A 141,336-nucleotide genomic window follows, 5' to 3' on the forward strand; every position below is an offset into this window, starting at 1 on the left:
CAGTTCCACCCTGAAGTTTTCTGGTACCTCCAAGGTGAAGCCAGAGGTTGTAATGATGCCACTGCAGGCAATGGAGTGGAGGACTGGCCCAGGTGCACTAAAAGCTGGGCTCTCTGAGCAAGTGTGGGGCATGATCTCGAGGATACATATGACTGTTCACCAGGAGACTTCCCTGCTCAGAGGCTGTTAATTGATTCTCTCTTCCTTTCTGAAATGAAGCTGGCTGCATTAAGCAAGCGGTTGGCTCTGCCGCTTGACCCAGAGGAACATTTCCATTAAGCTGCAGTATCGCGCCGTGTACCCGTGCCCCTGGAGAAGCAGATGATTGCCTGCCGCTTCTGAGCGCAGGAACTGGAGAACAAAGAACTGCTTTCCTGAAACAAAAGCAACTAGCTGAACCAGGTGTCTATCACTGTACAGGGCTTTGCCTCTGTATAGGAAGCAGGTTAACATGCAGTGGGCTCTAACAAAGATCTGTACCCACACTGAGACATCCTTTTTGTTACCTGGCTTTATTAGTAACTTTTTTCTTGCATCTCTCAAGATTCAGTGCTGCCGGGGAAAGGCCAGATGCGCTCCCTGTTTATCCGTGCTTTACTGAAGTGTTCCCTTTTGTTTAGAGTATCCTCTTCGAAGCTTGAAATGAAAATAGCTTGGATTTCTGCCTCTTAGCTTATTTTGAAGCAGTGTGGCTGGGGAAGATGTCCAAGGTTCTAGTCAATGGGCCAGACATCATCTCTATCTGGGAAGCTGCAGGACATGGCAACGTGCCGCAAGAGAAGTGCAACCGTGGGCGAGAGGATGGGTGGATGTGCTTCTCGGGTACCCTCCGGTGAAGCATCATGTTGTTGGGGGCATACTGCCGATGTGGGGTGTTCACCCAGCTCTGAGGCTGAACAAGGAACTTTCAGACCCTTAATAGTTGAATTTCCTCATGGGACTTGAGTCACCACCAGAATCTCGAGATGAATTGCAATACGGGTTGTACCCAAGCCAGCCCTTTAAAGGAAACATCTCCCTGTGTTTGTATCTTTGCCATGCGGTCAGGCGGTCTGTCCTTCCAGTGTGGTGTCTGCGATATGGGGGTGTTACCTCCAGCTCCAGCAATTACAGGAATCCCTGGTCTGCTTAGTAGCCCAAGCCATGAGTCACAGCCCCACAGGTGTGGGGAGAATAGAGGAGTATAGAAAAACTTGTACTTACAAGCAGGGATGTTCAAAGCAGCCTCAAACAGCTGGGTACGTGAGCTCAATTGCAATGTCTTGGTACTTGAACTCCTTGTGTCATATCTGTGACCACTATGATTTCCTCTTGCATGGATGCAACTTATTACTGGGATTGTCCTTTTGTCACCATCCTGTGCTCAGCCTGCAGGGAGTACAACAGCCACGGCAGCAAATTGCCTCTGCCGGAACGCAACCCTTGTTTGTAGTGTAGATTGCAATCAGGACAGTTGTATCGGAGAGAAGCGGTGGTGTCCTGGAGGCAAGGTTTGAGGAGAGGCTGGGAGCACGTCTGGTCTCCAGGCTCTGGCTAAGGCCCCCCCCTTTCAATACAAAGCCCCTTTGGGGAGCTCTGGTTTCACAGAACTTGAATTCCAAATTCCAAGCTGGTTTATGGCATCTGCTTTTCATCTCTCACCTGGGAAGTCTCTGCTGGCAGAGTAGATGGAAGGGCTGTGGGTGAGCTTGGCATGCCTGCCTCCCTGGGGCATTGCGCTGCCTGCAAGGAAGTGTCTGCGCTCTTCCAGCTTTGGGTGGAGTGAGAGGGAGCGAAAGGAAAACACCTTGGCCTATTTGTGCCAGCAGCGAGTCTGGCAGGCTGCTGCGAGCCGTCAGAGCCGTGCTCTGTGTGCCATGCCTGGGGAGCACCCGCGGTGCCGCAGAGCTCATCTGCTCCCTGTCATGCTTCGCTCCGGGCTCACCAGGCGACTAAAGCCTACTTCTCCTGCTTCTGATGCTCTTCACCCAGCTGGTCTGCAGCAGGGCTTTGCAAACAGCACGGTTACACCTGAAAAATGGTCCCAGGTTGGTTGGGCTGGGCACTGGCATGTTTAAAATCTGGATGAAACCCAGTGTGAGATAGTCCCTCTCCTGAAGGGTTGGATCTGTTTTCACCGTCTGCCTCTTGTGTGCGTGGTGACAGAGCAGGGACTTGTCTGAGGTCACGTAGCTGGTTTTGTGGCAGAGGAGGGCAAACTCGCGTGGAGGGCCAGCAGTCCTGCTGGGAGACGGAGCCGCAAATAAAGCATCTTATTCCTCCTGCCCCCAGCATCGCGCTGGCGGGGCAATGGCTTAAAGCAGTGCCTGGGAGCACCTCGTCTCCTCCCTATTTGTTTTGCATGGCTGGAAAAGGCCCAGCGAATGTGGCAGTTTGGTGACAAGCAGGGCTGTTTGCATGAAGCAGGGTTTCCCTGGGCACGTCCTCATATTCCACCTCCGGGCTTCACCGAGGCAGAACTTGGGAACAAAGCATGTTTTCTGACATTTCCCGGGCTCTGCCTTGCACAAGAACAAGCTTGCAGAAACCCATGTTCCTGGCAAGGGCTGAGAAGTGGGTGGGACAGCGTGAACAGGCTGGAGACAGTGAAATCCAGCCTCAGAAAGAAACTTTCACTCCATCCTGCCATGCCTCAGGCAGGGATTTGGATCTGAGGAGTAGATCCTTCATCAAAGTTTGGAAGAAATGCATAGAACTGGGAAATTTGAAGAGCAGTGAGAGTGTAGCCTTAGGCTCAGCTCTCTGCATAGGTGCTGTATAACTGGCATTACAGGTCTGCCTCTGCAACGCGCTTGCTCTCGCTCCTGCTCCTCCCTGGATGGATTTAGTGCTGGCTGCGAACAGGCTCGTGGCGGGGAGCGTCTTCCTCCCACCTGTGTCACTCACAAGCAAACCTGTACTTGGGTCTTGGATTGCACCGAACTCCAGACCTGTCTGAGGACTTGCCCCACACCTCGGCCCTCAGTCCTGCCCTGTCTTGCACTCAGGTCAGATGGAGCAAGGTCATGGTCCAACCCTGTCTACTGGCAGCTGGGAATAGCCAAATTCAGGCTAATGTGGAGGATTTTGGGCTGCAGAGGTGTTGCCAGGTGAAGAGGACAAAGTTGTCATCCTTTCCCTGTTTCTTGCTTTGAGACAGGGGTAAAGGAGAGGGAGGGTAACTTTCTCCTGCCCTTAAAATAGTCAGACCCCAGAGATTCACTCCTTCCTCCAGCCTTGCTGGATCTCGGAGCATGAGATGACAGGCACAACCCCAACCCTTTGCCCCTGCTTTCCCTCATGCAGAAGTAGTCCTTGCCATTCAGCAGGACCCAAAGCAAAGCTGACCTCTTCCACGCTGCCAAATAATTGCGTCTGCAGGGGAGGATGTGAGGAAGGTACTACTGCACTAGAACCAAATTCACCCTGACCCTTACTGGAGGAGCCAAGAATGAGGGCAACCAAAAGGAACTGGAGGGTTTTTTCCACTCTCCTGAGTGTCCTTAGCATCTTTGGACAGCTGTCGAGCAAAAGAGCTTAGCTTGGGGTGACTCCCCCTCTCCTCCCCCCCCCATTCCCAGTCCTTTGGCATTAATGTGGAAGGCAGAGAGGGAGAAAACCAAACCACTTTCCCTCTTGCCCTGGTAAATCACCTGTCCAGAGGCAACACAAACTCCTTGGCTACAGTGTATAATGGAAATCTTCTTTTCCTACTGCAAGTGAAAAATTGTTTTAAATAAAAGGAATCATTTTTCCCCGTGAAGTGTGGGTGGCAGGGAGAGGTGAAGGGGGTCACAGAAAATACCACTCTAAAACCAGAAAAGTGTCCAGACTGAAAGCACTCAAGACAGGTTCCTGTTCCCATATAGAAATCCTGAGACCATCTGTAATTTTGTCATATCCTTTAAATAGAGGACGCTGTAAGACTTTTGCACAACTATTTGTACTATACTTTTCATGTGAAACTTCATGGAGGAGCGATTGATCCTTTAACAGTGTTGGGAGGGGAACGTAAATAAATGTGCTGGTTAAGATGAAACTGCCTCAGCTGTACAGGTGGACAGCTGAACTTATACCAGAGAGCATCCCTCTCTCTTCCCCTCTTACAAATTCCGGTACTGTTTGTAAATTTATTAGATTAGAGCTGATTTTGAAGGGTAATTTGCAGTTGTCATGGATGCAGAGTATCTAGGAATATAGCACTTAAACTGCAGAGAGAAATTTTATTTGTATATGCATGAAAAAGCCATGTCCAGGAGAGATTGTATGGGATGGATTTTTAGTATGTTAACTTCTGCTAGATTAAGATATGGGTCTGTTCTTCCTGGGGGTAAATCTCAAGTCACGCGCGGCCAACAGAATGGGATTAGGTTTGGATTTAATCTGTTCTTCTGACATTTAGTCTGGAGTTTCTCTGCCATGAACCTGGAGGAACAAAGCTCTTTGGACAAAAGGGATCATTTAGCGTTCACTGGGGACCGCGTAATGCTGATGCTATTAGAATTAGATAGCAATTCAAAGGCAGGGTATCTTTTCAGGCCTGTCTGCTGTGGAAATGGAGCAGGCTGGAAGAACAGGTAAAATCATGCACAGCGTAAGGAAGGCTTTGAATGGTGCTGGGAAAAGGGCTGAGTCATACCAGTAGGTCAGCACTGGAGGTGTTTAAAACTGAGCAACCCATACCTAGATCACTGCTTGAATGTGGTACAACGGTGGAAGGGTCTTGAGGTCTTAGGAAAACGTCCTGCTGTAGAGGAAGCAGGTTCTTGGAGTCCTTCCTGCCATCTTTCTGCCCAGGGCAAACATCTTTCTAATTGCGCGTTATTTCATCTCATTGCCGAGCTATCGGATCTGGCAGGCCTGCAAAGCAGACTTTCACCACTGCCTCCCATCCCAAGCCTCTCCCTTTGGCCGAGGCCACACCTGGGCACAGCTGCAGCACCTCTCTTGTGGTCCTCATCCACTGACCTCCCTGGAGAGGCCACAACATGCTGAGGCCGGAGGGAGGAGGTATGATTCCTTGCTCTGCTCTGGGAATATGCCTTCACGTTCCCAGCCTGCAGCATCACTCCATCTCCCCTCCCTGATGGGGACCTGATGCTCCTCCAGATGCGGTCCCTGTTGTGGCACTATTGGACGAGCCTGAGAGGACACAGCCCGGGGTGATGTCCTTGAAGAGGATGGCTTGTTTTGCCCGCAGCAGCCAGGTGAGGGTCCTGCTGTGTGCCTGGTGTTGTGCAGTGCAAGATGGAAGTATTGCTGTTCGGGAAGGGATTAATACTAAGAGGTTTGGCTCCTTGGTGGCTCTGTCAGAAAGCAGGTGGAAAAGAGACTACTTAATGTGAGATTTAATGAGGTGGTGAAAGTCGCTGCTACAGGAGGTGAAGACCCAAGTTAGTCTTGAAAAGAGATTAGACCCGCTCAGAGCGGAGAAATTGTGCGAATAAACACGATGACCTGGGTACAGCCCTGTACCTCGCTGTCCCCAAGCAATGGACAGGTCCTGCCAACATCCCTGGGAAAAGTATTCTCCATCCCCCCGCAGTGATGTGCTGGGGCGGGGGGGGGGGCCGGGGCTGGAAGCTGGGCTGGAAGCCGGGGTGGGGGGGCCGGGGCTGGAAAGCGGTTGGGGGGGCCCGGGGCTGGAAGCCGGGCTGGAAGCCGGGGCGGGGGGGGGGGCCGGGGATGGGGCCCGGGGCTGGAAGCGGGGTGGGGGGGGCCCGGGGCTGGAAGCGGGGTGGGGGGGGGCCCGGGGCTGGAAGCGGGTGGGGGGGCCCGGGGCTGGAAGTGGGGCTGGAAGCCGGGGCGGGGGGGCCGGGGCTGGAAGCCGGGGCGGGGGGGCCGGGGCTGGAAAGCGGTTGGGGGGGCCCGGGGCTGGAAGCCGGGGCGGGGGGGGGGGGGCGCCGGGCTGGAAGCGGGGTGGGGGGGCCCGGGGCTGGGGCTCGGGGCTGGAAGCGGGGTGGGGGGGCTCGGGGCTGGAAGCGGGGTGGGGGGGCCCGGGGCTGGGGCTCGGGGCTGGAAGCGGGGTGGGGGGGCCCGGGGCTGGGGCTTGGGGCTGGAAGCGGGGTGGGGGGGCCCGGGGCTGGGGCCCGGGGCTGGAAGCGGGGTGGGGGGGCCCGGGGCTGGAAGCGGGGGGGCCCGGGGCTGGAAGCGGGGGGGCCGGGCCGGGCCGCGCGGCTGCAGGGGGGAGCGCCCGCCGCGAGAGGGCACTGAAATGATGCGGATTTCGGGGCCGCGCTGGCCCGAACCCTCCAAGTGCCCTCTGCACCAGGGTTTAAAAAAAAGGGGTTTTCTCTCTTTCCTCATCAGAAATCAGCACGCTAGAGCTTGAAACAGGGTCGGAACGGCAACCCCCCAATGTCACTGCCTGTTTATTTTCTTTTGTACGGGGATATTTTTCTTCCCACCCGAAGTTTGGCAGCTTTCGTAGTCCTGTCGTGTTTTGCTCGTCTTCAGTGCACCAGGGAGTCCTATTAAGCTGCAGCAGCACAGGTCTTGAAGGGAGCATCCTGGTTTCTGCATCCTGAATGCCGGAGATGGGACCCTTAACTAAGACAAAAGGGATACGCAGAGATACGCAAATTCCAATTTATCCTCTCCAGCTACAGGATTTGGGTGTATTTTGTCCTGGTTGTGAGGCTGTGACTTCTGTCTGGTTTCTCTGAGTTTATTTCAAGCAAGGGATACTTGGTTTCTTGGTCCAAAATGGTGTCAGGGAGAGGTTTCCCTAAGAAGTAGCTGTCTTGCCTGCAGAGGAAGGTGCTGTGAGAACATGTCCTACTTCAACTGAGCTTCAGAGGCAATTCAGAAACAGTTTGAAACGGAAATGTTTATTTTCCCCTTTCACTTCAACCTTGTTTTTATTCTGAGTCAATTTGGTTCCGATTTTTGGACCACGCATTAAAGTAAAAAAAAAATCCATCTTGGAATATTTCAAAATTTCTATTGTGGAAAATATTTCAAGATCTTGACTTTTATTTTTCCTTCCAACCTGCAATCAGGAGGAAATGAAATCAGTACCTTGGCATCTCTTTTGGAGACAAAATCCTGTTTTCTGATCTATTCCTGACACTGGCTTTCTGATTTTGCCTGTGCATTGAATTGGGATGATGGCTTTTCTGTCCTGGAACTCATTCCCAAGTCATCTCTCACTTCATCCTCTGCTTGGTACTAAGGGCCAAGGCAAACCAAGATGCAGGTTTGAGTCCCCGTTGAATGCCGATCCATGCTTTTAGAGTTCTGCAGTTGGAAAATCTCTCGGGAAACAGTATTATACCTGGTATCATTTTTTTCGTACAAAAAGAGCCCATGACCTGGGGATGGAGCAGGGATATTGCTGAGAATTTGCGAGTATAGAAAGGCAATATTTTTGAACTCTGTAGGTCCAAAGCGTACTGCGAGCTGCACCAAAACGGGGAGTCCTCCAAGAAAAATAGCAGCTTAAACAGCGGAAGCCAGAATTGTGGTGTACAGATCCTAAATCCCTGCCCGGTCCCCAGCAGTTCTCCTCCTTCCCCTGCTGATGGCAGTGCTCTGACTCCTAACCCTGCTGCGCAGAGGGACCCTCTCCACAGCCCAGCAGAGGGGTGACCTGAACACGCTTGGGGGTTCAGATATGGCCCAGGGTAAACCTTTAAGGGGGAGAAATGACTTGCGTGATTATTTGAAAACTAGTGCTCTTCCATAAGAGCTCGCAGTTACGTGGTATGTTGGTAGACTGAGCTTTTGGAGGGGCTGGAATTGCTGTTTGTGGCCCTGTGCTCACAAGGTCTTCTCTTCCTCACTTCTCCACCCGAAGCTGAGGGCTTCATCGCTGGATGAAGCCTGGCATGGCTCAGCTGGCTGGCACGAGTCGTGGCCAGAGGTTTCCCTTAGAGATCAGCTTGATCCTCAGATCTTTCAGATCAAAACTCCCCGAGATCAGCAAACCACGGGAGAGCTTGAGGTCCTACAGGGAAGGGAATCCCTGCACTGCTTGCTCACACCTTCCTGGTGGGACTTGGGGAGCGAGGGAGGGTGCCGCTGGAGGGGAAATATCTTGACTTTATCCCGACTATTCATCTTTAATTGGAATAAACTTGTTTCATTTAAAATATGCCAGTCAGGTTAGAGAGTAGTTTCTTCAAGCTATTCAGCTTGAGTAAAACACAAAGGACAGATACGCTCTGAAGAGGTCGTTTTTTCCAAAGTATGAATCTTCAGTTCCCGGTTTGCAATTCCTTTCTCTTCAATATAGTCCTTTATCAAACAGTGTGACATTAAAGCAACGCCTCTTTCAACTAATAAACCAAGAAATGGGGATCTCACTTGCAAAATAAGGATTCCTGGTGAAGCTTTGATAATTTAATAATAATAAAAAAAGGACTTTTTTCCCAGTTGGCAAAGCCCAGTGCTTTCTGTAAAGTGGCAAGCAGGTGATTGAAGACAAGGCAGAGTCAAGGCTGAGCTGTGAGGTTTAAATCAAAACATGCACCCTTAAATATCTCAGGGGCTTTAGAGGCCTCAAGAAGGAGGAAGGGCAATTCATCTGCCTTGGGTTTAAGCTGGTGGCTTGGGTTGTTCAAAGAGATAGCATGTGTGTGGGAATACTTCCCCTGGTAAATGAAGATATTCACTCATCAAAGCGGGAACCTGCCAAATGTGTGTTGCATAAAGGGGGAAATTCCAGGCATTCTTGGGGAAATTGCAACTTCGAGATTGCAGAATCGAGCCCGTATCGGGTGAAATGATCGTAGACCATCATGGGAGTCTGTGTCCGGCACATGAAAGCAGGCTTGAATGAGCAACAAGAGCGTGATAGCGGGTCGTAATGTTCCTGCGTGAGGAGGGAAGGAGGCATTTTCTGCTCCTTATGGACTGGAAATTTCTTCCCAGCACAGTGTTGCAGTCATCCTGATAACCACAGCCCCATCTGGCCATCAATTATTCATATAGACCCCAACACCGCTGGGAGTCTGCACGTATAAGAAGCAGCAGTGTTTTAGCTGTTAATTGGATGGGTAAGTTCCCCTCTCCTGAGGGCCAAGGTGAACTTCCCATTGACCCTAAAACTGGTTTTTGGAGGCTGGAATGGAGCCCAGGGTGCTCAGGGCAGGTGGCTTTGCCCAGCCTTTGCTGCACTTGCTCTGCAGAGCTGGTGGCCTGTGGTTGCTTCCAGGCTTTTCAGAGTGATCTGGTGAAAGAGGGAAGGACAAATCCCAGCCCTGCTGAAATTAGTGGCATCCCAGCTCCCATGGGATCACCCAGCCTAATACTTTGGTGTAATAACAAGTTTCTTCTTCCCATAATTGCTTTGATCCTCCGCTTTGTGGGAAGGGGAGGGTTTCTGTAAAAGAGCAGTATTAGGCAGCTTTTGCCTTCTGTTTGCTCTGCTTCAGGCCATTGCTGACTCTGACTTGCTCCCACAGCCACCTGCACCATCCTGACCCTCAGCTGGCAGACAGATACACGGAGCTTAAAACAGTCTCTTACTTTGTGCTGAAACCACCTAAAAAACCCCAGCCTGTTGTATGCGGATGCAACTGGACAAACAGTCCTTGAAGGAAGGGAGCCATAAGTGTTTCATCGTGCTGTGGGAATGGATAGAAAAGGGGACAATTAGGCTTATGTGTCATGAGCAGATGCCCGGTGATGCTGGAGGTGGGCTTGGGAACAGGTCAGGGCTGTGCCCCGTTGTGGTGCCGTCTGGTCGTCATCTAAAACCTCACAGCTTTTTTGTCGGAGTTTTCCTCTAGGAGCCAAGAAGGGAAATGTTCCAGGTGTATTTCCTTTTGTCTTGGCACACTCTTGGACACATGTATGTGGTGGTACCAAAAATGCTTGCTCCTCTGTGCGGTTACCTGCGCGGCACCATGCTAAGGCAGCCTTATGCCTGCTTGCATTGAATATTTTCCCTGCTTTGGCAAACCACTGGAACTAAACGAGGGAGAGCTGTCAGGCAAGTCTTCGCATGGGTCTGATCTGTGTTGTCCACCTCCCCTGTGGCCTCCCTGCTCTTACAGGACTCCTTTTTTAAAGTCTTGGGTGCTTGAGGGTCTCCTGGCCAGCCAAAACTCGACGTGTCTAGAACTAGAGCAGCTCGCTAATGTGCTTCACAAGAGATGAACGGTGTCCCTCTTTGCCTGTTCATTGCAAAAATATTCCCTTGCCTTCCTCGCCTTCATCTGTCCAGTAGCCCTAAGTGGCTTTCCAAATGTGTTTATCTGAAATTCTTTACATTTTTACCCCGCGTCCCATGCATGGGAAGCGGCTGGGCTCTCGGATGCACTGTGCTGAAATCAGTGCTTAATGTACATCTGGTTGCCGGCCCGGTGCGGAGTTATCTAGAGGAGACGATCCTGTTGAAGGAAGAAGAGTACAGAAATCAGGCCAGTGCCCTCAGTGAAAATGCAGGTGATAAATGCACCCCCGTGATTACATTCCTCTTCTGCGCGTCTCGCCCGCGCTAACTAATCCCTCCTAGGAAGAAGGCGAAGGAAGCAGGGAGCTGTAAATTACAGCTCGGCTTAATTGGCTGGCGCGAGTTTGCTGTGAGGCCAGGCTGGGAGTACACAAAATATCTTTATGTACAAGAAGTGGTTATTAGCAGGAGATGCAATGAAATGGGGGTTTCAACCAGTCGGTGTCTTGTGGTTGGATCCTCTAGTGTCTAAGAAGGTGCAAACTCCAACCGAAGCTTTTCCTGCCGTTGGGACGTTCTTAATATTTCTCTCTCCCCTGTGGATTCTCCAGCGTCTAATAATATTACTAATAAGCTGCAACGTGAGCTCAACAATTTCTTTCAGTGTGGGCATTAATAGGTCTCAGGATACAGGAGAGGGCCCTATTTTCATAAAACTTATAGGAACTATAAGACCTCTGCCCCCTCCACCAAGCTGGGTTGGAATTGGCCAACAAATTTGAAAGTTATTGGAGACAGGGGAGATAAGTATGTTTATTTTATTTATGTTTTATATATGTATCCCACGTGCAGACTGATTGCATAAACCTCATTTCTTAAGAGACCGAGCTTAAACCTTATGTTTGCCTCTCTATTGTAATAAACTTTGTCTCCTTTTATTTACCCACCTGTAGGATTTGATGATTTCCCCTTTTCCCCCACTCCTCAATTTCCCCATATCCTGTTCCCAAAAGGGCTGGGGCCCTTCCCAAGGGATCATTTCATGCTGTTTCCCAGGAGGTCTGCCTTGAAGGATGCTGATCTGTAGGCACACGTGTTGTGCCTGTATTATTTGCTCTGCGGTGAGAGGGAAAAGTATATACAGAGATACCGTTTGCTCTGGCCTCTCCCAAAGGCAGTTTAGATTTGTGTGGTTGCTTTTGAATCTGTCAGAGGCATCTATGTCCCCCCAGGAAAAAAAATACCGAAACAATGCAAAATAGGAGCGACATGAGAATTTTAAATCTATTTAGTCCAGGAGGCCGCTTTTATTGGCTTGGAAAGGATCTTTCTTTTGGGGACTCATGTTTTTGACACCTTAAAACCCAGCAACGCTGTTTCAGAATTTGAATCCGTGAGTCAATATGCTTTTAATGCTCCTTCAGTACGTGTGCACACACAAATTATCCCCTCACACACGCAACGTTATGTACATGTTTTCCTCTCCCGGCATTCCAGCCTGCTTGGGTTGACCTTGTCTCTCTCGGTGATTTAGGTTTTAGAGAAGGAATGGGTAAGGATTTGCTTTGACATTTAAAGGCAATCCAGGTAATTGATAGCACTGGCAGCGTCCATCTCTCCCTCCATATATCTGCACAACAGTATCTATTTTTGACGTAGCTGACACGCCATTTCCTTTGGCAGCCCAAGGGCGGCTCATCTTTAAATTAAACTCGTCTCCGACCCTTCCAATCTGCGAGCTGTACAGAGGCAGACACTGGTGGGGTATATCATCTGGAGACTGTGCAGGCATATTTGAGCAGGGTGATGTATTATCAAAAGGGCTCTGCATTACTGCTAGCTGGAACCAAAACAAGCTCTAAAGTATTAACTAATGACATGGGAAGTCCCTTAGGTATCTAATCACCTTTAATGTTCAGATTTAGAAGACAACTTTAAAGGAAGAAAAAGAGATTAGCGGGTCAGGTCAGAGCACCCCTTCCCCCTCCCTCCGCCCCCAAAATACAATTGGCTTTTTAAAGTCAAAACCAGATTCATATTTCACCTCATCAGTAAATACACCATTAAAACCCAAGCCCTGGAGCTTGGATCTTGGAGCAAAGCTTTGCTGAAGTTTGGAGGGGTTTGAACCTTTGGCTTGTATCAGAAGCAATGATGGGGTTAGGGGTCTGGAAAGACCCCTTTGCAAGGGTTTGAGCTGAAGTTTGGTGCTGTCTGGCTATTGGAATAGGAACCCCCCCTGCAAAATTTCAGCTGCAGATCTGCAGGTTTTCATGCACGTAGATTTGTTGGTCTCAAAACAGTGTTGTGCTAGTGCCTGCAGTATGTTTACCTTGTGCCACAGCTCCCTACCTGGACAGAGGTGTTAAAGGACATGCCCATGTCATATAGGAAGTCTGTGCAGGGGGAAGGAAATACTGATTTGGCCTCCCAAGACTCAGGCCAGCATGTGGCTTGCAGAACTGGCTCTGCTGACTGGAAAGAAAAAAAAAAAACACTCCTAAGAAAAAGCAAAGCTGTTGTCAGTAAATTCACTTTCCTGCATTGATGTGGACCCAGCTGTATTGACTTAGAGCCCTATGAAGCTTGGGGCAAAGGCTTTCAACCCTACTCTTTACCCAGTGGGCTAATTCCTGCCACCCACACCAGCCTCTCTCCAGCTTTGAAGGGGAGAGGGTTTAGGGTTCAGTTTCCATTTGGGGATGTTGCTGCTGTCTATGGCAGGAGAAGGTCTGCGTGTGAAGCGTGGGGAAGAAACCCCAGAGCTGGTACACCAACCTAGCGTGGCATCCTGAGGCAATACCAATGAAGAGTCAAGCAAGAGGAAAGTACTTACAGTTTTGGCACAGATCTTCCTTGGGGTAGTTACGCAGGTTGTTGCTCAGGAATTGCCCCACTTACACCTTAGCTGTAGGCAATAAACCCAGACCTTGCAGGTCCAGCGTTGTGATGGGGGGAAGCTGCTAACAGGACCTCGGGAAGCCATTCAGTCCACCCTTGGACTGCGGGTGGCACGCTCAGCTCCCACGGTGCCAAAACACACTGACTCGGAACGCTTTGCTGTATTGATTTTTGCAGAAAAGTCAGGAATTGCTGCCTCTGCCCTCCCCGGAGTGGGGTCCCTTTCGGTGATGCTTCCAGTTTAATCACCCAACTTTGGATTGGGATTTCCAAGGAAGCGTTTTGGCATCCTAAGTTCTGCTGAGTTTCGCTGCAGGGTGGATGTTTGTCCTTGTCGGAGACCTTGCCATTAGGCGCATACCTCACAAACTTGGGTGTAAACGTAAAATTTACAGGAATTTACATGACTTCAAAGCCTGAATTCCACTGATTTCTTTTTCTTCCAGTAGTGCTTTGGCATCTAAGTCACAGACCTGGGGTTTTTGGAAATTCTTCTTTCAATCCTTGCTTTAAGGGTGACCCACAGTCCTGAACTCCTCAGTGTTTCTAGAAAATGAATGAAACTTGGAGATGCTCGGCATCCCTCTGAGTCAGGTTCAAAATGAAATACTGCTTTAACATACAATCCGATTTCTTTCCCTTCTCCTCGCTTTCTTCAACCTTCTTCAAAAACCGCTTAGGAACAAGCCCAGTAACTTTTCTGGGTTTTAGCCAACCTTTTTTTTACCTAGCTTAAATTGCTACTCCTTTCTTTTGAGAGTATAGTCCTTATTAGGGTAAGACGCTATATCCCTGAAATGCAGAGAAGACAGTAAATACGGGAGCTGGCCTCAGGTAGGAAGACAAGCGTGATGGAGAGGAAGATGACCAAAGTCTTTTATTCTTTATTTAAAATCAAAAAGCCACAAAGTCATCCCCAAGAAAATAAAGCTGTGGAATTGTATCCAAGGGTATGCATACATCCAGGGCTTGTGATGACATCATAAGTCACCGGAGCTCTGTTCTCATCTCATTTGTTATGATGTCACCTCTCCAGACATATTTATAACTTTGCCAATTTGTGGTTCCCAATCATTTCTTCTTGTTAGATAAATACACGGACGGGGGGCTTCAGTGACATCACGGTAAACCACGGGAGTGAAGCCTGAGTGCTTTCTGATTGTGTCGCTGAGCTGGAGCCTGGCAGCTTTCCCTGCGCTCGTGTGGTCGCCCACGTTGAGTGATGCCGGTGGGAGGTTGCCCTGGAACAGGGAATGGGAAGTGCTTGTGTTTTCCTCTCCCTCTCTTCTATTGGCGCCTGTAGGCTGGCATCGGCATTATGGTACCAGCTGGTGGCTGCTTCACCCGAAGGGTCTCTTTGTAAGAAGCTGGAGATGTTTCCTGGGCCGGGAGTTGAGGATTATGGCAGGCAGCACGCAGCACTAACCTGCTCGGAGCACCGTGCACCCGAGCTCAGAAGAGGCAACTGTGCTGTTTCAGGGCTTTTCCAGTGCCTTGTGCCCGCGTGTGTCCAGGCACAGAGGTAGAAAGGACGTTTTATCTGCTTGATCTGTAAAATGGATATCTTAAATCAGATACTTAAAGGGATAAGAATAGGTGAGAACCTCTTTATAGACGTGGATCAAATTATTATCGCTTTGGCAAGAGGCCGGGGGAATTATATGGGAGATATGAGCACCGCAAGTGGGTATCCACGTTGGGTCGCTGACGCTGAGCCAATCCATCACTGACGTGTGCTCCCTGTCCCTCCCTTGAGAGGAGGAGATGAAATGAGCCACTGAAAGCTAGTTGGCACGGCTGCTGCCTTCACGCTCTGCTGGAGCTCAGCCTACTTTCATGTTTCACTTTTGATTATTGAAGTCCAAATTGTAATGGGAGATGATTAGAGCAGCGGAGGGCTGATGGTGCCCACCTACGTGAAAGGCAGTGTAAGGCTCTGCCAAGAAAGCTGGGTGGGCAGCGGGTCCGACCCGCTGCCAAAGTGGTCGGTAGTGAGCTCCTGTGGAGAGCGGAGGAACGGGCAAATGCCAAGGTAGTAGAGGCTCCGAGGAAGGACTTTAGCAGGCAGCTTCCCAGCTGCGTTTGCCAGTGACCTCCTGGTTGTTGCTTTTCTTTGAGCATGATGCTGGTTTTGGAGGTCTTGGAGCATAACCCAGGCGATAGCATGGTCCCAGCTCTGCCCTTGCCTTGCTAAATGGACCTTAGAGAATACGGGCAATTCTAGCGTGAAGGCATGGAGCTTCCTTGGGATCTTCTGTTATCCTGGACATGCCTAGGAAGGATTTGTTTCCTCTTGAAGAAGTCAGTGGCATGGGAAAAACGGGCGGCTCCATCAGCTAGTGCTCTGAATGATGCTGCGTCAGCATTGCTCCTTGAGCTCTTGGAGGACTAATGCTAGTGTGTCTCGTGCCACTGGCTCAGCCCCAGCGATGTCGGCATTCATCTCCCTGCATCTCCTGAGAGCGCTGTGAAAACCACACTGGTCATGGTACAAATATTCTTAGTATTCAAAGAAGCACAAATATTTTCTACCTCTTTATGCCAAAACCAACAAGGGTGGTTGAGGGCTGTTTTCTACTGCCACCCCCTTGCTCTATCATAAGGCTGTGGGTCCTAAATAGGGCCTTACTGCACTTGTTACTGTGGTCCATGTGACTTGCCTTTCTCTCTTCTCTATCCGCCGGCAAGCAAGATTCACCCACAGCACTGATTTGGGGGGTAACTAATGTGTTTGTCCATCTGTCATGTGTCTGGGCACATATGCTCTGCTGAGCAAGGCTGATGAAGGTGGGGATGACAAGGGGCCATTTGTTCTGCCTTGGTAGAGCTGCCTAGATGCTTTAGATGCTGAATGGAGGCATGTAAATCTCTTAGGGTCCCTGTGCGGAAGATTGCATTGGTTGTATAATCGGTGCCAAGAGGGGAATACTTGTCAGCCCCTTTTTTCCCAACTCTTCCCCGAAAGAGAGAGGCTCAGTTCCCGGTTTGGCTGCCGACAGTTGGGTTAGATGGATTCAGGACAAGTTGCATCTGGGTCTAGAGGAACCAGTACAAATGTTCTGGTCCCCAGGCAGCGCACATATAATGCAGAGCTCTCTACAAACTTAGCACAAGGCAATAGTGGAGATGGATGAGAGTCTGTGAGAATGTTGTAAGGTTCAGATAAAATCTGCAGTTCTCAGGGCAGGGTCTCTGTGCGGTGGTGTCGAGGGTAAATGGAGTTTACCCACTTGGAACGTGAGTGACAGGCTGTTTATCCATTTCTCATCTACACCAGGCAATGGAAATAATTTCTTTTAATATCCCATCTTGACGTCGGGAGGGAGGGGGGAGTCCCCCCACCGGGGGCTCAGGAGCAGGTGCACGGGGGTCACAGGAACGCTACTATTCCCATGGCATCGGAGGGGGCTCTGGGCTTCCTGGGAAGACTGGGGGGGGGCACGCTTTTCACCCCAAATTTATACAAGGGTATACTGCTAAGGAAGGGTCTGAAACCCCCTGAGTTACGTTGTGCACTGTGCAGAGAGCACCCTCACTTGTGTTCTCTCTCTGCTGGCATCTTCTCTCATAATCATTCATCCTCTCTATAAACAGATTTCCCAGTAATGGTTTTCATTTTCTTTGAAGTGTCCCATTCATTCTGCTGCTCTGCCCATTCATGTGCTCAGGGTTCCTTGAAAGGAAGACAGACACAAACATCCAAAGTGCTTGAAATACGCTAGCAGGGGGAGGGGGTGGGCAGAGGCATTTCTTTTAAAATATGTCTATTTGAGGAGACTTTCACCCATTTTACTTTTTCATTCTTTTTACTTTTTTCCACCGAAATAATTCTCTCTTTGATTTTTGGCTTGCTTTCCCCCCATAGAGATCCCAATGCAGCGTGGTTTCTAAATTCCACCCCCCGCAATCTGTTTCTGCTGCTTTAAACTATTAATAAATTGAAAGCATGTTCCAGAGGCCGATTTAATCCAGCCCCAAAGTTAAGCAGGTGCTGAAGTGGTTTGCTGATGGGGTACATTTCTAAATTGGGGCCTTCCAGGCTAAGACACGACTGTCATCAGGGCTCCGTGGCTGAGCTCATGGGAATAGAAAGGAATATTTGGCCCTGAAAATCAGGAGTTGTATCTGTTCCCTGTGAGGGCAGAGAATTACAAGGAAGGGCTACTTGTCTTTTTAGGGCAGTCATAAACCCGAAACGATGGTCGGTTACGGCATGCCGTGCCCCGTAACATTTCACCTGCGTCAGGATCCCTTTCCACTGCAGTTACAGCCCAGATTTAAGGTTGAATCAGTGCGAACGCTGCCTCGTTTTGTCCTGATGTCCTTCGCCATGCCTCTGCGGTGTCTGAACCTCCCCGTGCTTCCTCATGGGGCCGATCTTCAGCAATCCTCCTCCCCTGGTTGAAGAGGGACGTGGCTCTATCCCCGGCAGCGAGCGGTGTCAAACAAACCTATTTCATGTCAATGACAGGGCGCTGGCTTGCAATTGTCTCTAATTACATCCTCACAGGCTTGTCCCAGCATAAGGGGAGTACTTTGCGATTTGGATTAAAATGAGAAGCGTGCAGACTTTCCAAGGAAGGCTGAGTTTGGGTTTAGAGGGGAGATGAGAGCTCAGCCGGGGCGAAACGGCTGCTTCTGCTCTTGGGTAAGAGCCCTGTGAGCACTGGCAAAAACAAGCGCCCCAAGCGAGTTCCCAACTGCGCTGCTTCTCTTGACGCTTGGCGTTTCAGCCCGCCCGTTCAAGATTGCGCGTGGCATTTGGGACTGTATTTGTGGCCAGCTTGAGGGCTTGGGGTTCTTTTTAATTATTGTTATATCGTTATGGACTGGGGGCTTGGTGAATGGGAATGGGTTTGCTGTTTCTCCACCAGATTTTTGCATCGGGTTGGTTTTTATTAGGACATGTTTGGCTTTGATTTCAGATTTATATGTTGTTCTGTTCTATCAGGCTCCAATAGGCTTTTTGAATCCAGGCCCCCGTATAAATGGAGAATTATGATTCTAACATTATGCCTAGTAGCAATAACAATAAAGGACTGGAGGTTCGTGTTCATATGAGCTGCAAGCCCGAATTCTCTTTCAAGGGACCAAACCTCCGCGTGGCTGCAGACCGGGGAGGACGCTCCATTTCAGGGGGTGGAAGGTCTGCGCCCGCTCGACCGAGAAGGGTGGGGTCTGGACCAGATTTGGGTGAGGAACAGAACTGGGGAAGGAGGGAGGAACAAGCCAGCCCCTAGCATACCACAAATGTGTTTTATATTGTAATATCAAACATTGGCTTATTCTGTGTTTTCTGTTAAAACAAGTCATAAAAGAACTACTTAAAGGGGACTCCATTCCTATATTTTATATATACCCACAGAGAACATGTGGAGCGCAGATAACGGTGACCAACCTTCCCCCCCCCCCGCCCCGCTCCCTCTGCCCCCCCACCCCATTCATCTCCGCGATCTAATAAGAAAAAGAGCAGAGCTGGTGTTAACACAGGAGGGGTTGTTAATCTGGTCGGAAACGGATTTTCGGGTCCAGGCGTAGTACTCGGTTGTTCCTCCTTCGGCTGAGCGGGGGAAGGAAGAGACGCTCCTCTCGCTCCGCGGGGCTGCGCGGTGCCCGGGGCGGGGGGGGGCGGCCGGTCCCGCGGGGCAGCCGGGGCTCGCTCCCCTCGGCGGAGCCGGTGGAGGTGCTGGGCGGAGGGCGGGAGGGGTGTTTAGCTTGGGGTGGGATGTAATCGATAGCAGGGAAGAGCTGTCACAATAGCGGGATGGGAAAGCGGCTCTCCGGGACGGAGCCAGCTTTTAAAAGCCCCTAATCTGCCCGTCTCTGTATTAAAGGGCTGATTTGAGGGGAGGGGGGTTAAAGAGGAGGCCTGACTCCTGTTAGCTCCTTCTAATGAGGCAGTTGAATAGCATTTAAAAGGGCTCCTGGCCTGGCATGAAATCTCACAAAGGAACCTCCTTATTTTAATGCACGCAACTGACTCTGCTTTACAAACGCTTTTATAGTGTCCAGACACTTACAAATCGGCCTTCAGTGATTCTGGAGTTAATACGAAGTCTTGGGAAACATTAATGCGCTATTAAAAAAAAAAAAAAAAAGAAAGTCTCTCAATAGATCTTTCTAGTCTTACAAACACGCTCAGAGTTCTTGAGTACTCAGCTCCGGGTATAAAAATGTAAAGTCGTTTAAGGCTATTAATGGGGGAGGGAGCCGATCCCGCATTCCTTGCCCCAGCCTCTCCTTTCAGCTATTAACCTCCCGCTTGTAGGGGCTTTTTTTTTTTTTTTTTTTTCTGTCCGAGTAAAGAGCAACGGATTTGGGCTCCCAGCAAACATTTAAACCTCGAAGAAGGGCTTGTGTGTCGTCGGCAAGTTTCTCTTCCCCCCCTCCTGGATGTGTCAGTCGGTTTAATAATAAAATCCCCTGTTACCTCTCCCTGCAGACCTCGGCTCTCTAATTACCGAACAATGCAGGGAAAGAATTTTAGGGGTCCCATCCTGCCGGGCGAAAAAGTGGAGGGGATGGGGGCGGCGAGATGGGGTCCTGCCTTGCGAGCAGCTCGGAAAATACCCCTTTCCCTGAAAAAAAAATTAATAATAATAACAAAAAAAAATCCGTGCAGCAGAAGGGAAACGGTTTAAATTGGCAAGCGAGATTAATGAGGGATGTGGAAAGAGCGAAGTAAATCGTGGTGGAATAGCTCAAGGCGGCAGGAAGCGTGTGTGTGTGTGTCTGTGTGTGTGTGCAGCGGGGGGGTACGGATGCGGTATGTACAGCTTGCGGGGACCCCGGGGGAGAGGTGCTGGAGGTGGCTGGCTTTGGGTGCTGGCTTTCCCAGGGGCTTTGGCCCGCAGACGCGGAAAGGGCCGGGGAAGGAGGGAGAGGACTGGGGCGGTGAGGATGGGGCGGGGGGGGGCTTTTGGGACGGGTTTTAGTGGGGGCAGAGTCGCTTTCCCCGTCCCCCGCCTGCCGCGGCTCCCCGGCAAACCCCGGCGTTTCTAACGGGGAAAACTCGTTTCTCTTCTATTTCTTTTCGTTTTTTTTCTCCCCGGGGGAGCGGTGGCAGGACCCCCTCTGTGGGGCGGGGGGCTCCCCGCAGCCACCCGGGCGGGGTGAAGGGGGTGTCCAGCGCTTTGGGGGGAAAAAAAAAAAACCAAACCCCAATGAAAGCCCAAACCCCCCACTCTCACGGCCCAAATTATCTCCTCTTAGCGCTGGGCTCCGATAAGGCCGGGCGCTGGGGGGGGGGGGGGACACGACGCGGAGCCCCGCGCTCCTCTTTTGTCTCGGTTCCCCCCATCTCCCGGCTCTCAGTTGGTTCTTTTTTCTCTTCCCAGGGAACAAAGAACCATTTTAAACCCGGCTCTAGGGAAACCGGCAGTCCCGTCCTAACGCCGGGGCGTTGTTTGTGCAGAGCCGGGGCCGCCCCGCTCCGCTCCAGCGCAGGCTGAGCGCGGAGGCTCCGCTCCAGCGCACCGCGGAGGGGGGAGCCGGGAAAATAAACAATGCTCTGGTTTATCTCTTTGCTTCCCCCTCTTCAGTTAAATTCGAGGGGGGGTATGTGTGTGTGTGGATTTGGCCATACGAACAGCTGCTTAAAATCTAATATAGACAAATGGACATCTTGTATAACATTAAGTTTTAGTAGGCAACTCATTTATTTTGAAGTGCTCTTGCGAATAGTTTGGCAAAGAGGTTTTTTTTTTTTCTCCCTCCCGTTCCTGGAAAGTAGCTGGCGAGTTTTTTTGCTGGGCAGAGCCCGGCTCGGGTGTTTGGGAAGGCGAAGGGCTCTCCAGCCGGGAAGCCCCCGGGTCGCCCACCCCAGCGCTGCCCTTCGCCCAGCCGGAACACTAATAGTGACACCCCCCAAAAAAAATTTATATATTTAGACGTAGAGGAAGGCGGTGAGGATAAAAGTGAGAGTTATTATTCGGGCAATTTGGTGCTTCTGCGAGCGACTTTAGAGAATCGAAGACTTGCGGCGTTTGAAATGCAGAGCTCTGGGGCATCCCCCTCTTTAGGCTTGGGGGGTATTAAAGCAAAAAAAGGTGGCACGGGGGGGGTTAGTTTGTAAATCGCTGGGTAAAGGCGGATTGGGCCGGGGGAAGCGGTGGGTGATGGAGCAGGGTGCTGCTGCCTCGGCGGCTGCCCGGCACGGACACGCGGAACGCTCCGCGCCTTTCTCAGCGGACGGAGAGTAATAAATGGGGCTCCGGATTTTATAGGAACGGCGGAGCCAAGAGCACACGGGCTGGAAGCAAACCTGGGTCCAGCCGAGCGGGAGGAGAGTGGCTCCCACTGAGGGATAGGAGTTCAGGGAGGGGGGGGAAAAAAAAAAAAAAAGGAAAAAAAAAGCCAGACTAACTCGAAAATAAAGATTTTATCCGTGGAGGTGTGCGCCTGGGTGCTGTCACCCACCCAGGGTGCCAGTGTCTCTCCTCTCCGGGCGAAGGAGCTTGTTCTGCCCTCCCCGAGCGGGCAGAGCCGCTGTCCCCCGCCGAAAGCCCCCCCGGAGCGGAGCCTCTGGGGCTGAACACCGGGAAAAAAGGGGAAAACTGCACTTGTTGGAGAGCCGGTGGGGACACCCGCTCCCTCCGCTTGAGCTGCTGCCCGCGCCTGCCTCCCACCTTTATTTGTGGGGACAAAAAGCCCATCGTTTGCCTTCGATTTTTGTTTAATTCGTTATGTATATATTTTTTTTTTCCTGCTTCGTACTAAGGCGAGCTGGTGAATTACTAGATGGGAACCAGCCCGGTTCCCGGGATGAGGTTTTCTGCCTGCTCAGGGGTTTGTTTATCGTTTTTCTTCCCGCAGAAACCACTTTCTTGAGCTCCCGGTGCGGCGGCAGCGAGCGAAAACCCCTCTGGGCTCTACCGCTGGGGAAAGATGCCAGCCGGGGGTTAAAATACGGGTGGGTTTAGGCTGGGATCTTTCGGGTATTTTTTTTTTTTTTTTCTTCCTGGTAATTTTTCAAAATCAGTTTTGCCCCATTTAGGAGGAAAAAAAAAAAATAGATAGAAACGTGCCCCGTGGTAAGAAAACACATTTTTTTGGAGCAAGAAGGGAAAACAGAGCGGCGAGAGCTTGGGGGAAGGTATTCAATCGCCGTTCCCTGTAACTGCCCGGGGCCGTTAAAATACACCCTCACGGTGCGGTGAGAGCGGGAGCGAAGCGGGGCCGCCGCCGCTGTTCCCGGGTCGGGCGGACCCGCGGAGCGGCCGCGCCGGCGGTGATTTATTGGGTGTGTTTGGGATCGTTCCCCCCAAACCAGAAAGGACCCGGAGATCTCCCCGAAATGCGACCCCCCCCTCGGCTCTGCGGCTGCTCCCGCAGCCGGAGGAGAGGAGCCGCCGCCCGCTCCGCACCCGCCGACGATGTGCGGTGGAGGGGGGGCGGCAGCTCCGCGCCCGCGCAGCCGGCGCTCAGGGCTGGGGTGGGTGTTTTTTCTCGCTGCTCGGAGCCAGGGAATATACATTATGATTTTTTTTTTCCCCCTCCCAAAGCCGTGGCTCCGCGGGGGAGGAACCCGCTCGCTGCTCTCGCCTTAGGTCCCGGCCGAAGGAAACTTTTCCGCGTAAGGAAGCGAGCCCGCCGCGCTGCCTGCCCGTTACCCCCCGTACCCCCCCGTTAATAGCCTGTGCTCGTGGTCAGCAGCGCCTCCGCGGAGCCGGAGCTCTCCCCGCCCGCGCGCCGGGCTGCGGAGGCAAAGCGCGCGGCTGTTGCCAGGTATTACCGTTATTATTATTATTATTATTATTATTATTATTATCGGTATCTCCGCTGGTGCCCGCTCCTCTCCGCGCATCCCAGCTCCGGCCCTGGGAACCGCACCAACCCGGAGGTGTTAACGAGGGGACTGAAGGCCGAGGCTGGGCTGGGCCGCGGCGCGGAGCCCCGCGGAGGGGAGCGGAGCCCCGCGGAGGGGAGCGGAGCCCGCACCGCCGGTAGTGCTGGAGGAAACGCCTTGGGTTTCTTTACGGGCTCATTTTCTCAGAGGAGGATTTTACTGCATGCGTAAAGAATTTTGAAAAGCAGTGGTAAATATTTTCTCTTCTGGCAAGTTATTTATTGGCATGAAGAGAGGATTTTTTTTTTTTTCCTCTTTATAAAGCTACATGTGGTGACCATATAGGATCAGAAATAATGTGGCCTTTCTGGTTTTGAAGAACTGCTAATGTCATTAAAGGTCTTCCTAACACGCCAGCTAGGAGTTCAAAAAGCCTCGCCTTTTATCCTGGGCATATATTTGGTTGTTTATAAAGTGCAGACTTCCTTGGGCTCCAAGTGCATCAGGAGGATTTCTTAACTCCGTAGAAGGATCTGTTTTCAACTAGATTCTTCTCTGGAAATTGGACTGTTTAACTAGTGTCTTTCACACTTCTTTTCTGGCTGCTATTTTTATACATCCAACCGCAGAAGAGGTTCCCGCACACAGAAGCAGACAAAGAATTTTCCCCTCTGCTTCGTCTTATAAAAAAAAAAAAAAAATCTGTGCCGGCCACTAATTGTCCATTAGCGCTAATAAGCGGCTAAAACAATATTAGAAGATAACCCGAGCAACCTGTCTTCTTTATTTTCATTTGACTTACTGAAGTCGGGAAGGTTTTGACGAAGACCCGACTAGACGTGTCCAGGGAATCTGTGTACTAAACTTTTGGACTGTTGATTTTGAGGGTCACTTATCTAAGCTAAGTTCAAAGTGTCACCTGCTTTAATCCCTTTTCTGTCATGCTCGGGGAGACTCCACACAGCACACAGCCCGCTTCTCGGAGTGCCTGGAAGGAAAAATACCTCGGTCTCGCTTGGGGTTTTGTGTTTTGGGGTTTTTTTCCCCATTTTCCCTCACAAATACATTAGGAATTTTGCCCCTCGATTCTAGCGAGTCTTAGGAAAAACTCATTCGAATTCAATTATTAATATTTTCCGGGCATGCTCTTTTAGTGTGCCATTTGTAATATATTAGGATGAATTATATGGGTTTTTTTTAAAAAAAAAAAAAAAGAAAAGAAAAAAAAGAAAAAAAAAAGGGGGGGGAGGGAGAAAAACCCGGAGAAAGAAGGCCTTTTCTATTAAATAGAAACAAGATGTTCAAATATAGAATGTACGAATTTGAAATCTGGTGTTTTCCACTCTTCGACGCTGATGGCGTTAAAACAATCTGCTTTGCTGCTTCTGCAATTTAAATCCTTACGTAGAAACATAAATTATCCACTGGGATATTATTTTTAATTAAAATTCTCTTTCCTGCAGGAGTTGTTTTTAACTTCTCTTCGGTTTTCCTGAAGATTTTTCTTTTCCCTCCCATTTAACATTTTCATTAATTGAGGGATTCTTGAGCCGTGTCTTGTAAGCGGGTTGGTGTTTTTGAAACTTTGACAGAAAACAGTCCACTTGTTTTGTTTTGTTTTGGGTGAATGGTTTTGGTGAAAACGCATAGTTTTAAAACAACTCAGAGGGAGTGGAAAACTTGGAGCTCCTCAGACATGTCAATGAACAGCGTACATGCACACGCAGAAAATCCCATGTTTTTTCAATGAGCTCTCGTACGTCCAGCTCCATGCTAAGGCTTCGGAGGGGAGAAACTAAATTTATGCATCTCCCGCCGGTTTTAGGCACCTAAATAGAAACGGAGCCGTTCTCAGAAGTGCAGAACCCTCACAAATCTGGGCGAAGACAGGGAGGACAGCTCTGGTTCAGCGCCCCTAAAAACGAGTCCCTTTTCTCTCGCTGCCCACGTGTGATTGCAGGCGCTTGGACTGGCTGTTGAGTTCAGCTGCCTTTATCGTTTCCTCTTAGAGAAGACCTGGAGAAGCAGGAAAAGTACTTCTGTACTCAGCAAAATAAGGGATTTGAAGCACTCGGTGAACTTCAAAAGATTTGAGAGTGGTAGGGCAACGTACCTGCTTTACGTTAGATGTACAGATGGTCTGGGAGGAACCACCTCGGCCACGCAGCCCTGCGTTCCCGGGCAATCCCGTAACGGGCCCCAGAAGGGTTCCCAGAACATCCGCACCATGGAACACCTCCGTCTGCCCGGGAACACACACTCGAGGGCTGGTGGGAGAGACCGACCGGCTGCCAAGCGGTGGAGGACCCCAGGGTCGGAGTGGGGGACCTTGAGGGCTCGCGGCATTGCCAAAACTCGGGCTCGGCCGGTTTGAAGGCAGACAGGGTTTTTTTTGTATTTTGGTTCAGTGTTTTCTCCCTCAGAAGTATCCCCTCCTGTTGTTTCAGGCTAAAGAGGCCACAGAAGTTGGGGGGGAGAACAAAAAATTTGTGGTAAAAGTGAGCAAAACCAGCTTCTTTCTCTGTGCCCACTGGGAAATTTGGGGGGGAAGGGAAATAGGGGTTTTTCTGTTACCTGGAGTTGTCAAGTATCGAGGCAACATGTGTCATGATTTCTCATGGGTATTTCTAGGGTTTGGTGGGTTTTCTAGAAATACTGGGGTCCTGGCACAGCAGCTGAAGCTCCACTGACCCGTCCATCCTCCTCTCTTTTTGGTGACTGGTGTCGCCAAATAGGTGTCCCGTGTCCTAACAGATAAGGAATGTGAATGGGAATCGAGGGCACGGACAGAATTTTTGGGGCAGGTACATCTGCTAATATGTCGTAGTGGTTTCGTTGACTTTTTTCTTTTTCCCCCTTTTCCTGTAATTTCTGAATCAATCATTCTGCTATCAGCTAGCTCTAGAGACGGATGAGTAACACTGGTGAGATAAAAGAGTCAAGACTCCCTTTCCTGTGATTTGGCTGCTTTTTGTTAACAGTGCTCTGAGTGCCATTATTTCCCATAAAAGACATCTGGAAAATCATCGGCGTGTGGTGGAGAAAGTGGCTCTTCTCTGCTTTGTACTCCCCTTTGATCCAACATGGAACACAATTCACTGCCTCTTGAGATCAATAGCTCCCATCCTGGGACATTTTTCATTCTCCTATGCTGTGGGTGATTTGAACCACTTTAAGAAAATACGAATGTCAACGCCTTTTTGTCTTAGAATGTGTTTATTTATGAATTTGTGACAGTAAGGCCAATGCCAGGAAGAGAACGGCATGGACCAGCTGGATAGCCCCACCGACTACAACCGGTTGAGTTGTTCCTCCGAGTTTGGTTAGCTTCACCTTTGTAATACCACCCGACTAAAGATTCACAAAAGTATGGGTGGCCGTGGCTGCGTTGGACGGCCTCACGGTAATTAAAGCAGAGACCTCCAGAGCCAAAAGCATCAACTGTTATAATTTGAGCTCAGCCCGCCTGCCTGGAGTAGCGATGGGTTCAAAGCCTCTTCGAACTGGATGCAAAAGGGATCTCTGGGGGGACCGGAGTGGGAAGGGTGTTGCGTGTGCTCAGGTTCAGCAGAAACACTAAGAAGTTGTGCCCTGCTCTCTTTAACCAAGAGAAGCCAACCTGCCATTCGTGAGCTGCAGGCAGCTCTCTGGGACTTCGGATGTTGCTCCCATGCCAGGGTTCTGTCACAGTGAGGAACTGGTGGGCTGAGGCTACCACTGATGGTGAGCCTGCTCTGGAGAGGATCTGGGGCTGAAGGAGATGGCATTAGACCCAGTCTCGCATTCAGCACGGCCTCATTCAAGGATGGATCCCTGGGATCTCAACCAGCACGTCCCACCAGTGACCCACGCCCAGAGCCTTCCCCATCCCTGTTCTTTGATTCCTCCGTAAGGAGACATCCGGATGGGTGAGAGGGGCTGTGTTACACCTTTTCTTAGGAAAGCAGCTCTCGACTGTGCGAGAAGGCCTGACAGTACTGAACAGGAACTTGTGACCTATATATTCAATGAACGGCTCGGTCGGATGGACTTTGAGATGTTTGTCTGCTCAATGCCTCTGCTTTCCAGCACTAAATCCTGTAGTATTCGACCTGAAAGGTCCTGCTAATAGGAGTAGGATCAAGCACAGGCCTACAAGGAGCAAGGGAGGTCATTATTTTCACAGGAACTGAAAGTCGGACCCTAAATCTTCACAAGAGAGCGGTGCCTAGAAACCAGCTGTCTAATATATCTGCTGTGCTAAACTGGTAGCAGGGAGGGGAGAATAAAAATGTGTTTTGCAGTATAATATTGCTTTGTGCCTCCAAAAAGGCTTCTAATTTTATGTTTTAAAGGCAAACATTGCAGCTAATTGAAGAGCAGAGAGGAAAAATGGATCTCCTTTTCTAAGCGCCAATAAGACTGGGTTCTGGGCCAGTGGTTCTGTGAGAGGTCTCCATTTACTACCTGTCCTAAACCTCAGGTATTTTAGAAGGAAAATGCCTGCCATATATTAAAGAGAAAAGTCATTAAATGGATGTCAAAAAAAAAAAAAAAAAAGAGGACAGAGAAAACCCATATGACTGAATTTATGGCTTGCTTAAGAAGCACAAAGTAGCACTGAGAAAACATGAATGAGAACAAGAGGGCATCCACGCAATGGAAAAGGCATTTACCACTTGCTGCCTTCCCAGTGGCGACCTCGGAAGAGGTCCCCCAAGCTGGCCATGTCACTGTCCCATTCCTGCAGCCCGGACCCTCCTCCTGCTTTTCCCCCCAGCCCCCCCGCCCTTGAACGGAATAACCCTCCTCCACCTCACTGGGAGTTGGATTAGGCCCCGTGCCCAGAATGTCGCTCGGTTTTTATTGCTACGGTGAATGCACCCATTTGCCTCTGGAGGAAACGGGGTTGAGCTCGAGCGGTCCTGAGCCAGCAGGAAATTCAAGGCTTTGTGGGCATCCAGGCAGGAGCCAAGGCAAATGAGCAAGAGGCAAAGCAAATGCTCTCCGGGACAGCGGATTCGGAGCTGGGGGCTCGGCTTTGGGTAGGAGGATGCGGGAAGAGGGCGATGAGGAATTTTAGCCGTGACCTCGATGGGAGCAGGGGCGTTCAAAGTGTTTGGCGTCGCACCAGCGACCCGGCCGAGGGCTACGGGTAGCGTAGGAGCTCTGTTTGCGGGAAAAGAGTTGCCCTATTCACCCAGGCTCGCGTTGTCCCAGAAGTACGGGCAGAGCTGGGAGCAAGAGGGTTCCCTCTAAGGCAGTGAGCGGGAGGAAGAGGTGGGCAGGAGGCAGGCAGAGGCTGCGGCTTTGGCATTGCTGTGAGCGCCTGTTGAACTTTAGGCTCTCCTTTTGAACATCCAGGAACTTAAGTAAAAGAAAAGAACTAGAAATCCTATCCCAGAGGGCATCTGTCCTTCCTTAGCCCATCTCCTTCCCGTCTCCGGTTTCAGCGATGAGATGCTGCAGTCCTTCCTTGGGACCGCTCTCACGGACGGGCTGAACCATGACACGGGGCGATGACTCTGCCCAGTTCTGCATGCGCTGTCTGGTAGGGACCCGCACACTTGGTCCTCCAGCAGATGCTGCGCAGTGCTGCTGCTCCTTATGTCTACTTCCCTATATCCCAGTATGCAAATCAGCACAAGCTTCGGGTGTTTTGGGGGGAGAGAAGTCAGAAAATACCAGCGTAGAGTGGTGACTGCCGTTCCATACTGTGGGTAGCAACAGTTGAATGAAACTTGGTTCGTTGTTTTTTCTCCTTAGCTTTGCGCCTGGTTTGATGTCCTAGCTCAGCTCTAGTGTCACCCAGCCGCTGTGGAGAGGTGATGGGCTGATCCCTGCCTCTCCTTGCCTCCATCTCCTCAGCTGCTGGCTCCTCCTGCATCCCTTGCACCACACCTCGCAGGGTCTGGCTGTGGGGTGATGAGCAGGTTCAGGTGGCTGAGCCGACGGTGGATTAACCCTGTTAAAAATATGGTAAAGGAACTGGATTTTGTGTCAGATCAGGTACTGAGCTGACCACTTTATGGCTGGGTCCTGATCCTCCCTCTGCCTTTGGAGTGGCTTTGCTGTATGATCAAGCCAAGGGAGGCTGCTGCCAGTACTGTCGTATAACCGTGTTGCCAAAGGACCGTGGAGGGGAAAGTGGGAGAGAGATGGGGTCAGTGAGAATCCTGCTCTCAACTTGACAGGATAGGCAAAGAGCTTGGGAGAAAGCAGATCCGTTTTCTCCTCTGCTACTAGTATGCTCCGTGGCCTCGGGCACCTCACCTGATCACTCTGTGCCTGCCTTGCCCCCGTCCTTCTGCCTCGCGAGCTCCGGAGAGGCAGGACCGGCCTCTCCCCGTGTGCTTGTAGGATGATTCACACGGAGGTGTCTGTCACGGTGTGGCCTCTGGACTCTATCACAGCCCTACTACTATTAATAATCCAGAGGATTAGAAAGATAAGCCATTTACAGCAAGACTCAGGCTTGTCAGTGCTGTCCACTGACTTGCGGTATCTTATAGGTGGGGGAACTGCTCCGCTCTGTTTATTTACAGTCTATAACTTTGCAAATGGTATAATAGCTGCTCAGGTTTTATTTCTTTGCAAACCCCTCAGCGTAGGAGACATCTGTGCTGACAGAATTATCTTTGTCTTTTTTTTTTCCTTCCCTACAATGGTGCCTTTAACGAGAGCTGGGCTTTAATTGGTAGCTCAGATGGATTCCCTCCCCCTCAGCTTGGGGGAGATGCCTGACAAGGAGCATAGAAGTAATATACGGGCAGGCTGAATACGTGTATTTCAGCTACAAAGCGCAGTGTGACACATATTTAATATGTATTTCATCCCAAAGCAGCACAATTTTTTTATTTATACGTAGGTGAAGCACAATAAAACTCTGCCCTTCTCCGCGTGCTTATTTCAGCTGAAGGCAGCAGTTGCTCTGCAGCTCAGGTGTCCTGCAGGCCGGTGGTGCGGGACCCACGGTCAGGCAGGCACGGGTCCCGGCCGGGCTTGGCTCTGGCCAGGCTGCCGGGTCATCCCTTGCGAGCGGGGCGCACGGGGCTCCTCCGGCTCGGCGTGGGGATGCTGACGGCTTTGCCACGTAGGCGGGCTGTAGGACTCCCTGGGGTCACAGCAAGGTGAAAGTTGTTTATTCCATGGTGGAGGATCTAATCGAAGCCGGGGTGTAGGGACAACCCCGTGCTGACTGATGTCCCTCTAGGGGCACTTTTCCTTTTTTGATGCAATACTAAGTGGATTTTGTCTCCTGGCTGAATCAAGAGGTTTTTTCCTGGACGAAGAGTCATCGTTTTCCTTTTCCAGATGGGGAAAATGAGGCACAGAAAAGCAAAGGAGAGGGATGGGGGTTTTGAGAGCCAGCCCGTTGCTCTGTCCCCTAAGCTGAGCGGTCCATGTCCCTGTGCCCCACCTTAGCATGCAAAGCCAAGTGGTAGCCCGGGGCTGATGCTCATACAGGCACAGATCAGCTTCTGGTCCTTCCCACTACACAGGTAGAGCGTCCCAGTGATGAGGTTTGAATGAAGTCAAGCAGAGAGTTGCTGTCCTCGAGAATCCAAGGATTTATGAGACCATCCGGTTCCTTCCAGCTGCAGGACCTGACTTAGCCCTACCCAGCAGCCAAATTGTAACTCAGTCACACAACTCTGTTTCTTTTCTCTTTCCTGCTTTTGTATTTTAGCGCAAGGGGGATTTAGGAGAGACGCTGTGCATGTGGATGAAGGGATGAGGTGTATGTAATGAGTTTTATACGTGTGACAGCTATTACCTGGGAGCAGCACAGCCAGAGTGGGTTTAAGGCTCTTCAGTGCTGCAGGACAAACTAAACTTGCCAGCCACACCAGAGAGGCTGGGGCTGGGCTGCTTGTGCCGTGGGAAGGGGAGGAGAAGGAGCTGGCAAGGAGTCCACCTGAGCTTGGCTCGCTGCTCCTGCGGGAGGACTTGGGCTTTTCAGCACGATGTGGCAGCTCTCTGCCCTCCACAGCAGCAGCCAGCCTGGCTCCCCTGGGGCTCTGGTACAGATGACAGCTCTTCGATTGCATGGCAGTCTGCTGCCAAGGCACCTGCTAAACGGTGCGTGCCTAGAGCCAGCCCTCTGCGTTGCGCTTGGTGCCGATGTTTCTGCGCCCTTTTCCCGTCCTTTGCCATCAGTCCAAGAACGTGCTCTGCCCCACCGGTGAGACCTCAGCTCGCAGTGTCGCTGTGGCTCTCCCGACCGCCGCAGTCGTGGTGCATAAGGTGTTACCCCACGCTCTTGGAGACCGGCTTGACTTGCAGTTCCTCCCTGATAAGCAGAAAGACTACTTTCAGCATGGGCATTGGTGGACCAGCCCTTCCACGGCGTGAACCCCCTCTCCCTAGTGACCTCTTCTGCGGCAGGAGATCTTAAAAGCGTGTTTGGACGGGGTGAATGAGTAGTGAAACTGAAGAAACTTGGTTGCCAAACCTATTGTGAAGAGGGGGATTTTCTGGTGTCTACTGCAGTGAACTTTATTGCTGTGCATGTAGCTTTTCTATTGATGCTCTCGTTTGTGGATTCTCTGATGTCCAATAGCATGGCTGAAGTCATGTGGCTCTCTCGGTGAGGACACTGCCTTCTTCCCCTTCCATGTTGCGTAGGAACTTTTGTTTCTGTAAGAGCGACAGCAGGCTGCTGAACGTGGTGGAAATGGGACCAAACACTCAACCACTGTCAGTGGAGTCAAGGGAGGCAAATGAACTAACAGAGGCAGGTACATGCACACAGAGCTCATCTCCGTTCCTTAGGGAAACAGGCCAAGCACTGGGGCCACCTTCTACAGAGGATCACACCAAGCTGGATTCCTTGGGAATGACCCCATGTCTTATGACCTGTAGCACTGGATGCTGTGACACTAAGCGCATCCCTAAAAGAGAGGGCTTTTCACCCACGAAAGAGATCCAAGAAAACTTTATTTGGTTCCTTATTCTGCGAGTTTGCTCCAGGGTGGGACCCATCACCGCAGCTTTGGAAGAGCCACAAGTGCCTGCTCTGCTCACGGCTGGCAAGGGTGGGGAGCGCTGCCCAAGCCACGTCTCCTCCCCGCTGTGCTTGCTGGCTCGAGGTGCTGGTGGGGTCTCCGGAGGGTAGGAATGGGGCTCTGCACAATTTCTGGACCCAGATTTTAGGGATCTTATGGACACCCTTTGTCGGCATCTCCCCAGACCTGACTCTTCTTCACCCCACCGACCCAGCCTCTTCTTCCTTTCTCCCCAGCGTCTCCAGGCTCTCGCTGCTCTCCTCTTTGATAGCGCTGGCACAAGTTAATAAACAAGCTCAAGGCTTCCTTGGTGCAATACACACTCGCTGACACCCAGTCTTGACCCTTCCTGCAGCCGGCTGGCAGGCTGACCCCACGGCATGGAGGTACCGTGGCTGGGAGAGGTAGTCCCCCACATCGGGAACCGTGTGTAGGACTCTTGTGACAAGAGCGGTATTTACATGACGGGGGAGGCATTGGGGTTTTTGCGCTGGGATTTGGGAATGTTCCCCCCACCCTGTTCCTCCTGAGTAGTTGGTCAGAAATGTTTATCAAGGGCTAGAAAGGAAACCTGTGTGTATAATACCCCAGACCAGAAAGCCAGAAAAAATCTCGTTGAAACCACAGGGTCAGCCTGGCAGATTTGCAGCGCTAATTTACTGGTGGCTTAAACAAATAGAGGCGGATTTGCACTCCTACCTCCTCCTCTGCCATCCCACACTGTGCTCCAGAGAGCAGCTGGGGCTGGAGCCGCCTTTGCTATCGGATCACCGGGGCTCTGCCCGCGGGCAGGCGTGGTGGGGCTGTGTTCCTGGACGGTCCTTCAGGTGGGTGTTGTAAGGTAGCAGTGATTTCTGGTGACCACCCTTACCTTCCCCTACCTCTGAAGGAAAAGGGGACCAAAGACGTAGTCTCCTCATCAAGCTGCTGAGTTAATTGTCCCCGTCCACGCTCTCGGTCTGCAGTCGATGCAGGGGAACGCCGCTTAACTCTGACCCCATTTCCTTTCTGGTGACGTTAATTCGCTTGACCTTGTGTTTGCTGATCTCGCGTTCCCTTGCAGCTGACAGGCGGGTGTGAAGGAGGCAGGCAGGCAGGAGGCTCGGGAAAGGCAGGGCACGTCGTCCCACCGTCCTGCCGCTTACCGAACGCGCAGGAAATAAGTGCTGGGCTCCGGGGTGGGAGCAGCGACTCATTCATCCATGCTGAGGGATCCGTTGTTCAAATTTTAATTTCAACATGGGAATCCTGATCCCAAATTCCCCTGGGCTATGCTGAAGAGATGCATCCTGCAAGGGGATACCGGGTCTCCTGGGAATTCCCATTTTAGCCTCACGTGGGGCAGACTCACCTCTGAGTCTTAACACGGACAGAGGCGATTTGCTGCTGTTGGGTAGTCAGGAGGAGCTTAATGCTTAACTCAAGTTTATGCTGATGCTTCTGCAAACTTCCTCGCTGGGGGTTTGTCTGCCTCTTTAGGATGATAAAACATGATCTCTTGTTTCCTTGGACCTCGTTTTCCCATCTACTGCCCCTCACTTGTATGGTGCAAAGATGAGCGTGTGAAGGATGAGGAGAGGCTCAGATATTTGAATATGCGGTGTGGGGGGATGAATAGGTCAGGTCGGTGGCCAACGTTGAGCTGCTCATCAGGCTGCGGCAGGTGGGGTCTGTGGTGGTCAAAACTTCTGCCGGACGTCTTGGGTCTGCTGTTGGGAAGGGATGCTGTGGCTTTGTCAATTAGGCCAGTCAAACAGTGACTGTTTGCCCTTGAAAAACTAGCAAGTCTCGTGGCCACAGCTCCATTGGTGTGGACGGATGTGTTACGTCTCACAAGGCGCCATGGGAATGGGTCGGTCCTTACGGAGTCGTTGGAGCAGAGAGCAGCATTGCTATTGCTTCCAATGGGAAGAGTTGACAGCCCACGGCGCCTTAGGACGCTCCCTTGTGTGGGAGAGGGGGTGTGGGTCAGCACTGACCTCTGCGAGAAGGTGACTCTGGTGCCTGGGCTTATGATGCCTCTCCACCTCCAGGTTACTTGGCTTTGCAAGAATTACAGGTCTGTGCCCAGATTACGTTAGCAGCCCACTGTAATCTCCTTGAAACCCAAAGAAAAATGAGTCTTTGCTCTGAGGAGAAAAATTCGGACTTTCTAGCAGAAAAGAGGAGCATCTTTGTTCTCCCTTTGTCTTTTCTTTTCTTGTTTCTTGAAATACAGCCCTTTCCTCCCTGGAAGATGCCGTCACTAAGCTCACTTTCCCAATTCTGAATCTGAAGAATGTGATAAACCTTAGTTGATTTTTCCAAACGGCTTGAACTGGTGTCAGGGCCATCTGCTCTCCAGGTCATTATAAGAATTTGCACCGTAAAGCTTTGCCATGTGTTCTCTGCAGATTACATACACCTTTGGCTGTGCTCTTGTTGTTAGCTGCTCATTATTGGTTGGTTTGAAAAGCTTTTCTTATAAATGCCCTGTGTCCTAACCACACGTGTTGTATCAGTGGTTTTATAATGACCCATTTGGAATTATTTAGCCAGGGAACCTTGCAGTTTTTCCTTTCAATGTGTCCTTATAAGATGCCCAACTTCTACAGTTAGTCTATGAATGTACCCACACTATTAGATCCACTTGTTTATAATAGCAACCAAATGTCTTCAAATATTCAAGCCTCCTTTTATTTTTTACAGCACTGGCAATAAGCCTTTACATGTTAACTCTTGGCCTCTCTGGGTAACCTCTTATTTAAAAGCAACTTAATTGACTTTACCAGGCCTGGGCTATTTTTCATTTCTTCCTAGAGGACTCATTACTGGAGATGGATGTTTATAAACTGGATCTGGATCCTTTTCTCTCTCTCTCTCTCTCGCTCTCTCTCTTTCTCTCTCTCTCTCACACACACACACCCCCACCCACCCCACCCCACCCTATTTTACCCCTTCCTGCCTGTTTACATTAGCAGGCCATAATCATATTCATGGCTACACGTAGTTTGGCTAAGATTTTTGTAGTGGTGACCCAGTGTAAAAAGAAAAAAGCGAACCGTTAAATAGCAAGTGCTGAAAGGGAAAGAGAAAATGTTAAAATACTCAGGTTTTTAGCCATTTGCATGTCAATGAAATGGTCAGGATTAGGATAGAGGTTTGCTTCTTTGAAACAGGTAGGTTTTATACCGGTATAATTCTTTCTTTTTGTGTGTGTGTGATGTAAACCAGGTGTGATGCAGTGGTAAACTGGGTCCAGTGTTGGGTGTTTTCTTCCTCCTTTGCCTTTTGGAAGTAATGGTATCATTATTATTTAGGAAAAAGAAGTGAGAGAACTGGAAGCAGATTTTAATCAAGCTGCAGTCCTTGGCATAATGGATCCCCAAAAGTTAAGTGTCCAATAACCTGTAAAAGCTTAAGGCATGAGTGCTTTGTCCATGGCAGCCTGCCTGCCTCTGTAAGCAGGACGCACGCTGGAATCCACAGCCTGTGAGTATATAAAGCATCAGATCCTCAGCCCATCCTATGTTGCTCTGGGTTTCCTGGTGTCATTGGATCCGTTCTGAGTTCCAGCAGTGGAACATCTTGCTCTTTGCGCTCATGGCCCTGGTTCAGTTTAAATCCACAGACCCGATCTGACAGAGGGGCTCTGAACACCCGGTACATTTGTTTGGTGTCTAAGCTCTTCTGCTAGTATGTGTGTAACCGCTCGGAAAGCCCGTGTTGCTTCTTGCTTTGCATCCATCTATACATCCTGAAACAGCTATCAGAGGTGAGAGAGGTAGAAACACATATTAGGCCAGATTGTTCATCCTTTTTTTTTTTTTTCCTGTTTCCACTTTGTACCTGATCAATTCACTTCTTGTTCACGAGCTTCTGCCTCATTTTAAGTCTCCAGTCAGTGGGGAATTGCAACACCTTCCACCCTTCTCAGTCCCGGCAGAGCTTGTGGGGAGGATTTTCCTGCTTATTTATCTTAAATTTGCCCGTGCTTCATGGTATCTTCTCATCTTTCCTGGGCTGCTTGCTGCCAGGCTCTTGTTGGCCCGGCAGGAAGGAGCAGCGGGGCTGTGTGCTCGGTCCCCGCCAGCACCCGGGCGCTGCTACGGGGAACGAGCCAAGGAGTGGGCAACTGTCAGGGATCCCAGCTATTCGATGAGGGAGAGCAAGTGCTTTTTCTCTGCAGGCACCATCTTTCCGCGCGTCCCCCCAGATGGTTAGGAAATGTTATTTTCAGATGCTCCACAAGATGCCCGGGGCAGAGCTGAGAGGGAAAGGTGGGTGGTCAGGGTCTAAGATTAGCAGCCTCTGTCATATCTGCTGCGGTCTGGTATCTTCTGCGTCACTCTCACAAACTGTAAGTGATCCAGCTGCAAGAGATCGATTTGATGATACAGGGGAGAGAAGCATAGGGAACCCCAAAAGAGGTGGGGGGTTCTCTGCGCCAGCTGCGTGTGGCAGCTGATGATCCCTGCCCTCAAAACTGAAGGTCCTTTCTGCCCTTTTCACCATGAGCGTTTCTTTTTGTTCTTCTCAAACTTCCTCCGGCTCTTCTGGCGATTGCCCGGCAGTAGGGTGCACGTCCCTCGTATCCCACCTCCGTGTGTGAGCAGAGCTCCTGCTGCGGTACCTGCCCTCCCGGCGCTCCTTGCTGCAAACTCCAGGGTAACCTTCGGCCCCGTGCTCTCTCTGGGACTAATAATTTATTTTTACTGGATTTTGGCTAAAACCACAATTGAAGAATGTGCATTTTGAATAATCCTCCAGCCACCTTCCCCTGAATTTAATTCTCACAAATAAGTCTGTGCTTTCTCTGTCCTTTCTTTCTGCTTTTATCTGTCCTCTTCCCCCCCCCCCCTCCTTTTTTTAATCCTCTCTTGCTTTTCACGCGTTCTTTTAGCTGGGTAGCATCTGCCAGTTTTATTAATGGGCTGTGTAATCCATTTACAGGGTCATTAATGAAAATATTAAATAAGGCCAGACCTAACAAAAGATCCTTGGAGTGCTCTGCAAGATACCTCCCACAAGTGTAATACTTGGCTTACTGCCTTTCTGGCAGGTTTGAATCCACAAAGCAATGTTCATATTATTATTATTATTGTTATTATTATTGGCACTAGGTGATAACTAGAAACCCAAGCCAAACCCCAGGTTTTGTGGTGATAGGCATGGTGCACATATGCTCTGATTATTTATTAGAAAACAGCAGAGTCATAGTGTGATGGGGGTCCCGGTTTTGTCCAAGAGCTACACGGAGAAGAGACGGTTACTGGTCCCAGGGTGGTTACAGTATGAAAAGAGCGTCCGAAATGAAGGATGGGAAGGGTGACAGCGAGATCAAGGGCACTGCCAAAGGCTTCGCCCTCTGACAGTAGCCATGCAATAGTCCACGCTGCCTCTCAGTCAGATAGCACTTGTCTCCATCTGCTTGATTTTACCTTACCCATTAAAGCGTGCGAGTGCTGGATGCCTCATGACCAGCTTCCACTGCCCAAAATTGCCATTTTTGTAAAATTCAGTATCTTGGGGGGGAAAAAAAAAAAAAAAAAAAATATATATATATATAAAAACCAGCCTGTGTCTTCTGCATGGCTACTGCTCAGCAGACAAGCTGAGTGCCTGATATAAAACATAAGCAGAGGGGATTCAGCTGACCCGCCAGCACTTTGCATCAGTGCTTGGTTCTGCTGACCTGTTACTCGGATGAATATTCAGGTTGATTTTAAGATTTCCGAGTAGATCTCCGGTTGCTACCCAAATGAAGGGGATGAAGAGGTGAACGCAGCGCACAGTAGATGGTAGCACGAAGCCGTAGGTAATCTGGAGAGAGTGCAGAGGGGGAATATAGCAAAATAGCCGACGAAAAAGATTCTGGTGGGTGATTTTCTGCAAGGAAAGTGTGAATTTCCAGAGCTACTTCCAGCACCCAGCTCCCAGTCAAAATCCCACCTTTCAGGCTTTTAAGAACTGAAGCTAATGAAGATAAAAGCCTGCATGTGTAAAGTGTGTATCAGATGTGTAAAGAGGTATTTGTGTGCACATGCTCACAGATGTTTACTGCGGATTATTTTCAGACCAGCACATATATATCGACCCTCCCGGATGCTGCAGGTTTAAGGCCTTCAGTTGCATTTCGGGAGACCTACCCTGGTGCCTGTGTATAAGATACTTTTATATAGTCTCCTTTCCAGGTGCATTTTCCACAACGTGTATGCGTATACCAGAACCCCTGCGTGACTGTACAGGGAAAACAAAGTCTTTTTGTTACTTTGCGGCTCCGTCTGAGCGGCTTTCGGGACTCCCAGCCTTGCAGTGCTCCTTGCAGACCCTTAAGTCCAGGCAAAAAAACAAACAGAAAAGGCTTGGGGTGCGGGGGGGAGAGGGAGACGTTTCTATTGAAAAGAAGAAATTTCTGACCATGTTAGTTTTATTGGCCTGGAGGAACCCTATAGATTAACAACCAGCAACACCCCCCCCAACACACAAACACTCCTTCACTGCCACCCACCCCCACTCCAACCCGGAGACCTTAAACAATCCGGTAGAAGGTGTGACTTCAAACTTGGTGGTAGGGATAAAGAGAAAGGAAGCCGGAATGTAAGCACTTGTGTGATGTGATTATTCCCAGAAATGCCTCGACATCTCCCCGCTGTCCCGGCACGGCTGCCAGCGGTGCCGTGGAGCTCGGAGCTAAGGTGCTGACCGCCGACTGCAGAGACACTGTGATACCTTATCGAGGAGAGGCATTGGGTCCCCTCGTAGTTACAAGCGGAAATAGGGCCGGTGGCCAGCTGAGCCTGCTGCCAGGGCCGCTGCGGCCTTGGCATCCATGAGACCTCTGCCGAGCCCCTGCCTGCCGCCAAGGTAAAGGGGGGCTCCCCCGGGCCCCCCCTCCCCAGCTGCCCCTGCCTGGGGGCCGCCCTTTGGCTCCCCGGGTCCGGGCTGCAGGGCCACGCCTGGGGTTGGCACCCATGGGGTGGACACGAGTGGGGTCAGCCGCGATGGGGGAAATGCGTGGGGATAACCCGAGTGGGTGGGCGCGGGTGGCGTTGGCCTGACGTGCGTGGGGTGGACCCGACGGGGCGGACACATGCTGGTTGTGGCAGGGGAGTGTTGGGGGTCCCAGCTGGGGGTGCCGGGGGGTCTGGGGTGCGCTGGCTGGGGCTGTGAGAGTTTGGCAGTTGCCTCTGGGCTCGCTGCCCTCCGGGTGGTTGTACCCGGCAGAGGAGTTTGGGGGTAGGTCTGGGGCTGCCTTTGCCTCCGTGGGGTTTTGGATGCGAATGTGCCTAAAGATGCTCTGGCAGAACTTGCCTGGGCGCTTCCCAAATGCTTTATTATTCATTTATTCACCTGAAGTGACGCCCGATTCTCCAGCTCTGATCCCATATGTCAGGGGAGAAAAACAATACACTTATTCTCGCTTGTATTTTTTCTTTCTTTTTTTTTTCTTTAAATGATTTCATTTACAGGGGAGGTGGAAGTGGGAGAGGGCTAATATGTAACAGGTGTTTTGATTTCATATTACTCTTTGAAAAGCAAATCTCGCCATTTGGAGCCCGCATTCGCCCTTGGTTGGTGAAGAAAGTAATAATAGGAATTGTTTAGGAATTCATCAAAGAAAAACCCACCCCCTTTCCCCGCCTCCCCTTTCCTGCGCCCTCGGTGGGACCCGGCACCCCCCGATTGTAGATGGCACAAAGCTTCGGGGTTTGGGTGGGGGGGGGGTGTTATTATTTTTGTTGGGCCCGGTTTGTTTTCTGAGGCGCTGCCCGGCGATGGGCGTTAGCGGTTTGTCCCGGAGGGTGCGGGGTTTGGCTCTTCCCTCCCGGCGGCTGCCAGGGACGGGACGGGGGATGCAGCCCCGGCGGTACCGGAGCGGCCGCGGCTCCGCGGGTGCGGAGGGCAGCTCTCCCACGGGGAGCGCGCAACTTCCGCGGTGAAGGGCGCGCAGAACGGCGGGGGGGGGAGAGGCACAGGCGCGGGTTTGGAAAGCGGCTCCCGAGCAGTGCCCGGCCCTTCGGGGCTTTTCCCTGCACCTCCGAGCAGCAGCTTGACATAAATATATCGGGTTTTCCTCTTTCCGTCTCCCTCCCACCTCGGGCTGAGGAAACCCACCGGTCCTATACAGCCCGGAACGGCCCGGCCCGGCCAAGCGGCACGAAAGGCACCGGGCCGGGGGGTGGGGGCCGGGGGCGGCCCCACGGCTGTGCGCCTGCAGCCCCCAGAGCAAAAACCGGGGGAGCCGCGGACGAATAAAGGGTAGTTTTATTTATTTTTATTCCCCCCCATTTTCGTAAATAGATTATCCGCCGGGGAAAACCGCGTTTCGATGCTTTTTTCTTCTTGCCCGAGAGCTCGAAGGTGCCTCCCCGCCCGTTCACAAATCCCTAAACCCGAAAAGCGGTGGTCGGGCTGAGGTCGAGCCTTACACGGGGGAAAACGACGTCTTTGCACTGGGGTGATCTGGAGTAAAGTGGGTGTTTGGAGAATTACCACCGAGGTGGTAAAGCGGTGGTAACGACCCCCCTCACACCGGGGTTTTCGGGGCTGGTTTTAGGACGGGGTTTTAAACTCGCCTAAAATACGAGTAACTTCTGGCTTCTATTCATCCATGTCAGGAGCAAACGGATTCAGGATCCTGCCTGACGTCCGCTCCCCAGCCAGACTAACCAAAGAGCCGGCAAGCCGAGAGCCCGATCCTGCGCCCGGTGTCACGGCTTTGGGAAACGCCTCTGCGCCCCGTTATCTGCAAAATCGCGTTTCTCCCGCCTGATCCGGCTGTAGGTGCTTGTGCGCAAATAAACTCCTGGCTGCCGTTGCTGCCTGCTCCAAGAAAATCTCTTTTTTTTTTTTTTTTTGGAGCCCAGGCCAATTTCTTCCACCCTTCTCTTTGCTAGGTTGCTCCCTCCTGCAAAAAACCCCGGCTAATTTGTCCGGCCAATCTCAATATTCAACCACGAAGCCGAAGGAATGAACCGCTTTATTCTTCCTTCGGCTTTCCCGGTTGATTCCAAGCTTTGATTTGAGCGCAGGGTGGTTGGGGGGGCTCTCCGCACCCCTTTTGAAGAGGCAGGGAGGGAAGCAGAACCGAAACCTCTTCTCCCCCCCCCCCGGGAGCTGCAGAAAGTCCTGCGAAAACTCTTCGGACACTCACAGCCACCCGGGAGCTCTCCCCGGCAAAAAGCACGGCCGTGTTTTCCCCGGCAAGTGCACTGCCAGAGCTCTCGGGAGCGGGAGATAGTCGTGGTTTAAATTGTGGGGAAAGGAAAAGAGAAGGGGGTTGTTTGGTTTGTTTGTTTATTTATTTATTTATTTGGTCTGGAAAACGGGGAATTCGCCTCCTTTTCCAAAGAAAAAAACCAAACCAAAACAAAACAAAAAAAGATGCTGCTTTTTTTTGCTCTCGTGGTGAAGCCGTTGTAATTTATCCCTCGAATAGCTCTGATTTCGTGGCGATGGCGACGACGGTTTTTAATCCCGAGCCCAAGGGCAGCCGGGCTTTGCCGGCTCCTTCCCCTCTCAACCCGGCCCCGCGTCTGCCAAGAAAACGGGTCCCTCGCTAATCTCACCCCCAAACCGCTTTATTTCCCCCCAAAAAGGTTCAGCGACTCTCCCTAACGCCCCCCCCAAACACCGCACCAAACCCAACCCGTTAAACCCGGAGTTGCTGGGAGCCCCTTCGGGCGCGATTTTGGGGGATTTCTCCCTTTTATATATTTGTTAGAAAAACTCCTTTTCTCCCCCGTTAGACGCCCGGGGACCCCCCTGGACCCCCCCGGGCAGAGCAGTGTCATTGCTGCGCAGCCCGAGCGAGAGGAGCCGTAAGCCCCAGACTCTAAGAAAGTTGTCGGCAGGGACGGAGGAACCACAAACACATTTTTTTTTCCCCCTAACCATACAATGTGGAAACTCTTAAAGGGCGCTATCTGTAGACATCTTGCAATCACTGGTCTTCCTTGTCATCTGAAGGAGAAAGGGGAAAATATATTAAGTGAAGACACACTTTAAAATTACTTATACATTTTAAACATGCTGGCAAAGGGAACTGCCTGATAAACTCTTGCCCAGATTTCCTTTTTTTCTGGGGTAAATTATTTCAAGTTGTTATACAAATATCTCCCTCCTCTCTCCATGCCCCCCCCCCCCATCGCATTTAATTCAAACGAAAACAAGTTCCCGCAGCCCCGCAAACAGCCCACGCGTGGGGCGACGGCAGGGCCGGTCCCACCGCCCCGAGTGGGTGCAAACACCCACCTCGGCTGGTTTTAGGGGGGGGGAAATGAGAATGCTGATTGAAATAAGTTAAAATGCTGAATAAGAAGCCGGCCCAGCGCCTGGTTTTGCAGCCAGGTGGGAGCGGAGCTGGCCCCGGCTGTGCTTGGGCCGGTTCCCCTGAGCCAAAGTCACCCCAAAACACTCGGGATAGCAAAGTATTCCCCTCCTAAGGAATTTCCCAGCCTGGATCCCCGCGCCTGACGGACAGGGCTTCAGCCAAGAGCACGTTGCCGCCCGGGCAGCCGCCAGCTCGGCGGGGTCGGGGTCCGGCCCCGGCCCGGCGGTGCGGCTCCCCCCCGGGCGGACGCGCTCCCCGGCCTCGGGAGCGGGGTTTAGCCGGGAGAGGAGAGCGGTGCTGAAGGGAAAGGAGGCTTTGGCTATTTGTTTGCTTTTTTTTTTTTTTTTGTCCCCGTTTATCTGGGGTAACATTGGGCTTTTTTCCTTATTTTGGGGGTTTTTTTCGCTTGTAAATGAAAGTGGGGAAAGGGGATGCGCTGCCTGGTCGGGGACATCCTTTCCTGGAAGGGAAGAAAATTGGGCAGGGAGGGATGGAGGCAGCGCTGCGGCTTCTCACCGGCGGTGGGAGGAAGGATCCGGCCCCGATCCGCGGCTCGGGTGGGGAGGGGCAGAGCGCCAGGACGGGCCACACGCTCGGGGGAGGGAGACTCGGGTCTGCTCCGGCTCTAAAACCGTGCGGCAGGATCGGGCCCTCCGTTGGCAACGGGGTCTCCTGCCGCCCCCACCCCACCGCCAGCATCTTCAAACGGCGTCGGTCGCACAACCTGAGGGTAACGGAGGCGGGGGGAGGGGGCGAGGGGGAGAGGGAGCTTTTTTCTTTTTTTCCCCCTAAGTCTCTTTCAAGCTGAATTTATGTTTGTGTGATGAAATGCCCCTCTGTGTTTAACATTCCCAATGATCATTTGTTTCCTTAGCTCCATTACTCCTTTATGCGAGCGCCTTTCGCCCGGGCATGTTTAATCATAACCGCTTACGCAATATTTTCTTTGGGATAGATTCACTCAGCCTTATTACATATCAATTATTTCCTTACAACTTCGTTCCACACCAGCTGCTTTGTTATCTGGGCCTGCCACCCCTTACCCCCCCGGTGTGTGGTGGGAAGGGAGGGAGACGTTTGTTTTTCCTAGGATAAAATACTGCTAATAATAATGCAGATGGAGTGGAAGGAGAAGGGGGAAGCGGCCGCGGGAGAAGCCCCGCAGCCGGCCGGGCTGGGGATGCGGCGTGGCCGGGGATGCTCCGGGGCTGCATCTCCCTGGGGCAGAGGAAGGGCGTGCAGGAGCGCTGCGGGTGGGGGTCCCCTTCCCCACCCCAAGGGCTCCCTCCCCGGTGTGGGGGGGTGTCTCCCCGTTTCCCGAGGCTCCGGGGCTCTGCGCTTTTGCGCCCTATTTTGGAGCCGCTCCGCCGTGCCTGCGCCTCCCAGGCTTCGTGCTGGCTCGAAGGAGAGACTTTCTCCTTTACAGTTCCCCGGGGGACCTTTACCCACCCCCCCACACACCCGGAAAGGACATTTCGAGTCAATTCGAGCTGTCCCCCCGCCCCGGCTTGGGTTTGAAATAATTTCAGCGTGAGTTTTATCGGGATTTTACACCGTAAACACGCTGCCAGACTTGGCTTCTCTCTTCCTTCTCTTTCCGATGCTGCTTTCCCTGGGGTGCCCCGGGCCGGGCTCCCCCCACGCACCCAAGGGATGGGCAGAGGTGCTGTCCCGGGGGCTGCCTGGGTGCTCTGGGGGGGGGGTTCTCTTCACCCTGGTCCCGGCCGGTGGGGCGGGAGGGCATAACCCCCCACAGGTGGGGAGAGCCGGGGGTCCCGGCGGACCCCAAAAACTCAAGCGGCAGCGTTTCCTTCCCCCTTTGGGGAGCCAGCAGCATAGCCCAGGTTTCTTTTCGTTTTTGCCTTTTTTTTTTGTGTGTGTGTGCATGTGTGTGTATTCCCCCTGACGCCGAAGAGCATGAGATCCTTTGGTTAAGCTGTGTCTTTATAGGGGAAATATATATATTCCTTTATGTGGGCTATAAAGCTGCGCTGGCAAAGCGAGAGGGGCCGGCATGCGTTATGGAGCGATCCAGGTTCGCGCGTGATCATGACTCGCCGTGACGGGGACCCTGAACCGCATCACCACGACCCGAGCGAAGTGGGGCGGCACGCAGATTTGGAGGGTGTCGGGAGTCCGGGTAGGATATGTCGCCGAACTGGGGGGTTAATGCTGAATTTCCTGGCTCTGGCGAGCTGGCCTCTCCATCATCTTTACGCGGCGCACACGTACATGTGAACAGATGACTTGGCACCGGCGAAAAACACTTAAAATAATGCCTCTGCCTCTGGCCAGGCCTGTGTAAATATCTCACTCTCCCACATGCCCGCCTAGCTTTTCCTGATGCTGCGTTACTTGATCACAAATACATAATTTGCGCGAGTGTGTGTATACACAGGGCCGCTTTGATCTCAGCGCAGAAATGCCCCCCCCCTCGCTTTTGGAGGGGCTGCAGCCCCGAGAACAAAAGCAGAGAATAAAAATGGTCAAATAACACATTTTCAAATGGGAAGCGTGTGTCGGCTTCCTCCAGCGGTTCTGGCGCTTGGAAGCGGGGGGGGGAAGAGACTTTATTGAACATATAAATTTAAACTTAGTTACCGCTAACAGTTGCCTTATAAAAGGGGTCCATATAACACACAGCAATTTTTTTTTTCCTGGAGTCCCCAGGCGCGTTTCCCAGCGCACCCGATCTCTTGGCAGCGCCGGCCTGCGAGGAGCGGGGCTGGCTGCGGGCTTTTGTAGGGGGAGATGTTTATTTTTCAGTCATTGTTGGCTCCCTCCCCTGGATTATTTTACTGCTGCAGATTTAAGCCCTCTACTTATTTCTTGATTCCCTGGCAGCCCTTTCCACGAGCGCTCCCAGCTCTGCGCTTTCTCCCTTCGCCATGTCTCGGGGTGGTGAAATTACAGGGTATGAGGGAAATGTGTAAATTATAGGGTTTATTAAAACGTAGGCGAGCGCAGCTCTCTCTAGGCGAAACAGATGCAGGATGGCTTGAAGTCAGCCGGCCTGACAAACTGCAGAGCAGGGAGGCAGGGGAATCATTAGAGGGGCATTTCCCGCAGGGAGAGAGGAAGCGGCTCCGGGGTGGGGGGGAGGCTCTGCCAGGCGGCTTGGGGCTGCCTCGGAAGGCTGGGGTCCCTCCAGGAGCCCCCTGAAAGCAGGACAGATTCCCCCGGGGTAGCGCCGAGGAGGTTGGTCCCAGCGAGCCGGATGAGGCCTCCGGGTGCTGGGGCACATCGCATCCCCTCGCTCCCAGTCCCCTGGGGGGGACCCAGTGCTCCCTGGAGCCTTCCCCCCACACCCCTCCCTGCCCAGCCGCAAGACCCAGCCTCGAAGGCAATGATTTATTTAGGCTAAAGTGTAATTCTCAGTTTATAGTTTGGCTTCTCCGATATTAACCTCAGCCGCTTTTATGTTAATCTTAAGGATGATGAAGGGACTTTCTGCGGCAGGAGAAAGCTCTCGGAAGAACCTTGGGGTTTGGGCACCGAGACTCCTTTTTCCCCCTTTCCCTCCCTGCAGGGAAGAACAAACTGGCAAGAAATGGGGCTGTGATGGAAATACAAAGTGGGGAGAGGGAGGAAGAAAGCCCCGGACGAGGCGGTGGTGGTGCTATCCCAGCTCCCCGGCAGTGCACCCCGCAGCAGGGGCTCAGAGCCCGGCAGCGCCTGGGAGATGGAGGTGGGTAAAGCAGGCTGAGATGCCACCAGGAGGATGAGGGCTCATGGCAGGAGCCTCTTTAGCCTTCCCCGAGGTCAGGTGGAGAGCCGGTGCCTTCTCCTTGGCAGGGCTGAGAATAACGCCGTGCATCCAGCACGCTGCCGTGCTCTCGGGAGCTGTTGTCATCCTGCAAGAGGGCAGACGAATATCTGGTGGTGCCTTCTGCTCTTATCGCAGGACCCGGGGGCTGGCCCGTGCTCATACCATCCCCCTTTTCATCGTTCTCTTTGTCGCTGCTTCTCCACGGACTCAGAATTTAATGGGGAAAGTTGTCTCGAAGACAACTTCTCAGCCACGAGTGACCTCACGCACCACCTCCTTCCACGCCTGGGGCCGCGACGTCCCTCTAGCAGTATTTGCTTTCGCGGAAAGACGTTAGGAAAGCAGGCTGTGCGTTTTTAGCTGCCTAGGTTATACACAAGCAGCAAGGCTTAAAACAAGGTAGCAAGCCAAGCAACCCTGCTCAGGCTACTAGGATGTCCTCTGCGGATCCCAAATGGTCCAAGGTAAATAGTTTGAGCAATGCTAGCCGCGTTACGCTTACAGTCCCTTCGAGAGTTTTATCAGTCCTGCCGTACTGCAAGAAGCAGGGCACAGTCTCTGAGCTGCGGAAAATTGTACAAAATCCTGTGTGGAAAATCTTGCAACTCTCTTAGTCCCACGATATCGATTGCTACCGTGAAAGATCCTGCAACAGGAATTCTGGGGATGCTCTCTCCTATCCGTCAAGCTAACCCGACCGAGCCTTTTTGCGCCGCTCTCGTTTCGACACCTCGTGGAGCTGACAAAGTCTTTATTTATTCACGTATTTTCTGTTTGTTTTGGAGGGTGTCGGATCTTGGTAGAGCAGCAAAAAGCAGACAGAAAGGTTAACAAAGGAAAGCGTTATTTACTAATCCCTTCGCACACTCCATTTAAGCTAACTAAAACACGGTAATCAAAAGAGCAATTAAGAAGGGTACGGAAGTATTTATTCAACTCTCATCTCCAAGAGCCCGGTTCGGGGGTCCCAACCAGCCCGTTTATCACGATGCGGCCGTCACCCCCTCCTGCCCCTTGGTCTGTGAATCAGTGAGAAAGGCTGCCCACCTCTCCCTCAGCCTTTCTCTGTTTTACAGCATTGGTTGTCAGTCTTGGCTCTCAATTTATGTCCCGAAAGCTCATCTACAAGCTCGTCTGCTGTTCTTCCTCCTTTTTTTTTTTTTTTGTTTTGTTTTGTTTCTAGCTACTACATTAATTAATGGAATAGGAAACGGTCCTTAGGCAGCTCTGGGAGAAGCCCTCTGTGAGCGGAAGAGGCGACAGGTCTGGATAGTAGAGACTGGAAGAGCAGCTGGATTTTAAATAAGGAGGATGGGGAAGAGCTCAGACTGAATAGTGGGAAAGGGAAAAGAGGGCACGTCAGCAGGGAACAGGAGGAGAGACGAGCTCGGTTCCTCCTCTGGGGAAGTCCTTGCTCTAGACAGACGCGGGAATCGGCGAGAGCTTCGTTTTCTTGTTGGGTGAAGTTTTCTAGCTAAAACGCCTTTGAAAGACAAACAGATTTGCAAATAAAGGACTGTCAAAACCAGCTCCTGGGTTCAGATTTCTCTCTTTTTCGAAATAGGAATGGGAGCCGAAAGAGGCTGGTTGCTGAATGGAAATGCGCCTAATGCGATGTGGAGAGAGCTTATGCACTCAACAGTTGTATTCTCAGTGCAAATAGGAGGCTTTTGTGCTGTTTGATATTTCAGCAAAAGCTTAAGAGGAAATGAAGCAAACCTGTCAGCGTTTCCAGAGGGAATTCTGCAGCGTGCGTGCTAGAAATATCTCCCTCTTTTCCCCTGGACTTTGTGGCTATTTTTATGATACCTTAGATCACGACCCTCGATTCTTTGGTTGCTACTTCTGGGGTGCTATTATTATTCCTAAGAGTATTTGCTTTCTATTTTTGACTCTTGGCTTCTTTTTTAATGACGTTTTTGAGACAGCAAGGTTGCCCCTTCTCTTTTGCCGCTGGCTCAGCCTGGGAGGAAGGAGACCTTTGCACAAACATCTATACTTTGCCTCCGTGCTTATCTTGACCATACGTAATTCTTCCAGTGCTCTACCGATTTCCGAGACGCACACGATGTGGCGAGTGCAGCGCTCGTTCCTCTGCGTAGCGGACCGGGGGAGTGGGTTCATGTGTTTGGAAACATCAGGACAGCTGGACAGGCAGTAGCTCTCAAGTGGGAGGGTGATGAACTGAACGGAGCCCCGTAGGCTGGAGCAGCAGAAGTACGGGGCGGTGAAGATGGAAGAAGGCAGGTGTCAAGTGTTGGCTCTCAGCTGCACACGGAGCTCGTGTTATTCCATGATCTAATGCCCAGGCCAATCACCCCCAAGTACTGAGCTTAGATGTTCGCAAAGTAATGAACTAAACAAAGCAGAGGTGCCAGCTGAAGAGTCTCTGCTTAAAATTGTCCTGTTAGAGCTTTGGTTGCACTCGCAGGACCTGTAGGCAATATTCCTGACGGATGTAACCGCTGAGAAATGGGTGCAAAAGGCTAGCTGTGTGCAGGAGGCGGTGATAAAACAGGCGTTATTCAGCGGGAAGGAGATCCTGCCTCGCTACCGAGCGGGTCTGAGCTTCTGCTGCCGAATTCAAGTGGGTTGGACAGTTGCCTGTGCTCTCTGCTTCCTTGGGCTGCTCCTTCTGCTACAGAGGGATCCATCAGGCCCGGAGTCTTATTTCCACTCCTGTGCCAGCCTTGCCCATCCACGTCACGTTCCAGAAGAAGAAAAAGGTCACAAACTCATGGTTTCTCCCGTGCGCTGTCTGCCTTTGAAGTTAACTGCGTTTTGGTCACCAAGTCCGTTTCTGCTGCCATGGTTTGTGGGTTCAAAGCATCTCAGCGGCGGATCTGTTGTCACAACAATTTTTTTCTTCTATAGGACAGAGGCCGTTGTCCCTGCTTGGGTAGCTCTTGCCAAACTGTGTCTCTTGCCCGGTTGAGGTGGGCTTGGAGGGATGTGAGGTTTGCTATCTCAGAGCAAAGCCAGCGTGACAGCTGACACGTGAACCGGGCACCAGGCCTGAGTGCTGTGTTTACAAGTGCGTATATGCCAACAAGGGCATTCACCGCGGACTTTCTGCCTAAAAACACCTTAGTCCATCGTAACGATCCCCGTTGAAATGAGCAATGAGTCTCTCTCCTGTCTGCTGCTGTGCCTTTGGTTCCTCTTACGGCCGCTTGGGACTTGACAGCTATTTAATATACAAAGACAGGAGAGACTAAAGGATTTTATTGTGCGATACAGGGAGGATGGATTGAGATGGGAGTCCTGAGAATTCCCAGGCAAGGCTCGGCGGAGGCGCAAATGAAGCAAAACTGAAGCAGGCTCCTCAGAGGGAGGGATTGCTGCTGGTGGGATAGCAGCAACAGTGGTACTGGCTTTTCCATTTGAAAGGAAGAGCAAGGATGTGGGAAGGGAAGAGGTATACGAGTCCACTGTGGGAGAGCAGAGGCTGAAAGGAGGCCCCAGCATGAATTCTTCCCTTCCCGCTAACTTAGAACGTTTTCTCTATTCTGTACAGAACGTGATACTCTCTTAGGAGTGACCCCACTGACCTCCCTCCTCCTGATAGGATGGCGAGTAAGTGAGTGCAAAATAAATGGCACCAAATAGACCTTTTCAAAGAGAACGAGGGAAATAAATCAGGTTATTCTGGTGCGGCATTGACAGCATGTCAAAACAACTCCCCGAAGCGTGAAACTTGGCTGGGGAATGGTAATTCCACTGCCATGATACTTGCATGCCAGATGTATGGCTTATCATCGTGTCTGTCTGTCTGTCTACCTGTCTGCCTACCTGCTGTTACTATAGTATCCGCTCCTTAAGCGCACATAAGCTATTTCTGATCTTATCTCCAGTTCTGGAGCGGGCAGTGGGAGCTAAATGGATGAGAATTACTTAGGGAGGAAAGTCTGCTAGGTTGTAATAGTTGGTGACTCGACGTAGCAAAATAATCTGCTAGTCAGTGCTGCGTTAGATTGATGGTTAGAGTCTACTTACTGCAGAAGCTCTGCGGTCTTGCTGAGACACGTAGGTGCTAAGGCAGGTGGGTGATAGCAGAGCCTAAGGGATGCTGCAGACTCGGGCTGGTACTCAAGGCCTCTATTACCCAGACCACCTTTCTAAAGAACAGCGACAAACAAATCTAGAGCAGGTCCTGCTAGAAAAACGCATTGCATCGCATTCTGCGGAGACCGAGCCTTCACAATGCACACAGAAAATCACGGCTCAGCAATTCCACCGGGAAACCGAGAAACGAAATCCAAACACGATGAATACCTCCAAAGCCCTCAACATTGATCTGTGCTGATCAGTAAGAGCTGATGAACGAGGTGTAAGAAATCAGGCTAGAGAGCTCCACACCCTCTCCTATGTGGTTCGCTGGACACACATCGCTGAACTTGCTGCGTGCAGGAGGCTTTGAGAGGGAATGCATTTGTGGATTTCATGCCTGGGAGCTTCACGGTTACCCCAGTATGAGCAGAATAAAGAAGGCTTAGAAATGCTGATGAAGTTAGTTAGTATACTGGAACATTCCTGTAGATTTCTACAAGTTCAGAAAAACTGTAGAAAATTATACTCCCTCGTAATTTCCAGGGCTAAAGTCTGAGCTCACTTCCAGTAGTGCAGCTGCTGTAAATTTATACTAATTAGCAGTAGTCTGAGTAATTTGGGGAGTAGTTAATGTTTTGGCATTTGTGTGCTTGTTTGTTTTTCTCTTTGGAGGATTAGGGGGAAATATATCTGTGCTGCACATTGGATCTGGTAGCAGGAGGGGCTGTTTCTGTTGCCAGTTTTGGACCAGATTTCCCGGCTGTGCAGAGCGTGTCTGTAGAAGCGAAGCTCAGGAGGTGGCCGAGGACTTGAGCACACAGACCCCCTTGATCCCAAGCAAACCCTATGGCTTCGTACCAGCAATTCTGTCCATCGGGTGCTTTGTGTTTCTGGAGGCGATTTTGAAGCCGTCTGTGCGCTCCCTGCGTGGGGAGGTGTAGGGCTCTAAAGGAGCACGATGTGCTTGAAACAAAATCGCTGCTGTCTGTGAGAGGCAGATGAGCCACGAGTAGCAGAAGCATCCAGACATGAGCTTCAGGGTGATGCCTCATCCGTAAAGTATTCCTGATCTACAGGCATCGTTTTTGCCTAGGCGGGAATTTAGCAATGTAGGACTGAGTTGCTATGCTGGATGTCTCTTATCTCTGTTACCTTCCGCTCTTGGAAATGACCAGGGCAACAGCAGCATCTGTCTTACTCTGTCTGCATGGAGACCTTAATAATATAACTAGGGATGAAACGTACACCCAAACACGTCCCCCTGTGGCACAGAGCGGGAGGCATCGTGCTGTACCGCTCCATGCCCTGTTTGGTTTCAAAGGTCTTGTACTTAACGTGGATGGATCTGTCCTGGTCACCTGCTCTGGAGGAGTGCTGGAGACCCAGCCAAGGTCAGACTCACAGCGCTAAGCTCATCACGTGTATTCATCAGGGCCAAGAGATCTAAAAAGTAGATAGCTGGCTGTTCAGGCTCTCTTTGGTGTCGGTAGGGGCAAGTCAACCCTGCTGTAGCAGGGCAGTATCTTAGGACTAGATGAAACACCTTTCTTCGGACTTCAGAGGGAGCCTTGGGATAACCAGCGTGGTCTAAACGCCTAATGGAGGGGGTGCGAAGGAGGAAAGGGTCCAACGCAATCGGTTAGTAGGAAGACAGGAGCAGAGTCCAGGTTTCATCATTTCCCAGTCCCAGGACTTCCACCTTGTTTATTATCCTAATATCCCCTATCACCTTGGTTTATAAGCATCACACTTCAAATAAGAGAAAGGGGAGATGTCACACGTGTCTATGCTGGGTGTGTAATTGCCTTGTAGCTGGATGTCAGAGCCCTGCTACTGGAAGATAAGGGAGGGGTGGCAGAGCGTGTGAGGAGGGACCACCTGCCTCATCGAGTACAGGCGCTCACAATTACAGGTGACCGTGTAATAGCTGCTTAATCCGGAGGGGTCCCCAGAACATCCATTGCATACGCTGCAGGCCATAAAACACTTCCCAACACCCTATAACAAATTTAAGACTGTTAGTACAAAAGACCAAAAGCCACAAAAACTCAAACATGCAGGAGAGATCAAGGGCATTGCCAGTGTCCCGGGTCCCGGCAGTAGCAGGGAAATTGTTAGGTGAAAATGTCCAGATGATCTTAGGAAGTGGACCATGGCCCACCCTACAGAGGAAAGCAAGAAAACCTTACCAGTCCCTGCCAAATCTGACCCGAGGGGAAATTCTTTCCTGAATACAGGCCAAAACCCAAAGTAATTGCACATGTACTCTTTAAAAATGGATTTTATTTAGGAGAAACACATTGTCATCATCATCCTGTAAACTGCGCCAAATGTATGCTAAGGACTTCCCATAGAAGGAGAAATGGAAAGGCTGTAGTTTTTTGCAGAAATGCCGCGATGAGTGAGGTACCTCCATCCCACCACGACCTGACTGATGCTAGATGGAGGACCCTCTTGTAGATACCCCGGGTTTCTTGGGGAAAGAGGCATTACTTAGCTGGAGCTGCTTTTTTTTCTTCCCAGAGTCCCCAGACAGCTGTGGTATATTGGATTTATGGCTTATAATCAGTCTCAGTCTTTTGAAAGCAAGACAAAGCTTTTTGGAGGGTTTACTTGAGGTCCTGGCCTGAGGAACCTCACTCAGGGTTGGTACATCCATCGTGGCTGTTTTAGCATAATGCAGCTACTCTCTGCTTCCGATGAAATTCTCTCTGATGCACGGGGCTTGTAAAAGTCCTAAGTACCACTTAAATCCAACTAACGGATACTGAAGGACTTGTTCTCAAGGCAGACTCGCTTCTGTTTCCTGCAGTCCCAACCCAGTTTCTCTCTTTTCCATCTCCGTTCCCTTTGATTTGACTTTCTGTTCTCAGTTATGGCAGCAATTGCAGGGAGAGCTTTCGAGGCTGTCTGTAGAAGCAGATGGATTTTGGAGCGTTTGCCAGTAAGACTTACCCAAATTAGAGGGCTGCTGAGTTTCCAGCCTTAAAATGCAGCCAGCTCTATGCTCTGGATAGAATTAAGAGAGGGGCTGGGAGGGACGGAATAGACGCTCACTTGTTCTCTTACAACCTTTTGCAAAGTTGTGTGATGCTGAAGCCCCCTGTTTCCACGGCGGATGAGCCCGCCACGGGATCTCCAAGTACTTGTCCTACCCAAGACCTTAGTACTAAGTACTGACGTCACAAAAGACAGGAAACTGCTCCGCCGTTTTACACATAGGTCCGCAATTGTTCAAAAAATGGTCCAAAATTGCACAGAGGTCTTGGACTTGCCACGCTCCTGCCCAGTGTCTGAGACCCAGAGGTGTTGCCTTTACGGGGTGGGGGGGATCAGGGCTGACACGACCGGTCTGGGACCACCTGCGAGCGTGGGACGTGCTGCTGGCCCTGAGACCGCACGGTGTAATAAGGACAGTTACGCACTAGGGACTGCACAGACACCACCGAACCAGTTCAGAAGCTACTGAATGGGATGAGCAACAGCTCCTACTCCCGGGGTTTCAGAAAGCTGTCGGAAATGTAGGTATTTGCATCCCACTGAAATCGGAGTGGACGCCTAACTCTCCTGGTCTTGTCCCGTGATTGTGTGGTGACAACGGTGACGCACACAAGTGACTAATGTTTCCAGCTCCGTGGGGAGAACAAGTTGGGGCAGGGAGGACCCCAGCTAGGGACTTCCTTAGGGTGAGGTCTTAGCCCTGCAACCGCGGTGTTTGCCATGGGTGGATCTGTCCTCCCTGCTCCATCCCTGAGACCTTGTCTCTGTTCTGGCCGTGCTGAGGAGCCTCTCTGGCCCCAGGGGGGTGGCTCGCAGGCAGCCTGGGGCAGCGGCTGCTCTTTGGAATCCAGCAGCGTGCCGCTCCTCTGAAATCTGGTGGCAGAAAGGCTTTGGCAGAGGGAGTGCTGTGAGCAGCAGCGGTGTTTCCAGCATGCCTGGCTGACCGGCAGCGGTGATCCAAGGCAGGGCAACTGGTTCAAGCAGCCGCAGCCCCGTGCTTCTTCCTGGCCCTGAAGCCGCTCTGGGTGGACATCTCAGGGCTAGCCCCCCTCTGAATTCACTCTCAGGAAGCTCAGGCTGATTTCTGAGCACGCTGAGCTTTCTGGCAGCTTGGCTGTGATGGGAGCCTTGCTGCAGGCTCCCTTCTGACACCTGGAAAAAGGCAGGAGGAGTGCGGTCCGTGCTCGGAGCTGGGTGCCAGCCCTCCCACCCGCCAGACCCCTGCCCAGCTCCCACCGGCGTTTCCCAGGCAAGCCCTTGCTCACCCAGTTGTCGTTACAAAAAATAAAACAAAACTTAATGACAGCTAACCTGTTGAAGTTGAAGAGCCAAGTGTTGCTGAGAGAGTGTTGGCATCTACTTTTTTTTTTAATAGGAGGATTTTATTTATATATATTTGGAAGGAGCAGGTTAAAAGCAAAAGTCAGTGTTAAGTTAAAGCGTGCATGAAAGAAATAAAAATAGCCCAGGTTGGACTAGGTGGGGAGAAGAGGAGGTTGCACTATTTCCATTAAAAATGACATTTAAATGGAGGGTAAGCTTGACATTTTGACAGGACCGTGTACGTCCCCTTTGGAGACTGCTCCTGCAGAGCCAGGGCTGCACAGCTTTCCCTCCCCATGATCGCTTTGCTAACTTGTTGTGCCCCTTTTGGGTGTGGGAGAAGTTCACTGAAAAGAGGGATCACGGGATATTTTCTGAAATACTCGTATCAAAATCGGCTTCTACAGATGAACTGCTCTCCTGCTCGAGATTTGATTTGGGAACTAACTGATGCGCTCCTCCTTGTTCCTCTCTGTGAGGAAAAAAAATATTAAAGGACGCGCTCAGGTGCCGCTCCTGTTTCTGAAGATGCCATGGGGCATTTGTCTGAACTTTAATAAAGCTCGCTTCCTCTGTGCTTCAGCACCTGCTGAGCTTCAAGGCCAGAGCTGGAGCCCGTTCGCTGGGACGTGGCTCCCAAATCACTGCATGGCAGGGCCGGGACCGTGCCTGTTCCCAAGGGGCTTGGCCTCGCCCCACGCTGCTGGCTGCGGAGGGTCCAACGGGGTGTGAACGGCTGCTTCGCCTTCCAAACCCACTCAAGGGAAACCCTACTAAAGAAGTCGTGAAAGGGCAAAAGACACGAACGCAAAGAAAAAAAACATACTAAACCAAACCAAACCAAACCTCCAAGAACCCACGTGCCTTCCTTCTCTCCGTGATTTTGAGTGGATGGTTTGAAGCGGTGAGACCTGTTTTCACTCAACTGAGCGGGGCCATCCTGCCGGTGTTGCCGTAGCGGGGCAGAGCCGGGTCCGTCCCCATGGGCCCTGCACCATGGGGCGGCTGAGGTGGCTGTAATCCCAACTCGACGGGCTCGGCCGGGCCGGGCAGAGCCCCCGGCAGGCATTAATAACCTGGGGGAAGGTTCATGCTGCTCTGGCCAGAACAGGCCTTGCTGCGCACTGAGCCCCGAGCCAGTCGTAGGGGTCAAGCTAATGCTGACACTGGGGCCTTTGATTGCATTTGATTCATGTGTGTACACCACTGGTAGGTCAGATGGGCCGTTAATCCCCGAGTCCCTTCCCCCTTCTCCAGGAAAAAAAAAAAAGGAAAATGAGAAATAAGTTTAGCGGGCGACTTCCTGGCTCACTTCAAGCCTTGCAATGCGAACTGGCTGCGAGGTCTGGGCATTCAGGAATGGGTTTCCTCCGTGCTTTGGTGGGTCTTTTTGGTAGCCTTGTGCCTAAAACGCATTGGAGGGGAAAAAACAATCTCAGCTGATGCGTGGAGCAGAGCTGGGGCTGGCAGCAAGATGGTCGTAGCGTGTTTCAGGGGGACCCGGGCTCCCCAGGAAGCCGTGAGATAAAGGGGGGTGACCCCACTTTGCTGTTTGTATTTAAACCCGGGGATTAAATTTCTGTTTCATCTTTGCACCCGGCGGGTCGGAGGAGGGAGGGTCGGCGCAAAACTGTGCGCATCTCCACCCGTTGCCCATCCGTAGATGGAGAGAGTTTTCGCCCTGCTTGAAGGTGCGTTTGTATGTGATAGGGAGTGTTTTTCCAGCTGATAAAATGTATTTGGTGCCGTGAAAAGACCTAATAAGCACTTTATGGGCGCTCTCAGCCAAGACACGGAGGGTGGCTAGTGGGACCTCCTCGGTGGGCAATCCCGAGGGAGTGATTCCTGCGGGGGAGATGGGGCTGGGAATCTCTCCCCCGAGGCCCGATCCCCCCGGGGTGTGCGGGGGGGCCCAGCCGGCAGCTCTGCCCTTGTGCGGGGGCTGCGGGGCTTCCCCGTCTGCCCCAGCCTCAGCCTGGGCGGGTGGCTGGGAACCAGGAGAAGCCATCGCGGAGGATTTGGGAAGGGAAGAGCCCGGGGAGCAGCAGCCGAGCGGGGGCCCGGGGGAGCGACACCCCCTTTGGAGGCTGAAAATAGCGTTGGCCGGGCCCCGGGGCTGGGGGGGGGCTGCTGTGGGCAAATGACCAATTAGGGAATCTTTGTCAGATTCGGGAAAGCCGAGATAAGTCTCTTTTATCAGCCTATAAAAATACCACTTTCACTTATCTGGAGCTACCTACGCCGCCCAGCTGCGGGAGCCGGGCGGGGGGAGCGGAGCCGCTCCGCAGGCAGGGGAGGAGTTACGGGTGCGCTTGACAGCGGGGGGGGGGGGGGGGGGATTGGAAAACCGTTTTCTGCTGGAAAAGGAGCCCTCTCCCCTCCTCCCCCCGCAGCACACCCGCTGCCCTTCCCGCAGCCTGCCCAGGCCGGGGGGGCCCCCCACCCGCAGGGCCCCGCTCCGTCCCCACATCTTGCCTTTTTTCTCTTATTTTCCACCCTTTTCTCCGGCATCATGCTGGGGGTGGGGGGGGCTCGGCTCGGCAGATGAGTTATTAGGGCAACGCTGCTGGCCTGGGCGCGGAAGGAGCACCCACGGGCACGGGTGGGTGCTGTCCCTACGGGTGTGCTAGCACGAAGCCACGCGGTGCGGGCAAATACACCGATGCGGGGGGGTAGAAGTTGGCTCCGTGCCTATTTGTGCACGTATCGTCCCGTGTTTATATCGAAATACTCAGATCCACGCAGCCGTCCTCACCTGTAGCTGCACCCCGAGGCCGTGGGCTCCCACGTCCGTGGGTCCGGGGGTTTTGTGGACACCCAAACACGTTCTGCATCTGTGCAGGATCCGCCCTGAAGGCATCTCCGTATGGATACCCACACGCAAACAGAGGATCAAGCCGTGGAGAGAGTGCTAACATGCATTCCTACTGTGGGAAAACATGCTGCACTTTGATTATTTTCTCTGTGGTTTCCAGGCTGTTTGGGCTGTAGGAAAGCGATCAGATAGAGCGTGGAGGGGGGAAAAAAACCCCATCAGGCAGCTCGAATCGAATTAATGCTTCCTAGGGTTTTGGGGGGGTGTTGGCGAAGAGAAAAATGCGGGGAAAACTACGGTTTTCGTTAAAATACCCCCGGCAGGTTTGCTGGGGAGGGAGGAGGGCGGAGAGGCGGCGGCTCTCCCTCGCCCCTCATCCCCCCAAGGTCGAGGCCGGCGGGGACACCCCCCCACCCCCCCCCCGCAATTTTTTTTTAAGGCAGAACAAGCAAATCTGGCGGGCACAGGCGAAGTTAGAGCCTTTCCACGAAGCCTTAACCCACGCGGGACGAGGGCGTTTGCTAAACCTTGGCTGTCGTGGGTGGGGATAGACGGGGGTGAAGTTACCTCTCTTCGGGCTTGGGCAGGCAAAGGTTTGCACCACGCGTCGGGGCTCTTTCGAGGAAGAAACACGCGGGTGGGGAGCGGGACGCTGCCACCGGGGCGGCCCCGGAGCGGGGGGGGGGGGCTGAGGGGAAGGGGCAGCCCCCGGGGCAGCCTCTCCCACCGGGCCGGTACCTTTCGCCCAGATTTGCTGGAAGGGTTTCCAAATTCTTTTCCAAATATAGCCCCGGGGCGGCCTCCCGCCTCCCCCGGGTGCCCTTCACGGCTCTGAGCTGCAACCGGGGGACAACTGCGACCCCCCCACACACACACACAGAGCCGTGCCCGGCAGCCGGGAGGAAACCCGGCGGTGGGGGTTCTCCCACGCAAAACACGCGTGGAAGCTGCGGGGCCGAGCCCAGGTGCCTCCCGCGGTTCAGCCGGGCCGGTCTCCACCGCCCTCCGCTTTCCCCGGGTTTCAAGTAGGCTTTTTGGGGAGGGAATGGGATGGTTTGGTCCCTTCTCCCCTGCTGTCACCCCCGGTCCCTTCCCGGAGGAGGGGACCTGCCCCGCTGCCCGTCAGGGAGGCAGCGAGAAGGACACAGGGTTTCTCCTCCTCCCATCCACGCGGCCTAAGCCAAACGGGGCATTCCCACCCAAAAGACCTCGGAGGAAAGGGCGGGGGGGGGGTCCCCGCTGGGAGTGCCCGAGGGAAGCGCTCAGCTCCCCGGGGGGGCGGACGGACGGGACGGACACCCCCCCCCACCCCCCAGTATTGCCGTCCCCGAGTGGAACCTGGGCTGGGGGAAGGAGGCAGAGGCCGGGGGGGTGGGTACCCCGAGCGGCATCTGGGGTGGGGGGGCCCTTACCCTGGGAGCCTTCAAAGATCATTTTAACAGCGATAAATGTGATTTCCCCCCCTTGCCGTTCTAAAAGCCTCCGCCGGGGATATTTCTCCCCCATCACGTTTTTATAGCGAGATCAAGGACAAACTCGTTGCGTTGTGGTGGCGGGTCCTTGGGGTATTTTTTTTTTATTTTTTTTTTTTTCCCTTTCCAAATGCTCGGCGGGGTAAAGCTCGGAGAAATTTGCAGTTCTCCCGCTGCAATTAAGAGGGAGAGGGAGCGAGATCTTGATTGCTTCTGCTCGTTCTGATCGCTTCGGAGGTTGGGGGGGGGGGGGGGGGAACCGGCCGGGAATTGATTTTAGATTTCTCTTTTATGTCGGGTCTGGTTTCTGGTGATTAAATTTCTCTCTTATGTGGACTGAACCTAGGGATAACTGATTAATAACATGCCACTTGGCGCCAACACGGGGTCTCGAGGCCTTTAATCGGCGAGATGCACAAGAGAACAGAGAGAAACACAGAGCAGGACAAAACCCCACCGACTATTTTAGCCTGCTGGTCTCTGCCTCGGCGGATTTTTTTTTTTTTTTTTCTTCATCTTTTCAGTATTTCCTGCTAAACTCGTAAACTTTATTTGATTTACAGCTATTTCATGAACCTGCTTAAACTAACATGTGTTCCGTCTTGTCCAACTGAATCATAAAAAACAATCTTGGATCCAAACGAGATTTTTTTTTTTTTTTTTGGAAGAAACGAGTTATTAATGACAGAAAATAGGCATTGTCTTGAACGGCGGCTACTCCGGCCCCCGGAGCGGGGAGGTTGGCGGCTCCTGCGCCCGGCAGCCGCGGGGGGAACCGGGCTCGGCTCCGCAGGTACCGCCCGGGCTCCGTCGAGGGAGGCTTTTGCGCGGAGATTTGAGCGCTCCTTTCCCCTAAAAAAAAAAAAAAAGCATTATTCGTTGGAAATGAACCATTTCCAAGCGTCCGGTACCCAAAATGTGCTCGCAAAGGCGTTAAGCCCCAGCCCCGGTGCTGGCAGCCCGCAGGCACGCACCGCAGCGGGTAAACACGCAGGTCTGTCTCCAAAAAAAAAAACCCCAAAACCCCGCTCAGGCACGAAGTGAGCTCCTAATAATTTCTCAAATGCGTGAAAGCAGGATTTGCCGTGCCCACGAGCGCTTCTTCACTAAGCTCAAACGGGACGAGCCAGGTATCCAGCGTGAACGCTCAATATACGTCGAAGAGGTTTAAATCTACAGCGATGTATATAAACCGGGTTCACCGTGTGCCAGCACCGGCATCTGTTCCCACCCGTGTAACTCAGTCCCGTTCCCCCTTCTGCCTGCGTGGAAAAACTCGGGGGGAAAGCTACCTGCACCCCCGGGATCAGAGCCCCCAGGCTGCGGGCTGCAGGGTGCTGCCGAGGCCCACTCCTCGCAAATCCCGCTGCTGCTTCCCCGCACACCCGTGGGTCTCTGCCCCTCGGAAACCCACTTCTCTTCTGCTTTGGTTGCCGCGGAGCCATCCGCGGCCGCGCACCGAGCCCTGAGATTTACAGCTTGCGGCCTCATCCAGCCCTGGCACAGGGGGCAAGTCCCTGCAAGGGGGAAAATGCTCTTTTTGCCTTTTTTTTTTTTTCTGTTCTTTGGCCTCCTGTGTGTATTTTTTTTTTTTTCCCACCGAACAATTTTTGGAGACAACACAAAACCGTCTCAGGAGCTGTTTGGGTGATTCCCGTAATCTGTATTTTCCCCACGCAGATAAAAGTTGGGGTTTAGGGTGCCCGTGACACCCACACGAACCCGCGTTCATGCGGTTCCCATCCGCGGAGCGGGGCTGGGGGGGGGACCGCCCCCACCTCCCTGGGAGCGTCTCCGGCTCCCGAAATTTGTGGGTATCCTGAGAATCCGAAGGATAATACGGTCACAAGAGACCGGCCGGGCTTTGGCTCTGCGTTATTTGGGGCAGGGGAAAGACAGGGAAGGGGGGGCAAGAAAAGGGGGGAGAAACGGGGAAGAAAAGGAGGAAAGAGGGCAAGATGGATTGGGAAGGAGGACAGGGAGAAAGAAAAATGAGTTGGAAAGAAAAGGAGGAAGAAAGTTTGCCGGGGCGAGAGAGCGGTGTGGGTGCCCCGCTGCCCCCTCCCCGCCAAGGGCTCGTCTCTCCGGGGGAGCCGGAGGAAGCGCGGCCGCGGGCCGGACCTGCCCGCCGGGGCGGGGGGGGGGGACCGGACAATTACAGGTGTCGCTTGTGCGGCCTTTTTTCAGCCACTGAGTCAAAGCCTTTGGGTTCGGGCTCCTCTCCCCACCCCCCCGCTCCATCCCGCCCCCCCCCGCTCCCCCGTCAAGGTCATTGCAGGACCGCTTTCGGGGGAAGGCATGGGGCGCTGAAGGCTTTCCCCCCCCCTTGCCCCCACCAGCTTTCTTCCCAGGGCGAGAGCGAAGGCCTTATCTGCTTTTATTTTCTCTTTCGGGCAGATCAGCCTTTCCATCGGGCATCGGTAACGCGCCCCTTTCCATCGGGAGCATCGGGCACGGATCGGGACGGGGTGGGGTGGGGATCCCATGGGCACCCCGTGCCAAAAATTCACCCGGACTGGCTCCCTGAGAGAGAGGGGGAAGAGAAATGCAGCCTCATTCCCCCTCGCCCCTGTGCCCACAGGAAAATTTGGGGAGGGGGCCGAGCCCCGGCGCCCCCGGGCTGCAGTTAATTCCCGGGGAGATGCCTTGTTGGAGGCAGAGAGGGGAGAGAGAACAGATCCCTTTTGCTCCAGGGATGCTCCTAGCTTGACTTTGGGATCCTGTCGCCCCCTCCCCGCTTGCCATCGAGGGGAAAAAAGGGACCTCCATCCCACGGGCACGCGTGGGAGGCCCCGCGGGACAGCGCTGCAGCCCTGCCCGGCTCCTTGTTTCTCATTTTCCTCCCCGTTTGAAAGCCTGAGGTTCGCCGGGGCAATGAATGGGCTGGAGGGAGGGGAAACGGGGTTTAATTGCAAACTGGGGGGGTTTTGTTGGGTTTTTCTTTTTGGAAGTAGCCAGAAGGGCGGGGAAAAAAAAGGACCCGAAACCACAAACTTGAAAAGAAAAATGGTGTTCACCTGTAATTAAAAAAAAAAAAAACTAAAAATAAAAAAAATTTAAAAGCTCCACTCGGGTATCTACCCCCGAAGGCCCGTCTGAGCGTACAAATCCTAGACCGCTAAATGCAGGGGTTTGTAATGGAAATACTGACACGAGGAGAGCTGTGTTGGGGTCCCTTTGACACAAATGTCTTGCTGATAAACCCCCAAATCAATGCAGCCAGTCACTGCTCCAGCAATTTAGGGGAAAAAAAAAAAAAAACCAAAACAAAACAAACAAACCCTAACAAGTGAATGGGCCGGAATGCTTCCAGAGAGGGTGGTTATTTTAAATACTTGTTTTCTCCCAGGTGCGTATTTCGCTAAAGCGGGTATGCGGCCAACAAAAAGGAGTTAAAAATGAAAGGAGAGAGAACTGGTCGGAGTGGGGAAGTAAATTACCTAAAAATGGAAGGGGGGGAAAAAAAAGATATCCCTGCCATGGGGGAGCTAAACCTCTGGGAAGGGAAAAACAGAGGGTTAGGGAGCCCAAGCACCGGAGTGCGCCCGTTCGGAGGCCGGGGCGGCCGGCGGGGACGGCCCCGGGCCCGGGCAGAGCGGCTGCCGGGGAGCCGCCGGCCGCGGCGGAACGCCCGGGGCTTCTCGCTTTGGTCCAGCCGCCCCAAGACGTGATTTTAAAGGGTGTGCGGGGCGGGGGGGGGGCGGAGGGAGTTCATGCTCGGCACTATTTCTTACTGCTGACACCTCGACCCCACTGCAAGCCAGCACCCCGGCCACCCCCCCCCCCCCCCGCTTCCCTCCACCTCTCCAGGGTAAAATCCGAAAGGAGAAACCTCCAGGGCGAGTGACACCCTCCAAAGGTAGCCAGAGGGCAGAGGGGCTGCGCAGGGCTCCGGCCATGCGGCCCCCGAAAACGGGGGGTCCCCGTGGCCTGAGGCCCCCGGGATGGGCGGCGGGGCTCGGGCTGCGCGGGCCTGATCCTGCGCTCCTGACCGCGGCGAGGAGCTGAGCGAGAGGAATCGAGGCCGGGGGGGAGCTGCAGAAGGCTCGGGGGCCCCCCTCGCCCAGCCACGCACCCCCACACCCACGTAGGTAAGTGCCCACGGTGTGGGTGTTTGGGTGCGTGGCCGCTGATGGACGCTGCGGTATTTCTATGCATGCGGGAGCTTATATATATATATGTATGTATATGGAGTACGGCGTATAGGCGCTGCGCACAGATTTACCCCCTCGCCCGAGTGCTGTGCGCAGTTTTACCCACACCCGCCCTGAGCTGTGCGGAGGGTGGGGGCAGATTGATGCGTGTGCGCCCCCGAAACCTGCGTGTAAACCATAGGGGAAATGTAAATACTTGGGCGTGTGCGTGATGGATGGGTGCAGGGAGGGCTCGCACTTGCATAGGTGCCGTTGGGCGAGTGTGCATAACGATTTCCTCAGCATATGCGATTTTGTGATGCGCGCCTGTGTCTGTGTATGTATAGGTATATACACCCACACGTATATTCACGCGTATCTATAGATCTCTGCGCTCAGGCGCTTCTGTTGCACGTTCCGTCTTAAAGATATAAAATTTGCTCAAACGCTAGAGCCGGGAGAAGGTATCGCGGGCGTTTGCAAAGCGTGTGTGTGTCCAGCCTCACATACGCACGCACACCTATGCTTTTATATATAGACCTGGACATACGTGCCCGGCGCCCAGCAGCAGCAGGACCCCCCGAGCGGGGCCCGGGCGGGCGGGGGGAAGCGCTTCCCCGTGCCCCCGGCTGCGGCCGCCTCGGGGGGACCTCAGGGAGCACTGCGGGGGGGTACCGGCTGCGGGGAGGTGGGGGGGCTTATTTCTGATTTGGGGTAAGCCTTCAGCAGGAAGGTCCGATCCTGCCCGGGCAGCGCCAGCACCGCCGGGCAGCCGGTGCCAGGCTGGCTCCCCGCGGGAGGAAGCGTTGCGAAGCGCACCATCAGCCTCCGTGGAGTTTTCCCCCCTTATCCCGGTTATTTGGGGGGACCCCGAGCTGAGGAGCGTGGCCGGATCCAGCGCTGCACTGGGGTAAATCGAGGCAAGGGGTAGGGGGGGCTTTTCCTCCCCGATCCCCCCTTTTTTTTATTATTTTTCCATCCTTGCTGGTGCTTTTTGTGAAGGGCCTGGCTTCCCCTGGGTGTCTGCAGGGCTCGGGGGTGGCGGCGGGGATTGCTCAGCCTGGGGAAACGGGGTAAATCCAGGCGGGATTGTGCCGGCCGGGAGGGGAAGGCTGCCTGCCCCCCCGGGCCGGCGCAGGGCTGGGGGTCCCCGCCTGGGAACACTCACCCTCTGCGGGGTCCAGCTCCTGCGGGAACCTCTCGTTCTTCCTTAGGAGTTGCTCTTTATTTTTCTCTCTCCCTATTTCTCCTCCTCTTCCTCCTCCTCTCTTTTTCTGTTGGAGGAAACAACGTTTTAGCATCGGGGTTGGTTTTTTTTTTTTGTCTTTTTTTTTTTTTTTGGCGAAAGCTTTCAGAGCGGCGGGTGCACCCCCAAATCCCTCCAGGTGAGGGGAGCGCCGGGAGAGAGGGGGGAAAGGCGCGGGGAAGCGGCGGCGGCTCCTCCGCAGCCTCTGCCTTCGCTCGGAGGGGGTTTTGGGGGGTTCTGGGGGCGTTTGGGGTTTTTTTCCCTTGTCAATATCATTTGGCAAATAATCGCCTCGATTTACTACTACTTTTTTTTTTTTTCTTTAATCAGAGCAAATAATTGGTTCCCGAAGCGCACTTGAATCCGTGCAAATAACCAGGTTATCATTTACTATATATAGCCCGGCGTGCTCCCTTCCAGAGGCGCCGGAGCATTCATCTGACAAGTTTCCTGCTCACTCTAATAACACTATTTAAAAAAAAAAAATAAAATAAATTAAGCTGCATAACGCCAATACCGTTGGATTAACTGGGCTGCTCCTGTTTGCTACTGGTTTCCCCCTTTTCATTTCCAGGAAAGAGCGGGTTTTCCTGGAGTTCCCAGCGACTCCGTGTCCGCTTGGGTGATACACGCTCGTATATGATCTATACCCCCTCACACCCGCGTATATACGTATGCGTTGTGTGTCTCGGCGTGTGAATACGCGTATTTATGTGCGGACATACATAGGCGCATCTCTGCAGGGAGGCTGCACACAGGCAGCCGCGCTGTATTTTGCATTGCACCGAATGGATTTCGTTGGGGGGGGGAGGAAAGCAGGACTCTCACTGATAGGGCTTTAAAAAGAGGAGAATAATACAAATTAACCTTCCATTACTGCTGCAGTCAACCATGACAGAATAGGCCAGTTGCGTGGTTGGTGACGTCTCCGTGTCCTATAGGAGCAAAGCTCGTGAGATAGCAGCTATCGCCTTGAACTCTCTTTATTTTATTGGAGTATGGCTGGTAATAAACAGTAATATTTAATTTGTCTGAGACCACAAATCGGCTTCTAGCTGGAAGGCTCCTTCGCCTTGACATTACAGTCCGAGAGCCTGGACTTGCCGTCCTGGTTTGGGTTTTGTGGTGGTTTTTTTTTTTTTTTCCTCCTTCTTCACCTCCCCCCCCCCAACCTGCAGACGGAAATAAATTCGATTTATTTGCATCGTTTTCAACTTGTCTTCAAGGTGTTTGAGAGCTAGTTTGGCATTGGAGAGGTGAGTGCTTCCCCAGGCAGCGGCCGCGCTCGCGTTCGCTCCTACCAACTTCCGAGATTTTGGCTTTTGCCTTTCTGGCGGGCGAGGGGAGGGACGCCGGGCTTCTCTCTCGCTGCCAGCTGCCAGACGCCTTTCTCCTCGCTGCTTTCACTTATTTATTGCCTTTTTTTTCTTTCAAGGGAAACCCCTCTTCTTTTGGGCGAGGGGGATGCTCCCCAGCACACGTGCGGTGCGGGGCGGCCGCAGCCTCCGCCGGCCCTTCCCCGGCAGCGCCCGCTTGACTTATTTTATTCCCCCCCCCCCCCCCTTTCCCCCCCATCCCTGTCCCGCTTTGCGCCTTTCCGAGCAGCGCCCGTGCGATGGGAAGCGCTGGGCCGGAGCCGCCCGGTGCCCGCTCGCCCCGAGGCCGGAGCCGGGGCTGCTGCGGCCGCCGCCCCCGCGGGGGAAGAGCCGCCCGCTCCGCTCCGCTCGTTTGGTCGTGTTTGGAAGGGTTCCACGGCTCCTTCCCCCTCTAAAACTAATGAAATATGGGACAAGCTGTGTTCTGTTTGTTTAAGTAGCGTTCTCTGGCTTATTCTCTGCGGCTACAAGTGCAGTTATTTTATTATTCTGATTCGCAACCGTTTACTGTTGGGCTGTTTCGAGGAGCTCTTTGAACGGGCGTGCACATGGAGAGGGATTGGGAGATGCCAAACGACACCCCCCCACCCCCGGACACCCCCCTCCCTCCAACAGCCGCTCGCCCCCAGACTTTTCCTCACCTCAAACTTTCCGAGGGCTCCGGTGCCCCCGCGCCCCGCGAGAGCCGGGAGCACGGGTGGATTTGGCTGCAAACCGCCGCGAAATGCGAAAGAAATGACTGAGAGGGGCAGAAAAGAGTGGAGGATATTTTTTTTTTTTTTTTTTGGGTGGGGGGGACACACACACGAGACGGGGCGCACCCCCCGACGAGAAGAGGGTGGGGGCAGGAGGAGGGTGGGCAGAGCAGATCTAAACCATGCCATTTATTCCGAGTCTTATCAAAAATCCGCCTCGCCAATCTGGTTCTCTTCAGCCTGCAGAATGCGACAGGGAGGCTGTTTACCCTGCGCTGACCTATTCAACTTTACCCTCCAAATAATACATTAAAAAAAGGGAGCGAGAGGGAGCGAAGGAAGATGCAGATAAAGCCACCTCCCCGCTCCTCGCTGACGGTTTGATTATTTGAGCACGGCAAAGAGCTCCGGGGGGCTGCGGCCCTCGGCCGGGGCGGCGGGGCGGCCGGCCGGGCAGCGCTGCGAGGGGTGAGGAAGAGGATGGGGAAGGGCGGGGGAAGGATCCTGGGTGCCTCCAGAAGCGGGGTCAACGGCCCCAACCCCACGCACACACCCCAGGGACCCCCGGCCCTGGGTTTCAGTCCCGCTCCGCTGCGTTTCATCCCGATTTTTTTCCCCTCAGGTTATACCCATGAGGCGAGTCCATGGGGGGGGGATTACCCCCCCCCCCAATAAAAGGCCTCTGTGAGCACTAGCAAATATAGAGCTGGGTTTAAATCCCCACCTCTAGGCTGCCTTTGAGGGCGGGGGGGGCCGGGGGTGGTGCGAGGTTAGCGGAGCCAGCGATTTATTTAAAGGGGTGAGGGAGGGGAAGGGAGGGGGGGGATATTCCCAGGCGCTGAATTTTCTCTTTGGTTGGGAGAGATGGATGGAGGAGGGAGGGAAGGAGCGGGGAAGGAGGTAAGGGAGAGGGGGAGGGTTGCTGGGGAGTTTGATGATTGTCTTTGTGCCTTGTTCTTGTTTGCCGGCCAGAAAAATAGGCTGGAAAAGGAGGTTTGGGGGGGAGGGGGCCGGGGGGAGGGCTGTGTGAGAGTGAGTCTCTCCGGAGCAGGATCCCAGCTGGTTGGGCAGTGGGTCCCGGCACTTGGCGAACGGAGCTGGACGAGCCCACGTCACCTCCGCGCTCAGCGCCCGGCTCCGCGCCCGGCTCCGCGCAGCCACGGCGGCAGCGCCGCGAACCTGCCCGGAGGAGCGCCGGTCGCCAGCCCGCCCGAAACTTTCTTCTTTTTCTTCTTTTTTTTTTTTTATTTTTTCCACGGGGGTGCTGTTTTCTTTTTCCTCTCTTTCGTCCTCTCCCTCTTTTTTTATTACTATTATTATTTTTTTACTTATTTTTCGGTGGGGAGTAGAAAGAGCGGGCTGGGGAAAACTGTATCTTCCAGATCAGGCTGAGAAAGCGGTGGGGGTGGAGGCTTTATCTTGGTCTCAGGATCCTTTCTAGTGCGTCTGACAACCTGGAAGTGTTTGGAGAGAGCAGGGGAGAGAGAGAGAGAAGCAGGCAAGCAGGCTTGCATTGGATAGATTTTTTTCTTCCAGGCTGGGTTTTCACACGCTGATCCGCAAATAAATAAATAAAAGGAAATATGCACACGAGAAGCCTGATCCCATTGTAATTTCCATTGCAAAGGGGGAAAATATACACATACATTATATAGATGGAGATGCATTGATTGCATGGAATTCAACAAGCAAGGTAACAGCTCTTCCATTGCCATGTATGTCCGTCGGTGTCTGTAATCCGTCCGTGTGCGAGCGAGGGAGAGCGAAAGGGGCTGGTTGGGGCATTGTTAGACACGGATCGTCTCTGCCGAGGAGCTGCGAGGCCTCGGGAGACGTGGGGTGCAGGGGAAGGGGGGGGGCTGCTCTCCCCAGGGCTCCCGCGGCGGTGTGTGGGGCCGGGGGGGGGCCGGGGCGAAGCTGGAACAAAAGCAGAGGGTGGGTTATATATTTCTTCCCCCCCTTCCTTTTTTTTTTCCCCCTTCCCGCAACCCCACTTGGTGCTACTTTAGGAAGGCGAGATGCATTTTTCATACAGCCACCGCGGCCTGGTTCTGTCAAGCTCCATTTCTTCTCAGAAGCTCTTTAAAGGGGAAAAAAAAAAATATATTAGAAGGCACGGATCGCCAATTGCTCTTAGTTGTTGGGTTATTTTTTGCCGTCATCCCCCCCTTTTATTTTTTTATTATGATTTTTATATCTGCTTAATTCTGTCGCGACGCGGAGAGCATCGGGGAGGCTCGCTGGAGCCGCGCTGCCACGGCTGGGTCCCTCTTTGTTTTAATAAACGTGCTTTAATTCCGCCCCCCCTCCGCCCTCCCTCCCTCCCCTCCTAACTTTGCCGGCTCAGGGGGAATAATAGCTCCAAGCTGGAGGGAGATCGATCAAAAAATGGGTAACCGGCACTTCCCAAGCTGCGGCGAGGAAAAGCCCCAACAGTCCCGGGAAAAAAAAAAAAAAAAAAAAAAAAAAAAGAGGAGGAGGGGAAGAGAAAAGCCTTAAATGGTCCCTGAGCTGCGGCTCTGCCCCGCGGCAGCGGCTCCCGCAGCGCCCCGCTCCCCCCCGCGCACTTTCCGCGCTCGTAGCGGTTCGGCTTCGCCCCGCCGGCAGCGGCTGGGGGCCTTCGGGAAGGGCCGGGGGGCACGGGCCGGGGCTGGACCCCAGCTTTAGCTCCAGAGGTGCGGACCCGGGGTCCCCTCGCTTTTTGTCCTTTTAAATTATATATACGTACATGTATATATTACCCACCACTAGCAGGGAAGATCATTTCCCCCCCTCCCACTCCCAATTTTCCTCTGCGTTTAAAGGAGAATTGCCTTTTTTTTGTTGTTATTGTGTTTTTTTTTTTTTAAAGGGCTTTTAAATATCGTTGCAGGGAGAAGGAGAACTCATTTCAAAACATTCTCATGTCCTTAAAAACAATATTGCCTCCATATGGTTGGCCTTTCAAAAATGAAGCCTCTTTGAAACATGCAAGAGAGATTTTTTTTTTTTAAAAAGCTACTAAAACTCTAAACTCTTTCAGAACAAAAAACTAAAAGATAATTCAATTGCTTTTATCTTTTTCTTCGTTTTTTTTTTTTTTTTGTGCTGCTTTGAAACTTTTACCATTCCTGATAGAGCCTTTAAAGCTACGTCAAAATACCGCGTTCAAAACTCACTGTGGTTACTCGCCTCAGATACAAACCGCCTATTTTTTCAGCTCCTTTTCTCTGCTCCTGCACTCTTACTCCAACTGTTCTGGCTTAGCTGACTTCAGCCCCAATCCCACCCCCCGTTCGCCAGCCCGACTGCGCGTTACCTTGCACAGTGTCTCGAGCGGTTGATTTATTTGCACTTTTATATTTTAATTATCTCGTCCATCCCTTGTAACTCTCCGCGGTGGGGGGAGAAAAGGCTTTTTTTAAAAAATGTGGTTGTTTTTTTTTTTTTTTCTCCGTAGGGGTGCGAGAAGTTGGGGTTTGCTTTGAAAATGGGGGTTATATGAGGGGCCTCGCGTGTCGGTGGCATTTGCCTGGTCGAAACAGGAGTGGGGTGAAAGCTCCCATTTCCCCGGGAGGAAAGTGGGGGTTTTCAGCCCCCTCGGCCTCAGCGAGCCCGGGGGGGGGGGGGGGAGGGCACGGTTTGGAGGCGTTCAAGGCTCGGGGGAGGCTCTGCCCCCCCCCCCCCCCCCCGACATCCAGTGTCACTTGTGCGATGAGTTGGCCGGTCCACGGCCCCCCGGTGCCTCTCTCCCCGTGTCCTGCCAGCCAGACCTAAACCACGCTGTTTACCTTTTCCAAAAGATGCATTTAATAATACCGCCTCCCCCTTCCCCTCCCTCCCCCCCCCCCCCCCCCCCCCCAAATCCTATCATCCCTTGCGGGCTGCGATAATAAATAAAAGTCTTTATTTCTCCCTCTCCCAAAGTTAAAGGGCCTCGTTCCCTCCCCGGGCGGCTGGAAGTGAGTCGCGGGCAGCGGGGGTTTGTCGGGCAGCCCTGCCCGGCGCTCCGGCTGGCTCCCCCATTGCAGACGTATAGAAATCTATACATTTTATTAAACGTCAGCATTGACTTCTGCGTCTCTTATCTCTGTCTCTCCCCGATGTGTGCCTGCAGTGGGGGATTCAGCGAAGGAAGCTCGTAACATGGCGGATAGCGAGGAAGGCTTCGGGCTCCCCACCACGCCGGCCGACTCGGAGGCCAAAGAGCTGCAGGCTGAAGCCAAGCAGGACACTCAGCTGGGGGCCACCAGCAAGCCCCCCACCTCGCCCCAGGCAGCCTTCACCCAGCAGGTAAGCCCCCCCGCTCCCCTTTCCCTCCCCCCCGCTCTTTTTCTTTTCCTTTTCCCCTTTTCTCCGCGTTTTTCCCCCCAAAATATCAGCTCAGCTGGGCGGCTGCTGCAGCTCGGGGCGGGTGATGAGGCGGTTTAGGCCCCACGCGAGTGCAAAGTCTCGCCTGATTGTGGGCCTCATCCTGCTTTAGTGTTACTCGGGGTCGTCTTCAAGCGCTAAACCTGCGGGGAAGCGCAGGAGTGAATATTGGGGTGCGTGGAGGGGCGTGCGGGGAAAAAGCACCCTAAAAGACGGGAGAGAGGAACCCGCTCACGCAGCGGCAGGCGCATACCCACGCGGGAGTGTACAAATGCCCACGCGGGAGTGTACACATGCACACGCGAGCGCGCACACAGGCAGCTGCCTGTGCGTGTGTGTATTTGCTATGCCCGTGGATATTTGTATAGGATAGAAACATATATACCTATATATTCGTGCACCCCTTGCACACCCGGGCGTACGCGTGCACACGCAGATACAGCCGCCCTCGTGCACGCACAGCTGTGCCCGCACCCACGCGACAGGCCCTGAGGGCAGGCCGGGGGTGTCACGCGTGGGCACCCCGCTAGCGCCCCGGGCGCCAGGCACACTCCGGGGTGCCCCTCATACCCTCCATCAGCCCCCGCCCCTCCGGGCGCCGCCCGTTGCCGGGACACGCGTGGGCTCCCACGCGAGATCCGCCCGCCGCAGCTCCCGGCGGACCTCCGCACTGCCGAGGAGAGCAGGCCGAGGCGGCAGCGGGTCAGGCCACCCCTCGGTTTCGGCTTCTCCTTCCCCGCCGCCGGGGCCTTCCCCGCCCGGGCCGGGCGGTGCTGGGAGCCGTCCCCCGGCGCTCGGCCCCAGCCGGTGCGGGGCAGCCCGGGGGGGGGCTGGGGAAGGCGGGGAGAGGGGCTTTCCCACCCGGATCGCCTCGCCTTCAGCGGCTGCGGAGCCCCTCCGGAGAGCCCCGCTTGTCCCCTGGCAGGTAAACCCTCGAGGGGGGGGAACCCCCTCCCGCTGTGGGTGCCGCCCACGGGGGTGCGGGCAGGAGGTACGGCGGGGCCGGTGCGGGCACGGGGAGCGGTCCCGGGCTTGTCCTGGGGCTCGGGGCCACCGCGTGCGTTTGGAAACCCACCCCCGAAGCGTTTTCCGTGGGGGGAATATGTGCTTGGCGGGTGGGGTGCGTGCGTTTGTGTCCACCCTGCCTCCCACCCCACGGTGGAGGGATGCGTTCTCCCTGCGGTGGCATCTGCGGTGCCAGCCGTGGGGCTCCGGGGGTCCCCGTCCCCCCCCGCGAGCAGCCCTGGTGGGGTGTGGGCTGGGGGGGAGGCACACGAGGGGAGCGGAGGGGACGCCCCACACCGCTCCAGCCCGCAGGAGCGGAGCCGGAGGGTGTAAATCACTCAGCGGAGGGGTGTAAATCTCCTCCCGCCGCCTCTCCAGAGCGGCGGGGCCGAAGCGCTGGGGGATCGCTCCCGGCGGCGGCTGGGCCCGGAGGATGCGGGCTGGAGCCGGTTCCCGGGGCTGCTCTCCCCTCCCCGGGAGCGCCGAGGCCCGCAGGATCCTGCCCCAGGCCCCCCCCACCTTGACCAGCATCCCCGGGCTCCGGCCTCAAATCCCCTTCTCCCCGGCTTTCCAAACGCACAAGCGGCCGCATTTTCCCGGGAATGCCCTGAGCACCGGTTCCCACCGCCCGGCCTGTCCCCTCCGAGCTTCCCGCCGGGGCCGTGCGGGGCCCCACCGCACCCCCCCGGGGCTCTCCCCGCCGCGCTCGGGGCTGACGCTTTGTGCCTTCCTCCCGCGCAGGGCATGGAGGGGATAAAAGTGTTTTTGCACGAACGGGAGCTGTGGCTGAAATTTCACGAAGTGGGGACGGAGATGATCATAACAAAGGCCGGGAGGTAAGAGGGCGGGGGGGGGGGGCCGCGTCCCCCTGCGTGGCTGAATCCCCCTTCGTTTGTGCGTGTTTGTGGAGGGGGAATTGCCTGGGGGGGGGGGGGAAACACGCGTGTTCGCACAGCCGCGTGGGTAGGGGTGCGTGTCTGCAACCCCGCTCTCCCTGACATCGCTCCGGTCACGTCTCTCGTGTACGAAACACCCCGTCCCGTCCCGTCCCGCGTGCGTGTGCCGCGGTCCCGGGAACCCACGCATGGCCCTGGCCGGGAACCCACGCATGGCCCTGGCCGGGAACCCACGCAGAGCCCTGGCCGGGCTGCCCGGCGATGCCCCGGTGGGGCCGAGCGTGCGGAGAGCCCTCCCCGCCGGGATACAGTCAGGAGAAATTGTTTCTTCTGGCTTCTTTCTCAACCAGAACAGTTGGATCGTTAATCCCAATTTCAGGCCTTTGGAAACTTTCCAGGCGACCGCGAACTGCAACCACTTGGCCAAAAGCTAACCTCGTTTAGGGCAGCTCGCTGCGCGATTTCGTTGTTATTATTGTTGTTATTATTATCATCATTGTTATTATTATTATTACTTAAAGGAGCAGCTCGGCCCTTCCGCGATTTTGCAATGCCTTACGCTCTTTACAGAAGTTTCTCATTAATTTCGCGCACACCCAGGCGAACACCCCCAAAACACCCCACGCCCACCCCATTTCAAAGCAGACGTGCTCCTCGGCTACTGTTGATACCCCGGCAGCAAAGCTGTTTAGACGCAGAGATAGATATATCCGCAAATAAAGAGCATGCGGAGCTAACTGCGTCCAGACAGACATTTCTATAGGTGCGTGTTGGTCTGTGTGGGTGTGTGGAAAAATATACAGCCTTGCAAAAGCGACTTTATTGGGAAGTGGGAATAATCGATTCCATGGCTGGGTAAACCCGACCCATAGCTATTTATAGGGGGAAGGGGGTGTGTTTGAGGCGATTTAACGTGATCTTTAGTATTAATCCGTTGGAGGACTGTTAAATTGAAGAGCGCCTCAGCCAGCGAGACCCAGTAAAACAGTCTCCCCAGCCCCACAGGCAAACTGGGGGCAGCCCGGGGGAGGCACTTTTCGTTGTGATTTTAAATTAAAACCCTCGGAGGAAGCGGGGGGGGGGGAAAAAAACCCTCCACGCGTAGAAATAGTAGTAGTTTTAGCTTGTAAGGGCACAATAAACAACGCGGAGTCAAACTTTCATTTTGCTCTGTCATCTGGTATTTGTTGTGGTCTTCCAAAATTTGCCTGAAGAGGGAGAAAAAAAAAAAAAAAGAAAAAAAAAGAAGAAAAAAAAGAAATACTGAGCTGGTTGTATAAAGTTTTAGCGAATAGATCTGTCTCACGGCTCGCCTTCCCCTTGAACCTCGCTGCTGCTGGAAAAAGCGGGTTTAAAGAAGGGGTTTGTGCCCAAAGGGAACGTGGTAGGGAGGGGGGGAGATGCGGGGGGCCGGGGTCCTGCCGACCCCCGCAGCCCGACGCCGGGACACGGGCTGGGGGAGCGCAGGGACCTCCCGAAAAAAAACCCGAGTTCACCAAAAAAATAAGAAAAGCAAAAAAAAAAAAAAAAAGGGGGGGGGGGTAAGACTGGGAGAGAGACATAAACCACCTTGCAGAAATTTCAAACAAAACTCGCAGTGGACAGAGATCTGGAGAGCAATAAAGCAGCTTTTTACAGCGCGGGGGCTCAGGGGGGTGCGCGCTGGGTTTCCTTATTGATGGAATTCCCCCTCTTCCCTCTCGGAGAAATCCGGGTTCTGGCCGGTCAGGTGTTTTCCGTGGAGTTACAGATCATTCTTCAGGTGGAATTCGGGTTCTTCTCCCGTAAAACGCTAAAGCTAAATCCCCGCTTTCTTCGTTGATGGCTTTTTTTCCTCCCCCCCGCTCCGGCTTTTTGCAACGGAATTAAAGCCCAGCCCAGACGCCCTGGGGCAGAGATAAGAGAAGGAGAAGGGTGCAGTATTTTTAGAGGTGTGGGGTTTGTGGTTGGTGTTTTTTTTTTTTTTTTTTTTGTTTAGGCGTATTTTAAGTCCGGGGATACGTTTTCATCTGCTTTATTTTTAAATATTTGGAAAGCTCGAACTAAAATAACACCGGGGTTTGAAGTCCCGGCCTCGCAGTAATGGAAAATATTGCGGAGAGCCGCCGTCCCGGGCCCTTTGCCGCTGTCCCCGGACCTTTGCCGCTGTCCCCGGTCCCTTTTGCCGCTGTCCCCGGGCTGGCGCAGGGCCGGTGGCACACCTGAGCGCGGGCTGGACCGCGGCTCTCCGCCTCTAAGCGCGTAAAGCCGTGACACGCGGAGGGAAATATATAGAAATACATCTATTTAAAATAGATATATTTCTCTAAATGGGTATATTTTTACTTCTTTTTTTTTTTTTTTTGGCAAGCCTCCCCTCCTGTTGCAGCGGTTTATGTATAGAGGGAAGTAACTCCCTTCCAAAAGCTCTCACGACCGGATTTGTTCAAAGCAGGGAGGGTCGAACTCTTGGCGAAACAAATATTTAATAAAAATACGATTAGCCGAGCAGACACGGGAGTAGGTGAAGAAATAAACCCTCCAGCCTCGTCCTTACGACTCGACCTTGACGAACGGCCTGTTGCCCCTCAGCTGGGACCCGGAGGGGCACCCAGCGGCACCCAAACATCTCCCGCACCCCTCCTCTGCCCCAGCCCTTCGGGAAGGGCCAGCCGAGAGCGTGGCGTTGCCCTTTGGTGAAGCGACCCTCCTCGCAAACACACGCCCGAAGCCGCCTTGGAAAACTTCCCCTTCTCCGCTTTTATACTTATGTACTTATTTTTTTTTTTTTTTTTTTAAATAGGCGTATGTTCCCCAGTTACAAAGTGAAGGTCACTGGACTCAATCCAAAAACGAAGTACATATTGCTGATGGATATTGTACCAGCGGATGACCACAGATACAAATTTGCAGATAATAAATGGTATGCACGCGTGGGGGGGGGTGGGAAAAGGGGAGCTCTGTGTCGGGTGTTCTGGGCTGGCCAAACCCGGGCGGTGCAGCGCGGGGGATCCCCCGCAATCAGCCCCTCACCCTTCTTTTCCCCCCTGCGAAGGAGAGGGGTTGGGCTGCGGGGGCTTCACCTGAGCCCCCCGGGATGCTCCCCCAGTCCCAGGGAGAGAAACGCGTCAAAAAAAAATGAGGCAACTCCATCGCCATTAGCTAAGGATAACCGCAGTGCTGTTTGACGATGAGATTATGGGCTATTGCGGAGCCGATGGTTTAATTATATGAAGGAAGGGAATATCTCCGGGCAGGAAAAACTTTAGGGATGGGGACAGGGCCCGTCCTTTGCTCCTGGCGTGGGTGCCGGTAACTGGGGAGGGGGGAAGGACGGGGTTAAAAGGGGGAACAGGGAGAGCCATCTCCGGAGGGATTGCTGCCGCGGAGCTCGGAAATGCCTTTTTCCCCCCGGGCACGGCCGGGCCGTCCGGCACCGACCTGCCTCCGCGTACGGGGGCACCTGAGTGGGAGGGACCCCACCGGAGGGGATGGGGTGGGGGAGCAGGAGCCCACGGGAGGGACCCCACCGGAGGGGACGGGGTCGGGGAGCAGGAGCCCACGGGAGGCACCCCACCGTAAGGGGTGCAGGAGCCCACGGGAGAGACCCCACTGGAGGGGATGGGGTCGGGGTGCAGGAGCCCACGGGAGGGACCCCACCGGAGGGGATGGGGTGGGGGAGCAGGAGCCCACGGGAGAGACCCCACTGGAGGGGACGGGGTCGGGGAGCAGGAGCCCACGGGAGGGACCCCACCGTAAGGGGTGCAGGAGCCCACGGGAGGGACCCCACCGGAAGGGATGGAAGGGGTGCAGGAGCCCACGGGAGGGACCCCACCGGAGGGGTGCAGGAGCCCACGGGAGGGCCACCTGGCTCAGTGCCTGTGTGTCCCCCCCCCCGCAGGTCGGTGACGGGGAAGGCCGAGCCGGCCATGCCCGGGCGGCTGTACGTGCACCCCGACTCCCCGGCCACCGGCGCCCACTGGATGAGGCAGCTGGTTTCCTTCCAGAAGCTCAAACTCACCAACAACCACCTCGACCCCTTCGGCCATGTAAGTACCGGCGGCGGGAGGTGGGCACCGCGCCCGCGGAGGGCTGCGGGGGGCCCCGCGCGTGCTCACAGCCCCCTCCCAGGGCGTCTCCCGCACCCACGCGTGGTGTCCCCCAAGAGAGACCACCAAGGGCACGGCAACGTCACCCACCCCCAAATCCGTTGTGTTGGTGTTATTTTCTTCCCTGAGAGGGTGGGATGAACCCCAATGAAGGACCCCCCCCCCCCCCAAATGGAAGTACAGACCTTAAAAGTGGGCTATTTGGCAGCACTGCGTGGGAATTGATTACAGACTCCCGGGGCCTGGAGTCTGCGAGTGGGCGAAACGCACCCGGCTTAAGAGTAATTAATTAATTAAGAGTATTGAGCTACCTGCTTTTAACCTCAGGGAGAGTCTTGGAGCGTTAAAATCTGCTCGTTGCCTCCGTGAATTCGGCTAACCGGTAAAATCAATCAGGCATAATTATTCGAGGAAATAGGACCTAAGCCCACGTGGATCCCTCGATCAAAAAAAAAAAAAAAAAAAACCAAACACAACAATAATTAAAGACAATAATAATAATAAAAAAATTTGAAATCCCGCTGGAGCTTCTTGGACATAAAAAGGTCTTTGCTAGACTCGTGGGGCCGCGAAAGTTTGTGTGAATTCTGCAGCCAGAAACAGCCCTCCTTCGAAGGTCTCCAAAGACGCGTGTTCCTCTGAGCAAATATATATGTGCATGTATGAATAATATATATATCTATAAAAATATATATATAATTACTTAAGCGGGTATGAGAATCCAGATCCCGCCATCCCTTTCCAAGAGCGTGTTTTTCTCCAGTCCCGTTTCAACACTTCAGGGTTTTTTTTTCCCCCCAAGTTCTTTTTTTTATTATTTTGTTTTTTGTTTTTCTTCGCTTTTTCGTGATAAATTTTGTGCTATTAAATCCTCACCCATGTGGTCACTAAGAAGCGCGGGGGGGGGGGGCCGCAGGCGAGCCCCCAGCCCACCCCAATGCTGAGCATCTTTTTACGAGCGCTCCTTTCCCCCTCCAGTTGAGTGGCTTTTTTTTTTTCTTTTTATAATTTTAAATTTATTTTATTTTTGCATCGAGCTGGGGGCGCTGCTTTCCAGGGATCCCCCACTCTCCCGGGAAGCGGGAGGGGAGAGCGGGGGCTCCGTAGCAGCGGGGACCTCTCCCACCCCCCGGGCTGGTTTTGGGGAGCAATCCCGGGGCGGGGGGGGGGGCCGGAATCCGGCCCGGGGGGGGGACACGACATCCCCCGCTGCGCACAGGCGGCTCTGGGGAAAAGTCCCTCGAGACCATCCGAAGGCGCTGAGGGGACAAAAAGGGACTTCAGAGGAGGAGCTGCACGGGGACTCTCTCAATTAGCGTCGCTGTAATGAAATTAAACCCCATTAGATCGTTCACCGTTGATGTCTACGACTTTCCTGGACGTCAAAGCAATTTGCTTAAACCCCCGGGACGGGGGAGGCGGCGGCGGGGCGCGCTGCGTCTCTCTGTCGCCAGGGTCCGGCAGTCATTATCGTGACCGAGCGGTCCCCCCGCCGCCCCCCCCGCCGCCTTCCCCCGCGATTAACCCGGTACCGAGCAGGGACCGCTTTTTATCTCGGACACAGCTCGGCCCCCCCGCCCCCGCCGCCCCCCTCCTCTCCCAGCCTCTGCGGGTGGCTGGCGGGGGGGACACGCTAAATCCCTCCGCTTCTAGCCCCCCTGCTTGCCTCTCTGCCCTCCTGGGGGGGGGGGGGGGGGGGAGCTTGTGATGCCCGGGGTGTCGCGGTGGTGAGCTGGGAGGTTTTGGGGGCTGCCAAGGGCCCGGAAAGGCGGAGAGCCCCCACCAGCCGCCGGTTCAGGGTGCTGACACGTGTTGGGGGAGCAGCTCCGGCCCCCCCCGGGAGGGGGGGGACACACGACAGCAGCCCAACCCAGGGCTGGCGGGGCGAGGGGGCAGCAGGTAAGGAGCCACCTTTCACAGCATCATCTGGACCTGATGGGCCCCCTTGGTTGTGTGTGTGGGGGGGGCTGGGGGATTATCCTGAGAGATATGTCCCCCCCACCCCAGCACCGAAATCAGCCCTTCTTGGGGGAGGCCTGAAACGGGCGAAGATTTTGGGGAAGGGGATGCAAGGACCTGCGGGCCCCTCTCCTCCTCCTCCTCCTCCTCTCCCCATCCGCGGGCGGGGGGTCGCGCCGCGCTGTGCCCCCCTCCATCATTCCCACGGGCTGTCCTCTCCTTCTCGCCTTGCCCAGATCATCCTGAACTCCATGCACAAATACCAGCCCCGGCTCCACATCGTGAAAGCGGACGAGAACAACGGCTTCGGCTCCAAGAACACCGCCTTCTGCACCCACGTCTTCCCGGAGACCGCCTTCATCGCCGTCACCTCCTACCAAAACCACAAGGTGAGGGGCTGGGCCGGCCCTGGCACCCGCAACCCGCGCCCCCCCTCCTGCCCCCCTCCCGCGGCTCCTCCCGAGGGCCTCGGCTCCTCTTCCCTTCTTTTCCCCCTTCTTCTTTTCCTTTCTTCCCCCTTCTTTTCATTTCTTCCTTCTCTCCTCTCCTCTCTCCTCTTTCCTCTCTTCTCTCTTCTTTTCCTCTTCTTTTCCTCTTCTTTTCCTCTTCTTTTCCTCTTCTTTTCTTTTCTTTCTTTTCTTTTCTTTTCTTTTCTTTTCTTTTCTTTCTTTTCTTTTCTTTTCTTTTCTTTTCTTTTCTTTTCTTTTCTTTTCTTTTCTCTTTTCTTTATTTTTCTTTAATTTTCTTTTCTTTAATTTTCTTTAATTTTCCTTTCCCCTTCTTCTTTTCCTTTCCCCTTCTTCTTTTCCTTTCCCCTTCTTCTTTTCCTTTCCCCTTCTTCTTTTCCTTTCCCCTTCTTCTTTTCCTTTCCCCTTCTTCTTTTCCTTTCCCCTTCTTCTTTTCCTTTCCCCTTCTTCTTTTCCTTTCCCCTTCTTCTTTTCCTTTCCCCTTCTTCTTTTTCCTTTCCTTTCCTTTCCTTTCCTTTCCTTTCCTTTCCTTTCCTTTCCTTTCCTTTCCTTTCCTTTCCTTTCCTTTCCTTTCCTTTCCTTTCCTTTCCTTTCCTTTCCTTTCCTTTCCTTTCCTTTCCTTTCCTTTCCTTTCCTTTCCTTTCCTTTCCTTTCCTTTCCTTTCCTTTCCTTTCCTTTCCTTTCCTTTCCTTCCTCCTTCTCTTCTTTTCTTCCCCCCTTTCTTCTTCCCCTCTTCCCCTTTCCTCTCGCCACACCCCCATCTCATCCCCTCTGTTATTCCTGGCGACACAGACAAAGCGTCTAAAGACGGGGCTTAGGCCGAGCCGAGGAGGAATTAGCTCAACAGGATGGTTTGCTCAGAGAGCAGACGACCAACCGAGGAAGTTGGCTTTATCTTCTTTCCCCCCGCATCGGTCAAAGCCTTGTAATCTGGAGGAGGGAGCCCGGCGCTCCCCTCGGTGGCCGGGGTGCTGATAACCCGGCCTGGCCGCGCTCCGGCCCTTTGTTTGGGGAAGGGCTCCTTCCCCGGGCGGGGAGGTCGGCGGGGGGCTGCGGGGTTGGCAGCGAGGAGGCCCTGGAAGGAAAGGGAGGCTCTGCGCCTGGAATCAGCTCCCCGCCTGCCCAAGCAAAACAAAGCAAAAAACCCCCATTATATATATATATATCAAATAAGGTTTCCTTGGGGTGCCGCTGGGTGGACACGCATGGGTTCCCGCTGCTGTCCCCCTCCGCCTGCCCACCTGGGGGGACCCCGCTGCGGGGCTGCTGCCCCCCCTCCTTCCCCTGCTCGGCTTTTGGGCTTCCCCACCCAGCGAGGAAGGAGGAGGAGGAAGGCGCAGGGGCTGGGGAGGAAGGCTCAGGGCTGGGGTAGTTGTCAGCAGATGTATTAGGGATGCCTTTCCCTGACTGCCCCTCACCGCTGCATGCAGAACCCTATGGCCCCTCTCTAGGGCAGAGCCCCATGAAAAGCCAATTTTCCTTCGGAAAAAAAGCAAATTCCTCCCCAGATCGTGTAGAAAGAGAGTGCTACAAGCTCTTACTGGTACTCACAGGCAGGTAGGATGGCTCCTTTGCACTTGACAGCGAGAAATCACGCGCTGTTTTTTTCAAATGGAGAAAGGTCATTTAACACCCTGGCTAAATCCTGGATGCTTTTCTGGAGATGTAAGTAGGAAGCTCCTAAACCTGCGGGAAATGATTGTGTCTCCTCTGTCCATCAGTTGGCAAGGCAGATGCAGAGAGCAGAGGTAGGCTGGAGAAGAAAGAGTGTTTCACCGTAACTAGGGAGAAAAGAAAATACTTCCCTGCCCTTTAAAATAGGAGCTGTTGGCACGACCAGGACAAGCAAACTGAATCCAAATTGAGTCCTCGCCAAATTATGCCTTAAATTATACCTCCGCTGTGGATGCTATAAAATCAAGTTTAACTTCTGCTTGATGGATTCGGAGAAAGAATATAATATTAATAGAACTGGGAGTTAATAAAACAGGACACACCACCCGCTTTAAAGGCATTTCCCTATGAGAAAACAGACCTGAATTTAATGGCTTTCCTTTGAAGAAAAATAGGACTGTTTTATAGGAAAAAAAATTATCGTGCAAATAAAACAAAAGCAAAGCAGAAACATGTAAGTACAGTAGTTTGGGAAAACTGCCATATTAGGAGGAGCAGGAATATTTGATTGTAAATCAACAACATCTGGTTGATAAGAAATGACATCTGCGTATCCGTCTCTGTCAAAACATACGCACTGACAAACGCGTGAATCCCTACAGACACACACGCGCTTGCATCCCAGCAGACACATGCACCCGCACACAGACACCACTACATATTTTACACACCGCCCTACACATTTTACATACACTTACACCCCCCCCCCCCGCCCCGACACGCGCATTCCTCCTCTTGCTGCACTGAATCGTTGGGGGAGCAAATAAAGAGTAGCTGTAGCCCCAAGATAAAGACCCAACTGAGAAAGATAGAGCCGTAAAAATAAACCAGGCAATGATCTACCCTAAATGGCATCTCCCTCCAGGGAAGGGAATAAAATTTGTAGCTTGCCCCAGTGCAGATGGAGAATAACACCGGGGCCGAGGCGGCGCGCAGCTGATGCTCTTGCGGACGCTGGCTGCGCGGAAGGGGTAACGTCCTTCAGCCGAGCTGAGTGGCAAGTGAGCTCTTCTCCACGGGCAGGAACCCGAGTTCAGCTTTCACAGCTGAGACGTTTCTTGGCAAAACGTATTTTCACGTTGCAACGCAGGCTGCGTTTCCCGGCGCCGTAAACGATTGCGGCCCCACCGGTCTGCGTCTGTCTGCCTCGAGGTCCCCGAGGAGGGTCTGCCTGTCCGTGCCCACGTCTCTCTGTCAGCGCGCTACCTATTTTTCCCCATTTGCAGCCATCTCTCTCCCACTTCCACCCATCACCTGTAGCGTATCCTTCACGCAAACTTTCCCATCTGCACAATCACATGCGGTTTGTATACACCAACATATTTTGCACGTAGTTTTTATACACCCATGTATTTTACACACACACAGAGACACAAATTTATACATGCGTGTGTTTTAGGTCTCAAGAGCTATATTATAGGTGAATTATATCACAGTATTAATTGCATGACTTGCCCATAAATGCATGTGAGTCTATGCTTACACAGCTTATAGAAATACCTTGCCTGATTTCAGATCAGTCAATTTATTTCAATAGCACAGCTGCAATCCCAATGCAGGGCTTGTGCTTATTTCCCCTGATATTTTAGACAGCCTGAAAAGATATTTAAGCACACTGGGATCTCCCCCTCCCCAGCCCTACTCCCCAAAAGGAGGCTTAAGCTAAGAAGAAAGTTTTACTAAAGTTTTCAGTGCAAGTGTCAGCAGCTCGGTCGACCACCTCCCCCCTCTCTGCAACCCTGAAAAAATACCCCAGAAATATTGAGGTGTTAAAATAGGTCACATGCACACTTCATTTCCTTGCCATTTACACAATGGGCGCTTGCAATCAGGTTGATTCCCAGATATTGACTTCCCCTGCAGTTAAGTACCATTTTGCTGTAGCTTAAATCATTGTGTTACTAGCTCGTATTTATTAGGTACTAGCTCTCTGCTTAGGACCAGGAAATGAACCCTAATAGACAGAAATAATTAAGGTTCTGCCCTCATGAGGGTTCTTTCAAAAGCAAGAATTCACAACAATTATTCTCATTAATTTTTACAACCTACTTTCCCCGTTAGCTAGACTTGGGCTTTATATTGGTTTTCCCCCCTCAGGATATCCGGTTTTATGCTGATTTTTTTTTTTTTTTTTTTTTTTTTTTTGTAAGTTATTTAACATTGGTAGCCCAAATTCTTTTAAGGAAACGTTAGCCCCAGCTGGGATGCTATAGGCACCCAGAAATGCTACGTGCACTATAGCAATGCAGAGGACCAGGGAAGGGCCTGGCTGAAGACTAGCCTGATGTGCTCCCAGGTAGCCAGTGGGCATAGAGAAACATGCTGTGTGGGCTTTCTGAATATATAGGTTCATCCCACCCCTAGAAAGGCCCCTGTACTAAAAGGACAATGTTGAGTTGGCCAAGTCAACTGGTGCTCCACGCTGCTGAATTTTGGAAAGCTGCCTGCGCGGCTCTCCTCCGAGCACGTGGCCTTTTGCTGCTCTGTCGAGGCACCTTGCAGGGCTGTGTAGATATAGCAGGTCCTTGGGCTTGGGACGTTTTGCCCTGAGAGCTCAGTTCTCCTTGGCTTTGGTTGCAGGTAGCCACCTCCATCACTTCAGTAGAGGCCACCTGGGTGGTGGCCTGGTTGGCAACCCACGGAGTGCCTCTGTGCAGAGACTGGACCCGTTCCAGTCCCCCGAAGCAGCCCTGCAGGGCTGTGTCCCCCAAACTCTCCCTGTCCAGCCTGGGGCCCTTGGCCCTGTGTCTTCCCAACTCCATGGCAAGAAGGGGCAGCCTCTCTCCCTACTCAGGGCAGGCTCCTCTCCGAAGCGGGGTCCCCCAGGCACTGAGAGGCAGGGCTCCCTGAGGTTAGGCGAGGTGAGACCATGTATCTCCTCTTTATCACCAGGACTGGTGGCTTCTGTGCAGCCCTCGGTCACTTGGGGACTGCAGTGAGCTCTTCTCCTCTCAGTGAACCTCTCCAGGGCTCCTCACATCTCTGCTCTCAAATGCTTAGTCCCATTCCAGGTGTCGTTGGGACAGTGCTTCCTTCAAGAGGTCTTATGCCTTTACAACCTGTGTCTGAACCAGTCCTGTCTCTCTCTGTCCCTTTGTCCTCAGTCTTGTCTCTGCCAGCCCTGGGACAGGGTGCTCAGCCAGCCCCACGCCCCCAGCTCCAGACCCCCTCCCCAAGCTCTGTAAAGACACCCCATCTCTCTCCAGCCTCACTCCTGCCTCCCGACCCACCTCCTTCCCCCCCAGCCCAACACTCTGCAAGGTCTGTCTCTTCTCATCCTCCGTTCTTGTCTCCCAGTTCATCCAACAGCCTCCTCAATGAGCTCCTCTGTCTCGCACCAGCACCTCCGACCAGCCACTGGCTCTCAGTCCCTCCCATTTCCTTCACCGGCTTCTGGGTTCGGCATCTTCTCCCCGCCGCCAGCAGCCCCCGCTTCCCCTGGCCTTTACCTCCGGTTCGAGTCCCGGCTCCCCATCCAGCTCTTCTCTTTGGCCCAGCCAGACATACGTAGTCTCAGCAGGCACTTTGCCTTCATCTATCGCTTTCCTTCATCCTGCTCTGGTTTGGCTTCATCCTCTGCGCTGACTTGGTTTCCACCTGGGGTACGCGAGAGTGCAACAGAAAAAGGCTCTGTGCTTTCAAGCCCAGCCTCCCAGTTGCTCCCAGTGTAGGTACATGGTGTGGAAGGTTTCCATACCAGACACCTAACAACCAAAAAACAAAAAGCCAACAACAAACACAAAAACAAAAAACAAAAAATACAAAAACAAAACAAAAAAAACAAAAAAAAAAACAAAACAACCAGTAAACAAAAACAAAAAAAAAACAACCCAAAACAAAAACAAAAAAAAAAACAACACCAACACAAAAAAAAAACAAAACAACAAAAACACCAAAAAATACCAAATAGCAAAAAAGACCCAACAGAAAAACATAAAAAATAAACCAAAACAGAACAAACACAATAATAAAAAAAAACAACACAACCATAACAAAACACTAAAAACCACAAAACAAAAACATAAATACTAAACAAACCACAAAAAAAAAAAAAAAAAGAGAAAACAAAAAAAAAAAAAAAAAAACAAAAAAATAAAAACAAAATACAAAAAAACAAAAAACCACACATACCACAAAAAATCAAACCAAAAAAAAAAAACCAAAACACAAAAAAATAAAACACTCACAAAAAACAAATACAACACAAACCAACAAAAATACAACCAAAAAAAAAAAATAGACAAAAGCCAAAAAATCCAAAAATACAACAAAACACAACATAAACCTAATAAAAAAAAAAGAACACACTTAACCTAAGTTTTGTGATTGAGAAAATCTTATTATGGCAAGTGCTTGACAAAAAGTAGTGCTAAGTGGTAGTTTTGACCCTGACCATAACAATATTCATGAGCCTGTAGACACTCCCCATATACATAAATGTCTGCGCAAAAAAGGAAAATAGTAAAGCCTATTTCCTCAACCTAACTAGATGCAAAGCTCAACTTTATCATGCTGGAGCTAAAGATGCCGTTGGAAATGTCTCGGCAGACGTGCTTTGTGGTCAGTTAGCCCAGAGAAAGGAGTGCAGAGGAGTGGCGCCGAGATTTCATTGGGAACTGTCGTTTCCCGTTAAAGTGAAGATGAACCCATAGGTCAGACAAGCCCTGAAAAGTGTAAATGTGGAAGGTTTCACCCTGAAAAGCTCTCGTCTCAGAAGGGTCTGCAGCAGCTTTAGAAATCAGTGGTCAGAAGCGAACTTTGCCATCAGGTTCTTTCAGTAACAAATACATAAACAAAGCCCTACAGTTTTATTAAATCTGTGCTATATAATTTAGCCCTGGGCATTCTGTCTTAATGACCTTGCAGGACGTTGTATTTTTTTTATTTTCATGATGTAATTGTCATTTGACTTCTGACAGCTGTTTCTTCTCCCCCCCTAAGAGTTACAGTCAATTAAACAGAGTTTCGCTATGGCAAAGTTGGTCCAGAAGAAGGTTATTTCCACCAATTCGTTTGCTTTTCCACCTCTGAAATAGTTTGTAAGTCAGCCAAAAGCTGGCCAAACAAAATATCTTCCACAGGCTGTTTTCTAAAGCAGGGATTCACCAACTTTTTCTCTATTTCCTATTTTGTTGTGGACGGTTTTGTTAAATCTGGCTTGGACTCTCCTGGCTTAGTGCTAGGGCTGATGCTGTGAGTTATCATCTAGGGTAACTTTGCCCGGCAAGCTCCTGCTGAAATCCATCTGAAGTAGACCAAAGAGCTGAGACCTAATTCAAAACCTTCTGTAGTCCCTGGTTTCTAGATGCCTTCGATCCAGCAGATCTCTTAATTTTAAGGAGGCTGAAGTAGCCACGCTTCACATGGGGCTTTCTGCCCCCAAACATACGTTAATACCGTTGCTTGTAAGAGTGTTCCTGATGAGCGTAAGGGGACTTCTCTACTCACAAAGCAATGTATTTGCAAGATCGAGGTCCCATGCGATATTTTGTCTGACATTTTGTGGGTGATTAAAGGCTTGATTCATCAAACAGGGCATTCATCCGAGGTCCTTAAATTAGGGGCTAGCGTGTTGACGGCTCTTTCTCCGGTGAATGGAGAGTGTTGGGGACCTGTGAAGGCAATGCCACCCACCTCAGAGCCCCAGTGCCCTCTGGCAGTCCCCATCTCCCTCCATTGATTCCAGCAGGAACGCCGGGAGACGAGGTTCCCAGTGCAGGCGCCTTGGTTAAAATGCCTTCGGTTAGGTTGGGATGAATCCGGCCCTTTGTACATTTGTGTGCTGGTGCCAATACTGTAAATCCTCGCTCAGTGAAGGACTTCACTTATGCAAGCAAATATTGCCATTGGGTTCGGCAAGCGAGGACAACTCGTACATTTAGTGTGCTTCAGAATGCAAATTGCATAGAAACATTCAAAAAGTTGAATAATGCAATTATTCATTATAGAAGTGCCACCACCTCCGGTGGAAACTGATAGGCAGTTTCTTTGCAAAATACGCAGCTGGTTGTCTAATTATTCAGGGCTTTTAAGTATAAAACGCACCCCTGTTTTTCTGCTAGAGAACAGCTCAAATGGCAAATTGGGCCAAATAGATTGTTTGTTCACCCTTCTCTTTGAAATCTGAAATGCGAGACCAAAAAAAAAAAGCAATGCCTGTTTACGTGCTAAATGAGGTCCTGATTTAATGGGAATGCCCATGGGGACAAGCATAGGGGTGATGGGGTCTTTGTGTGAGATTTGGGGCTGAATTGGGCAAAACCGGCAAATAAACAAACGGCCTTTGGGAAATAAACATGCTAGAAGATGAGAAAAATAGCAAAGTAATCTGGTCGTGCAGACACCTGGCGGGGTTTGCTATTGACACTAGCCGAGCCAGATTTTTCTCTTTGAATTTTGGCAAAGAGGTGGGTCCAGTTGCGTGTGCTTGACTTGGTGAACATGAACCTCTCTCTGTTCTCCCGCCATTAATCTCGAGCTCTTCCTTCCCGTTGGCCAACTTTCAATAGGAAGGAAGGACAGTGTTTCCATAAAATGTGGTGAGCGCATGAAGTTCCTCCAATGGCAAATACAGGGTTGTCTCTCCTCCTGGGCAAGTGCAAGTGGCTCTCCCGACTCTTGGCTGAGGGCTGGGACTGCCAGGCAGTGACGGAGAAAGAGAAGAAGGGGAACTGTTGCCTGTTCTGCTTGAATATTAAAAAATAAGCTGAAGGCTCGTACGGACTTTGCAGAGAGACTGATCCTCTCCTCCTCCTCCTCAGCTACAAAACTCCAGCTGTGTGCTGCGGACAAATTTATTTCATATGTGAGTGGGTTTATGGTTGCGCTGAATGAGCAGAAGTCATGCTGCCGTTGCATGCCTCCACGCCAGCTCTGGAGGAGCCGCTGGTGTGAGGTTAGCACTCAATTAGGGCGCTGCAGCTAGGTCACACCTGATCCGGGCTCAGTCCTGCTCTGCAGAGACACCAAAGCATTTGCATCAAATTTGGCACGGCAGAGTGAGTTTGTACAAGATCAGCAGGGCGTTTGAGGGTGTTGCTGGTCCACAGTTAATATTTGCCTAAATGACAACCCCTGGCTTGAGAAAACCTACTCACCTAAGTCCTCGGGAGAGGTATGTGAAGGAGAGGATTGCACCTCTTTGAGCGACACGGTTGCTTTGGATAAGGGTACATTCTGCACAGCAGATGCTTTAAATGTTTAGCTTCGATGTTGTAAGAGGACAGAAGTTAGGAGTCTGAGGGGGATTCATCCCAGCAAACTTTAGGTGCTGAAGGTAGCCAACCAGGCAAGCAAACTAGTCCCTCTTAATTCCTTCTAGAATTAACAGGGAGACAAATATTCCTCCAGGGCACGATGGTCAGGGGTGGAGTTGCCCTACTTAGTCCCTGCAGTGCTCACAGGTGTCGAGCTGGTTGGGGAAGGATCTCAGATGCAGAGCACCTGGAATACGTTTGGCTGCTCTGAAATACAGAAAGGGTGAGCCTTACCAGTCTGAGTGAGAGGGTGCAGGGTCTGCGAGGTAAGGTTTTGGTCGTGGCTGTGTGTTGATGAGAGAATACTTGTTGGTGTCAGTGGGAATTGTTCAGGCAGCATGACTTTCATCTGTGGTCCTCTGGTCAGTGCAGTCCTGTCTGTCCCAACCGCAAAAAGGAAGTAAGTACCTCTAAGAAAGCTGATTTCCTCTGCCGAGAAATTTTTATGTGTGTGCAGTCCCATGTGTTAATTATGGGACAAGCCTGAGAGAAGCGAGAGGCTGTTGACAGGAGATATTTTTCCAGTGGAGAGATCTAGAGGAAGGCCCATCTGGAGCAGTCAATGTCTGAGCTGAAGGATGACTTGAGTTCCTGAAAGCTGTATTCCCCACCCCACCCCACCCCCCCGTCCCTGTTTGCTTGGGTTTAATAAACAATATCCCCTCTCTCCGAGGCCATGCCTTGGACTTGCGATGAACCCGTTGCGTTTCCTCCCTTTCAGATCACCCAGTTAAAGATTGAGAACAACCCCTTTGCGAAAGGTTTCCGCGGCAGCGACGACATGGAGCTCCACAGGATGTCCAGGATGCAGAGGTAACGCGTGCCTCCGTCGTGGGGACCCGCTCAAGACCGCGAGAGCCGCCCGGCCTTTGCTTTGCATGTCTCTGGTGGCTTGAGCTAAGCCAGGGCTTAGTGGCTTAGTCCCTTCTCTGGCATCTGCTTGCGCCTTTTACGTCAAGCTGCTGAAACATCATCAGGATGTGGGGCCAAAATCCAGGACTTCCCACTCTGAGGTGAATGCCTTAACTGCTGGGTTACAGAGGCAGGATCTCACTTGTGGGTTGTCCTCTTGGCCGCAGGGACCTTGTATTTCTTTCTGACATATCCCCATCCGCAACAACCTCTGTCTTTGTGCTAAACAGATGTCTCTGCGGCTGCGTGTGGGCTTAAACCTGTTTAAAGCAACAAGAGACTTGGACTAGCTCTGAGAAGCTCTGGTCATCAGGCTACCGCGGAAATGCTGTTGGGTATTTTTTTTGCCCAGGTGGCAATGCTTGAAAGTCAAAGCTCTCAGCCCTGTTCTGGGAGCAGGTTTGTTAAGGATGCTCCAGATGCCTCTGGAGACCTTGGTGTGGAGACCTACGTTGTGTTGGTTTCTGGCTTTTGGAGGGTCTTTGGCAGGAGGGGAGTGTTTGCCTGGTTGGTTCTGGATGTGCAGAGCAGGAGCGTAGGCATGGTGGTTTCAGGTTGAAGAAGGAAGGTATTAGAAAATGTTGGGGTCTCCAGGGCCAGGTGGCTGAAGAGATCTTTTCGAATCTCGGTTTTGGATGTAAGTACTTAAGCTGAAAATCAAGCCTAAATCCTGTTGAAAAATCCTGTTTTAAAGTCCTTTTCTAAATGTCGGGTCCTGACGGCAATTAACTTCATGCCTTTCACGTCACTTGGAACTTTGTCCGTGTGTCAAGTTGCTTCCTGGTGCAAATGTTTTGCAGGAACCCTGCCATACCCATGATTATATCTAAGACAGATGTAGATGCTCAATATAGCATTTTCCATCCAGGAGGGCAGGAGTGACTCGGATCCCTTGTTCTCCGGGACCAGCAGAGCTGGCTCTCGGCGGAGGGCTGTAGGGACCTGCGTTGTGACCTTCTGCTGGGAGGGCTCTCTCTGCCGCCCGCCCGGGAGCCGGCTGTAGGTGGTCACTGCAGGCTGGAGTGCAGATGCCGGTGCAGATGCAGGAGTTTCTTCTGGTTGCCGTAGCTGGTGACCTGAGCATGGCTCTCCGTAGCCGTGCAAGTCGCGCCAGCAGGCAACAAATAATGCCTGTAATCCTGCAAACATTTACACCCGTAACCCTACTCAAATGGGCAAATGTACTCCTGTGTACAAACATTTTCAGGCTCAGATCCAGAAAAGCCTCTCTCTCTCTATACATATATATATGAAAAAATGTATATACAACACTTACCCTTCTCAATCTAAATCATCTCTGTGGTCTTCTGAATGTGCCCTGTGTTCCCTGCCTGCCCTTTCCAACGACAGCACAGATCCTGGCATAATATGTCAATATTTATTTATTTATGGATGCACTACCACTTGAAATAGCTTTTTTTTTTTTCGCCCCCCCGCCCCCGTGCCAACCTCCCAACCTCTGCTGGAACTTGAGTAACGATGTCCCCAGCACATTTTTGCTGCTAAACTACCCTTTCATTAGGGTCAATGGAAAGATTTGAAGGTTTACATTCATTGCGGGGTTTTTTGGAGCGGGAGGGAGGAGGTAAAACAGTGAGGACTATTAGAAGGGCTTCGTGCCATACGAAGAGCATGGCATCTAGCCATGCTGAGCTTGTGCTAAAAATTGCTTGGCATTTTTATGCGGGCCTGCGGTCATAGTCAATGATACAGTGAACAGAAACACTCGGAATATATAAATACACCGGCTCAGACCTGGCGGGGTTGCAAGGGTTAAAATCCACAGCGTTGACTTTACGGGATAATTTCTGATCCTCACTTCCTTAATAACTTATCCTCTGTACCGATAGCATAGAAATGACTGTGTACCTCTACAAAGATGTCATTTTTTTTTTAAGGGAGAGCAGGATAAGATTATTATAGTAAAATAAAGACCCATTCAAGGTTGAAAATATTAGACAAATATGCACCCACCTTTGTGGTTTTTTATATATATCTGAATATATTAAAAATTATATATATAAATATATGAAAACATATATAAAATAAATTATATATATAAAAATAAATTGCATATCTAAGATAAAGAACCATTCAGGATTGAGTACGTTAGAGAAGTATGGCCTACTTTTGTGGGTTTATATAGGTTTCATATATAAATATATATTAAAATATAATTAAATGTATATAAAATATATTTTAATATATAAATGTGCGTGCATACGCAGTGAAGTTGTTTCCTGGTGATGGACCCACTCCCCAGCTGGCAGGTATAGGTATGTCTATCTTGGCTTCAGTGGAGTGATGTCTATTTATGCCCTTGGAGAATACGGTCGAACGTATTTTTAGTGCTGTTTCTTCATTATAGAAAAAAAGTAGCTGGAAAAAAACACGCTTTTTTTAAAACAGTGCACAGCCTTTTGTACCGGAAACTGGTGACCTGACATTCATCAGGTCACTGATCATCTCGTTAAGGAGTATAGCCGTGGAGGGAATGAATTTTTCACGCTGAGGAAAGCCTCGGCACCTCTATGTTTTCTTTCTTAAAATCTCAAAGGTTTCTTAATTCCCTGCATAGGGCTATTGCAGAGGGGCACCTCCTGGCTGAAAGCAGCCCTGGGAGAGGCAAACCCCAGCAGACGAGGCTGAGAGGCAGCGCTGACCCAACCCAGGTGCGTGCGCTGGCTTGTGGCATCCCGTTTTTGGGGAAGGCTGGCCCCAGCGACGGCCAAAGCGTGTCCCTCTACTCAACCCCCGACACGTCGCACGCCTCGCAGCAGCCTTGGAGGCCTGAGCCCTGCTGAAGATGTGCTTCCAGCACTAAACCTTCAGGTCCTACCATGTCGTGGGGGGCTTGGGTCAGATGGGAGTAGGCACGTGGTGGTTGAAGACGCCGCCTAGAAGCAGCGTCCCCAGGCTGGGTTGGTGTCTAGGCTCCCTCTGCGCAAAGCGGAGCGTGATAGTGCACGTTCAGAGAGCAAAGCTGCTTTCCTTGGAGAGCTCACCCCATGGGCGGCAGGGTGGGCGAGGAGCCCTCCCTCTGCCCGTCCCGCCTGCGGAGTCTGATTTAGAGTAGATGGCTGCCTTTTAAATGGCTAAAATGACATGAGATTAAGTCCATCCTGAATAGAAAGAATTGCCATCTGGCCAGCTCTGGTGGTCTCCTTGCACCTTTGGCTGTCAGAGGGTGGGAGGGAGACTAGTTTGCTGTGTCCAAAATGATTTCCCTCACCTCAGAGCAGGTCTTGCAGTGGGGTGAAGTAGAAGTAGGTCTAGGTGCCGGTGGAGACTTGGCCTGTCGATTCATCCATTGAACACCTACCCTTGGCAAATGGTAGGGACTGAGAAGGAAGGAAGACGAAGCAGGGAAGAAAGACAACTTCCAGTGCCAAAAGCGAGCTCAGAGTGAGGTCTCGGGTACCTCATCGAGGACTCTCCCTCCGTCTTCGCTTGCCTCCGCGTGCTCTGGCCAAGCAAGAGCAACGCGTTGGCCCGAGTGGCCTCTGGGGACAGGAGCTTTGCAGGGTGGATGGGGATGTATTAGCGAGTCCATCCCTCTCTGTTGGCTTTCTCCTTCGCAAGGCCTCTGTGTTGGGTTTTCTCCTCCTATTTCCCAGAAGAAAAGTTAATAAGTCTGTCCAGGTAGAAAACTTCATTCAGTAGTGATATTAAGCCTTTCAGCAGCAGATGATTTCATTCAAAAAGAATAGCCACAAGCTCCAGAGAGATCCAAATTCCAGTGAACACAGACTTCTGATACATGTTCATTTTGCCCCCTCTGCCTTTCTTTCCTGAGACACACGGGCCCTCTTTAGCAGTTTCTTTGGCAGGATGAGGGCTCTGGGAGAACATGTTTTTTAAAGTTTTCAAGTTTCTGAGCATGAGATCAAGTTTGTTATTTCCTTGATTAAAAAAAAATATTAAAAAAGAAAAAAAATCGAAAACACACTAGAGGAAAATGTGTAGAGGGATGTGAGTTATACCGCATCTGTATCCTGCAGTCATGCTACAACTGAAAAATATAAATCGGGTAAAAATTATGTAGTTGCGATGCTGGGAATTTTGGGCAAAGTATTCCTTTTGGATCTCTTGCCCCTCTGTACTTTAAAAATTCCTTTTGTCACCACTCAGAACTTCTGCCTGTGCCAAGGGGAATTTGCTGTGGAGAGCAAGAGCAAAACACGCAGCAGAAATCCGCAGAGGGTGAAGCTTATGCAGAGAGACGATGAGCTCTGCATTGCGGATGCCAGTGTAGGACTTTACCCTTAAAATTCCCCATGCATGAGAGTCAATGGAGCTGTATTAATAAACCATAACTATTGGGTGATTTGGGGGTTTGCATGCAAGTGGCAGCTTTTAGTTTGGTGGGGTTTTTTTTTTTTTTTTTTTTTTTCCTTAAATCTATGACTGCCAAAAGACAGCAGGGGAGAAGTGTTTGTGGGTCTGGGGCTAGAGCACTGTAAAAGAGCAATTCTCTTAAACCCTTTAACCAATTTTTGCTGATCATCTGCAACTCCCATTGTCTTCAGCGGTTATTATGGTTGCTGAAGAGCTTCTGGAAGTCTCAGGCCCTAGTTACTCTTCATTCAAATTAATGCAATTTAGTCCTTGAAGCTTCTTATTGGGAAAGCTTTTGAGAGGAAAGATGATTACGTGAAAGGGTGGCTCTTGGCTCCCTTGATGGGTATCCTGGGCCCTTTCAAAGTGAGACAAAGATCCAGAATGATCCACTCCACAGAGAAGAGTGGAAGTGTAGTTCGATGTTACGTATATGTTTTCTCTGTCAAAGATCATGAGCCATAGTTTGCTGCCTTTGGCATTAATCCACAGTAATCCTCCTGGCTCCAAAGGAATTATTCCAAAGATTTCCTGGTGTAACCGAGAACAGAAACTGGGCTAGACACAAAGGGCATAAAATCAGTACCATGATTCAGAGCTGGCATAATGAAGGTGGTGCATTTTGGGGTGCCAGTAGAATAAACAGATGAGCCTCTAGGCTCCAAAAGGGTTATCCGCCCTGGCACGCTAATATCATGTTGGACTGATAGGCACCGGTCTGACTAATGCAAGTAGATCTCGGTCCACTGCAAATGACCTTGCTCTCCTTGCATCTTTACATCCACTTTCATTTCCCGTGTTCTGTCACTGAAATGTCCCAAGAGCCACATGCTGTCTGAAACATTTTCAATGTGAGACTTAGAGTTATAACATCTGTTGGAGCGATGATGCTTTCCTCCAGCAAATGTCCCTGAGGAAAGTTTACTGGTCAAAACCCCAGTGGAAACCTCTTTTAAAGTGAGCAAGTCAGCTCAAGAAACGCAGGAGAGCTGCGATTTCCTCTGTTGCCCCTTCTTCGGGGCATCTGCCCAGCAGGGCCCGACTTGCAGAAGCTCAGCCTGGCATGAATGGATGCTGATGCTGTCTTTGTTGGCCAACATCCACTCTCCATCTCCTCTCATGTTCGTCTTGTTCCAACACGAATAGCGGTATTTCTCTGCGGGACTCTCTATTTGCCTGATAACGATAGCTCTAGATCTCTAGGTGGTGCTTTTCACGGCTGGTTCTTGGGTTTGTTGCAGTGATCTCTTTGGGCTGCAGTGCTTGGATAAGTGATGGAAGCACTGGTTGTTAACATATAATGCATGTACCCAAACCAGGGTTATTGAAGCCCTTCCCATTCTGGCAGGAAGGTCAGGACATTTGATATGTTGGTGGAGCGTGCTGCAGTGAACAGCCTCCCGTATTTCTCAGTGGACATTTTGACTTGTATTACTAGACATCCAGCCTAGGGTATTATTTTCTGTGGGACTGGCCTGCAGTTCCCATGCAGAGAGAGTTCATATTTGATCTGAGGTAAGATTGAAGGAAGTACTCAGTAGTTCCTCTCCCACTAAGTCCTTTCCTTCTGCAGTTTATCCACTTCAGACTCTTCAGACAGTCTCCTGAGAGTGGTTCAATTTTATTTCCATCTGCTGGAAATAAGCTGAAATGAACGCACATTAACAATTGCTTTCTGGTTTATTTTTTTCCTGGGAGATGGTATATTTATTCCAGTCACTTTTTTCTCTTCCTCTTTCTATATCTGTTATGGCTGACTTCCATTTCTTTCCCACTCTCAAGTCTCAGCAGGAAGGACAACAATTGGTGGCTTGGGAAATATAAACCCAAATGCCTTTGAGTTATATTTGCACGTCTGGATTTGGGGCCCGATTCTGCACCGCTGTATCCACAGGTGGAGGGGACAGGACTGATAGGATGGCGAACATTTGTCCTTTTGTAGTGACTGACTAAGGAGGAATTGAAATCTCTTGGCAGTTTGGAAGGAGTGGAGGGGAATCGCTGTGTTTGGCCACTGATACACCTTTGGTCAGATTTTAGACTAGGAATTGCCGTCATGAACAAGATCTAGACAGTGCCCAGCTCAGAGGCTTCAAAGAATGCTTTAAGAGCAGCTAACCACGGGGAAATTCTCTTCTGTATCATGCCTCATCTTGACCTCGAACAGGTATTGGAATGATCCAGTGGACCTGACATTGAATAGGTCTTTTGAAGTCTTGTTACCATGAGCTACAGAAGCTCTGGAGAGCTTTGGTATATAATGCTTTGTTGCAGAAATATTGGAAGTATCTTCTAAAATAATTTGCTTAGGGCCAGTAGGGGTTGGATGCTTCAACGCAGAAGCTTCCTAGTTATAAACCGTGGATCTTAAAAGAGATTTTTAACAAGGTTTTTGTCTGGCAGCTGCGTTTACTATTCTTTGGCTGGTACCTTAGGAAATGTCAAGTCTGCACATGAAAATACATTGAAAATGATAAGCAAGAAAGTGGACTGCTCTCTGAAGGTCTATATTTATAATTTTTCCACAGTTTTTATTAGTTTGCAGAGGCCGACAAGCTTTCCAGCTCTAAGATTACAAAACCTTCTTGAATTTTCTCCTTTGAATCCTTTGCTAGACAGGAATTTGTGCCATAAGTGATCTTATGCAGCTCCTAAGTCTGTCACGGTGGGGGCATCATTTGGCCAGGGGAGGGGGAAGATGTCATGAAATGTGAAAGTGGGACCAAAATTGCTAATTCCACCTGGCAGAGGTCTGATTTTGATAGAATCGCTCGGGAAATGCAGGAAGGATTCACTTGTAAGGCCTGATCTGTAGGGTCGGGGTTATACGATGAACTCTAAAGAGGAAAGCGTGTGCTATTAGGAAACAGCGATGCAGAGCCAGTGTCTGATCCTACGGGTCTGGGAAACATCTATCCAGGTGGGAGTTAAGAACTGAGTCCAGACTTCAGGACCAAGTGCCTTTGCTATGGACTTGGACCTCATCCCTGATTTCTTCCCCCAAGCTCTAATGAAAATCAAAGTGATATTCTCTCCTGGTGGCGTTCGGCTGGAAGCCCGGTGGTGCAGAGACTGTGCAGCACTTGCGCAATGTGGCTCCCCCCTTCCTCCCCGTCCCCCCCTGCTATTGTAATACACCAACTACGGTAACTCAATATTCATCATTAGCCTCCAACAGACTTTAAATAGACAAATGACAGCTTCCTTCCTTGTAAATTCTTTCCCCAACCAACTTTTTTTTTTTTCTTCTAATTTTACAATTTTTAATGCAAAAAAAATGTAGTCCATTAACACCCCCATGTAAAACTGTAACTCACATTCTGGCCAAGGAACAACAGTCTCTTCCTTGCCGTGTGGACAATTTCCTATATTGCCAGCATAAGTCAGACTTCAATGCTTTTTTTCTCTCCCTACTTCACTGCAATTTTTTTTGGACAGCAAAATTTCTGGACACAACAGTCATTTTGTGCCAGCGATGAACAAAACCTTTCATTCCATTAAACTGTGGCCCAGGATTACAACCAGCTATTTTGGGAATAGTGACTTTTAGGCCCTGAAAAAAAAAATTAAAAAAAATCTGATACATTTTGAAAGACCTAAGGACAAACTAAAATGGTAGCTGTGCACCCTGCGTATTGAGTGGGCTCAGGAAAGGGTATAAATGTTTCAAGATGACTGTTGCTTTACAAGGTACCAAAGATATCTGTTTATTAGAGCTCAGCTCCTATAAGGAAGAAAAAGGTAGAGAAGTACAGAGATAACTGCCTTTGTGTGTAGGAAAATGGCAAAGTGAAAGAAAAAGAATATTTTAGCTATTTAGTTAGAAAATACTTTCCTTCCTCTCTCTCCTCAAATAGTTGATTTTTTGGCAAAAATAGCACCCAACATGTTTTGACTGAAATGGAAATGCTTCAGTCTGGAGAGAAGTCATTGCGATACCTCCTGGGAACTGCTGTTTGGAAACTTGGTGTCTCCAACCTGTTCCCTCTCCAGCGTGACTCCCCGCTCCCGTTGTGGCTCCCGCGGAGCACCACGGTCCTCTCTTATGGCCATGGAAGCTGTCGTGTCCCCTGGGAAATGCAGCCTGAAAGGAATTTGGTCCCCAGTGCACAACAGGAGTGTGGGATCCTGGCATTACCTATGCTGGCACTTCAGAGTAAAAATATTGCTGTTTCAGGCATACAGCCCCTTTATGGAGAGGAACTATTTTTTAACAAGAAAAACCAATCATGTTGTTGAGTTTTCCCCTTCTCGTCTCTCCGTTGAGACAGAGAAAGTGTAGATTTAAGTAGGAAGTGTCTGGGATGGGGATGGCTTCTTAGTGTTTGTGTAGTGCCTCGTGCAGTGATTATCTAGATGTTGATGGGGTCCTTGAGAGCTACCCTGAGAATTTTCTGTAAGAAACCCCCATGCAGATCTAATCCCACATGTGAATGGGGAGAGGATGACGCTCCCAAAGAGACATCTAATTCTTCCCCCACCAAAGCAGGGAGAAATTGTGACAGCAGTCATTTCTACACGCTCCAAAAGAGCCACAGAGAACATGATGTTGCATCATGCCATGGTATGTCCCTCCTCCTCCTCCACTGCAGCTCACATGTACCCCACTGGGAAAAAAAAAAGGGAAAAAAGAGGCTCTGTCATTTCTTGCGGGGGATGGAGGGTGGTGGTGTTGGAGCTGAGGAAGAAGGAATTGGCCAGTCCATACAGCAGCCCCTCATTAGGGAGGAGAGCTAAGGGCAAGGTCCATGTGTCACTTGCCTGTAGCTTGTCTCCTTGGAAGGGAAACATGGTGGGGATGCAGTTTTGGGGTGTCATGCTGGTACTATTTCCATAAGGATCCCTGTGTGAAGGTGGAGCACAACAGGAGCAGGCAGCTCAAAACTGGGACCTGGCAGGACTGGGAGACCCCTTAGAACCTAGAAGGTTTGAAGGCCATAGCTCTTGACCTTCCTGAAAAGCCCCTCCAGCCAGAGCTCGCTCCTGGGTCGGAAATGCTAGTGCTGGGTGTCCACGGGCAGAGAGGTCTTCTGAAGCCCACCGCACGCCCTGGCATCCATTGCTGCTCGCGTATCTGAGGGGTAGGTCTCTGCTTCCTCCCAGTCCATCTCTCTTTTGTTCCTTGTGCACATCCTAGACTTCAGTTCTGGGAAAAAGCTGCCTGGTCAGCCAGCCCAAGTGGGTGGAAAGCCATGCTCCTGCCTGCCCTGCAGTGAGGAGCTGCTGGGCTTCCAGGGGAAGAAACCCCACCTTTGGAATCGGCTCGGCTTGGCAAGCCACCAGTGCCCAGGGTTTGGAAAGCTTTTGTGGCACAATGAGAGACACATTTATTTGGTTTTGAGCTCCTGGGTGAGTTTTCCCTCCACTACAGCTTGGTCGCTGGTGTTTCTGTCAGCCAGCACAACAGTGGTTTGGATGAAAGCTCCCTGCTGTGAGCAGGTTTATATAATTGGTATTGTTAAATTTTGTAAATAAGTTCTGAGTTGCTACAGTGATAGGTCCTCTCTAAGGGGTGTAATCGGAGATTCAGGGCTCCTCCTCCATGTGTAAGTGTCCAGGTGAGCCTGTTGATGAGATTTAAGGATCTATTCTTGCTCCAGCATAATGATTTTGGGCAGGTGAGTAGGATACCACAAAGCCAGCTTGCTCCAATGGTTATAGCCTCAAAGAAGAAAGCTTACGTTGGAATCTGGGCTCTGATTTGTGGCTGCTCTGAGCCTCATGGCACTTGGCGAGGTGCTGATGGGTTACCTGATCTTTACACATTTTAGCAGGTCCTTGGGTTCAGGGAGCACCCACCTGTCTCGGAGACAGCCTGGGAGGAGGCTTGCACCTCGCCTGAAGTCTCTGAGATCCCCCCTCAGCTTCAGTTCTCCCCCTCTGCAGAGCGGGAATAATCTTGACCGGCCATGTTGCTGATGTGCTTGGAGAAATGTCTCCAAAACACACCGTAGGGTCTTGTAGGAGAGGGGATTTCCAACCAGTGTTGGCAAAGCATCCCTGCTTCAAACCGGATTTCAGAGCAAGGGAACAAACCAGGCTTTCCATCAGTGGAAAGACTTTTCCCCCCCCAGCCCGGCTCTGCTGAGGTGCATGGCTCTGACACACATCAGGTCTTGGTGATTTATTTATTTCTCTTTTCTGAGCACTTTGGAGTGGAGCTTCTTCTCTGGTCCAGAGATCTCCCATCCAGGACAACCAGGCTGACAGACCCTGGGGAAAAGGAATGGGGACAACTACCGTAAGGGGAAAAAGCAGACCTAAATATTTTATCCATCTCCAACCCAGCTTGGCAGAAATGAGGTTTTTATTTACATGCATGTGCACGTCCACATATACAATATAAATAGTATCAAATTTATATCTACATATTACGATAGTATTTATAAATCTTGTGCATTATGCTATAACTGCATGTATCTATTTGATGAATGGGTGTAAAATAGCAGTTGTGGTGGAAGAGGCGTGACTCTAAAGGGAAAGATACTAAAAGGAAAGTGAAAGAGAAGAGTGCTGCACTGACAAAGTGTGACGGGGCTGCAGTCTCCTGGGAGGGATGTCTCTGTTTCCCTGAAAGTCGAAACAAACACCATGACACTAATGTGCTGCCTTCATTTATTAATTCACTGACCTATTTATTAATTGATTGCTTTTCTGCTTTGGTGTTTTTTTTGTTTGTTTCTTTTGCTTTTAGTAAGGAGTACCCGGTTGTTCCCAGGAGCACAGTGAGACAAAAAGTGTCCTCGAACCACAGCCCCTTCAGTGGCGAGACCAGGGTCCTTTCTGCCTCCTCCAACCTGGGCTCCCAGTACCAGTGCGAGAACGGGGTGTCGAGCACCTCCCAGGACCTGCTACCGCCTGCCAACCCCTACCCGATCTCCCAGGAGCACAGCCAGATCTACCACTGCACCAAGAGAAAAGGTCAGGCCTTGGCTGCTCCCCGCTCAACGCTTGCTGTGTGGCTTTCCCCTTCCTAACGTGACTGTCAGCGTTGTTTTCTGATGTTTCCCCTTGCCCGCAGGCTGGCCAGCCCCAGCCTGCTTTACGGTGATGCCGGAGGATGAGCAAGGGATGAGGGTTGTGTGCTGGAGGTGGGCAGTTCCCCCCGGCTGGGCTGGGGAGCTCCTCTCACCGGTGTCAGCCTCAAACCCCATCCGCGTGGCTGGGCTGGGAGCCAGCTGTTTGGAGGGGTGGCAGTGCCTTTCACCCACGTTGAATCCACATTCAGGAAGATAGCTGGTGCCGGAGATAAAGATGGTTTATCTGTCTCCATAGCCCCTCAGCCAGGGTTAATCTCCAAGTGGAGATACCTTGACAGCTTGGCTTTTGCACAGTTTTCGACTAAAAGTCTCACAGTTGGGAGACAGTTGTCTGTACGCAGAAAGCAATTCCACTTAAATGCTCGGTCTAATGAACGGAGCGTGGGATTGAAAATCATGATATCCATGTTTGTTCCCTTCTGGTGTGACTGACCTGCTTTGACAGAGCTTGAGGGGTCAAACTGTGAGGGCTTTACACTGACTGCTCCGCTCGTCCTGGCATGAAGAGCCCCGTGATATCGATGGGATAATTGTTCTCAGGCAGGAGCGAGCGGTTTGCAGTCTCTCCCTTCCTCTCCCAAAGCAATGGAAATGGTGAGGTGCAGAAACACTTGCAGGACTTGGATAGCAAAAGCCTCGGATCAGCTCCACCCCAGACACTCAGAAGAAAATAGGGAATATCCAGGGCTGAATGCAACCCCATGGGGTGGGCAGGAGGTGGTTACTGCCTACCCCTGTTCCCATTTCTCAGGATTTAGCCTACGTTGCATGGGAAAAGCTAACAGGAGTCAGCACGCACCATGGCATTTGAATGCACCAAGAATTTCTCCAGCCCGGTAGCCTCTCCCCACAGCAGATCCCTTCCTTCTTCCCTGCACGATCCTATCAGTCAGCATGTGTCGTTATTTTTAGTAACGTAACCCCTGGGGCTCTGGGATGTGCAGTGTAGACACACAGTCTAAGGTAGTGGATGCCTGGGAAGTGCAGGCAGATGAGGCAGGAGGGCAGTGGAAATAGCTCCCACATCCTTGGTGAATCCCCTGAATGTTGTAACGTCACGTGTGTAGAGTGCAAGTATATTTGCAAACCAAAAAAGTTGATAAATCTTAATATTTTCCTCGTGTGAGATGGAGCCAAACAGTGGAAAAGAGAGGCGTCATTGTCTGACCCCTCCAGCTGTATAGGAAACCCTCGTGCTCGTATAGAGTGTATCAAAGCTGTGATTGGAAATGGAGATGCTAGACTAGAGCTAGCTGTAAGGTCGGGAACAAGGAGTTGCAGTGGCCTCCCAGAGTGTCCCCTAAGGTCAGAGGTGGAGTGTGTGGCCCTTGCGACCCGCCCCATGCCTGTGCGGGACCGTGGGTGCGAGGCTTTGGGCCACAGCTGGGTTGCTGCAAAGCCTCGCTGTTGGCGATGGAAAGGCAGGTCCCGGTCGCCCGTGGCGTTCCTCAGCCTGCGATCCGTCCTCGGTGCTCCTTTGCCCTGGGAGCCGAGCTTTCACCGCTCCTCTTCCCCTTTGCAAAAACTAACCAAAACAAACTGGCCGAAATGGCAGCAAACCCTTTGGACAATCTCCGACTGCTGCGTGTCCCCGCACCGCAGGGCAATTCATCATTCGCCTCCACATTTAACGTGATAAGGAATCAACAGAGGTTTCCTTCCAGTTTTGGGATTCCCGCTAAGTGGTGTCTCCATGGGTGGTTTCCCTCAATCCCCCAATTATCTCACTTCCTCTTATTGTCACAAAAGAGACGACTATCTGCCCTGTAATAAGCTCCCCGGCCCCTTTTGGCCTGCGTGGCCCTTGCGAAAGTGCAGGGGACTGGCAAAGCGAGTCCTTGTCTGTACGGCTGATGGCCCCTCATTATCTCTGCGATGGCTTGAGTGGCACAAGCAGTTAAGGGCCTTTTATCAAAGCCGCCAAATGCTTTAATCAAAGAGAAGCAGTGTCCTGCCCGATACCACCGGCTTCTTCCGTGAAGCGTTACGTCTCAGGAGCCTGAGTCTCTCCTTTCCTCTCTGTGCCTTTTTCCCCCTCTCCATGCATCTAGTAAATCGAAAACAGCCACCAGGCTTAAAGAAATGAAACACAAAGTTAATGGGAAACAGAGAGCCAACATAAGCTGCCAAGCAGCTCTTTGCAAAGTGAAATTAATTAAAAATAAAAAAAAGTCACTAGAGATGAGCAATTCTTTTCAGATAAATCAAACGTGATCCAAGGTTTCGTCTCAAACTCAGACTGAGCGTGGCACTTTCTTCTAGCACCGAGCAAGGATCTTTATTGAACTTGGGGAAAGTAACCTTATGTAAGATATTCTTCTTTTTCTTCCTTTTCTAGCCTCTCCTTTCTAAAAGTGAAATATCTGCTGCTTTCCTACTTTTCTGCATAACTTTTAACAAACCTCACCATCTAAGGAAACAAGAAAGCAAGAGCGTGTTCACTCCTAATGCACCTCCGTCTGTTTTCTGGACTGGGGGTATTACTGATTTTGTTGGATCATTGACTCCTGAGACATTGACACCTCCTCAGTCAGTTTAGGATTTATCTCAAGCAGATTGTTTCCTTTTCTCAAGGCTGCGGTTATGGATAAGTGCTCACAGGGGCAGAGGGCAATTTGACTGGGTTTGAGACCAGCTGGTGTCTGTATCTTCTGTAGCAAATGCCACCACTGTTTTCCAAGATAGTCCCTCAGATACGTCTCCTTCCAGCTTTGACATCTTGTCATGTTTCTCTGTATCTTTTTTTTTTTCTTTTAATCAGGAGGTGAAGTCTTGGTTTAGGCTCGGTTAAGAACAGGTTTGTATTCGAGCAACTCAAAGGCACCTTATTCAACTTCTACTTCCTTGGTGACCTAAGACAAAGATTTAGTTCTGTGGTTGACAGTGTTGTTCTTAGCTGTCAAGTCAAGATGGATTCCCTCTGGAGATCTGATATGGAGTTACATTAGGGGAGAGCAGCAGGGCTGCGAGGGGATGTTATCTCTGAAGGCTCCTCTGTTTCAGGGAGCGGATCTTCTTCTGGGTGAGGAAGGAAGGGAGGACACATCCCAGAGCCCCAAATCTGGCAGTTCCTGGTGCCTGGGTGGGAGTGCGGGGTCGCAGCATTGGGAATGACCCCGGCGTGGTGCAACGGGGTCACTGCTCTAGGCACCTTCTGAACATGCTGAAGGCTGGGGAATGGCAGTCCTCAAGGCGAGAATCATCCTGCGTTGTATCCCAGGCTCCACACTGAGATTGCTTGTGGCATTTCGCAGAGAGACTGGTCTTGAGAGGATGGATTAACTCTAATCCTGTATCCCACCAAGGAGTGGGCTCAGTTCCTTGATGGGGACTTTTAGGCTGCAACAAAGACCAGTTAGAGCTTTGCCTTTTTTCTGGTTGTTCTCCACTTCTCCCTCTTTCATTGTTGTGCTTGGAGAAGCCCAAAAGGACTTACCAGCAGGCAGCTTGCTTTCTGTCTTTCATTTTAGCCCCACGTCCCAATTAGGGCATTGGGGCTTTTTTCCCTTGTGTTATCCTCCTCCCTCAGACTTCCTGTGAACTAAAAAGCCACCCCTCTAAACCTCTGCTCCCTCCCAGCCTTACACAATCTCAACCACTTGGCAAATTTCTGGGATGCTTGTGATGCTGAACAGGAGGCGACTGGAACAGCCTCTCCCTGGGGAGGTTATAAAAGTTGTCATGTTGGCACTGTGAGGGAGAAGAGGGACGTGGCAGAATCCACCGGCTTCAACCAGCGAGGATCGCATCCTTCAGCCACCTAGCTTGGACATGACCCTGCCCGTGGGGAAGAATATATCTTTCATCTCCTTCCTGCTCTGCCGAGGTTGGTGGAGATAGAGCAATGCCTTTCCCCCTTCTCCACAAGAACAGGCACTGTTAGGGTGGATAGACCTCTTTGTTGATTGAACTGATTTCTCCCTCATCCCACCCAGCTTTTATTTCACCCGAAGAATCTGTAGGACAAAAGTCAGCTATGGGATGTCTTCTTGGAGGACATGCTGCTCGTCCTGCTGATGTTGGGAGATGCAATGAGTTGGCCAAGGCTTGAGCTATGCTGCAGCTGGAGGTGTTTGCAGCTTGGGTAGATGCAGTGGAACCTGGAGCAAGGTGGCTGCTGGGGTACCGAGGGTGAAGAAGAGCCTGCCTGCACGGTGGGGAGATGCTCAGTGGGCTGGTGTGCACCCAGCTCTTGCTGTGCAGCCACATAGCTTGTGGCGCTGTAGTTTCAGCAGCTTCATATAGGCATCCTGCTCTCCCATCAGGAGGTGCCTCCTGTGCCTCTGCAGGCAGTGCTGGCAAATCCCTGCCTCTGGAAGAGGTTCCAGCTTTTGGTGTTGGATTGTCTCTGCCCCGCAACCCTTCCTGTCTTGTTCCCCTGCAATGCAACACAGCCATATTGCAAACCGTGTGACTGCTGAAGCAACTAGCGTGTCTTCGGTTTCCTGTCCTAGGATGTACGTCTGCTTTGCCCTTTAGGGATGCTCATTTTGATTGAATCCGCCTTTTTATTTTCTTCTTTGACAACCCTTGTCAGTTTTGCTCGCTGTGATTGGCTATTCAGGCTCATGCTGGATTCATACTAGAAACCAGACTGGATAAAAGAACAGTCTTTGTGATAATCACCCATTGTGTCTCTCTCACAAAGTTGGGATGAACCTACTGTAATGCCCTGGAAGTGTGGGTGAGCTTTAAAAACTAAAACAGTTGGGTCCCATTCTTCATTGCCTTCTGTCCCAGGGAGCTGATAGTCATGAATTGGAAAGGAGTTCTCCTGATTTACACTGGGGGAAGAGGTGGGCCTGGTGCTCCCTGAAGTCCAGAGATTTTACATGTTTGCATTTCATTCTGGACGGCCCTAATCTTGGAATTGGGAAAATTCCATTTAAAAAGCCATTTGTGTGGTATTTACAACCCAGCTGGAAGTAGTAAATACCGGAAATCTTGGAACTGCTTATGCTCTCACTCAAGCTCCTTCATTAGATAGATCATCAAATTCCTTGTGAGGGAGCCAGTTTCCACCCCATTCTGCGGCTCCGTTTTCCTTGGATCCACTTCGGAGCAGCTTCTCCCAAGCACTGGCAGCTTCCCCTTCTTGGCAGAACCTTTTGCTTTTTGAGGTTTGCGCAGTATCGAGGGGCTGGTCGCAAGAGCTGATCACCACTCTTGCCCTCCAAGAATAGCAGCAAACATGGAGGATGGTCAGCATCTCCCAGAGGTGCCCAGCACCTCTTAGGGCTCAGCGACAACAGGAAAAGGACAATGAAGTGCTATCAGGGAACCAACATCAAGAATCAAACCCAGAGCAGACCAGAGAGTTATATGCCGTGTCCTGCTGACGCTGAGGAGGTGAGAGGACCTTCAGGAGGAGGATTATGGCCTTGGGACACACATCCAGGCTCCAGAGCAGGTGGGGATGACTTCAAACTGCAGCCTTCAGCATTGCGTGAGAGCTCTGTTTGACTTGTCCTCCTTTTGCCATTCTCTTACTTAAAGATGTCCCCTTCCCACCCCCAGGTCTGCTCCACATGCCCCGGGGATGCACTTCACCTCCTCTGGGCTGGCTCTGGTCTCCTCTCTGAGAAGTGGTGGGACAATGCCAGATCAGACGAGAGAGCCTGGACCAGTGTAAATTCATCAGCTGGCACCAGCTGAGGATTTCTGGACAGCATCATCCCATCTGATGATGAAGATGCAGTGTTCTCTTCCCTCTCCAGCACTTTGAGGTTATGTAGATGGGGAAGTCATCAGGAAGAGGAGCTAGAGGGCAGGCAGAAGCCGTTAGGGTAGGCTGTAATCCTTTGTTAGCGACTATGTCCTCTTTGGAGACGGGTATGGTGTCCTTACATATCTTAAAATCTGGTGTGATGGTGCCCTCTCCACACATGACATGGGTGAGCTTGGCTCTAGAGAGGCCAGCAGAGCTATCGCGAGAGCTTACAGAAGAAGAGATGGCACCTATAGCGTTTCCACCGAAATGCTGGTTGATTTGTTTTTCTCTCTTCACCTGCGATGAATTCTGGAAGCGGATCCGTAACTGCGGCTCTGCCTGGCTGGGCTGTGGCAGGCAGCGAAATGTCTGGGCTAAATGGAAAAATCAGCAACCTCAGGTTGTAAGTCAGGCGCAGTTTTACACAACGGAAAAACAGAGCTTGACTGTTTTGTGTTGTATGTTGAAAAAAAATAAAAATAAAGTAAACAGTCAAACCCCAAGCCAATGATTTCTAATGCCAGCAGAGTAATGCGGTTTAATGCTGAAAACTTTATTAGCAGAACAATGCTTCATTTTACAAGACATTGTTTTTCCACCCTAGTGTTCTTATTACTCAGTGGTGGGTTAGGGATCCAAAACTTTTAGGCTGTCCGTAAAAGCTAGAGCTCAGGCTGTTCTTCCAGACGTACCTCCTGTGATAGACACGTGCTTCCTGCTTTTGTCTTTCGGGGGACTACATCCTCTCCACCGCTCCTATATAAAATGAACCCCATCAGGATTAAGGAGACTGATACACTTTTACATCTCTCTGCTTAGTTTCAGCTATTGTAAAGATGTGATTGCGTTGCTCGCTTATCCCATCCTTACCTTCTGTCCCCATTTAAGAGGAGGCGGAGGAGGAAGATGATAACTTGATCATCAGGGCTCTGCATTGCTGGGGCTAAGGAGCCAGGTTTTGCTTTTGGCAGGGAGAAAGCATGAAATGGGACTGCGGCTCTCCAGCCGAGTTTATGGGCAGCTGCTATTACAAAGTCAGAGGACGCCAAGGGGAAAGTCCCCACGGTGGGTCCCTCAGTACCCGGTGTTGTCTGGGGTTGTTGGGCCAAGGAGGCTAACAGCAGCAGTTGTTTCAGCCGGACTTGGTAGACGCCTGAGTGGGAGTAATGAGTTATTTTACCAGCAGAGCGGGTGCAGCTTCTAGGAGAAAGCACATGGCTGTTTATATCAATGAGGGTACGCGCATGTGCGTGTTTACAAGGAATAAAAAGGCACCTGCACTGTCCATCTGCACCTCCTGAAGGTGGGACGTGGGTGCTCACGTTGGAGCAGCCCGGCAGCAACATCCGTGTTTTGGCAAGTGCTTCTTGGGGGGCAGATGCTTTTAGTCCTTTTTTTTGTGGAACTGGGTTGTTTTTGGTTTTTTTCCCCTTTGTATTTTGGGGGTGAAAAAAAATGGCAGCTCAAAACACATTGGTTGAGAAACATTGAAAAGGGCCATTGGTTGCAGTGTTCTTTCAAATTTTACCCTGGTTGAAAGGGTGCAGTCAAGAAGGCTTTAAGCAAAGTGGGATGTTTTTCTGCCTGCACCAGGAATCCTGTTCTTGAAGCAGCAGCAAAGTTAATCTGGGTCAGAACAAGCTCCCCTTCCCTTGCCTCGCTGTCCTTAAAATCTCTTGGTGAAGTACTCGTCCCTGGGAACTTTGCCATCCATTCCAGCAGAGCTGGATTTCATTTGATGACCCTGCGAATGAATAAATAAGTGCATATTCATTTATTCATTTTGCTTCACCCTAGAGATTTTACCTAAATTGTTTATCTCCTTCCCTCTGTTGGCCCGGGATGCTGCAGGAAACAAAGGGCTCTGCAAGCTGTGCCTTGTTGCTTCTAGCTGTGAAATTTACTTTTCTTTTTTGTTACGCTTGGCTCCAGCACACAGCCCTGCGTGGATTTATGTGCCCAGCTCCCTTGGCACAGCTAAAGACCGGGGCTGTAAAACTCCCAATCTGATTGTCTCAACTGTGCCGTCGCTGGTGTTCTCCCGGGGGGATTTTTATTGTGATCTCCATTTTTGTCTCCTTTATCGTGGAAGTGTCTCACTGTAAAGGCTTTTAGTTAACAGCATCAGCTCTGAGCCTCTCAGTCGGGAGTGGGGACCTCTGTTACGTGCATTTATCCGCAGGCAGATGTTACACCTCAGTCAAAGCGCTGGCAGCAGAAAGGACACGAGGAGCTTGGTGGTGTGGGGGTGTGCGTGGGGTATCACCAAGCAAGCTAAGCCTCAGGGTCTCTCCAGCATCTTCTAGCCTTGATTTTCCGCCCAGAGCTCCTAGCTAATCCCTTCCCCAACCCAACAGACAGGGCCAAATGCAAGACTTGGTTTCAGCAGGATCGATTCAGATCGATTCCGAGGAAGGGAGCTGGATTTACACTGACATAACTGAGAGAAGTGTCTGGATCAGCTCTGCGCAGACTGTGTCCTTGGTAAAATGCGAATTGCGGAGAGGGAGGTTCAGCCGAGGGCATAGCATTGTTGTTCGCTACCAGGAGTTTTCTCTCCCGACAGATGAGGAATGTTCCACCACCGAGCATCCCTACAAGAAGCCCTACATGGAAACTTCTCCAGCAGAAGAGGATCCTTTCTACAGGTCCAGTTACCCCCAGCAGCAGGGACTGAACACTTCGTACAGGACTGAATCAGCCCAGCGCCAAGCATGTATGTATGCCAGCTCTGCTCCCCCCACGGACCCCGTGCCCAGCCTGGAAGACATCAGCTGTAACACGTGGCCGAGCGTGCCGTCCTACAGCAGTTGCACAGTGTCTGCCATGCAGCCGATGGACAGGTTACCCTACCAGCATTTCTCTGCCCACTTCACCTCGGGGCCGCTGATGCCCCGGCTCAGCAGCGTGGCCAACCATACCTCCCCCCAAATAGGAGATACCCATAGCATGTTTCAGCACCAAACCTCGGTTTCTCACCAACCCATCGTCCGGCAGTGTGGACCTCAAACCGGCATCCAGTCCCCCCCCAGCAGCTTACAGCCCACAGAGTTCCTGTATTCCCATGGCGTGCCTCGAACCCTTTCGCCCCACCAGTACCACTCGGTCCACGGCGTGGGCATGGTGCCAGAGTGGAGCGAGAACAGCTAACAAGGCGGTCAGGAAAGTGCAAGAGCATTAGCCACGGAAAAAAAAAATGGGAAAAGGAAAAGGAAAAAGTACCCTGTCAATAATAAAAGCGAGAGTATTTTTCAAGACTCCTTTAACTGAATGTTCACCGATAGCACTCGAGAGGGATGGACACTGATTGAAACCACAAGATGAAATAGTCATCGGCCTCGGTGTGAGTTGCCCCCCCCTCCCTTTTTCTTTTGTTTCAAAAGAAAAATCAACAGATCGGCACACTTCTCCCTCGCCACGGTCCCCACCCCGTTTGTGTGGCTGCCACCGCCTGCCCCGTGCCCTCGTCCCCCCCCGCCCTCCTGCTTTTTGTTCTCCAGGGGACATGAAACTCCTGCTGCCTTTCTCAACACAGTCAGAGTGCTTGAACGAAAACAACTAGGATGTTACTTTTTTTTTTGTGGTGTTGATGTTGACAATGTTATATAATAAATAATAATATATATATTTTTTCTTTCAATTTTTCTCAAAAAAAAAAAAAAGGACACCAGCCCTTTTTACCAAGGGTGGATTTTGCAGTGGTGTTTCTTTTTTTTTTTTTTTTTTAAATTAGTATTATTGTTGTTACTTTTCAACGGAAAAAGTGTTACGAACCCACAAATAAGAAAAGCAGGTACCTACCTCGCCCAGAGTGAAACCGCTCCCTGCAGGGTGCCGTTTCCCTACCAACACCCCAAACCGCGTCTCTGCAGGAACCAGCCCCATCAACTCATCTCCTTTCCCACTTGTGTGTAGTCCTCTCGCTCTTCTTCCCTTCCCATCTCCCGGTCTTTCCCGGTCCATCAGCTGTCTCTGACGGAAGCGCGGGGTACCTTTCAAACTTGAAAACATCCACAGCTTGTCTCCTGCCGACTTTTTACCGGCATGTGGAAAGCCAGGCTCTGAGCCAGCTGCGAGGGGGAGGAAAAGGGGGGGAGAGAGGATGCAGACAGTGAAAGGAAAAGCTTTGCTCATAAAAATGATGATGACGCTTGTTCGCAATCCCGGACTTTCATTTTATCGTGCGTTCTTTTTCTTCCTCTCAAAAAAAAAAAAAAAAAGAAAAGGGATACTGCTCTGTGTATGTTAAGCGAGATTTTAAGTAAATGTGTTCAAAAGGAGCAGAAAATGATCGTGAGAGGCTGGGAATGGGGAAGGCAAGAAGAGAAGAAAAAGCAAATGTGTGTAAGTAAAAATGTCTGCTGCAGAATTTTTCAGGTGTAAAATTTCCTGGTACTATTTATTTATACACGGGAGTTCAAATAACTCACAGTATGTCGCAAAGCCAGCAAAGCAGCTGATTCAAAGGGGTTAAAATTTTTATTGAAATGGAAGTTTGCTTTCTTTTCTTCTTTCTTTTTTTTCTCTCCGAGCTGTGCACACTCTATATAATTTACATATATTTTTAATTAAAAGTAATTCTAATTAACAAAAGAGGTATACCTGTGTGTCAGCAACTGAGAATGTGGGTGTGAATGCGTGGGAATGCGGTATGTGTGTGGGAGGGATTATAGACAGGTATCCAAAGCCGTGTAGCTAAGAAGAAAAAAAGAATCCCTACCTAGCTACGCTTTCCTATTCTTGTGTGCCAATTTATGTCTAATAAATACCACATGCTCTCAACGGCAAGGGACCTGCCCACCTTTTTTAATTTTTTTTTTTTTTGGTTTTGGGGTGGGTTTTTTTGGTTCTTTCTGCTCGATGTCCATAAGTTTGATTTTTATTTATTTATGGTGTACCACAGGAGGTACAGCATCCCAACGGGGAAGGCTGTTAGGCAGTGATGGGCTGAGCTTGAGACTGCTGTGCCTGGGGCTGCGTGGTTTCTCCGCTACAAAACTGTCTGGGTCCCTCGGGTCCTTCCCACCCAATCCCTCCCCAAGGGAGATGCTCTCTTGGGGTCACTTTCCCGTTGAGGCAGATTTAGAAGCGACCTTGGGAATCCAGGTGGGTGCTGGGGTGGCACCAGGAAGCCCTCATGGAGATGGAGCTGGGGTCGGTGGAGGACGTCTGGCTCAGGGGAGGTGTGGGGCTGTGTCCCAGCCTCAGCGAAGGAGGGCAGGATGCTGGATGCTTCGCCGATTGGAAACAAGGTGGGAAAATCACCTCCAGAGAAATAAAGAGATTGCACCTGAGAAGCCCAGCAGAAAGGTCTCCTCTGCATGGCTGTGAGCCACGGCCACCCCGGGGAGCAGCATGGCCAGGTCCTGGGAACGATCCAAGGAGGTGTCCCCTGACCGCCCCCCAGCAGCACCTCATCTGGCTGCAGCAGCGGCACTGCCAATGCGTGGCCGGCAGCTTTGGTGGCCTCCTGCGCACCAGAGATCTAGGGACTCTTTGCAAAGGGGCGGAAAGTGAGTAGGATTAGTAGAGCCCCTTCACAGGTGATGCTCCCACCTAGGTGTCCCACGGCAGGTGGGACCGGGTGGATGGTGTCCGCTGGGGCTATCCCTGCGCTGCCTACAAGGCAGCTTCCTTCCTTCAGCTAACTCTGCTTTTACCGTCGTCTTCTTGCAAGAACTGAGTTTCATAGATGTTGGGTTAGACACGGTCAAAATGCGATGCTGTGCCACCCTGGGAGCTCGTTCGGGGTATCGGCCACATCTACAGGCAGAAGGAGACATAGGCATCACGTAACCCTCCTGCGGGCACGGCTGGGACCTCAAGTGATACACAAAGCTGTTTGTCTTCGTGGGGCCACCCCCAGGGAGTTACTCCAATGTTGCATTGCTCAGTAAATCACATGCCGTTCCTCCAGAATATGCAGTTGTCCAAGATTAATGACTGAGTAAATTGCATTTTGAGTTAAGGAGTAAAAAATTACACTGTATTTAGCTGTCAATTACATTGTACTTTCCAGGCTTCATTATCCCACTGCTAATCATGTAATCATCTTATCACTATATGGTAATTTGCATGTAATTAAATGGCCAGTGGTTACTCTGGAAGTAAAGAGGTCTTACCAGAAATGTGTGCCATGCATCTCAAAGAGTATTAAGGAAACTAAACCCACATGGTAAATTATTTCTCAAGCTTTGGAAGGAAAGCCTCAAGCTTTCATAGAATCATAGAATCATTTAGGTTGGAAAAGGCCTTTAAGATCATCAAGTCCAACCGTTAATCTAGCACTGCCAAGTCCACCACTAAACCATGTCCCTGAGCGCCTCATCCACACGTCTTTTAAATACCTCCAGCGACGGTGACTCCACCACTTCCCTGGGCAGCCTGTTCCAGTGCTTGATAACCCTTTTGGTGAAGAAATTTTTCCTAATATCCAATCTAAACCTCCTCTGGTGCAACTTGAGCCCATTTCCTCTTGTCCTATCGCTTGTCATTTGGGAAAAGAGACCGACACCCACCTCGCTACACCCTCCTTTCAGGTAGTTGTAGAGGGCGATAAGGTCTCCCCTCAGCCTCCTCTTCTCCAGACTGAACAACCCCAGTTCCCTCAGCCGCTCCTCATCAGACTTGTGCTCCAGACCCCTCACCAGCTTCGTCGCCCTTCTCTGGATGCACTCCAGCACCTCAATGTCCCTCTTGTAGTGAGGGGCCCAAAACTGAACGCAGTATTCGAGGTGCGGCCTCACCAGAGCCGAGTACAGGGGCACGATCCCCTCCCTGCTCCTGCTGCCACACCATTTCTGATACAAGCCAGGATGCTGTTGGCCTTCTTGGCCACCTGGGCACACTGCTGGCTCATATTCAGCCGGCTGTTGACGAACACCTCCAGGTCCTTTTCCTCCGGGCAGCTTTCCAGCCTCTCATCCCTGAACCTGTAGCATTGCCTGGGGTTGTTGTGGCCAAAGTGCAGAACCCGGCCTTGTTGAACCTCATACAATTGGCCTCAGCCCATCGATCCAGCCTGTCCAGATCCCTCTGCAGAGCCATCCGACCCTTGAGCAGATCAACACTCCCGCCCAGCTTGGTGTTGTCTGCAAACCTGCTGAGGTTGCACTCGACCCCCTCGTCCAGGTCATTGATAAAGATATTAGAACTGGCCCCAATACGGAGCCCTGGGGAACACCACTTGTGACCGGCCACTAACTGGATTTAACTGCGTTCACCACAACCCTTGGCCATCCAGCCATTTTTTAACCCAGTGAAGAGTGCATCCATCCAAGCCATGAGCAGCCAGTTTCTCCAGGAGAATGCTGTGGGAAACAGTGTCAAAGGCTTTACTGACATCTAGGTAGACTATATCCACAGCCTTTCCCTCGTCCACTAAGCGGGTCGTTTTGTTATAGTAGGAGATCAGGTTATAAGGTCAGGCAGGACCTGCCTTTCATAAACCCATGGTGAGTGGGCCTGATCGCCTAGTTGTCCCATATCTGCTGCATGATGGCACTCAAGATGATCTGCTCCATAATATTCCCTGGCACCGAGGTCAGGCTAATAGGCCTGTAGTTCCTTGGCTCCTCCTTCCAGCCCTTCCTGAAGATGGGCATCACATTTGCTAACCTCCAGTCCACTGGGACCTCCCCGGTTAGCCAGAACTGCTGGTAGATGATGGAAAGTGGCTTGGTGAGCACTTCTGCCAGCTCCCTCAGTACCCTTGGGTGGATCCCACATGGTCCCATAGACTTGTGGGTGTCTAAGTGGTGTAGCAGGTCACTAACCATTTCTCCTTGGATTGTGGGCGCTTCATTCTGCTCTTCATCCCTGTCTTCCAGCTCAGGGGGCTGGGTACCAGGAGAGCAACTGGTCTTCGTATTAAAGACTGAGGCAAGGAAGGCATTAAGTACCTCAGCCTTTTCCTCTATGTTGCCCCCCCCCCCCCCGCATCCAATAAAAGATGGAGATTCTCCTTAGCCCTCCTTTTGTTGCTAATGTATTTATAGCAATACTTTTTATTGTCTTTAGCCTTTCAACTTGACTAATTTTCTCTGAGCGCCTCGCATTATTTTTTAGCGTCTTCAGAGAAACGCCGAGGTTCTTTGGTGGAGCCTGCAATGCCGCGATGGGCTCTGATCGCTGGGTTTTGCCTGCTAAAAAGGCAGGTAGCTCCCCGAGGTCACAGCCTTGTGGAGCCACGTTGGCATGAGGAGCAAGGAGGCCATCAGTGGCAGGAGGATGGACCTGTCACACCAGCAAAGTCTGGGATGAAGGCAAAGGTGGGTGGGAGGATTATAGCCTTCTCCTCCTCTTCTTGAAGAGTTTATTACTGGCTACTGCTTCTGTATGGCATTTCTGGGCTTTAGCCTCGATGGAGCCCAGTTGTGCCATACAAGCACAGCCTGCTCTGCCATTTGAATGAGTAGGACTGCGAGGAGTCAGAAAAGACGTGAAAGGAAAAGATGGTTTGTTCAAAGGCCCACGGTGACTTCCAGCCTGGATGTGAACGTGCCTGGTCTACGTTGAGCCTTGAGAAACAACTTGTACTTCTTCCCAACTGGTCTAAAACAATACTGGGAGCTGTCAAGGAGGAGGGTGTTCTCTCCCTTTGGTTGTGATTTTATGTTACAAGGAGTCTGAAGTGATTTCCTTCATTTCTCTTCTTACGGACTTATTACTTAGCAGAGTATGATAATGATGATGATAATAATAAACAAAAAAATTAGGGAAAAAATTATATAGGAGTTACTGTCATTGAAAGAACTGGACAAAAGGGTTGCAAAATTCACCCTATTCAGAGCTAAACTGGCAATTCATCCATAAGAGGCCTTGAAACTTGAGGAATACCATCCCAGCGTGGTACCAGGGACCGAGCGCGGCCACCACCAGCCTTTCCCTTCTTGCCTACAAGTCCCAGGAACCATAAAACAATCCTCAGCATTGCCTGGTGGCTTCCCAGCACCATAGGCACCACTGAGGGTGCTTCTGCCATGGGCCTGGGGACAGGGGTGGTGGAAGAGTCCCGGAGAGCTGGACTCAGCCATCCCACTTCCCGGGAAGTGACCTGGAGGGTGAACCATGTCCCCAGGCAAGGAGGGAGCTCGGGCACCGACGGGACCCCTGCGAAGCTGGTGGAGGAGGAGGGCCGGTGTGGCGGGTGGAGAAGGCAATGGTGGCCCACCGTCCTTCTTGTGGGCAGGGGGTCTTCTTCACCACAAACCTCTTCTTTTTGGTGACAGACTTGGAGCAAGCTCACTGCTCTGGCAGCAGGGAAAGTAGCCGCGAAACATCACCAGGCAGAAGAAAAACAGGGTTTTATATCTGAACCATAATAAATAAGTGCAGGCTGCGCAATTCCTTCAAGCAGAGGAGGAGAGAAAGAAACCCAACCTCTGCTAAAAAACATCTTTTAAAGAGCAAACGCGAATTCCCAGGCTGCGGTCGCAATGCTGTTTTTTCAGCTGCCTTCCTGGGCTAAAATACTCCCCGCAGTTACCATGGCTCGTACCTGGGGAGGCTGCAGATGCCCTGCGCCGGCACACAGAGAGCTCTTTGTTTGCCCCTATCAGCTTGCCTCCGCATTTCTAGTTTCAGCAGCCAGGATGCTAGGTGGTTTTGGGAGGTGGTTTTTCCCCACCGCGGTACCTGCTGGGAGCCGCAGCTCCCAAACTTGCATTGGTGAGGTCTTTTTCCTAGGGGCAAGGATGCTTGAGAGGGGCAGAGTCACCCCTCTTCCGCTCAGTGCTGCTCCGGGGCAGAGCTGTCCTCCCTCCCCGCTTCCCAGGGCCGAAAACTGCCTTTGTGCTTCGAGGGCTGAGGGAAAAAAATATCCCAAAACCTCAGGATTCTTGCTCATAAATCCAGCCCACAATATCGTAGATTTTACGGTGCTGCCAAGTCTGACAATTTTATGATGGGTCTCATGCAATTTGCAAAAGTGTTCTTTTTTTTTTTTTTTTCTCTTAAGGTTTCCAGTTCCTGGACTCCTGTGATTATATGAGACTCTCAAGGGATTCTGAGTCTTTCACCCCCCTGCCCTGTTTTTTTCTTCTTTGTTGGGTTTTAGGATATATAATAAAGTTGGAAATTTTACTGGCGAGGAAAGTGAGGCAGAGAAAAGAAATGACTTGTCTGGAGGTGGGACTAGAACTCATCATCAGACAAAAAAGTTTTTGCTTTTTTTTTTTTTTTTAGTTCTTTCTGGAAAATTGACTGCCTTTGCTGCCTTTTTTTGAGTAGTAAGTATTTCAAAGTTTTAAGTGTATGGAAAATGTTCAGAAGGTGGCTTGAATAAATTCCCACCCCCAAAAAGGAGAAATATTTTGTTTACATTTAGAAGATTTTACTCTTTTGAAATTTCAAAGGCAATTTTTCAACCTGAAGTCATTTCAGAGTGAAATATTGATGTGTTTCCCTTGGAACCCACCACACCCAGCGGCTCCAATGTCTTCTCCTTCCTTTGTTTGGTGGAAACAAATCCTACAGCCTCAGCGGCTGGTTCTGACCGTGCTTTGCTGTGGGTTTTGCAGGCTTTACCCTGCACCTGGGAGGACTCAGCTACAGTAAAACACAGTTAGAAGTCAGTAAGTGTCTGCTATGGTTCCCCTATGAGATAAATAAAAGCATTTAGGTGCGATGGCTCCTACTGTCAATCAGAGGGACTGGTGGTGGGGTGTTCGAGCATCCTGGCCAGCTGTGCTCTTAGCATCGCCCCTCTCCTGGGAACTCCTGGGCAATGCCCATTGCTGCCCATCAGCAGGAGGAGAGTCCTGTGGGGTCTGCAGCTGCCCTGAGTTAGGCAGCAGCAGCTGGAGACAATCCCCAAGGCTTCCCACCAGCACCGTTGCCACCTGGACGAGCCCTCCCACCTCCCACCCCAGGGATTAAAGGCAGAGAGGAGAGCAGGGCTGAGCTTTGCCCTAGAGGTTTTGCATTGGCAGCTCTTAGCGATACTGGCAGCTCAGCAGTACTAGTGCTGTTGGGAGCACATTTAAGTACAAGTAAGTAAAAAATGGGAATGTGATGCGGAGATGGAAACTGGTCCCCGTGAATGGATTTCTATGTAACCTGTGCAGTGCTCTCACTTGGGGTGTCTAATGTGCTACAAGTCAGGGGGGTTTTGGCTTCTACTTAAGACTGAACAAATGACTTGTAATCTGCCTCAAGGCAAAAAAAATGTTGCTTGAACTATGAACAGAAAGTACAGCCCTAAATTGGAGGGGGGAAGGGGCAGAAACCTGTTGCAGCACATGGTGAGCTCTTGTATAGCAAGGGACTGCGGGGTTTGGGCGTACTTGTACCCATAGAAGCTGGTATTGAGAGGTTTTTGTTGCATAAGGCCAAACAAGTATATTATTATTATTTTTATTATCATGATGCTAACAACATACTGCTCTTCCTCTACTTTGTGTGATCTGGCGCGTGGAGAATGTGATTACTAACGCGTGTCTGTATCACTGCGGGGCCTTGTGCTGTTGTGATATCCCCATTGCTAGCTCCAGGGATCCCAAAGTCATCAATATTTCACTTCAGCTTTTACTTAAACCTGGGCTGTAATGAATTAGAAATTTGTTTGTTGTCCCTGAGGTTTTCAGGGGAACGTTCTCATCAAAAGGTAATGAGGTGGTCATGATGGAGTACTATTTCCTCTTCTCCTGCTCTTGGTGTCTGGACTTCTAATGCATCCTTTATGATCGCATCCCTGGACGTGCTGGCTATGTTTCTGCTCATACAGCTTAGGGCGCAGCTGATCTTTGCTGCAAGGATACGTGGCTGGCTCCTGTTCAACTTGTTCACCAGGACCCTCAGGTCCCTTTCTGCAAAGCCGCTTTCTAGCCCAAGCCTGCCCTCTTGTATGGGGTTGTCCATGCCAGAGGCAGGGCTTTGCCTTTGCACCTTTCAGCTATGTGAGGTTCCTGCCATCCCAGTCCTCCAGCTTGTTGGGAGCCCTCTGAGTAGCAGCTCTGCCTGCCAGTGTATTGGCTGCTCCCCCAGTCTGGTATCACCTGTGAGCTTGATGAGTGTGTGCTCTGTCCCATCATCCTGGTTGTTAGTATCTCAAGATATTAAAAAGCATTGGTGCCAGTGCTGACCCTTGAGGGATGCTGCTAGTAGCCAACCACCAGTTGGACATTTTGCTGCTAACAGTCATCTTTTCACAGAATCACAGAATCACTACGGTTGGAAAAGACCTGTAAGATCATCAAGTCCAACCATTTGATGGTTCACCTGATTTTCCACCCTCCTTCTTGTCCACTTATCCAGTCCATACTTTGTCAATTTGGACTTGGAGAACACTATGGGAGACTGTCAAAGGCAGTTGCAGGTCCTGACATTCATCAGAAACTTAGGCTGGGGGGTCCCCCCAACGCTTTGCATCTCAAGATCACTGTAAACCTGAGGACGTCTGCATGCACCTTCTTCATCAGAACTTTTAATTAGAAATGCTGCGGCCCACTAAAACATAGGATGGTTTTTGTGGGGCTTGTATCTGGGGAAAGCAAGCCTAGCTGAAGCCTGGTTGAAAAGTTAGCTTACTGTGATGTATTTGCTGCTATTCAAGTAGTGTTGGCTACCCTGCCTGAGCCTGGTGTGCGGCGTGCCCGGGCAGGGAGGGAGAGGCAATTCCAGACTTGGAGAGAGCTTTTAATTTAAGGCAGAGGGTCAATGGACCACGGATGGTCCATGATGCTGTAAGCAGTCAGTTATGAAAGTGTGTGCCTGTACACAGACACTTTAACAGCCTCATTGAGTGACAGGCACCAATATTACTATTGGGTCAATGCCAGTCAAGGTGGTGGTGACAAACCCAGCTTGGCACTGACTGCAGCACTTGCCTACGTGGGGAGCAAGTAATAAAACTCTGCTTTGGTTCATTTCCAAGTGTCCTACACTGAGATTGTGTAGCAAGGGAAGGAGGCAGCATTGCGTAGCTGGGGTCACGGGCCACAGATGAGGCAACCTTGCACTGCTGGGTGACCGTCAAAGCCTCCAAAAACACTTTGCAAAGGAAATTAAATACCACTATTGGACCAATCTGGATAACTGCTTTTTTTGTGCAATTTAACCAGCACCAAAACACTGCTTAGGCTTGAATGACATCATTTGCTTAGCTTACAAAGGAATAATTGTACTTTTCCCTCCATTTTTAAACAAATCACCTGAAACAATAAAGTATGTTTCTACGTAAAGCATCTCCTAGAACAGGCAACATCAAAGCTGCTTAAGCTTTGCCATAAAACGTAGATGCTGGGATGGGAGGCAAGGGTAGTTCTTGTAGTGGTTGCTGAATCCTTTTGTTGTTTTACAATTTGATCTAATCTGCTTTTTTTTTGTGGAAAAAAGGCAATTCTCATGTCATGCCACCTCACAATCTCAAAATGTCGCTCAGTTCTAATCAGTATTTAAAAAAAAAAGCTTAACTAGTCAGGACTAGGAAGCAAAAGGGCCACCTCATTCCTAGCTGTGCTACAGCATTAAAAAAAAAATAAAATTCTCAAGTCTTAAATGTTTTCCTAATGTCTGTCTTCCAGACATGGTGGTTCAGTTTATGCCAACATTTGAAGACTCTTGCCCGTAAGGAAGTGAGCTGTTGGGCTGAGTGGGATTATCACTGTCACAGGGTATTGCTGATCCTTACATGGGATTATTTTTAATGTTGGTTTGGTTGGGTTTTACTTGTATTTACATAGCTGTTTACAAAGTACAGGAAAGCTGCCTATGATATCTCCTTTCTCATCTGATTGGGACAGCTTTTAGGACAACTTTAACAACTGGATCGGTTATTGAGGGATGGGGCAAGAATACCCTTGGTTCATTAGCTGGGTCCAGTCTGTAGCGCTGCCTCCTATTCCTGCCGGCTGGCAGACAGCTGCTGCTCTTTCCAGAAGGACTGACTTCCAAGAGCAGGAGAGGTGGCCCTATGTCTGCGAGGTGCAGCTAGCTGAGATGTAACGGTAGTTATGTATAACCTAAATTAGGACTTAATCTGAAGCTGAATCTGGAGGCTCTGTGAGCCAGGAAAAGTTTAACAGGTACTATTTAAAGAGTGAACTAGCTTGAAAAACTCTTCAAACTCAATGTCGTCTTACTGAGGACCCTCAACAATATTCAGCCTGAAATTTTTAATTTTGTCTTTTTGTTGAAGGTGGTTGAATTTGGCTCATGAAGGTGAAAAGCTCCCAAGAGAGAGCTGCAGTGATTGAATGAGCCTAAACAGGCTCATTTCTTTAGGAAATTAAGCTACAACATACTCTCTGGACCATCTAGCCCTTAACCAAAAGGCTTTATCCATCAGTCTTGTCTGCAGTGGGGCTGCTATTCGGATTCCAGTAGGAATATTCCTGTAGACAGGTTACATGTGTGCCAATGCAGGGTTAGACTGGAAAAAAGGTCTTGTGGGTTTTTTGTGAGCTTGAGCCATCCTGATAAAGTTCAGTGTAGTGGAACTGTATTAATTGAATCCTGTGCTGTTGGGAGTCCACCCTCCTGTGGGACAGATGAGTGGGATGACTGGGGGGATAAGTTATTTGTACAACAATGATGATAGAAAGCGCAGCCATCGTCTGGACCTGGCTTGTGCGACTCATTAACTGCACTGCTTGGGATTCAATCAAGGAGGTGATACTTGCCTGGAGAAGAGGGATGAAATGACAGGATAGAAAGAGTAAAATGGCAAAACTGGGAGACTACCCCCCTGCTCCAGACTCTAGTAAAAGACAAGCAAACACTGCCGTATTCTCACCCTTTGGAGTAACCCCAGCAGCTGGCAGTGCCGCAGGGAGATGCTCCTTTGTATCTCAACCCTTCCGAAGTGCTTAGTGCTGCTGTTCCTGGCAAGCCAGCAGCTTCTTGGTGACACCACCCTGAGCTGTCCTCTGCTCCCATTGCTCATACAGTGCTGAAGGGCCTCTTTATTAGTGTCGTTGATGACCATGACCTTTCTGTTCAGTCTCTGCTAGAGTTCACGGTGCTCCCCCATGCTGGAGAGGGATCGGGCTGGGAGACCTGGCAGTGCTTCCTCTCCATCCGCCTCCTGGCTTTGGGTGGGATGGAAAAATCTTCAGGCTACCTGCCTCCATTCCTTGAAGCGAAGGAGATGAGGGGAAATGGAGGAAAACCCCTTACATTGCTGTAATTTTTGAGACATAAAAGCTTTTCTTTGAGAGCAAATCCTTTCTTTTTTTTTACTCCTCGTGGCATTAGGGCTCAAGAAATTCCTTGGAAAATAATTTGTCAAGGGCCTGACTGATCAAAGACATATATAAAAGGACCCTTTTTTTTAAAGGGGAAAAAATCCCCCTCCGAGCTCAGAATGAATTGGCAATTCATTTACCAACTGTCAGATAAAGTAGCTCAATCCCTATCACGTCTTTAGCTGGAGCTGTGGCCAGAAGGAAGCAATTCTCGGCCCACTGTGTGTACATGTTTGGGGTATGTTAGTGATTAGGGTATCCCTGCCTGGGGGATGCAGAAAGATATGACTCAGATTCGCAAAAGAGCTATAAATCTCCCTCCTTTTATTCAAAATGTGTGTTTTATAGCCATTTCCTGGCCAATTTCTGCCTCAAATAAATATGTAACATATCTCTGTGTGTATAGTTTTTTAGGTCCAAGCGTTGGGCTCCTTAAGAGTGAACTGTCTGCTCAGGAGAAGTTTGAATGTGGTTCTCTGCTGTTCTTTCTTTCCCAGAAAAATCCCCCATTGAGCCTTAATTGGCTGAACAGTGTGCTGGTGGCACCTGCTCCGTTCTTGTTTGTCTGCGGTGGGGTGACCTGGAAATGGATTGGATGGGAGATATGATTCAAAGGGCCCCAAAAGGTCATCCAGGCCCCAAGGCAGGATCAACTGGCTTGAAAACTGGAATTTTTGGTCAAAAGGCTCAGGCAGGATTTTGGTAATCCCAGCTGCGAGCCAGGCCTCACACAGCACTGGATTTGGATGTCAGCAGCAAGAGAAGCTCAAAAGCTCCGTAGGTGCTCTGCTAACATCCCACGACTGGGCTGATGGAGCTGGGCTTACGGCAGTGTTGCAGCCCACTTGTCACTCCAGCTGAAATCACGTCTAGTTCCCGATTTGTAGGTGACAATATAAGTCCAGCTCATGGTACCTGCGGAACTGCCTTCCCCGTCTCGAGAACAGCATCACTTGCGTTGGCTTTCCCCTCCTTAGCCTCCCACTCCTCATCCCTTCCACCCAGCTTGCTGTCTCCCAGTTTACTGCTCCCACAGCCTCTTTTCCATCCCTGTTTCCTGAGTGTCTGGGTGATACAGAAAGGACAACGTAGATCTGAAGGAAAAGGGAGGGGGAGATGGACAGCAATGCAGGAGGAAATAAAGGCAGGGATATTCCTCTGTTCTTAGGTCCCCATCATAGGCTGCACAAGTAGAAATCGTGTTATCCTTTGGCATTTCTTTGAATCATGTTACCATTTTGGCTGTAATTCTTCACTGAAATAAGCTGAAGTGGCCGAGATGTTCAAAAGGAAGAGGCTGAATCATTTGCTCTTTTCCGTGTTTAGCCAGAGGATGAGTCCCAGGAAGGAAGAACAACAACAGGAACAGCTCTGCTCTTGGAGAGTAATATCACAAAGTTTTCCATCAGTGTCCTGCTCTTCCAAGTCACGCAGAAGGCTGATTCCCCTCAGTAAAACAACAGGAAAACCCATCCTCTTTGCAAGGAAAGCAGTAAAAGTTTGGGGTCTGGCGTTGCTGGTACTTTATTTTTAGCTCTTCCTTCTAATCCTTTAAGCCCGTAGTTCCTTTCTGTTTCCTTTTCCCCTAAACCAGGAGCTGCAATCGTTTGGCCCCAATTCAAAGTCTCAAAGCCAACGGCAAACCTCCCAGATCCCAGCCAGACAAGTCTGGTAGGGGCCTGAGGTTTATCTCGTAGAGGGCTCGATGTGAAAGCTGCTGAAGTTGGTGGGAATCTTAGCACTGACCCTGAGAAGCTTTTTTTACCATGCTCTTAAACATACCCTGCCTATCTGGCCAGCAGCATATACGAGTGTACTTGTTATTTAAAAATAACATGTGTGGTTGCAAGAAACAGTTTCCAAAAGTTCCCTAGACTTTGGTCCAAGATTAGAATTGATCTCACAGATGCAAAAACAATGGGATACTGCGAATAAAGGATAAACCAAGAAAGACATAGCAGAGCAATGACCGGGGGATCACGGGAATATCTTCTAAAGGTAGATGGCAGAGAGAAAAGTCATTCACTGGAGTGAAATATGTGTCTGTGTGTGTGCTTTGGATGCTCTTCAGGGGAAAGGCACTGTCAGGCTGCCCTTTCTCTGCTGCTCTTTGCTGTTTCTCAGCAATCTCTTTTGGATGAGCACGGGCTTCTCCTTGCAGGTTTAGACCCTTCTGTGAGCTGTTCCCAACATGTGACTAGTCCTGTGACTCCCGGTGCCAGGAGATGTTTATTCTCTTGAATTCCTTACCTCTTTGCTATTGCTACTACCCCTGCAGCAGGCAGTGCTGTTACTGGTGTCATTTGTTAGCAGAGGAAATTACTTCTGGGCATCTCCCAAGTGCTAGGGTTAGTAATTCTGTACCTGGGGGGACAGTTTGGTTTCAAATCAAGAAACAGCAGATCTGAAACCCTCCAGACAAGTGTCCTTCTGCTCTGGCTGCAGCCTTTGGCTTCATGTATTTTTTTTTTCCCCCCATGGTATCTCCATTTAAGGCCCACTCATGTAAACATTTATAAGCGCATGATGGTTTTAACAATGATTCATCCTATTAAAGTCAAAGTGGCTACTCACAGGATAGTTTCCAGAACTAGGCAATAGATATAAAAAGGGCAGGGACCATGACTTTTCCGTGCTATCTCAAGTGGCTAACACTTTAGGCACAACAGGCTCAGTTTCAGAGGAGCTGGTCTCCCTTGACTGTATATTAAAGCTGCTTAGAAATAGGATTTTTTTTTCCCCACTGGGAAATCCTTTGTGTTCAAACATCCCAAATAGGCTCAGACTGTTGGGGCAACCCAAGGCTTTCAGGCAGCTCCAGTGATGGTTCAGAGCAGTAGTCTTATGTAAACGGAGAGAAGGAGAGTGGGATGCGACTTTCCATGGACAGCAAGATTTTATTATCAGCCAGAGGAAAAAAAAAATCAAGTTGAGACGTGCCAACTTTTCATTTCTTGACCCAGACGGAGGTCTTCAGGACAGTAACAGAGAGACATTACTTTGAAAAGCTTTTTTTCCCTGACTTGTGACACTTGTTGTGTTTTACCTGGCCCCAAAACGCTGCCGGTGGAAGGGCTGCGGGGAGAGGCATCTGGTCCCCAGCTCAGCCCAGGCGTTTGGGAAGCCGCTCGCGTGCACGTCGGAAGCAGCGGCCAACAGCGGCGGCAGCTCCCAGCTCTGCGTGGGGACCATGTGCTGCCCCGGAGAAGGCACTTAGCTCTCTGGGCCGCATTCAAGCACTTCAAATACCGCTGTGAAGTGGTCTGTGTATCCAGAGCGGCTCTGTCCGCCTGGGCTGGGAACCCCCGTTCTGGCTGGGAGAGGCAGGTTCAACTAGCTCTGTGCCGCTGCTGTGGACACGCTGACAGCGATGTCCCTACCCGGTGGTGTCACGCAGCACGTCCCATGACAGGGAGGGTTCTCCAGGAGCCTGATGGAAGGTAGGGAAAAAGCCAGGCAGGATGGAGAAGAGGCAGCCCTGGACCCTCCTGTTTGTGAAAGACTATCAAAGTTATCTCAGGAATGAGGCTTTTTTGATGCTTCCTTGTGCATTTTGGCAGTGAACCTCAGAGGACTTTCAGGGGACATCTACGTGGTCTTTTGCAAGCAGACGTGACCTTCTCTGCCCATACCCTCAGCTGGCTGGATGTCAGCCAGCTCTGCTCTAGAAGGCATGTAGCTCTGTCAGCATGGTGCTAAGCCTGAGCTATTACCAAAAATAGGAATTAAAAATGGTTTTTTAAATGATTTTTTTTAAATGCAGAGTAGTAGAGGTTTTATTAGCAAACAGTATGTTTTTCATGCAAGACTTAGATGAAAGCCAAAAACAAAAAAAAAATTGTCGCAAACTGAAGCTACGGCAAAATTCATCTTTTTCATTACAAGAGGCTTCGATGCAGAGAAATGTTTAACTTTTGAAATTATTTATCAACTATCTTCAAATGTATTAGGCAATTTAACTTAAAAATTATCATTCTGTTGAAAAATTACATTTTTCTCTTGGAAAAAAACCCCCACATTTTGAGAGAAAAAGCTTTCTCTGCGTACCAGTGAAGGGCTCCTGGAGATATGTAGCTTCACACTGTGTTAGTAGGGAAAAGGAATGAAGTGGGCTGATTTTATTTTTATATATATAAAAAAGGTATTTGTAAGGTGTCTATTAAATATATTTTAATCTGCTTGATTGGTGGGCAACCAAACACTGAGGTAGAGATGCCAACGTAATATCTTTGTGGGAGTTACAACCTCATCAGACATTTGAAGATGGTATCTATGGACCACTGGCAGGATGTTATCAGGGAGAAAACACAAAAGCCAAAGACCCTGAGCATGGCCAGGCAGTTGCTTTAGAGAAAAAAAAAAATCGGAGTTGCCAGGAAAAGCCTCAAGATGATCGTGGTAAGGTTGAGTGAGGGAACACCTGGGGAAGATTGATTAAGAGAAAGCCTCTGTGTGTGTGTGATTTATGAGGAGTGGTCCTGGCTTTAGTAGGAGTTCTTTGGAGATATTGCTGCTATGGTGCAGGGCAAAAAAAACTCCTGGATGCAATATAGTTACCGGATTGTCAAACATCACTTGATAATGTTCCGCAAGTGAGATTATTAGCTTAGCAAGGGAGAAACAGAATATGAGGTCAAATAGGCTGTGGGGCAGAAACTTGCTTCAAGAAACTGTAGTTCTCTCTATGCATCCAACTCAATGTGTATGTATATGTGAGTGTGTATATGTATCTCTCCATCTGTCTGTCTGCCTGTCCATCTAGCTATTTACTCAGCTAACATCAGTCACTCCTGCTCCTCCTTCCTGGCAGCTGGGAGCAATTCAGTGTGGTGGAGGGATGACTGCTTCAGCTGGGAGAAGATTATTTCGGGGACTCCAGGGATACCCCTTTGGACTTGAGTTTTCTCACGCAAGGAGAAGGGCTGCTCTCCTGTGTGTTGGCTGATGGAGCTGCAATCAGGGGGACGGTGTTTTGAGATAGAGCAACTGGTGAGTAGCCCTTTGGGCAGTGGGCATGTGGGCTGGGAACCACGCAGCAAAGTTGGTGTGAGTTCAATGCCTCTCTCCTCCAGTCTACTGCGTCTTTGTAGGTCTCCCCCGGTGCCCATCCAGGCTGGCTCCCCTTGGAATAAACGCAATGGCAGAAATTACATTGGAAAGGAAAGAAAATACAGCTGGGCTATACTCTCATCCCATCTCTGCTTCTCTCCATCTCCTGAGGGGCTTCCACCCCTTTTTCTCTTCCACTACCATTATTTTGATCAGCTATCTGTCCAGAGTCTCTGAAAAGTTTCCCAATGCAGGGGTGAGCGTCAAGCCCACTGGCACCAGCTCTCCCATTCGAATGTAAGCCCCAGGGACTGGTGGCTGCAAGTGGAAAACCACAGCTCTGATAAATCCATCCTTCCTCTTTAAGTGCTTACACTCTGCCCAAGGCACTGAAGCCTCCATTTTAAGATCTGATGAAAAACTAGACCGTGTCTGAAAGATGGCTAAACAAATACAGTGTTTTCCAGCTGGGTAAAGACAGGGGAGCAGATAAGAGAAGTTGGATAACTTTGGCTTTTGGTGTGAGCGATGACCTCAAGCTATGTCTTATTAATGTTGGCAAAATGAAGCAGTTTGAGCATCCCTGGAGCTTTCAATGCCCGAGGGTCTGGAACATGCAGCCCTAAATACACTGTCTTTCAAATGCATTTTCTATAATGTAATCTTTGGGTTTATTTGTTTTTGTATCACTTGGAATTCTCTAGGGAATGACAATGACTGGGCTGTGTTCCCTCTCCTTTGATAAGGTTGTAGCTTTCGGAATTTCATATTTGGAGGTGAAGCTTTGAAAGATGTGTCCGAAAGGGAGTGAGGCAGAGAGGCAGACAGCTTTATAGACTTTGCTTCTGCTCTTACTCAAGACAAGGTACCAAGTTCCTTCTTTCTGTTCTGCTCTCCAGAGCCTATATAACAAGATCTCTTTCATTCCTGGTCAATAATCGCTCTTGGCACAAAAATATGCACTTCTGAAACCGTACGATGAGACATGAGAATGCTTTCAAGGTCATATTGAGAAGCCAGACTATTAGAACAAAAGGGAAAGGAGGAAGGCATAAAGCCTTCTCATAAATCACAGAAATCTTTTGATGCCTTCAGCTCTAAAGCTACAACGGGGTAAAAACTGTAGCCAGAAAAAGAATATGGGACATAGGGGTTCCCTTTACAAAGGAATCAGCTGGGAACTTAGGCGAGATATGGTTATAGCATTACTTTGGGAGGGTGACCATACTTAAAGCAATGACTGTTTTCCTTTGTGGTTGTAAGGAAGGGTGTTACTGTCCTATGGACTGGGGCAATCAGGATGAGTCCACGTCCAAAATGTGCTCTTTGCGGGGGTGTATGGACCTAAACCCCTAAACTGAGGTTTTCCAAATCAGGAAGGGTAAATGGCTCATACTGGTATTGGGCAGGAGGTTCAAAGTCAGTGGGGCCACTGTCTGGCCATTAGTAAAAAGGGAATTCCAGACAAAGCTCTTCCCTGACAGGGCAGTAAAACGCTGGAGGCAGTTGCCAAGAAGGCCACAAAGGCCTTGTGTGCTTTTAAGACCCAGCTAGGCATTTTTATCGAAAAAGAACTGCGTGCAGGGAGCTCGGAGGGAAAGGAGTGAAAGTAAATGGGGAGGGGGAAGGGATGCAATGAGCTGGATCAGGGATGTGTTCTGGGGCTCACAGCCCTTCTTGAGAACTCTCTGTATGGCTGTCTCCTGTGATCTCTGTCCTGACCTCCCTAACGCCCACCTGAAAGGGGCTTTTCCAACAAATTCCCACTCTCGCTTGTTGTGTATGAGGCTGCCTTGAGGCAGGACCTGGGGTGAGCAGGACCAAATGGAGCAGAGCCCATAAGCTTTTCTGGGGGAACGTGCCTGTGAGCTGCATCTGGTACTTGTGTCCAGCTGATGCATGTTCCTACAAGCACCGTAATCATCAACCTGCTGAAAAAAATGAAACCACCAAAATGTCCTTGGGAGCCTTCACTTTGCGGAGGCTGTACTAGCACTTGCAATACCCTGGCGAGTGCAGCATCCGTCCCTCCTCCAGGGCAGAGTGGGATTGCTGGCAGTGTAACCCCATCCCCACATACGCTTTCCTTGTGGGAGGACTCTACCTCCCAGAGACATCAGCTGTTCTTGTAGTCAGGGCTGGGCATCCTCGCCATCTAATTTTAGCAATTTAAAATTTAGGCATCGCATCTAAACTGCCCATCCAGGCTTTTCTTTGAGCAACATGTGTGTCCTTTGGCTCCTAGAGACCCTGCAGGTCAGTACCGCAGCAAAAGTACAGATAAAGCGCATGGCTGTAGGGATGCCCCAGCAGTGCGAGACGGTGCACTGGCTTTGGGTGAGGACATGATGTTGGCACAGAGTTGGATTTCTGTTCCGAGCCTCTCGTATGCCTAGACAGCAAGATAAACAGAAATAGGAAACGGTGGCTGGATCAACAGAAATGCAGCTTCTATTCTGATATTTGCTCTTGGTGGTGGTTACACTCATTTAAAGCAGAGACAAAGTCAACAACAAGCTATAATAATTGCAGCAGCAACAACAACAAAAAAATCCCCACTAGGCCTGTTTCCTAACTCATACTTTGGTACGGACTGTCTGCTGCTTGCTCCTTGTGTTATAGCACTGCTTGGAAGTGATAAGAAGCACACAACCTCCTGTACTTTAAAGTGCACTAGAAATAGAAAGAGAGATACAGTGCTACAAAAGGAAACCGACTGGCTTCAGGCTTTCCCCAGGGCTGGCTTTGTGGTTCGACACCCAGCAGCCCGGTGCAGCATTGCAAATCAAGGACAAATTTTCCATTCTCTTTGGGCAGTAGCTCAATCTGCTAGTCAAAACTGAAACATCTCTGCTTTAACCAAATTTGCTGGGATCAAGGCATCAGTGAGGTAAATGGCACATATACCATTGACAGAACCATGCTTTGGCTGAAGCCCTCTGGTTCAGGACCTCCTTTTCACTTTAGGTTTAAGGTAGCTGTGGACTTGTGAGTGTTAGAAAAATGATGGATTCTTTAGCAGAAAGTTCCATGGATCACCCAAGTATGACAAAAAAGAAGGCAACCTCCTCCTCCTGTTTGGAAGGGAAGAGCTTTGTGTGGCTTGCTGTTCATCAGACGTGGCCCCTCTTGAGCTCCTATAGTTCTTCACTGAGTCTGTTGCCTTTTTCTTGCTGTTCATCCCACAGATGGCAAATCCCTTCCAAACCAACATCTACAGAGACTGGCAAGAATGCTAGGTGGTGGAGTGGGGAACTTTTCCAGCAGATGTGGGCTTGGACTTGCAAGGCCGATGGAGGGTGCCAGCCTCTCTGGTTTCCTTGTACTTGGCGAGGTGTGCGGGAGAAGGAGATGGCCTCTGTGAAGCCAAGAACTTTGCCCAAGACTAGCTTTAGGCCAGTAAAAAACCCTAATACTTAACAACAAACATTTGTTTAGATCTGTTGACCTCAAGGGACCATCCAGCCTTTGGCTTTAAGCTCAGTGAAGGTGAGATCACCATGCTCGCACAAATTGCAAACAACCTCTGATGTTGGGCACGTGCTGAGCTCCTGCTACTGTGTCTTCACCAGCGCTGTTCTCGTGCTTGATCTAGCACATGCTCACCATACATTTTCATTTTTTGGCAGTGACTTTAGCTATGCACCTGCTCAACTATTTCAGAGGTGGACCCAGGAGATCGATAGATGCATGAGAATACCTAATACTCATTTTCCACCCCACTGACGCATATGTTCTACCCTCCAAAGCAAACATTTCAGCATACAAGATGAAGACTGCTTTCCATGAATAGTTTTGCTCTCTTCTTAAAGAAGAGACCTGGGAAAATCTGTGGAAACTTTCTCGCTGGCCCAAGTGAATTGAGAGAAAGAAAACATTGCTTCAGAGTCAAAAAGTGAAATGTTTTTGTTTTCTCTTGCATTCAGAGATGAAAAGGAAAGGCAATTCATGAGGGAAAGGGGAATGGCTGTCTGTAGAAACCACAAAAAAGGCTTTCTAGGACCTGGCTCCAACTTTGCTGCACTTGGATTAATCACTGGTTTACAACCTGGTTGTCAACAAAAGTCATGCACGATCAGCTTCTCTGCAAAATGGGCCATATACTATGGGACAGGGGAAGCGGGTCTATTGGTGAAATTCACTGTTGGACAGGCAAACAAATAGGCAACTGGTGTTTGATCAGAATTAGTTCAGTCTGGCTCTGGGCTTGCTAATCTCTGCTAAAATCCTAGCCTCCTCCTTCCTCTTGTGCCCCTCCCCAGATGAAAGAGAAGGGAATAAAATAAAAGGAAGTGGTTGAAAAAGTCTTAAAAGAGGAAATTCTTGTCTAATTCTAGGTCACGGCAGGGGCTGTGTGTTCTGCATGGGGAGATGATAGAATCTACCATGACTGGAAAAGACATTGGCCATTTTGAACCCAGCACTAAAGACTTCCTCCCATCTGGCCCTGAAAAGGGAGAAAGAAGTGGTTTCTGTGCATGGAAAGGGTGGCTTGTTACATGGGAGGAATCATGTCCTGGCTGCTTGGGGAGGCAGGATGTCAAGCTCGGAAGGCCAAGTGTTTATTTTGGAAAAGCAAGCTCCAAGTTTCTCATCTGCACATGGACGTGCTTCATCTCCCTCTCCTTTTCCAGCCCCCTCCTCTTTCGTGCCTTTCCAGCCAGCATTCCTGGGAGGAAGAGGAGCTGTGCTCCCAGCCCTCCCGGTGGCCCTGTGTCCCCTAGGGTGCAGTGTCACTCTGTCACCTCTTGGCAGCAAAGCTGCTGGCAGAGGAGGGTGAAGCTGGAGGCTGGTTTCCTCTTCCCAAACTCGTTGCGGTGCTGCCCTGCTGGGAAGCCTTGGGAAGCCTTGTCTGCTTTGGTTTTTCACACTTCAGCTCGCTCGCTTCTTCCATGAGTTTCCAAAGCGCTTTGCGAGAAGCCAAAACACCTGCTCTGTGAACTCAGATCCTTGGGGGAAGTTGGCAGAGATGCTCCTCTGGACTGATATGATATTTTTTAAAATTGCAGGTAGATACGGTTCCTTCTTTCTCTCCCGAAGCATCTGGCACACCGCCTCATTAGTTATCTCTTCTTTCCCCTTGCTAACGGCAGCTCTGCCCCCACCTCTTCCCTTTTAACTGCAGAAGTGGCAGTAGATTACCTGTGTTGGATGTGTCAACTTGAGCCCTCTGTCCTGGCTCCATGAGCATGCCGTCTCACAGCCAGCAGTCACTTCTTGTCTCCGGGAGGTGCCTGCTCTCTACCAGCCAATGTCACTTCCAGAGCTCTGCTCTTCCTGCTGGATGAATAACGGCATCGCTCGACTGTGCCAGCTCTTATTTCTGCCTAATGCAACTGTCTGAAGTCAGTCCAGGAGTCTGATCTTGAATTAGAGAATGACAGCAGGGACTTAATCTCATGTACAATTAGCGGTCAAGACTCAGCTCTAGAGATACAAGCGAAGAGACGTGGCTTCTGTTACTCGTGTTTTCAGCAACAGTCCAATAATTCTCTAAATCCAAACTTTGGATTGCTTGGCTATTATTTTGGAAAAGGGAACAAAAATAACAAAACTAAGCCCGTTGCAGCCCCTTGAAGTGGACTCAAATGGAAATAAAAGCCCTTTGCGGAGTGAGCTTTGGATTGATATTTCAGTTCATGTCCAAAAATTACTTGGAAAGACCACGTCGGCGAAAGGCCAGGGTCTAGTCTGCGTACCTGTGCTGCTGTCCAGATGGAGAAGAAAAAGAACAGATGCATCGAGATGAAGAGAAGGATTTCAGAATGTGTTTTCAAAGCCTCCTGTTCGCTGAAAAGGCTGGAAAACGATTTAGAAAACATATCTAGGGTTTCCTTTGAACATAAGGAAAAAATTGACTTGGACAGTGCTAACATAGTGCCTTTCCAGGCTTACCGCAGTGGGGAAATGTCCTTTGCTTGCTAGGAACTCAACCCAAACTCTCCCTTGGGTCAGCTGCCTCTCTGTATTGAACAGGCTGGTGTGGGAGGAGACAAGTGCATGGGAAGTTGAATGAGACTTTTAAAATATTTGGCCTTCCTATAATGGAAGTTAAAGTCAGCAAATGGTTTGGTATTTTTTTTTTTTGCTATGACTTTGCCTGAGTGTCCGAAGAGATCTGTGATTGTAGTGCTCTCACAGGTTTGTTAGTTATAAGCAAAAAGAAGGAAAATTCTTTGGCTGGCCCAGGTTTGGCTGTTCGTAGGGAGGGCTGGCTGAGGCTCCCATCCGGACAGGGAGGCTGAGCAGTTACACCCACCTTAGGTGGTGCACGTGTTTGGTTGGCTGGTATGAGTGGGCTCTTGCTTTCTAGTCCTTCAGTGAATCTACACCATCTCTACCTAAGCTGTCCTCTGCCAGTAACCCTAGTGTCTCTCTTTGGCCACGGGCAGATCTTCCATCTTCTACCGCAGAGGACATGGTTCTGCCTAGCTGCCTTGTCTCTGGATCCGTGCAAACATGGATGGATAAATGAAAACAGTGCACCCACCCACTGTCCCATCTCGCACAAGGCAGGCAGGAGGTCCAGAGAACCAGCACCTTCCTGCCCCGGTCACAGCATCAGTGTGGCTTCAGCTCCTGGCAACCAGCTATCTTGGACCCTGGACATGGAAATGAGACTCCCTTCCTCTTAATCTTAGACATATTTGGTTTTCCACTACAAAGAGAGAAACTTTAAAAAACAAGGGTTCACCTGTTTCTCTTTCTACTATGTTACCTGTAGGCACAGAAAAAGAAAAAGCAAGCATCTAATATCAGCAATGATTTCCATGGAAACCATGTCTTTTTTTAACAACTCTGGAGACTGACGGTGATGTATGTTCACTAAAGTTGAAGTTCTGGAAGCTGGAGCTAATGCTGAAACCAATGGATCTAACATGGAAATCAACGTGGGACTAATGTTGAGCTGGATGGAAAAACATGGTGCTCACAGTGAAACACTCTAAGGCCAGCTGTACAAATCAGGTAAAGCCAATATGGAAGAAAACATCAAGCTTGACCAAGAATAACCAAATGGAGGGCTCATGTCCAACCTCAGATATGTGGACAGCAGACCCTGCTTTCCGTTTATAATATTGCTTTACAAACTTCTGGCAGCATTCTTTAGCCTAAAAGGCATATTCAACGCCCTTCACACTGAAGGCCTATGTATTCCACCACTGTGGACCAAGTTTTGGGATAACAGAGAACTAGTCTTAACGTGTCCAGAAACCACATACAATGAGAAAAGCAGAATTGACAAGTGTGAAAATACTGTTTTTAGAGTCCAATGATGTATCTGAGCTGCAGCAAGCTGTCAAATGCAATGTGGACTGAATTGATCCAGACTCTAGCCTTTGCTGTGGGAAATCATGCAAGTTCCTCACCTCCTTGAAAAGAGACCCTGAGAAACAGGTGTTGAGGTCTAAGACCCAGGTCTTGCATCATACTTAGTCTCCTAAGTTTTGCTGCAAGTCTTCTCCGAATGCGGATTTAGGGACTTCATCCTTCATCTTCAACTTGCCTAGGATGTGTAAATTAAAAGTCAACATGCATCCATCATCACTGATATCATCCAAGAGCTTCTAGGCTTGAGTGTCTCTGATGAGGAAACACCTATGCCTTGGAAGTAGAGCTGGAAGTGACAGCTTAAACAGAAAATGGGACTGTTGCTGTGCAGAGCACAGGGGAGGATCAGGAGAGATCCTACTCCACTTGTTTCCCCTCACCTGTGCTGGGGCAGCCAGACCTTTGCACCTCCTGAGCTTTGAGGCTTTGGCTCATTGGGGCTCCTCGGCAGAGCTATGGACGTGTGAATTGGGGTGGCTGTTCCTGATCTCTGCCCCAGGTTTGGCTTTGGCTTTGGTATCTCCTGAAGTGTCTTGGAGCATAGTCTTGGCAATGCAGGAAAGCTGCCTTCCGGCGTTGTTACTGGTGTGTTGACGTGACCTGATTGAGGAACCTGGAGCTAGAGTTCAAATCAGTCTTACCATCTTCTGGACTTCCCAGGCTAGCGGTCATTTTGGAGGACCGCGCTTTTATCACCACTAATCGAGAGAGCCTGGCTTTGGTGGGCTCAGGCTCCACTTACCGTGACTGTGCTAACCGGTAGCCTGGGCTAAAAAAGGGGGCTGGAATAAACCCTGAGTATGATGCATGTCTTTGCATGGAAGAGAGAGAAAATTCCTCAGCTATATGCACAGCAGTGGTAGACTCATGCATGGAAGATGTATGCCTGAAAAATTGTCTGTCTTCAGCTGTCGTCTAGCTTAATAAAGGCAGGATGGAGAGGGAATAGCTTTTCTTACCTCCTTAGACCATCGCAGCCACAACAGCAAAACTGGATCAATATGCAGAGAGGGAGAAAAAGTTGTCTCTTTAGAGAGACAAGCAGACAGACAAATAGACAGCTAGCCAGATTCTTCTCTGTTATATGCATGTAACTCCAAAACTATTAAAGGAACTATTTGTAACTAGGAACGGAATCAAACTGCTGGCATAGTTCACTGTAAAAGATTTTCGGTTCAATCTTTGATGGCATTTTAATAGTAACAGCTACTCATCAGCAATGTCAGGGTTAAATACTCCCAGCATGTGTGCAATTGCAGAAATACCCCAAGAAGAACCAAGGAAATATTTCCATCTTAAACTCCGATAAGGAATGAAAACGTGCAACTCGTTCCATATGGTGGCTGAAAGCCCTGAGCCAAGCGGAAAGCCGCGGAGTCTGCCAATGCGTAAGAACTTGCAAGCCTGATAAATGAGTGCGTTGCTTTGGGAAAGCCAGAGACGAAGTCACACTAGAAAGAAGAAAAGTGAGGAGTCTTTTTTTTTTTTTTTTAAAAAAAAAAAAGCCAAGTCCTACCCATTTTTCTTGTTGGATGGCAGCAAGAATTTCTGGAAATGTTTTACATGTCAGAGATTTAACCAAGCTGGGATGTTTGTGGACAAGCCGTTATGCAATGAATAAATAAATCAGAAAAAAGCAGGGGGAAGAGTCTATCTTTGCTCCTGCTTTACAAAAATGATCCTGGACTGAGACAGCCGCATTCTTCTGGGATACTCTGTGCAAGCCAGGATGAAAGTGCTCACAAACTAGAGATGGAGCATTCTCGGATTTCTCCAGCGCTGACATGGAAGACAACGCCGTGCTTGGTCGTGTGGCAAGGAGGGAGAGGGCACCGGGGGAGAGCCGGAGGACAGCTGTGGCCAGAGAAGCATCCGAGCACCGGGCATCCTCCAGCAGCAGGACGCAGGCTCCCGACTGCTCGCCAGCGCTGCGACCACCCCCAGCACCAGGCATGGGTGCTCAGCCAAACAGAAGTGGGGCCGTGTCTGGCACCCGGGGTCAGGGAGCAGGGGAGAGCCGGGCTGTGCTGGAAGGGAGCAGAGGGTCAGAGCAGATTGCGCGTCTCCTGCTCGGTGCCTGAGATTTGACAGGTCTGCATTCTTGGCTGAAGGGATCTGGCTGTACAATCGATTTCTGGAGAGGAGTGGGTAAATTCACAGCTTGGCTGCCTGGAGGAAAGGCTGTGCCTTTGAACAAGTCTTTTGACGGTTAAGCAAGTCACCTCCTACAACCTGAACGTACTCCTACATTAAGTCAAACCAGAAATAGAGGAGGAAATCAACCACACAAACAAAATCAACTCCCCTGTTCCTTCTCCAAATAGGGATTTTTCATCCAGGAGCTGCTTTGAAGCTGTGACTATAGAAGCACTTAGGTTCCCGGCAAGGGACAGCGATAGGAAATCTTAACTGGCTCATTTGCCGAAGTGAATTTGTTGTAATGAAACTGTCATGCTACGTAAGCACTTCTACATGGGCAGAAAGCTGTTTGACCTGTGCCAGCTCGGTGACTTCACCCGAACAAGGCATGTAAAGCCAAGAGCGTTTTGTTAGGCTAAAAAGAGCAAACCCTGCAGGTTGTAAATTGCTGGGCAAGGTGATAAATGGTATGTGAACTGGCCAATATAATCTGTCTGGAAAGCTGAAGAGTCCCGCCTTCTCAAGAGCCTAAAATATTTCTTTTTCTAGAGTACCTTATTTTCCAACTATGTGCCACATTCATTCACTTGCCAAAACGTTTGTTCTCTAGCCTGTGCTTCTGTCTTGCAGCTGCCGACAAAACTGGCCTCTCAAAATCTCCCTGGCAAGAGGGAAATAAAAGTTTCCTGTATTTGGTGTGCTGGGCTAGGGCAGCTGTGTCCTTACAGTGGTGCCTGGCCGTCCAGGTTGTACCTGGGTTACAAATAAAGATGGGTTATTTGCCCAAGCGTGCTGGAGAGGGTTCAGACAGAAGGAGGTAGGTTTGCCGGGACAGAGGGACCAGTGTGGATCATCGTGGCTGCAGTGGGCTGGGGGGACCTTCGTGGTGTGGGTGCTCAGCTGAGGTGAGGCTGGGGCAATGTCCCCAGCAGAGGAAAGGTCTCCCAGCCCCACCTGGACACGCAGAAGGTGAAGATGTGATGGAGCTACAGCGCTGGAGCAGGGAGGTGTTGGGATTCGGGAAACTTTATTTCCTGATTCAAGGATGGTGTCTTGGACGGTGTAGGGCTTCTCAGGTCTGTCTATTGGTATATTAGCCAGTGCCTTGAACCTGCTTGGCTCTCCTGGGGAGCTGTTAAGGACTTGATTAAATCAACAGGCTGTGCTGAGACTTAATGCTCTGGTTGCTGCTAAACCAGAGCAAGACGTTAAACCAGCCTGCTCCTGAGCCTGTCCCATGCCCTTTGCCAGCCCTTCTATCTGCGGTGGAACTTGTGTGTCGTTCCTCCCCACCCAAGCTCTGGCAAGATGCTTCGCTTTGGCCATGGCTCTTGTCCACCCTCCGATTCAGCCAGCTTCCCGTGCCACTCCACTGTGGCCTTGCCAGGGCTGTCAACTCCCCTTTAGTATTGCCTAATACGATGTGCATGCTCCCAGGCTTATGGCGGGGAGGTGCTGTGTAATCCCACCCCTCTGTGCCCCCAAGCCTGGCATTTATTATTTGCTAAGGCTTTCTTGAGCCAGCCCAAGACACTGCAGGGAAGTCCTCTCTAGGCCTGGGCTGGCCAAAAATTCAGTGGGTGGAAAATTTTCAGAGACTAAATGTTGAGTCTTCTCAGATGATGGTCCCTTTGATTTCCATTTAAGAACAAGTTAAAGAGCTAATTGTGATTATGACATCTCTCTGTCCTTGCAAAATAGCCCCCCGCTAAAAGGCATAGGCCTGAATCTTAGGGCCAGATTTTCCTTTGTATTTTATTTTGTGCCGTCATTTACAGCTCTGAAAAACGCCTGTAAATACGCTCAGTTTCACACTCCGTTCTCCTATGCAGGCTCTACGTGGTCGAACAGATCTTGTCAAAGATCTCAAAGGCTTTTAGGCACCTAATTTTCACCAGTGGGAGTTAGATGTCTCAGCACCGTTAGGTTTGGACCCACCTTGCTTCGCTTCAGCCCCTGTTTTTATTACACAAGAGAGTACCTGTAGTGGCTGGAGAAGTCCCTGAGCTGAGGTCTGAGAAATTCCAGATGTGCTGTTCTCCAGCTGCTGCTGAATGTTCACCATCAGGCTTGTGCACGCCGAGGAGCCAGCAAGAGGTCCGTGCTACCTCCTGCACCATCATTAATGTTAATCCAATCAAAGGTGACTGCTGAGAAATCAGCCTTGTTTTCCAGCCGTTCATTTCAAGCAGATGAAGTTCCAGGTTGCTCAAGTACATTTATGGGTCTTTTAAAGCACCGTTGAGTGCGAATAGCTGGTTCCTCCGGGACAAAGATAGCTGTCAGCTCTGCCTAAATGCATAAGCTTAATGTAGGGTAGATCTTCACCCCCTGCCACCCAGCCCCAGCCAGGTGTCATGTCCAGGTTGTTCCCAGCAGGTTTCTAGTTGCTTCATGGATATATTGCTTTTGTGGGAACGTGGATCCATTTGAAATGTTGCTTATTGCCCTATGAAGATTTGATCTCTTCAAACAGGAATCTCTTTGACTTAATGAAGCATTATGAACTACTGCTTCACTTTAAGAATAACGCTTAGGCCTTGCTCTTTACCATCCCTTGGAATGACTCTTTACTACCTGTGATGGTGCTTTAGATCACTTGCGATAGCAGGGGATGGGACTCCAGCACCTATCTGGTATCCCGTGCTCCTGCAAAACCAACTCAAATTCCTGCTATGCCCTGGGGTGTCCTCGTAGGTCACTGATGACAGGAAAGCAGGTCTGTGCCCTGTTTAATGTACATCAAAGGGTCACCAACAGTGGAGATGCTTTGAAATAGGTATTCTAGAGGCAGCTCTTCAACTGGTATGAAAATGCTTTGTTCCCTTGGTTTATTCCTGGCTGCATCAATTTAGTGCAGCAAAGGGCTCGGCCGGATCATTCTTCAGCTACTTTGATTGAAATTAAAGAGATTTTCCCCTAATGTTACAGTAAGTCAACGAGCAACTCTGTCAAATGGACATCTTCTAACACAGTGTTTGCCAGGGACAACATAAAAACACCACCACAAAGTAAGACCAAAGATCCATCAAGTTTCTGCTCAAAGGAGAACTGTTTCATGAATCCTGCAAATGCAGGGGACGCACCTCACCTGGAAGGTCGTTTCCCCAGGCTGAAGCTCATCTCTTGCACTTTGGCTATGCTGACCCTGCCATCACCACAGTTGTGGGAAACTCAGCTGCCTGTTTTGTGAACTGGGATGATGTTCATATTCTGCCCTGATGTTTATTTGTTTTAAAGCATTGCCGACTTAGGCAATCAGAAAACTGTAGCGAATTTTTTCAAGGTTTTCTTCCCAGTCGTACAAAATTCCTTTAATGAAAACTCCCTTTTGAAGGACTTCTTGAGACTGAAGCTTGGAAAATGTGCCAATCTCCTGGCCTAAGGTTCTGGCTCAGTCTTCTAGATGGAGAAGATACAGCTTTTAAGTCAGGTCTGTATCTTGTGGGTCTAAACCACAATCTAGACTTGTCTTGGCCTAGTGTCTTCTGGAAAGAGTAGATATGTTAGAGGTCATGCTATGTAGACATCGGAATAGACGTGCTGGCTCAGATCAAAGACGCATCTGGCCCAATATCCTGTCTGTAATGGTGCCAGCAGCAAATGCTTAGGGCAAGATACAAGACCATGGCAAGCCCCTGGTGATAATTCCTATCGTCCTTCCAACTCATGGCTTTTCGCAGCTGAAGGGCTTCCTGAGCTATGGGTCATATCCGTATCCTTGTGTGTAATCACCCTTGATGGATTTTTCAATGTCTTTAATTGTTATTTGAACCCATTTATGCTTTTGGCTTCTACAACGTCCTATGACAATGAGTTCTACCACTTAATTATGTGCTGTTTAAAAACATAACCATAAATCATAATAGCCTTCAATTACAATAAAAGCCTTCAATTTGGATAAGATTGCCAGCATGGATAAAGTCTACATAATTATGTTCATGTATTAGGTCTACAGCAATGGGACCCTCACACCAAAGTGTGGGGAATGCATTCGACTAGTTTACGGCAAGATCTTCAAGACAGACTGGTAATTCAGGATCCTTCAGCTCTCAGCTGCCTGATGGCATGTGCTTTGGCAGGGTCTGGTTTATACAGAGCTGTCCATCTGTTTTCTTTTCCCCAGTGCAGTCAGTAGGAAAGGTTTATCCATCTTTGCAGACTGCTGTGGTCTCTTTTGTTTAAAGAGAAAGGTCAGGGTAGTGGATGCTGTTCCTGTGGCTTTTGCTTCCCCATGAATCTGCAAAGGCTTGACGAGCAATTCTGCGCCGCACTGCCGTTGTGTTTCGAACCTGCCCACAGACTCCCTGCTTATGGCTCAGCCTGGAAGAGCTTCCTTGTGAAGACAAGCATAGTCTTCGGCTTATTACTCATGGGCCACAGAGGAAAGCCTGGCTGTGCTGGAGAACGCTGCTGGGAAATTAATTCCTGGCTCGGCCCTTACTGTAAAAGTAAGGGAGAGCTTGCACCTGCTTTGAAGACCAACCTCACCCACCACCCATTTGTCTCTGTGCAAACCTGGACTAACAAGTGCCTGTTGGAGGAAGAGAGCCCAGAGAGGCCGGGGTGAGCCCACACTCATTCAGCCGTTCGGCTGAGGCATCCTGAGGTGTGGGAGACTGAGGTCTGCCTCTGGTCCCCCATCCTGTAGACGGCTCCCAGGAGGGCTTCCCATCTGTGAAAGCAACATAACTCAAAGACCTGCTCTGAAACTTGCTCTTCATATGGTAGGGGGACATGTCCTGTGTCCTCAAGGCAGCTCTGGGAGCTAGATCTGATCTGCTTCCTGGCATTTTTACTTTCCCTTCCCAAGGACTGTTTTTTTGAGGTGACAGTGGCCAAGTGCATGTAATTCTGCAATGTTTTCTGATGGGCAAAGCCCAAACCTTTTGTTCTTCCTCAGGTTGCTGGTAACCTTGGCACCACCAGCTCCTCAGAGTTTCTCTGGGCAGTTTTCTGCCGTCAGTTTTGGGGGGAAGAAAGGGGGTCCGATTGCTTAATCCTTCCAGCTAAGTAAAATCATCTGCACTGGTAAAATCTCCAGGAGATGTACAGTTCACCGCTTGTCAGGCCAGGATATTAAATTAAGCAATTTTCATCAGATAACACATCTTCTGGTTCATGTAAAATGTCCAGCAAATCGCTGCACTCATAATTCAGCCTGATTGAAAGTGAGCTGCTAATCCATTTCACTTTGGAGATACGCAAGAGCATGGCAGAGGGGCCATCTCTGCGGGAGACTCCTGTTTGCAGCCCTGCACGTGAACGTGCTCCCCTTGGGCTCTCTCCCCTCCCTGCATCCCCCTGCAAGGGCAGGCGGATAGTGCTGCTGACCCTTTCAGTGCTAGGTAGCGTGGCCTGGATTAGCTGCTACGCGGGGAATCCTTTTAAGCGATGAAACCTGCATTTGGGGAAATCATTCTGCTTCGGCTCCCTCCTGGCAGGTGTGGATGGTGGAAATCTCTGGTAAGGCTCATCTCTGGGTTTCTGTCCTATCGCTCTCCTCGGAGGCCCTGGGCTCCTGCCCCATCCAGAGCTTTGCTGTCCTTGCCAGCTCGTGGGACGGTCTTGCCCAGAGCAGTCGGCCAGGGCTGCCAGCCCTCCGTGGCAGCCTGCCCTCCCATTGCAGCCAAACCGGGGACCCAGTGTTAAAGCATGAATTTGGACATTCACGATTTATAACTTGGACGCGTCGTGAAAGCATCTGAAAACGTTCTGGTTGTCGTTAGCAATAATAATGATAATAGCAGTAGTAGGGGAACTTTTTATTTGCTGACGTTTTATAGGTTCACATTGTTCCAGCATCCCGAAACAGCACTCTGGGAACCATTCCCCATTTCTTCTATTTCTTTTTTAATTAAAGCTGAGTTACCCTATAATTACGTGACTCCAGAAGCTGGGGCTTGAGGAAATGCAAAAATATCTGCTGTCATGAGGTTCAGGAAAGGGACACGGGTTCTTTCCCAGGGTC

At 50.8% G+C, this 141,336-nt stretch overlaps 1 protein-coding gene across 3 annotated transcripts; it reads left to right on the plus strand.

Moving 5' to 3' along the window:
• The first annotated feature begins 62,510 nt into the window (after positions 1-62,510).
• Positions 62,511-108,912, plus strand: TBX5 (T-box transcription factor 5). Of its 3 annotated transcripts, none has more exons than XM_059827459.1 (9): positions 62,511-62,609; positions 70,065-70,240; positions 72,065-72,159; positions 75,002-75,121; positions 76,100-76,247; positions 78,503-78,655; positions 88,385-88,476; positions 99,608-99,834; positions 108,230-108,912. In XM_059827459.1, the coding sequence occupies exons 2-9, from the start codon at positions 70,094-70,096 to the stop codon at positions 108,811-108,813; spliced, it is 1,566 nt and encodes a 521-aa protein (XP_059683442.1). In that variant the 5' UTR covers positions 62,511-62,609; positions 70,065-70,093; the 3' UTR covers positions 108,814-108,912. The 3 variants fall into 3 exon arrangements, with proteins under 3 accessions (XP_059683442.1, XP_059683443.1, XP_059683444.1); XM_059827460.1 differs by lacking the exon at positions 62,511-62,609 and adding an exon at positions 65,115-65,153; XM_059827461.1 differs by lacking the exon at positions 62,511-62,609 and adding an exon at positions 67,586-67,661.
• Positions 108,913-141,336: the final 32,424 nt, after the last annotated feature.

The sequence above is a fragment of the Gavia stellata genome, chromosome 21, assembly GCF_030936135.1.
Source record: "Gavia stellata isolate bGavSte3 chromosome 21, bGavSte3.hap2, whole genome shotgun sequence".
NCBI lineage: Eukaryota > Metazoa > Chordata > Aves > Gaviiformes > Gaviidae > Gavia > Gavia stellata.

Bases quoted from the DNA above. Each gene is read 5' to 3' on its own strand.
- TBX5 (XM_059827461.1), top strand. The intron at 76,248-78,502 runs GTAAGTACCGGC...CGCCTTGCCCAG, and splicing joins ACCTCGACCCCTTCGGCCAT to ATCATCCTGAACTCCATGCA. The intron at 99,835-108,229 runs GTCAGGCCTTGG...CTCTCCCGACAG, and splicing joins CCACTGCACCAAGAGAAAAG to ATGAGGAATGTTCCACCACC.